Source organism: Gopherus evgoodei, chromosome 2 (genome assembly GCF_007399415.2).
Source record: "Gopherus evgoodei ecotype Sinaloan lineage chromosome 2, rGopEvg1_v1.p, whole genome shotgun sequence".
Lineage (NCBI taxonomy): Eukaryota > Metazoa > Chordata > Testudines > Testudinidae > Gopherus > Gopherus evgoodei.
Window position 1 is genome coordinate 147,380,269 of NC_044323.1, and position 111,171 is coordinate 147,491,439.

At 55.2% G+C, this 111,171-nt stretch overlaps 6 protein-coding genes across 9 annotated transcripts; 3 read left to right on the top strand and 3 right to left on the bottom strand.

Annotated features, from left to right (window-relative positions):
• Positions 1 to 9,492: 9,492 nt before the first annotated feature.
• On the top strand, positions 9,493 to 23,151 carry SFTPB (surfactant protein B). Its single transcript, XM_030551796.1, has 11 exons — positions 9,493 to 9,563; positions 11,621 to 11,754; positions 12,299 to 12,370; positions 12,456 to 12,581; positions 13,452 to 13,580; positions 17,600 to 17,689; positions 19,568 to 19,751; positions 20,374 to 20,534; positions 20,970 to 21,050; positions 21,272 to 21,379; positions 21,703 to 23,151. Exons 1-11 carry the CDS (start codon positions 9,500 to 9,502, stop codon positions 21,736 to 21,738), a joined length of 1,185 nt encoding a protein of 394 aa, XP_030407656.1. The 5' UTR covers positions 9,493 to 9,499; the 3' UTR covers positions 21,739 to 23,151.
• Positions 23,152 to 25,718: 2,567 nt separating this feature from the next.
• Positions 25,719 to 55,126, bottom strand: USP39 (ubiquitin specific peptidase 39; the record flags this gene model as incomplete). The annotated part of the gene is made up of 13 exons (XM_030549412.1): positions 25,719 to 26,250; positions 33,857 to 33,943; positions 34,562 to 34,697; positions 36,117 to 36,259; positions 36,528 to 36,716; positions 42,711 to 42,778; positions 43,817 to 43,894; positions 44,844 to 45,069; positions 45,914 to 46,066; positions 47,927 to 48,063; positions 53,074 to 53,168; positions 54,135 to 54,204; positions 54,766 to 55,126. Coding segments are annotated over 13 exons (1,791 nt in total), but the record flags the coding sequence as incomplete, so codon positions are not given.
• A 1,987-nt stretch (positions 55,127 to 57,113) lies between these two features.
• Positions 57,114 to 61,338, top strand: C2H2orf68 (chromosome 2 C2orf68 homolog). The gene is made up of 4 exons (XM_030551798.1): positions 57,114 to 57,229; positions 58,052 to 58,167; positions 58,964 to 59,109; positions 60,128 to 61,338. The coding sequence occupies exons 1-4, from the start codon at positions 57,114 to 57,116 to the stop codon at positions 60,248 to 60,250; spliced, it is 501 nt and encodes a 166-aa protein (XP_030407658.1). The 3' UTR covers positions 60,251 to 61,338.
• A 10,043-nt stretch (positions 61,339 to 71,381) lies between these two features.
• TMEM150A (transmembrane protein 150A) lies at positions 71,382 to 89,081 on the top strand. Of its 4 annotated transcripts, none has more exons than XM_030551799.1 (8): positions 71,382 to 71,467; positions 73,135 to 73,337; positions 77,428 to 77,475; positions 78,062 to 78,148; positions 80,229 to 80,296; positions 86,521 to 86,648; positions 87,038 to 87,215; positions 88,163 to 89,081. In XM_030551799.1, the coding sequence occupies exons 2-8, from the start codon at positions 73,273 to 73,275 to the stop codon at positions 88,402 to 88,404; spliced, it is 816 nt and encodes a 271-aa protein (XP_030407659.1). In that variant the 5' UTR covers positions 71,382 to 71,467; positions 73,135 to 73,272; the 3' UTR covers positions 88,405 to 89,081. The 4 variants fall into 4 exon arrangements, with proteins under 4 accessions (XP_030407659.1, XP_030407660.1, XP_030407661.1 ...); XM_030551800.1 differs by having other exon boundaries at positions 71,400 to 71,490; XM_030551801.1 differs by lacking the exon at positions 71,382 to 71,467 and adding an exon at positions 71,844 to 71,942.
• A 1,156-nt stretch (positions 89,082 to 90,237) lies between these two features.
• On the bottom strand, positions 90,238 to 92,413 carry RNF181 (ring finger protein 181). Its single transcript, XM_030549505.1, has 5 exons — positions 92,279 to 92,413; positions 92,014 to 92,147; positions 91,548 to 91,663; positions 91,239 to 91,313; positions 90,238 to 90,606 (listed from the first exon to the last, which is right to left on the bottom strand). The coding sequence occupies exons 1-5, from the start codon at positions 92,362 to 92,364 to the stop codon at positions 90,547 to 90,549; spliced, it is 471 nt and encodes a 156-aa protein (XP_030405365.1). The 5' UTR covers positions 92,365 to 92,413; the 3' UTR covers positions 90,238 to 90,546.
• A 2,541-nt stretch (positions 92,414 to 94,954) lies between these two features.
• On the bottom strand, positions 94,955 to 105,143 carry VAMP5 (vesicle associated membrane protein 5). The gene is made up of 3 exons (XM_030551805.1): positions 104,819 to 105,143; positions 96,794 to 96,931; positions 94,955 to 95,438 (listed from the first exon to the last, which is right to left on the bottom strand). Exons 1-3 carry the CDS (start codon positions 104,819 to 104,821, stop codon positions 95,214 to 95,216), a joined length of 366 nt encoding a protein of 121 aa, XP_030407665.1. The 5' UTR covers positions 104,822 to 105,143; the 3' UTR covers positions 94,955 to 95,213.
• Positions 105,144 to 111,171: the final 6,028 nt, after the last annotated feature.

A 111,171-nucleotide genomic window follows, 5' to 3' on the forward strand; every position in this document is an offset into this window, starting at 1 on the left:
TGGTGAGAACCCAGCTCTCTCTCTCTCTCTCTCTCTAGGTGTAGCCTTCTGACCCTGACTTGTGTGATCAGTTATAGTTTTGTAAACCTGACTTCTATAATCAAGATTAAGTTAGATTTAATATTATAACTGTTTTGTTTGTTTGGCTCCCCTCTGGTTATTACCTGGAAATAAATAACTTACATGATTAAGCTGGTTGCTTCTCTCTCTCTCGCTCCCTCATGGGTGTTTTTTGGTTTCCTCGTTTGCTCTTTAGCAACGGTCCTCGTACCTCAGCTTAAAGATCCCAGCAGCGCCCAAAAACCTGTGGGGTTTGCTCATCAAGTGGGTTACCCACCAGAAGAACTGTAACGTGAAAGTGGGGCTAGGGACATGCTAGGAGGGTGGCAGCAGTTCTCTCTTGATGTGTGTGTGTTCGTCTGATTCTGGGGCTGGAAGAGCCCAGCCTTGGGGAACCCAGGTCCTGCAGGGTAGCTCCACTGGGGGAACTTGCAGCAGGAGGAGTAGAGAGAACACAAGTGACACAAGCAGCACATTGATAGAATTACAGAAACACCCCCGCCCCCGAGGAGTAACTCTAATCAATGAACGTACTCCAAAGTAACAGCACAGAGCCAGGGGCTGGGTGGGCGGCTCTCGGCTCAGGCTGTCGCTGCTCAGGGTGGCTGTTACTGGCTGGTTCCGGGGGAGATCCGGCCACCCCAGAGGCACTAGGAGGGGTCGGCACCCCCCGGCCAGGGGGCATCTGTACCCTGCTGCAAGCCATCTCACAGGGGTGACACTGGGGCCCGGTCCGGCTGCTCTGGGTTATGAGCCATCTCCTGGTCCCCTGCGGGCGGCTCCCCAAAGCTCCCCAGCCCCAAGGCATTGGCCTGTGGCCGGAGGGCGGCCTGCCAAGACAAGGCCTTTGGAGTGGGCGTTCTCAAGCCTCAGAGCTGTGCTGCACAGAGCCCAGTGCCCTGTGCCAGGCAGGTGATGGAAGCAGGCCCCGGCAGCCCTGGGGCAGGTGGTCACTGGTCGAAAGCAGGCAGGCAGATGCTGCAATGGATCCTGGGGAGGAGACCCCAGGCACTGGGGGAAGGGCCTGGAGATCCAGCGGCCCACCCAGCACTAACCTCCATGCAAGGGCAGCTCTGTGTCCCACCCGTGCCAGGCAGCCCCCAACACCTGGGCAGGAGGGGTCCTGTCTGGACAGGGCAGGGGGTGGCAAATACCTGGGGACCCCTTTAGATTCCTCATGCAGGCCACAGGGTGGCCCTTTGACTATGCACCCAGAGCCCCCATGAGTCTTGGGGGGCAATAGATAGGCCCTGCACAGGCACCCCAGTCATGCCCCTGATCTGCCCTCTCTGGGCCCCGGGGGGCAGAGATCAGCCACAGTGCAGGGTGCCCCAGCCACGCCCCAGTCCCTGCCGAGTGCTGGCGGCTGGGAGCAGGGCAGATGTAGAGCCCTGCACAGTGACGGGCGGGGAAGGGGGGGGCAGCATGGGGCAGGGGATCCTCTGGGAACCTTCCTCCCCGCCATGATCCAGGGCTCCTAACACCCCTGCAGCAGGACCCTTGAGGCCAATGCACCCCCCGGCCCCAGAGATCCTGTCCCATGTACCCCGTCCTTCCGGCCAGCAGCAGGACAGGGGGCAGGTCGAAGGGAAGACACAGGAGGCTGTGAGGGGCAGAGACCCCACCCAGCAGAGGAGCTCTGAGCTGCTTCAGCCTGGGGTGCTTGTGGACACTGAGGTTTCCGGGGTGGGCAGGAAGTGTTTGGCACTCATGTCAGTTGCTATTCCTGGCCCTCCTGGAGAAACCAAACCTGCCCCACCCCCTGCACCGCGGAGGGGGGCTCCCCACGGCACCTTGTATTGGCTCCTGGGGCCCAGGAACGGGGTGTGGCCGCCCCCCTCAGGGGATATAGGGCCAGGGAGCAAAGGGGCAACGCGATGCGCCTACCTGGGGGGCAAGATGATTGCGGTGCTGCTGCTCCTCTCCCTGCTTGTGGGGGCAACTGGTAGGAGCCCGGGGGTGGGAGGGCTTGGGGGGAAAACAATGCTTAAGGTATAGGAGATGAACCCAGATGTCCAGGGAAGGAGTCCCAAGACCCCCAGCCTGAGATGGGGCAGAGTGGTGAGGACAGGCCATTAGCCCCGAGCACCCAGGCTGGGTCCCCAACACACCCTCTCATCCTCTAGCTCCTGTCAGCACCCCCTCTGCTTTTATCATCGCAGTCTCCATCACCCCCCTCCTGCCACTCTCCTCTGTTGTCCCTCCCCTCCTGGCTCCTCACCCCCCCCATTCACTCCAGCCTCCCCCTGCAGTTCCCCCCCATTGTGTCTCTCTTCCCTATTTCCAGCTCCCCTAGTGTAAAGAGTTGGGGGCTGCAGGTCGGCAGTGAGGGGCACCAACAGACCTGTGAGAGGAGCCCAGGGCTGGGGTAGCAGGGGGCTGCAGTTCAGGACTGAGGGGAACCAGCAGAGCTGGGGGGGAACTTAGGGCTTGGCTGGCAGGGGCTGTGGCTCGGGAGTGAGGGGCACCGGCAGAGCTGCGGGGGGAGTCCTGGGCTGGGCTAGCAGGGGGCTGTGGGTCAGGGCATTAGCAGAGCTGGGAGGGCCCTTCATTCTGCCAGTTCTCTCCCTTTCCAGCCCTGGCCCACAGCCCCCTGGCCCTGCCGGGGGATCCCCCCCGAGTGCCTGCAGGGCCCTGAGTTTTGGTGCAGGGACATGGCCACAGCAGAGCAGTGCAGCCGACGGCAGTTTTGCCTGAAGTACGACTGGGATGAGCTGCCCGAGGTGAGCAAGCTGGTGCCTCCATGGGGCTGGGCGTGGGGACTTCGGTGCCTCCCAGCTGGTTCAGGTTGGGGGTGGGACCGGTGGGCATCTGGGGACTTATTCCCATCCCTTTGACACCCCAGTGCAGGCTCCTTCCCTTGGGGGGGCCCACAGTACACCCCTGGGGAGCCCTGATTCCCCCCCCCCGCCAGCTCCATAGGTCAAACCCCCACTGCCCCAGGATCCAGGAAGACAGCCCCCATGGACAGGTTGACAGGATGTGTTGGGAGGCACTGACCTGGCTGCTGTGTCCCGGCACAGGGCACTGACGAATGGCACCCCCTGGTGAAGTACTGGGTGTGCAAAAAAAGTCATCAGCAAGCTGAAGAAAATGGTGTCCAACGCACAACACAGTAAGGACCCCTTGCCGGGCAGTGAGTGTGCAAGGGGGGATAGAGTGTGCGTGCCAAGGAGGGGTCCCAAGAGTGAGTGTGCTAGGGTGGGCATGTGCATGGGAGCCTGTGAGAGTAGCAGGGCACATGCCAGGTGGCATGGGGGGAGGGTGAACACATGCGAGGGAGAGTGCAAGGGTGGGTGGGCATGTCTGAGGGAGTGTGCCAGGGTGGGTGGGAGTGTGCGAGGGTGGGTATGTCTGAGAGATTGTGTGATGGCAGGTGGAAGCGTGCAAGGGTGGGTGGGTATGGCTGAGGGAGTGTGCAAGGGTGAGTGGAAGTGTGCGAGGGTGGTGGGTATATCTGCAGGAGTGTGTAAGGGTGAGTGGAAGTGTGCGAGGGTGAGTTGGAATGGCTGAAGGAGTGTGTGAGGGTGGGTGAGCATGTGCAAGGGCAGGTGGGAATGTGTGAGGATGGGTGGGTATGTCTGAGGGAGTGTGTGATGGCAGGTGGAAGCGTGTGAGGTTGGTGGGTTATGTGTGAAGGAGTGCGCCAGGGTGAGTGGGAGCTTGTGAGGGTGGGTGGGTATGTCTGAGGGAGTGTGTGATGGCAGGTGGAAGCGTGTGAGGGCAGGTGGAAGGGTACGAGGGTGGGTGGGTATGTCTGAAGGAGTGTGCCAGGGTGGGTGGGAGCATGCAAGGGTGGGTGGGTATGTCTGAGGGAGTGTGCAAGGGTGGGTGGGTATATCTTCAGGAGTGTGCGAGGGGAGGTGGAAGCATGCGAGGGTGGGTGGGTATGTCTGAGAGAGTGTGCAAGGGTGAGCAGAAGTGTGCAAGGATGGGTGGATATATCTGCAGGAGTGTGCGAGGGTGGGTGAGAATGTGCAAGGGCAGGTGGGAACATGCAAGGGTGGGTGCACCAGGCCCCAGCCGGTGCCTTCCCAACTCTCCCTGGCCATCCCCCAGAGCAGCGTGGCAATGGCCATCAAGAAGATCTGCTCCACCTTCCCCTTCAACTGGGCAGGCAAGTGCCACCGGGTGGTGGACCGGTACGTGCAGCCCATCGAGGACGGGCTGGCCCAGGACCTGGAGCCCCGCGACATCTGCACTTCCATTCACATGTGCAAGAGCCAGGACCAGCCAGGTGAGGGGGGCTGCCCCTGAGCCCACCGCGCCTGGCTGGGCAGATCCCTGGGGGGCTGGGGCCAGCGCGCTGGGAGCTGGGCAATGGGCTGGCTCTGCGGGGCCCCTGGCTCCAGGACGGCAGAGCTGGGGTCTCCCCTGCAGCCTCCCATACCCTCTCACCAGGGATCAGGTCTGGGAGTACCAAAGTCAGGGTGTGTACAGGGTCCCACCTTCCCCAGCCTGGCCCATGGGTGCCCCCACCTGGGCTGGGAACCCAGCGGGGGGAGGGGATGTACCACTGCTGTCAATGAAGAGGGAGGGGGCTTGCTCCTGGGCCATGGGAGCTGTGGGGTCACTCAGCCCCAGTCCTGCGGCCAGGCTGCTGCCCTCTGGTGCCCCCAGCCAGTCACTGGGTCCCTGCTGCCCAGCACCTCCCCCCAAGCTGCTCCTCCATCCTGTCTCCCTGACCTCTGCCTGGCACCAAGCCCCCACCCCAATCTGCTTCCCTGTAACACCCAGCCAGGCTGGAGGGTGACCCTATGTGGCGCCCCCGGGCGATCCCCAGGGGAGGTGCCAGGCCCACCCTGCGGGGATGGTGCCCAGCCCCGAAGCATCCGAGGAAGCCCCAGGGTCTGCCTGCGCCCAGCAGCCTGATGCAAGGGTCCCTGGGAGACCCAGCCGAGCTGGGAGGTGCTGCACCCACCTGACTCCATGCTCCCACAGGCCTGCAGCTGCACAGGGGGCGGCCAGCCCGGGAGCTTCAGGAGGGGAAGCTGATGGGGGAAACTCGAGCAGGAGACATGGCACATGCCCCCTGTCTGCCCCTGGGAACAATGTTTCAAGCCCTCTAGGGAGAAGGCCCAGCCCCCACAAGCGCTGGGGAGGGGAGTCACCACCTGTGGCCCCTTCTCACTGACACGAGGCCAGTGCCCCGAGCTGTCACCCCTCAGACCCCCCATGGCTGCCTGACACCCCCCCTAGACTTTCCCAAGCCCCACCCCGTGCCGCAAAGGGCCCTCGGCTGTGCCCACAACCATCTTCAGCCTGTGAGGGCACTTGAGATCAGGGAGTGCTCAGGGCTGGGCAGCACCACCCGCATCAAAGGAGCCGCTCCAGAGAAAAGCGATTTCACAAGAGTGACAGCTGTGGAAGTGGGCGCAGTGCCACCCCCGCCGCAGGAATGTGCTACTCCCCCCCACAAGGATGGGGGGTCTGGGGGAGCTAAAGGGGCTCAGTGCAGCCACCCCATGGGCGGATCTCCAGGGCTCTGGCCGGGTCCAGGCCCACCAGCCAGTCTCCTTCCAGGAGAGTGTCAGCACAGATCACCCCCTGGTCTAACCCACAGGCCCTGCTCTGGGCTCCACTCACAGCCACCATGTGGCCGCTACGCGGAGGAACAGACCACATTGGATTCCCAGCCCTCCTGTAAGGGGCGTGTGGGGCCAGGGCTCTGCCAGCTGCAGCCAGGAGGAAGGGGGCTCAGCCCATCTCTGCAGAACATCCTGTCCCGCCCCGAGCTCTGCGCACCCACTTCCCACAACCTCTCCCCGGGCCCCATCCCCCTCGCGCCAGACCCCATGGGCAGCACTGGCCCAGTGGATGTCGCTCTCTGGTGGCCGGCCCCTGTTGTGACACCAGCCGGCGGCTTGCTGCGCCCGGAGGGAGTTGCACCCTTAGCTCAGGCTCAAGCGGCTGGGTGCTGACGGCCCTGGGTTCAATCCCTGCAGCAGGATGCAGGGTCTGTGGTCCTGGCTATGAGCAGCTGGGGGGCTGGGCCCTGGCTCAGATAACACCCATACTCTCCATGGTCTCCAGGGTGGAAGGTTCCTGGCCTGCCCCAGGCCCTGGCTGCAGAGAGCTCCGCGGATGCCATGGGACCAGGTGAGGACAGGGCCAGGAGGATGGGCTGGGCCAAAGATGGGGGGCAGAGAGTGACACTGACTAGATGAAAATGGGGGCAGGGGAAGGGCAGGTGGTGGGGGACTGATGCCGCGATGATGCACATGATGGACAGATCCCTGAGGGGGCAGCACTAGGCGGGAGGGGTAGAGTCACAAGCTCCCTGGGGTTCTGGGGTCGATCAGCCCTGACCAAGGGCTGGGCACTGAGTGAAGCATGGGGCCTGGGTCTAGGAAGCCCTGGCCGATCTGGGCTCAAGTTTGGGGATTTCTGTGCCCCCTGGGCAGGGACCAGGGGCCCCCAAAGCAGGTCCTGGCTGGGCAGTGGCAGGGCAAAGCTACCCCGTCCTGCTATGGCCACGGAGTCCAATCCCAGACCAGATGCCTTTTCCCCAGCCCAGCCGGGTAGTGTGGAACTGGGGCTCCTCCTGCCCCTAGTGCTGGCTGGTTCTTCCCCACCCCCAGAAGGCCAAGGCCTGCCTGGCCCCACAACCCACCCCAGTGCCTGGGGCAGCTGAGCCAGCTCCTGGAGGCGCAGGGGACACCCAGCCCTGGGGAGCCTGAGGACCACCTCTCCTTCCCCCTGCCCAGGGAGCCCTGGAGGAAGGTGCTGGACCCCTGGGATGGGGCACACGTAGCTGGGGGAGGGTCACCCGAGGCCCCAGAGATCGGCTGGGCTCTTGGGGAGAGGGATGTCCCCTAATGGCCCTTCGGTCTGTCTGGCATGGGTCAGACTCCCCAATTCCCTGCACTGAGTCTGTGTGTCCCTCACTGGCCTCTCTCTCTTGCTCAGATGACGCGTGAGCCAGGGCAGAGCGGAGTCCCTGCAGGAGCAGCTGCCCCCAGCTGTGACACCCGCCTGGAAACTGGCCTTTCAATAAAGCTTCTGCCTGCAGCAATCGGGACATGGGCTCCTTTCTGTGCCCCACAGCCCTAGCCTGGGAGTGCAGCTCTCGCCACTCAGCCGCCAGGCAAATAACCGGGGGGGCAAATGCACAGCAAAGCTCTACTTCTCCTCCTCCCCCTGGGGGCTGCCTTCTGCCCTGGGCTCCCAGGGGCTCTCCCATGAAACGCACTGTACCCGCCTTATGCTCCCCCAGCGCTCTATGCCAGCTCAGCCTCCCTGGGCCATCCATCCCGGCTGAGTGATCCATGGGACGCCCAGACCCCTGCCTGTGTGCAGCCCCTGGGGACGGAGCTGGGTCTCAAGGCAATTCTGTATTGGGGGGCTGGGCACTATCTGTGCTGCCTGCTGTCACCCGTCAGGGGCCCCCTCAGGATCGGGAGAAATGCCCCCACCCTCAGCATGGCCTGGGGCCATTGGCTGCCAAGAACTGGCCCCCGAGGGCCCTTGTGCCGCCAGGAGAGGCCAAAGCCAACAGACCGAGCACCTGAGCACACAGCACCATGCCCCTTGGGGGCAATGTCAACACATCCCGGGTGGGGCAGCCAAGGGCCTGGGCCCCCATCGGGGGGGGGGGGGCGGGTGACGGCAGCAGGAGCCCAGGACTCCGTGGCGCCAGCCTGCCCTTCCCGGAGGCCTGGGGGCAGATGCCCTGGGCCAGGCACCCACTGCCCGGGGGCGCATCGGGCCAATCGAGGGGCCCAGTGGGGAAGGGGCAGGCTGTATGCGGAGCTGGGGGGGGATTCACACTTGCCAAACAAGTGATCTCATTTCACTCCCCCCCCAGCAAACAGCCCCCAGCTCTCAGTGAAGGACAAACCGGGAACTCCACCTGGCCCAGCCTGGCGGTGAATGGGCCACTCGAGGCTGTTTGCTCAGCTGCACCAGCCTCCGAGCGGGCAGGGCTGGATCCTGATCTAGGACCAGGCATCTGGCCCTGCTCGGTCCAACCCCCACTCCCAGTCCAGAGCCCCCCAGCCTCCCTGGAGCCTTGTGCAGCCCGGGGCTTTGACACAGGGAGCCCTACGCCAAGTGGCACAGACACAAGGCACGGGGGCCTGCTCGCACGTCCCACATTTGGGGGGATCCCAGGCCTGGGTTCAGCCACAGACTGAGCCCTGAGTGCACTGGCTGGGTCACATGGGCGTCAGGCCCCCATCGATCACCACAGACAGAAACCTGAGTGAGACTCCAATCGGCACCTTACAGGGCTGAGCTGTGGGGGGAGCCCAGGGTTGGGTTAGCGGGGACTGCCGATCGGGAGTGAGGGGCACTAGCAGAGCTGGGGGGCCCAGGGCTGAGCTAGCAGGGGCTGCAGATCGGGAGTGAGGAGCACCAGCAGAGCTGGGGGGGCCCAGGGTTGGGGTAGCAGGGGCTGCAGATCGGAGTGAGCATAGGCAGCGAGTATAGGGCCTGTGCTCCATCAATATTCAGGAACATGGGCCTGGCTCAAGCAACGTTTGAGCTTATATTTAATCAGAGCCATCCTGTCCATAGGACAGACCAGGGCAACCACCCTGGGCCCCGCGCTTCGAGGGGCCTCACACCTCAGGAGGCTGTGGAGTCCAGGGCAGCCTGGGGGGTCAGCAGGAACCTGGCGCCAGCAGCAGCGAGTGACCTGGCCCACAGCACCCTTTCCCCCAAGCCCATGCCCCACCTCTTTCTGGCTTCTGCCCCCTCCCCAAGCAATGCCGGGCAGGAGGGGAGAAGCAAAGCAGAGTAGGCTGGAGCCAGTTCACTTGCTGCTGCCAGCACCAGCGCCCCTGCTAACCTCCCAGGCCACTGGGACCCCACATCCCCTTGTAGCGTGGGGCCCCTCAAAGCACGAGGCCCGGGACTGTTGCCCTGATTAGTCCTATGGACGGGATGGCTTTGCTTGGACCCATTCTGGGCACTTCCAAAAATTATACAAACCTGGTGCCTGTGGGAGTGAGGGGCACTGGCAGAGCTGGGGGGCCAGGGCTGGGCTAGTAGGAGCTGCAGATTGGGAGTGAGGGGCACCAGCAGAGCTAGGGGGCAGGTCTGGGATAGGAGAGGCTGCAGATCAGGAGTGAGGGGCACTGGCAGATTTGGGGGGGGCAGAGCTGGGATAGCAGGGGCTGCAGATTGGGGGTGAGGGGCACCAGCAGAGCGGGGGGGGGCAGGACTGGGTTAGCAGGGGCTGCAGATTGGGAGTGAGGGGCACCGGCAGAGCTGGGCGGGGCAGGGCTGGGATAGCGGGGGCTGCAGATCAGGAGAGAAGGGCACTGGGGCTGGACCCTAGCCGAGTACTTTTGCCTCTTAGCTACTCACTTTGCTGAGTTTAATCCAAGCCCCACCCCTGCTCCTCCAGGGGGATCCTGGGCACAGTCCCATTGGCTGGGCTGGGCCCCCCTCGCCCAGCATGGCTATAAAAGGGGCGTGGGATGCAGGTGCTCGAATGCTTGAGCTCAGCATGGTTGGGTCCCGGCTCCTTCTGCTCACCCTACTCTGCGGAGGCTCAGGTAGGAACAGCCACAGGGACTGGGCTGCCGCCCTCCACCCCTACGCTGCCTGGGGTAGGGAATCGGCCCCATGGATCCAGCCAGTAGGGAGCATGGCCCCGGGCTGGGAGGGGAGCGATAGGCACACGAGGAGAGCCCCTGATGGGGGCATCTGCGAGGCAGGGGGACCCCTCACACGGCAAGGGATGGGGGCAGAGATGTCTGAGCCATGGGGAGTGGGCTGTAGGGGACCCTAGCTGGGCCCCTGGGGGAGCAATGAGGCAGGACCTCAGGGACCTTCCTGCCCCAGGGTGGGGGAGATGGGACAGGGATGGTTCTCACAGCTCTGGCCTCCAGGCCTGGATCTCCTCCCCAGCGATGGGCACATAGGATGGAGGTAGGAGGGACCCTTCCACAAAGTCCTTCACTCCCACAGCGACTGAGTGGCACCCTGGCGCTGGTCCTTGGACCTAGGGCAGACCCCTTCATCTCCGCCCCATGTGCAACACCAGGGTGCCACTGGGTCGCTGTGGGACTAACCCAGAGCCTGGAGGGGCAGCTGTAGCCCAGACATGGGAGAGCTCAGAGTGTAAGAGTCCAGGGGACAGGACTAGGATTCCTGGGTTCTCTCCTCAGCCCTGGGAGGGGAATGGGGTCTAGTGGTTAGAGCAGGGGGGACAGGGGCTGGGAGATAGGACTCCTGGGTTCTATCCCAGCTCTGCTGCTCACTCTGGATAACTTCCCTTTCCTGCGCTGTACCTCAGTTTCCCCATCTGTAAAAGGGGCTAATGCTGCTGGCCCACCTTGGGTAAGCGCTTTGAGATGCAGAGACTTCTAGAAGGGTGGCTCCAGCTGTGGGGAGAGAAACCTCTGACTGCCAGACCTGGTCCCCTGGTTTTGATGGCGCCTTTCACTGATGTCCCACAGCCCAGTTGCCATTCTGTGGCTGGTGTCGGCTTTGCAGGCATGGACTGGCCAGCTCAACCACAGGCTCTTTGCTGTCTCAAAATGGAGCATTCCCTTTGGAAACACATCCTGCCTTTGATGCTGTCGCGTGGGTGGGGAATTCAGCAGAGGCTGGTGGAAGACGTGGCGCCAGAGAGCGCTCCCAGCCAGGGCAGATTGCCACCTCACGTGCTGGTTTTCTGCCATGGCTGCTCGGGCTGAGTCTCTGCAGGGGCCTTTCATCAGGAACTCAGACAGTTTGGGGGATCCAAACTCATGCTTCAGGGCACAGGGATCAGGAAGGAATTCTTAGCACGGTGCCCAGCGGCCAGGTGCATTATGGGGGCTTCCTCTCCCCCAATGTATCCAGCATTGGCTGCTACTGGGCAGGAAGGGCAATCAGTCGGATCCAGTGGTGATGCCCCTGGGCCTGGTGACCAGTGTCCTGGGGGACGGAGAGGGCTAGAAATGGGGGCGCAGGGGATGGGTTGTTGTTCCCCCCCAGCTCCCCCTCCAAAAACTCCAAACACAGGGAGGGGGAACCAAGGGCTGACTGCACATCCTGTGTGGGCAGCCCCATGCCCCATAGGGGGAGTCCATGTCTGGGCTTCACAGGAGCAGGGGAACCACCCCCAGGGCAACTCAGTGGGGCAGGTCCCTTACTCCCACAGAGTCTCGCCTCTTCATGCTGGTGTGTGAGCAAATGGGGCAGGAGGGATCTGACAGTTTCTAGTGCCCTGTCCTGGAGCCCAAAGGGCCAGATCGAGCCCCCGACCAGCGGAAGGACAGATCCCCCAGATCCAACTCTGTTCTGTCCTGGGTCTGATAATGCTCTCGTCACCGCTAGGCTGGGAGGGACAGAAGGAGGGAGAGAGGGATGGATGGATGGATGGAGAGAGGGAGTGGGACCGGAGAACGGTGGGAGGAATTGGGGATGGATGGAGGGACGGACGTAGGGAGCGAGGGATGTCTAAATAGAGGGAGAGACAGACAGAGGGATGCAGAGAGGGAGGGATGGGGAGACGGGACGGAGGGAGCATTGGACAAAGAACGGCTGCCCCAGCACTGTCCCTGGTGCCGGCCAGGCCCCAGCTGCATGTCACTAACCAGGCCTTGGCCTCTTTCATCCCTAGCCCTGGCTGGGAGCCCGTTGGCCCAGCAGGGCTGTGCCGAGGGCCCAACGTTCTGGTGCCAGAGCCTGGCGACGGCCATGCGGTGTGGTGCGGTGAAGATCTGTGCCCAGGCTGGGTGGAACCAGGCTGCTAAGGCAGGTCCCGTCCGTGCCCTGCAACCTGCTGCAGTCGGGCTGGGTGAGATGCGGCGGGGCCATTCCCTGCCAGCCGGGGGCTGCGGCCAGGCAGAGGCGTGTGCTGTCAGAGCCGCAGATTCTGGGTTCGGGGCCAGCGGGGAGCCTGGCTAGGGGCAGCCAGCATGTCCCTGAGCCCCGAGGGGCTTGGCCCTAGCCCTGTCCAGGGAGCCCTTGGGAGGCCGGCAGGAAGAGAGTTGGGTGGGGCCAGAACCGGAGTCCCAGGAAGGGGGGGTGGCCACAGCTGGCCCTCGGCCTCTGGGGGCTGCGGCTGAGCAGCCCTGGGGCCCCTGCAGGAGTCATGGCTGGGAGGTGGGTGGGAGCCATGAGGCAGGATCTGGGGGGGTTGGGAGGATCAGCCATGAGGTGGGGCGCTGGGGGAGTGCCCTGGGTGCGCTGGCCCCAGGCCATGCCCTGCTGACAGGTGTGGGAGGAGAAGGAGGAGCAGCTGGTGCCTCACAGAGGGGCCCTGACCCCAGCCCCTGACGTGGTCTGTCCCCCACAGGAGGACATGTGCACGGACTGCAGGCAAATCATCACCATCCTGACCCGCATGGCCAAAGATTCAGCCTTCAAGGTACTGTGGGGGGCCAGGACTCCTTTCTGCTAGGCCTGGGGAGCGGGCACTGGCTCTGCCCCACTCATACCCCTTCCCCCCACAGGACAACATCCAGAACTACCTGACCCACGAGTGCACCCTGCTGCCCCTGCACACCCTGGTGCCACAGTGCCAGAAGGTGGTGGACACATACTTCACTCTCTTCATCGCCTGCCTGGAAGGGCAGATCGTAAGTGGGACCCGCCTGGCCCCTTCCCCGGGGTGGGGGGATCCCTATCACTGCCTGACTTTCAGCGCCCAGCCAATCAGATAACAAGGGGGCCCTGCTGCCCTCGCACAATGGCACCATGCCAGGAAATAAAGCCACCCCCAAGGGCTAGCAGCCCAAAGGAGCACCAGCCACACTGCTGGGACATGGGCTGGTGGGGAAACTGAGGCACAGAGGGAGGGGACTTAGCCGGGTTCCCAGTGAGTTAAGGACAGAGGCTGGGACTAGAAGCCAGGAGTCCCAGCCCTGTCTGCTCTACCCCACTAGACCCTACTCCCCAGCCAAGGCCAGTCCTGCTGCGCTGTCCCTTGCCGGACCCACCAGGCACCTGAGCCTGCCCTGGGCTCACTGACCGACGCTGTGCCAAGGGGATGGTGACCCAACCCACTGAGCCCCAGTCTTGCTCTGCCGGTGCCCCTGGGCACAAGGGCTGGGTAGCGCTGGCTGGTCACCCTGCCTCACGATGGGCTGGGGTCACTCTGTCAAGCAGGGGTCTCTCCTCCGGCTAGTCCGGCCTGGCAGACAGGAGAGCAGAACTGGGGCAGATCGGATCAGAATCGGCCATAGCTGAACTGGGCAGTTCCAGCAGGGGGCGCAGGTAGATACACCCCACAGCCAAGGGGTTCCCAGCCCCCTGCACCACTGGGATCTGCCCCTCCAGAGGAATTCCCAGCCCCAAGGGTCAGGGCAGTGTCAGAACTCAGGGGACTCTGCTCCCACCCTGGGGCCCCTGGGCATTGCTCCCCATTGTATCACTCGTGGATCCCAGGGCACAAAACCATATCCCCCCTCCGCTCCCCCTGTGTCACTGACCACTGCTCTGCCCCTCAGAAACCCGCCTCCATCTGCGGCAGGCTAGGCCTGTGCCCCACGGACCCGTCACAGGACCAGAGCCAGGACAAGTGTGCTCTCCAGCTGCTGCAAGGTCTCCGCCTGGACCTTCCCGATGGTCAGACCCAGGTACAGGCACCTCCACCCCTCTGGGCCCGATCCTGATGCCACGTGGGATCCCTCTACCTACTTCAGCAGGGCTGATGTGCTGAATTCTGGAGGCAGCTCCCCCATACAGAGGGCCAGCACCAGGCGCAGGTGCCCATATGTCCCCCTGTGCCCTGGGATCCCCATGACACCACACAGCCTTATACCAAGCCCGTCCCTGGAATCAGGCTCATGGATCCCAGCTTCATTGACAACCCCTGATGACTGACAAGGAAACCCCCCTCAGAGCAGTCTGGCTGCCTGAGTCTGCTGAGAGCCTGAGCCCATCACTCTAAGGGGCAGCAGGAAAGCTACCTAACTTTGAGCTCATAGAACTGGGTCCTTTAGCTCAAGCAGAGGCTCGGATTCAATGCCTGCCCTGGGGCATGTGACGGGGGTTCCGGGGAGCCACACTGAAGTTATTCAATTGGGGTGAAGTGCAAAGAAACGGGGAAGACGATCCACAAAGCTGGGGGATATTCCAATACTTAAGATTTACCAGCCAGCCCAAAACAGCTTCTGTAATACATCACTGATTACCCAGAAGCCAGCAACACAGTTCCCTTAAAGCAACCCAGCCTCAGGCCTCCGCCCAGACACCCAAGTCAAATATGATGAGGATTACTGAAAAGCTTATTCACCATATAAGAAAGTTCTACCAATCCCAAAGGATCGGACACATTACCTCCCAGGTTAATGAATATCCCAGATCTTACCCAAATACATGCTACAGCCAATTCTTATCAACTAAACTAAACTTTATTTAAAAAGAAAAGAGATGATTGGTTAAAAGATCAATTTACATACAGAGATGAGAACGGTTCTGAGATCAGATTCATAGCAGAGATGGGGAGCTTTGGAGTTCTCTGAATTAGTCCAGAGGTTACAGTCCAATGTCCATATTCAGGGTGATCCAGGCGGGACTGGAGAGCTGAGTCTTATGACTTAAGCTTCCCCGGCACGAAGCATCCAGCAGATCTGAGATCAAAAGGATCCAGACTCCAGGGGGTTTTATACAGTTCCAGGCCTTCTCTTGACAGCTCGGAGTCCTTAGGTGAACAATAGACAATCATGGAGACTTGGAAGTAGACCTGTTTCCTAAGCATCACTGGTAATTATCTACACTGATTAACATAAGGCAATTTATCAAGTAGGCAGTTTATCACAAACTTTAAAGAGACATCTAGACAATGACATTATTGCACCCAAGATTCATCTAAATGTTAATATTCCCTTTTGATCTCTGAATCAATAGCTCTAATGACAGACAGGAACTGTCTGCTTACATGGCTAACATTTAACAAGATATGAGGTCACACATACAGTTAGTATCACCTCTAATTCGCTAACAATACAGGGTTGCATTTCAAAGTTCTGGCCTATCTAATGTGGAATGGCCCTAATTACCATTCCCGTACTTTTCAAACATGTCCTTAAAGGTTGAATTTGGGTCATTTATCCTGCAGGAGGCTTAACCCTTTTTGGCCATGTGTTACACCCCCAGTGTGAGATTGGTGTAGACGGGAGTATTTGAAGCTCCTGGATACACCTTAAGGACCTCCCAATATTGATATGAGCTGTGTTTATATTGAATCTTTTGTCAGGCCAAATTAGTGATGCAAGTTAACAACTTAGTCCATACTCTGTCAAACACTCTAGTGATTTCAGGACTGAGCCTATGTGTTAACTTAACATAGACATCAGTGTTTTTCAGAGAGCACATACTTTGACATTTAGCCATGAAGGTGGTGAGGTGGTGTACCTCAGTTTCCCTTTTTGCACAGCAGTCCAAGCTTGTAATGGCTTTTCTGCTGTGGAAAGTTTTAGGATTGTGTATAGGCATTAGCTGTGAAACCTCAACATTATTAGGCTTTCTAATACAAAGTGTGTTCTTATTGACCCAAACAGCATAATCATAAGGGTTTCTATTACACAGTATGTTTTCATGTACCACTTTTAATATGTTTGAGGATTTTCCCCATAAGTCATACACATTAGACATTTTTACAGTTTTTGGCATCAGCTGTGAGAACTAGTTACAAGAATTAACATTAGCATTAATATTAACATCAAATCTGTCACAAGTGCACAATCACAATCGTTTTTGTCATGCCAAACCTTTTGGTTAGCTACATCATTCTTTAGGTCAGCTTGTTCAATATCCCTTTTGAACCTTTGTAGGGTTCCCTTTACCTCAGGGTTTTCTTAATATAGACTTTTAGTTTAACCACATCCTCGGGGCTTTGGTATTTTAGAGATGAGTGAGGCAAATCTGGTAGGGCGTTTGCCTTTCAAGGAGCAACTTGCCTTCCTTCTTTTCCCTTTGTAGAGGGTTGAAATTTGAGTTTTCTGGTACACCATAATCTGTGGGCTTGCCATCTTATTGCCAGCCACTATGGGCAACTTTGTTCCTCCCTTGTGAGCTAGGGTATTTGCATGGACAACATGCCTTAAAGAGACACAACCATTTTCTAGCATCATGTCCGAACTACAGTTCTCTTGCTTTTCAGCTACCAATTTCTGCATCCACAAGGCATCAGATGCATCAGAGCTTACTAAGCAATCACCTGACATATCCAAAGTGTCTATGGGACTATTTACAAGGCTGCTCTGCTGTGTAACGCCAGGAATCCAGCCTTCCTTTTGAATCTGAGACACAAACTATTCACTTCCAATTTCAATTCATGAAGCCTCCTTTAAGCTAGCTCCACTGGATTTTTCCAAAGCAAAGTCAGTGAATTCATTTTCATTTGAAAGACTCTGGCCTTAGGCACCAACACACTTTTCTTAGTAGAGAAACTGTTTACTACCCACACTGGCCCATTAAGAGACAATGGTTCATTAAGAGTCAAAGGGAGCAATTCTTTTTCACTCCCACTAGGACAGCTATTGACTTCTCACAGACTTCAAAGACTTCACCCAGAAATCCCTTCCCTTCTGCAATACCATACACTGCAACAGCTTGCTTTAGTTATGTTCAGAATCGACCTTGGTACAACAGACAATTTAACAAACTCCTTCTGAGCATCACTCAAATCCAGAACTACCTCTGGGACATCAGGGAAATATTCACACAACTTCCTTTTGGGCAAGCTACTAGACTCCATATTCAAAAGGTTAGAGACATTCTCTTCCCCTTTGCAGGTCTCCTGGCTGACAACACACACGAGCTTGGGGGCCATTCCTGCCTTGTCACAAGTTTCCACACTGTCAGTGGGTAACAGTCAAATCATCTCTATCAACCTGATCAGACAAGGTTGTCATATCTTTACCCAGCAACACACTAGCAACAGGATCGCCTGGCCCCTGGGAACTAGCTCTGACATTAACCGGATGTAATCTAGTTACAGTGTTGTTCTCCCCAGCAGACACAGACTTAAGAACGTTTCCTTCCTGGGCTTCAGTTGTGTCCAGAATCAATTTGGAGACAACGGATACATTTTCACCCATCATAGGCTGACAGGCTTCTTCTGTCTGCTCCACAGACAAAGAACTAGAGACACATTATTTTGTAGCAGACACTGCTATTCTCCCAGCAATTGTATCAGGCTCTCTGCAGATCCAGGCAGCCATAGCAACCTCCTAAACATCTCTGGCATCCATCCACCAGAGAGGACAGCAGCACTCAGTGTCCAGGTGGGGGACTGTGCCCCACCCATGGAGCTTGCTACAAGATCCACCAAACCCACATCCCCACAGGGCTGCCACACCCCAGGCAGGTCCACAGTGGTGATGGGAACCAAACTGGGGCTGCCCAGATCCAGAACAGTGAGCATCATGTTATGTGTAAGGCAGCCAAGGACCTGTCCCCACAGGCCACGTGTGGCTGGAGACTGGCTGGCTTGAAGGGCTCCCTGGCTTGACTGTGGGAGTGAGGCTCAAAGGTTCAGGTGGGGCTCAGGGGCCGGGGGCCAGATGCCAGCCCCACTCTCTGGCTGGTTGCCTGGCTCTGCCAGGCTGGCCCCCGGCTGCTGGAGCTGACCCCTTTCTCTTTTACCAAGGGAGGCCACAGCAAGGACCTGCCGTTCCCACTCCCGCTGTGCTGGATGTGCCGCTCCTTCATCAGCCGGATAGAGTCCACCATCCCCAAGGTGCTGCGCCCACCTTCCCCCCCTCAATGGGGCATCGTGGGAGAGACCCCAGAGCTGGCCACCGGCTCCAGCCCCGCCCAGGCTGACAGCAAATGGGAGGCTATGAAATGAGCTAGGCAGGTCTCAGCCCGGCCGGCGCTGGTTGGTACAGGTGCTGTCAGTCCGCAGCTCCCAGGGCAGGGCGTGGGGACACTCACTCTGCCACATGGGAAATGCCTGAGGAAACTAAAGTGCATTTTAGCACTGAACAAATGACTCGGGGAGCAGCCCTGCTCGCTTCATGGCTCCCATGGGTCCCCCCGCCACTCCGATGCAGTTCCGGGAGAGCTGGCCGTGCTGGGCATGAGGTGCCATCGGTCACCTTCAAGGGTGGGGCTGCACACCTGGGCCCCAGGGCAGGATGGGGCTGGCAGAACCGAGAGCGACTGGAATTCAGAGCCTGGCTCGGCTGGCTGAGCTGAGGAGGAGCAGCAGGGGCTGGCAATGGACAATGCCCCAGGGACAATAACCCCAGGTGCCCTTGAACTGGAGAGGAGGGAGCGGGAATCAGGATCTGCGGGAAATGTTCATAGTTCAGCCTTTGTTTTGCTCCCAAGTTGAGACCAAAAAATCAAAGTGATTTTATGGGACAAAAAGCTCCAAACATGTTTCATTGGAGTCGGTTCAACATTGACACCAAACTGCATCTTCCCAGGTTGCCACAGTGCCTCATGTCCCCTGCCCTTGCTCTCCCCTAAGGGCCGGACTCACTAGCCAAACTACATCTCCCATGATGCACCACATGACTTGGGTAGAGGGCACACCGTGGTGCATCATGGGAGATGTAGTCCAAGTAGGGGAGAACAACAATGCTCGTGAGGCACTACAGGCAGATGCATGGACACAGCTGGAGACACACTGGGCTGCTAAGCCAACTTTCCCCTGCCTGCTCCCCCAGGCCGGCTTCTGCTTTTAGCCCAGCCGATCCCTCTCCTCCACCCGGGGCAGCCTCCACTTTAAGTCTCACCCCCTCGAGAACTGACTCAAAACCAAACCCTTGGTTGGTTTTTCGGGTGGAAAATATCAGTTGTTCGCAGAAACTGCATTTTTGGTTGGAAACAGATTTCAGTGGAGAATTCTCAGTCAGATCGAAGGAGACTTTAGGCCCCCAGACTGTGAGCCTGGAACTGCCAAGGCCCTGTGGCAATTCCTCTGCGGCAGAGGTTCCACTCCGTCCAGAACTGCAATGTCCAGGGTGACTCTGAGCTATCAGCCCTAGTGCCCTGCTTACGGTTCATCTCAGCTGTTTACATGGTGCCAGGCATCTGTGCTTGGTGCCTCTGGCACCACACTGCAGAGAAATTCCTGCGCAGCCTAAATTGCCTCCTGCAGTGGCAGCTGCAGCTGGCATCTTCACCCAGTGGGCACAGAGCAGGGCAATGGGGCAGACCCACCCCGAGGGTGACATAGGTAGTCAAATAATTCCTTTTCCATCCAAAAAGAAATGGAATTTTCCATTTTTTATGAAAACCAACCATTTTCAGTAAAAAAAAAATGGGTAAAAATCTTTGGGTTTTGGTCAAAGTTCTTTGGCTTTTAAAAACGGAAACATTTGATCTAGCCCTTGAAATCTGATCTCAAAATCATTTTAACTTTTTTTTTAATAGCGGAGTTTTTCCGTCCACAACGTGAAAAAACGGCAGAAAGACCTGGGGAAAAACCTGCAATTTTCCAAAATGTCCAACAAAAAAATAACAGGTCTACCTAGGGCCTTGCTGCAGCCACTCCTGCAACAGGAGCTGGTCGGGAGGAAGTGGGGAACCTGCCCACCTGCTGGGGGGGCCAGGGGTGAGAGAGTCCAGGTGGGGCACTGACTCAGTCTGTCTGCCCTTCCTCAAGGGGGCCATCGTCAAGTCCATGTCACAACTCTGCCATCTCCTGCCGGGCATCATCGGTGGCAGGTGCCAGTCCCTGATGGAGAAATACACCACCACCATGCTGGACCTGATCCTCAACAAGCTGGGCCCACGACTGATCTGCGGGATGCTCCTCATGTGCGCCATGGGGGAGAACTGCAGCCCAGGTGAGTCCTGGCCCTTGCCCCGCTCTGCTGCTCCTGGGCTTGGGGACTGGAGCGTCTACATTGCATTTTAACCCTAGATTAAGGATTTTCTGACCTGTGCCTGAACCTGAGGCTCTGGCATCCACACTGCAGTGTGCAGACCCACCAGCTTAACTTGAGCTCGGACCTGCTAGCCCTGCAGGGACCTGGGGTCTGGCCCTGGGTTAGCACAACTGCAGCGTAGACGCAAAGGGGGTTAGGCTTGAGCCCAAGTTCAAGCCAGGGTCTTACACTGCAGCGTAGACACGCTAGAGAACAGGGTGTTGGCCCTTCAATGGCAATTCCCTGGCCCACTACTAGGCTGTCATGGGTGAAGCCCAGAACTGAGGCATTCTAGGGCTCATAGTCTGGAGCAATGCCGGGAGGTGGAGCCTGGGGCACCAAGGCACGCTGGGATGGGGCAAGGCTATAAATAAACTGTGTTTTAATGCGGTCCTGGGCTTTGATGGCCCCTGGAGGTAGGACCAGGGCACTGGGTGGAGACGTACCCTGGGGCTCATGTGTATTTCATGCCTGCCCCCAGCTGCTGCTACGCTGCCCCCAGTCTTTGTGCCTCTCATGTTACTCCCTGTCTCCCCTGCAGAGCCACCCTTGGTGCCGCTCCTTGCCCAGAGCGCCGAGTGCCAGGCCTGCATTGCTGTCATGGGCCTGGCGAAGTCGACCGTGCAGGCGAACAGCACTGTGGCAGATGTGGAGGTGGCTCTGCTCAGGGCCTGCAGTGGTGCCCACCTGGGCTGGCAGGAGGTGGGTGCCCAGGCCGCTGGCAGTGACACAGGAGCAAAGAGGCCAAGGGGCATCGGGTGCCCTCCCCAGATGGCTCCTAGTTCCCAGCTCCTCCCCAGCGTCCCATTCCCATGGATGTGGCTGTCGGTGCCGGGGGATGTGACGTGATGGGTGGGGTTCCTGCCAGGCAGGCAGAACGGGGCTGGAGGGTCTACACGAGGGGCTCTCTGTGAAGGTGGGGTCCATGCTGTGCTAGTGTCTGAGCTCACTGCCCTTGGAGCCATGCCCCATGGGGTCTCTCTGCAAGAGAGGGACCCTCACAGGTGAAGCCAGCCGTGCCCCTGAGATCTGCAAGGAGGGCCCGGGGGCAGGAGGGCATCAGTGGGGAGGGGGTTGGGCCTCCACGGACAGACAGATGACCAGGGAGAGACACTAACCTGCCTTCTCCCTCCCCAGTGCAAGAGCTTCATGGAGCGGCACTGGCCCCAGCTGCCGACCTTGCTGCCAAAGGTCTGGGACCCCCAGAGCATGTGCCAGGTAAGAGGAGCTGCAAACACCCCACCCCCAGCCAGGGATCCAGGCCACTTGCCCCAGCCAGGTGGCACCATGATTTGAAAGGAAAATCCTGGGAGACTCTCTCAGCTGCTGTGGCTCCCAGCCAGGCTCCCTCCGTCACCGCTCAGAGGGGAGCTGCCCCCCGGCTGCCCTGTGCTCCTGATGCTGACGGGCCTTGTGCTTTCTCTGCCACCTGCACACAGGAACTGGGCGCGTGTGAGGCTGGAACGGGCCCTGCTCTTGGACCCGAGGGCTGCATGCTGGGACCAGCCTACTGGTGCTCCAGCCTGGAGACTGCCAAGCAGTGCCAGGTGAGTACTGTGACCGGGGGGGGGGGGGAGGGAGGGAGGAGAAGAGGCACACAGGCAAGGGACCAGCCAATGCACACACAGCTTTGCCTCCCCTTACTCCCCTGGGAGGCCCCTTTCCACCCCAGCTCTCCAGTTCCAGGTAGGAGGGGGGGCACAAGACCTGCTCCAGGTCCATGGGGGCCCCTTTCCCAGCATCACTGGGGCCCAGATTCCTCCTGCCTGTGCAGGTCACCCCACCTGGAGGCAGGCTGGGGCCACATGGGGGCAGAAGCTGGAGGGGACTCTGTCTGGCTCTAATATCTCCTCTCCCCGTTCCCTTCCAGGCTGTGCAGCACTGCCAGGCCCATGGCTGGGCATAGCTGGAGACACACCAGGCTGCTGAGCCAACTCTCCTCTGCCTGCTACAGCCTAGCCCCTCCCTCTCCTCCACCCGGGCAGCCTCTGCTTTCATTCCCCCCCCCCCGCAAGAGTGATTTCCTCTCCTCTACCCCCCGCCAGCCTTGGCTACCCACTCAGTGCTGCTGGCCCGTGCCTGTGCTCTGCCCCAGGGTGTGCGGCACCAGGAGTAATGCCTGCAGCTCCAGCACTGCTGGGATAGCCCTTGGGCAGGACCACGGTGGCTTAGAGAGATCTCACGTGGCCTCCTCGCCGAGGAGATGCCTGCCTTCAGAACTGGTCAGCTGGGGCCAGTGCGAGCAGCCGGGCTGAGATTCCTGTGCTGAGCCGGAGCTGTCATCACACATCCAAGGCCCCTGGCTGCGCTACACCTAGAATTGCCAGGACAGGCCAACCCCACCAGGCAGCTCCCGCACATGCCTATGAAGAGGGTCCAGGCAGCGTTTGGCACATGCTGCATCTCCCAGGCAGCCATGGCCTGAACCCAGCTGAGATCCAGCTTCATGCTGGGACCCCGTTTGCAAGGTGGACTGCACCGTAAATAGGAGGTGGGAGAGAACTGGCCAAGCTCCTCTCCCAGCTGCTGAGTGCTCCTCAGAAAGGGGGAGCTTACACTCCCACTGCCCACTTATAACTCCCACTGCCAGCAATGCCAACCTGACTGTGCCCTTCACAGGCCCCCCTGCGAGGGGCATGGCTGCTGCAGGGAGGACACCACCCCACCCCCACCGCACCCCGAGGGGCAGGGCAGATCCCATCCTTTGCTGGGAGCAGGACACAGTATTTCACACACCTGCAGGAAGCAAATTCTAACTGCTTTGCTCCTGCACTCCTGGGTCAGCAAGGCGCCCGCATGTGATGCGACCACCTCGTCCCCTCCCCTTGCAAAGTGAGCAGCCTTTGAGGGATGTAGCCTCTGCAAAAATTTGGCACCAAGATTTTGAACACTGCTTTCATGAGCTGAGGCGGGGGGGAGAGGAGGGAGTTAAGACACAACACACACTATTCCCTGCCCTAGTGACACTTAGAGACTGCTGCCCTGCTGGCCGTGGGGCTGACAGTCCTGTCTAGTGTACAAGAGAAGGGTCTCATGGCAGCTGAGTCACAGTGAGAACCACACGCTAGCTTGGCTCCCACATCAGAAGACGTGCTTCCCCCAGCTACAAGCTTCGCCGCAGTGATAAAGTCACAGCAGCCTCTGCACACCGACGGCACATCTGAAATGCCCCCTGCCTACAACGTTCAGCTGCTTCAGGAAACACCCCCTCCCCCAAGGGTCAGCCCCCCTGGTCTCCCTTGCTTGGTGTAGCGGGTGAAGGCTCCAGCTTGCTGTATGGACAAATGTACCTGACAAATAAAGCTTTGGATTCACACTGTGACTGGCCAGGGTGAGATTACAGCCCTTCACATCCCCACCGCCCAGCCCCTTTCTGGTTCCATCTTCACTCTCTTTACTACCCCACAGTGACTGGGGTTTTTAACATCCTTACTGGGGCAGTGTTGGCAGCCAGGGCCACTCCAGGCGCCTCTATCCCTCTCTGGCATTGGCTGCTGCTTCCAGTTGCTTTGTGGGACTGTGGGCCCCCAGCCTGCCCTCCCACAAAAGGTTCAAAAGGTTTCTCTCTGGCAACCTCTTTCCTCACACGACTTGGCTACCACACGACGGCTTCCTGGGGGAGCGAGAACAGGCCTGGATGCTGCCCTCTCCTCATGGCACAGCCAAGCTGCCGGAGAGCAGTGCCTCCGATCTGGCTGGGGAAGACGTCGTCCCAACCAATGCCTAGAATCTGGCCTAGACACTTATTCTCAAAAGATGCCTAGCTTTCTGGCCACCATTTTAGTAGCTCTCCGGCTCTTGCGACTGTTCGTTAGCACCAAGCGTACAGCATAATTTTAATTCGATCCCCTCAAACCCTGGGTGTTTAATATACTTCTTTTAGAGGCTCCCTGCACTGGCTGTAGGTTCATGGGCCCAGTTCTCAGCGACTGTAAATAACAGAGCAGGAAACAGGTTTATGAAGAAGATTGTCCCGTTTTTCACATATCCCCTCTCATGCAGAATTTCCCAGCCAGTCCTGCTGGTTTTCACTGGTGCTGTTACAGCAGCTCTGATGCACACGGTCATAGCAGCAGAATGTAAACCTCCCCCCCGCCCCGAACCAGTGATGACAAAAAGCAGGTGCTCCAAGCCAAGCGTGAGGAGCGAGGGGGTGATAGTATTGAGGCAGGACAGATTTCAGTTATCTGGGCATTTCAAGAGGCAGATATGGCACTTTTGAAAATTCCAGGCATCTATCTACATCTTTAGCTGCTCACACAGTTAAAAATCCAGCCCTGAGAGCCTAAATTCCTTGTAAAAGCAGGATGTAGGCTCCTAAATCACTTAGTTTCTGACCATTTGACCCAGGGTCCTAGGAGCGCCTTGCTGGGGAAGATGTGCCAAGGTGTGAATTTAAACCAGTGCTGCTCTTACTTCAGTTTCAGAAGCTCATTGGGATTTAGCTCCAGGCGACTGGGAGCGCACAGAGTGATGGGAAATAAGCCACTGTCATGCTGCAACACTCAGGGGTTTGCACCCGTTTAACTCTAGCCGTGTAAATAATGACTGAATAGCCTCTCTAGACACAGCCTTGTATCAGCTTAGTTCCATTTGTGCCAGCCCATGTGGACAGCCTGTAGCTTAGAGTCAAATCCTGGCTCTTATTGAGTGCTTTTCATCAGAGCACTTTAGAGAGGTCAGTGCCATCAATGCATTTTAAGGAGAGGGAAACTGAGGCACAGGCAGTGACTTGCCCAACGTCACCTTGCGGGCCAGCAGGAGAACTGAGGCTTGAACCCAGGTCTCTTGAGTGCCAGCTCAATGCTCCATCCACTAGACCACACTGCCTCGCAGTGCCATTTGAAACCAGTGTCAAACCACACCTCTGATTAGACCAGTGCAGGTAAAAGAGGATTATAGCACAACGGGGTGTAACCAAGAGGGTGGAGGAATTGCTGGCTTAAACAAAGGAAGGGCAGTTCTAACACTTACTGCCACCAAGCCCCTGGGCGGATGTAACACGTCCCATCATCCTCTCAGCCCGCCCTTCTTCCCATGCCCTGGGAACCCGAAGCCACGCACCCAAAGCAGAGGCAAAGGGAAAGCAGCAGGGGTCAGAAGGAGCCTTTTGAGCGAATACGCTCCATCAGTGCACTACCCTCCGCAGGGCTCCTCCAGGGCCTGCCTGCAGTCTGCAAAATCATCAACATGCAGCAGCAAGAGGGTTACCTGGCCTTGTTTTCACACTGACACAAACAGCGTTGTCACATCCCTGACTTGCTAAAGCCACAGTGACCAGCTTCCACCTGCTATCTCCCACCATCAGCGGCTGACTGACTTTTCCATCAACAGACTTGTGGGACAGCCTCAAAAGAGACCCCAGTGGTGTAGTTCCACTCTGACCTCCTCTGATGTGGTGGGCAAGCGCTCCTCCCCTTCTGAAGGGCGCCCCCACACCCTGACCAGCACCTCCTCCAGGGGAGGCAGGGGCACAACAGGCCAAGAGCAGTTAGAGGAGCTAGGCCCAGCCCCACAAGGGTACTGGCGTGCCTAAGTCCCATCCATTTCAATAGGAGTTTGGTACCCAGATACCTTGGAGGGTCTGGCCCCTGCTGGCTCCTTAGGAAAATGGGAGCTGGGGAGCTCTCACGATCCTCAAAGGGAGACTCTGGAGTGGGGAAAGGAGTTGTGCCTGGGGTCTGTCCCAGCTGAGGGGGAGGGCACTTGAACAGAAGCTGGGCTAGGTGGGACAGCCCTGCCGAACTCCAACAGCCAATGGCAGGCTTCTCACAGCTCTGACAGGGTGAGAGATCCCACACCCCTCCTGGCCCCGCCTGAGTGGAGACAGAAGCAGGCGCACTGAACAGATGGGATTTCAGAAGCAATGAGGCCAGGCAAGGGAAATAAAAAACAGGCTTGAACTCCTTTAATATACATAAGGACTGGCAAGTAGAAGAGAAGCTGTTCCTGCTCCAAGCCTCGCTAGCCACTGTGCCCCGGGCATGGTCTGCTCCAGCAACCAGCCAGCGGCAGTACAGCTGGAATGGGGACGTCAGTGGACATGAAATGAGGGGAACAGCCTGGGTTCCCTGAAGAGTTTTCCAGGCGAGACCGGCTTCCTCTGCCACAGGCACAGGCCAAGGTTTGCTGGGGCCTGTGTGCAGCCAGAGACCAGCAGAAGGGCACTGGGTGATGTGACACTCCATCCCACTGTCCCCTCGGAGGCTGGTGGAGAAGCTGATCGGGCTGAGTCCTGCTGGCACGTACTGTGCATTGTGCTAGGCGGGGGATGAGAAGCACCATCCAGCTGTGGGGGGCAGCGTCCCAGTCTCTCCTCCGGTTCCCTGGAGAGGATGGTGGTAAACATCTGCAGCACTTTGCTCTCCTCTCATGCCCCCTGCTGGTTGGTCTCGTCCTCATCCCGCCTCTTCCAGATCTGCAAAGAGTAAGGAAACCCATCACTTTGGGGTTTGTTTCCTGCCCTCAGCAGAGCTCAGGATGCAGCGTGGCCTAGTGGAGAAGGCACAAGGCTGGCAGTCAGGAAAGCCAGGCTCTGCTTCGAACCAACACGGACGCTGAACGACCCTGGGCAAGGCACTTCTGTGCCTCAGTTTCCCCTTCTGTAAAATGGGGATACTCCCCCACTTGCCCCCCTGTGATTCTTATCTGGCCCCCACCACCACAGTATCCAAGCTCTTCACAATCTAGAGGGTACATATCCTTTCACCGCCACGAAGCCAGGAAGTGCCCCTCTGCAGATGGGGAACTGAGAAAATCAAATGACTTGCCCAGGGTTTTCCCCCTTCAATACATTCATCCCTCCAGTCCCCTGAAACCCCCTCCAGTCCCTCCTTTCTGGCCTTTGGGAAGGGAGAGAACTATATCCTAGTAGAGAGGATAGGAAGGGAGTTGGTAGAGCATAGGCAGGAGCTAGTGAGGAACAGTCACACATTAAAGAGTCCCATTTAAACACAATACATGAAGGCAAGCAGCTGAGTATTGACAAAATGAACAAGTGCTTCTATACAAATGCTAGAAGTCTAAATTCTAACTCAAGTGCCTGACCTGAATGAGGATATCGCTATAATAGGCACCGTGGAAAACTGATGGAGTGAGAATAATCAATGGGAAGTGGTAAAAGCAGGGTACAAATATCCAGGAATGACAGAGTAGGTGGCACTAGTGGGGGGATGGCACAGCATAGAGGCAAATAAAGTGAACATTTGAAATGAATCAAACTCTGCCATACAATCTCTATGGACATTCCATGCTTAACCACTGAGCGTTTAACACCTGGGACTCCGTACTGATCACCTGGCCAGGACGGTGGTGATGACTGGGAAATGTGCAAGGAGATTAGAGAGGCTACAAAGGCAGAAAATGCAATAATGGGGGATTTCAACTATCCCTGTATTGACTGGGTACACGTCATCTCAGGACAGGATGCAGAGAGAAAATTTCCAAACACTATAAATGACTGCTTTTTGGAGCAGCTAATCCTGGGACCTACAAGGGGAGAGGAAATTCTTGATTTAGTCCAGTGGTGGGACTAGCCCCGGCCCCTCCCCTAGAGCCTCAGCTTGCCATGCCACCAGCGCTCTTGGCAGCAGGGCTGCGAGTTCCTGCCAGGCAGCATGGCTGCATGAGCTGTCGGGAGTAGTGTATTAAATTGCTCCCCGTAGGAATGTGCTACTTACAGCTGCCAGTCCCGGTGCTTCGTAAGTAGCACATTCCTATGGGGAGCAATTTAATACACTACACCCTGGGTAGGGAAGGCTGAACCTCCCCACACAGCCTGGCCCCTGCCCCCTATCCACCCCCTCCCACTTCCCACACCCTGACTGCCCCCCTCAGAACCCCCGACCCATCCAATCCCTCCTGCTCCTTGTCCCTTGACTGCCCCCCGGGACCCCACCCTCATCCAATCCCCCCACTCCCTGTCCCCTGACTGCTCCCCCGGGACCCCCTGCCCCTTACCATGCTGCTCAGCGCACCAGGACTGGCAGCCATAAGTAGCACATTCCTACGGGGAGCAATTTAATACACTACACTGGCCCTCCACACAGTCTCGGAACCCTGATGTGGCCCTCAGGCCAAAAAGTTTGCCCGCCCTGATTTAGTCCTCAATGGAGCCCACGATCTAGTCCAAGAGGTGAATATACACCTCTACCCCAATGTAACGCGACCCGATATAACATGAATTTGGATATAACAACGCGGTAAAGCAGCGCTCCGGCGGGGCAGGGCTGCGCACTCCAGCAGATCAAAGCAAGTTCGATAAAACACGGTTTCACCTATAATGCAGTAAGATTTGTTGACTCCTGAGGACAGCGTTATATCGGGGCAGAGGTGTAGCTGAACCCATGATAAAAGACCATAAATTTAACATCCTTGTAGGGGGGAAATGCCAAAGAAACCCATTGCAGTAGTATTTAACTTCAAAAAAGGGAACGACACAAAACTGAGGAAGCTAGTTAAACAGAAATTAAAAGGAACAGTCACAAGCCAGAAATGCATGCGAGCTGCATGGAGACTATTTAAAAACACCATAATAGAGGGCCAATGTACACCCTCAAATAAAATAAATGATAAGAGGACCAAAATGACGCCACCAGGGCTAAGCAGCAGAGTAAAAGAGGCAGATGCAGACAAAAGGGCATACTTTAAAAACTGAAAGTCAAATTCTACTAAGCAAAATACAAAAGCAGCATAAAAACTCTGGCAAGTCAAGTGTACAAGTATAAGAAGGCAGGCCAAGAAAGAATTTGAACAACTAGCTAAGGAGACACAAACTACCAGCAAGAAATGTTTAAAGTATATCAAAAGCAGAAAGCCTGCCTAGCAGTCAGTGGGGCCACTGGCCAACCGAGGTGCTAGAGGAACACTCAAGGAAGACATGGCCACTGTGGAGAAGCAGAATGAATGCTTTGCATGGGTCTTCACTGCAGAGAATATGCCGGGAGATCCCAACCTGAACCATTCTTTTTAGGTGACAAATCTGAGGAACTGTTCAAGAGGTGTCAGTAGAGGAGCTTTTGACCAAACTGATGAATTAAATAATAATAAATCACCAGGACCAGATGGTATCACCCAAGAGTTCTGAAGGAACTCAAATATGAAATTGCAGAACTACTAACTGGATCTGTGACCTATAGCTTAAATCAGCCTCTGGACTGGAGGGTAGCTCCTGTGACACCTATTTTTAAAAAAAATTCCAGAGGCGATCCTGGCAGTTACAACCCAGTCAGCCTAACCTCAGTACCAGGCAAATTGGCTGAAACTATAGTAAACTACAGAATTATCAGACTCAAGAGATAAACACGGTATGTTGGGGAAGAGTCAACATGGTTTTTGTAAAGGGAAATCATGCCTCACCAATTTGTTAAAATTCTTTGAGAGAGTCAATACGCATGTGGACAAGGGTGTATATCTGGACTTTCAGAAAGTCTTTGACAAGGTGTCACGGAGTCCCCGGGCGATGCTCTGGAACTGCTCCCCACAAAGCCAGTCAGGACTTTGGGGAGCCTCCTCTCCCATGGAGCAGACTGTCTTCAAGGCAAGCAGCTCACACGGCTTCACCTCCTAAGTCTCTCCTTGGAGCATTCAGCATATGCTCCTCCATGCACTTCCCACAGCAAGTCTGCCCAGGCGGGGTCCTGGGGAAGCCAGAGGGTCCTGCACGCACCCCTACTTCGCAGGCAGACATAACTCTCAGCCAGCCAGTAAAACAGACGTTTGTTAGATGAGAGGAGCACGGTCTAAAGCAGAGCTTGTAGGTACAGAGAACGAGACCCCTCAGCCGGGTCCATTCTGGGGCCCAGCGAGCCAGACAACTCCATCTGCCCTCACTTCCCATCCCCAGCCAGCTCCAAACTGAAACCCCCTACAGCCCCTCCTTTCTGGCCTTTGTCTCCTTTCCGGGCCAGAGGTCACCTGATCTCTTTGTTCACCTTTAGCTATTCCCTTGCAGGGGGGAAGGGCCCTGGCCATTTGTTGCCAGGATACAGAGTGTTGGCCATTTATGCTCGCTGGAGACTTAAGAAATGCATAGGGGAAACTGAGGCACCCACACACTATTCAGAGGAAACATTAAGAACATTCCCACTTCGTCACACAAGGTCCCTCACCAAAGGCTCTTAAACAAAGTAAACTGTCATGGGATAAGCAGGAAGGTTCTCTCATGGGTCAGTAACTGGTTAAAAGACAGGAAACAATAGTCAGTTTTCACAAAGGAGCAAGGTAAATTGCAGGGATCCCCAAGTATCCGTACTGGGACCTGTGCTGTTCAACATATTCGTAAGTGGTCTGGGAAAGGGGGTGAACAGTGAGATGGCAAAATTTGCAGACAGTTACTCAAGACTATTAAGTCCAAAGGTGACTGCAAAGAGCTACAAAAGAATTTCACAAAACAGGGTGACCGGGCGACAAAATGGCAGATTAAATTCAATGCTGACAAATGCAAAGTAATGTACATTGGAAAATATAAACTCAACTATACAAACAAAATGACAGGGTCTAAATTATCTGTTACCACTTAAAAAAAAAAAAAGACAGATCTTGGCATCATCATGGGCAGTTCTCTGAAAACATCTGCTCAGTGTGCAGCAGCAGTCAAAAAACCTAAGAGCATATTAGGAACCATTAGGAAAGAGAGAAAAATATTATAATGTCACTATATTTAGCCCTGGTGCGTCCACACCTTGAACACTGCATGCAGTTCTGGTTGCTTCATCTCAAAAATGGTATATTAGAAATAGAAAACACACAGAGAAGGGCAAGAAAAAATGATCTAAAAAATAAACAGGAGTCATATAAAATGGAAACTAGGACAGATTACAAAGGATGAATATAGACAAACAACATAGGAATGCAGGGACAAGATTAGAAAGGCAAAGGCACAAAATGAGCTCAAACTGGCTACGGGAATAAAGGGAAACAAGATGACTTTTTATCAATACATTAGAAGCAAGAGAAAGACCAAAGACAGGGTAGACCCACTGCTCAGTGAGGAGGGAGATACAGTAACAGGAAACTTGGAAATGGCAGAGATGCTTAATGACTTCTTTGTTTTGGTCTTCACCGAGAAGTCTGAAGGAATGTCTAACACAATGAATGCTTATGGGAAAGGGGTAGGTTTAGAAGAGAAAATAAAAAAAAGAACAAGTTAAAAATCTCTTAGAAAAGTTAGATACCTGAAAGTCACCAGGACCTGACGAAATGCATCCTAGAATACTCAAGGAGCTAACAGAGGAGGTATCTGAGCCTCTAGCTATTATCTTTGGAAAATCATGGGAGACGGGAGAGATTCCAGAAGACTGGAAAAGGGCAAATATAGTACCCATCTATAAAAAGGGAAATAAAAACAACCCAGGAAACTACACACCAGTTAGTTTAACTTCTGAGCCAGGGAAGATAATGGAGCAAGTAATTAAGGAAATCATCTGCAAATGCTTGGAAGGTGGTAAAGTGATAGGGAATAGCCAGCATGGATTTGTAAAGAACAAATCATGTCAAACCAATCTGACAGCTTTCTTTGATAGGATAATGAGTCTTGTGGATAAGGGAGAAGCGGTGGATGTGGTATACCTAGACTTTAGTAAGGCATTTGATACAGTCTCGCATGATATTCTTACCGATAAACTAGGCAAATACAACTTAGATGGGGCTACTATAAGGTGGGTGCATAACTGGCTGGATAACCGTACTCAGAGAGTAGTTATTAATGGCTCCCAATCCTGCTGGAAAGGTATAATGAGTGGGGTTCCGCAGGGGTCTGTTTTGGGACCTGCTCTGTTCAATACCTTCATCAATGACTTAGATATTGGCAAAGAAAGTACGCTCATTAAGTTTGCAGATGATACCAAACTGAGAGGGATAGCAACTGCTTTGGACGATAGGGTCAAAATTCAAAATGATCTGGACAAATTGGAGAAAAAGGTCTGAGGTAAACAGGATGAAGTTTAACAAAGACAAATGAGAAGTGCTCCACTTAGGAAGGAAAAATCAGTTTCACACATACAGAATGGGAAGAGACTGTCTAGGAAGGAGTACGGCAGAAAAGGATCTAGGGGTTATAGTGGACCACAAGCTAAATATGAGTCAATAGTGTGATGCTGTTGCAAAAAAAGCAAACGTGATTCTGGAATGTATTAACAGTTCTGTTGTGAGCAAGACACGAGAAGTCATTCTTCCCGCTCTACTCTGCGCTGGTCAGGCCTCAGCTGGAGTATTGTGTCCAGTTCCGGGCACCACATTTCAAGAAAGAGGTGGAGAAATTGGAGAGGGTCCAGAGAAGAGCAACAAGAATGATTAAAGGTCCAGAGAACATGACCTACGAACGAAGGCTGAAAGAATTGGGTTTGTTTAGTTTGGAAAAGAGAAGACTGAGAGGTGACGTGATAGCAGTTTTCAGGTATCTAAAAGGGTGTCATCAGGAGGAGACAGAAAACTTGTTCATCTTAGCCTCTAAGGATGGACCAAGAAGCAATGGGCTTAAACTGCAGCAAGGGAGATTTAGGCTGGACATTAGGAAAAAGTTCCTAACCGTCAGGGTGGTTAAACGCTGGAATAAACTGCCTAGGGAGGTTGTGGAATCTCCCTCTCTGGAGATATTTAAGAGTAGGTAAGATAAATGTCTATCAGGGATGGTCTAGACAGTATTTGGTTCTGCCATGAGGGCAGGGGACAGGACTCGATGATCTCTCGAGGTCCCTTCTAGTCCTAGAGTATATGAATCTATGAAAAACAATGAGGGGTAAGGAACAGCTTCCATACGAGCAGAGATGAAAAAGACTGGGACTGTTCAGCTTAGAAGAGATGACTAAGGGGGGCTGTGATAGAAGTCTATGAAATGATGAATGGTGTGAAGAGTATGAATAGGGAAGTGTTATTTACCCTGTCACGTAACACCAGAAGCAGGGGTCACTCAAAGAAATTAACAGGCAGCAAATTTAAAACAAAGAATGGAAGTACTTCCTCACACAACGCACAGTCAGCCTGTGGAACTTGTTACCAGGAGATGTTGTGAAGGTCAAAAGAAATATAACAGGGTTCAAGAGAAGATAAGTTCACGGGTGATAGGTCCATCAACAGCTATTAGCCAAGATGGTCAGAGACGCAACTCCATGTTCTGGGCATCCCATAGCCTTTGACTGCCAGAAGCTGGGACTGGATGATGGGAATGGATCATTCAATAATTGCCCTGTTCTGTTCATTCCCTCTGAAGCACCTGGCACTGGCCACTGGGCTAGATGGACCATGGGTCTGACCCAGCCTGGCCATTCTTGTAAGTTTGTGACAGAGCCAGGAATTGAACCTGGCTCTCCTTAGCGCCAGGCTAGTGACCTGACCACTGGGCAATCCAGCCACCCTTTGAGCAGTACAGATGAGAGGCGCTAAGCATTACTTTGAGCTCCACTTTCTAAATACAGGCTGCCCTTCCCATTGCCATTCCATGCCTCCAGACACACAGGGCTGCTGGAGGCCCCTCTGTGGGCAGGGACTCAAACACTGCCTGCCTGAGAAGTTTATCACCCCCACACCTTTGTTCTACCACATCATTTATCACATGAAGTTATTACTGACTTGCTGACCAGAGCCTGTGGGCTGCCGCTGCATCCCAGAGTTCAACAGCACTGTCTGTATCATGGGTATGTGCACTAGAGCCACAGGAACATGGCCATCAGCACTGATGTGACAGCAAACTCCCACATGTCCCATCATTGCACCACTGGGTCAGCACTTACCGTATGCGATGAATGACTCATCACACATACAGCCCTCCTTCCCCGCACAGGGACCACCACTTCCTTCCCTGAGGTGCTCAGCCTGTGCTAGAGGAGATGATGCTAGAGCAGCTGCAGCACAAACAAGTTTTCTTTAAATAGCTCTGCAACAGCAACTCACATCTGCCATGTTGTGCAGAGACCTGGGACATCTGAAAAGCCAGGCAAAGCTCGTACGGCCCTACGCTGGCAGGAGAGATCACCTGGGCAGGTAGAATGAGTTGCCCCATACAGTGGAATAGACAGCAGTGCACTCACCTGGATATAGGCCTCTGAGAGCGTTATCATCTGGGGCAGGATATCAGTCACCTGTAAGTCTTGCAGTTCATACCACTTGCCCGTGCCCTGCCAAAAGCCAATGCAAAAGGGTGAGGAGAGTTGTGACAGCAGGTCTTACCGTGGCGCTAGTTCTGACACACCGGGCTCCAGACATCCACTCTGCCCAGCCTGTTACTTTGAGCCATTGTCTGGCCTCGCCATGCAACAGAGCAAAGCAGGAAATTCATCCCCAGCTCCCCGAGCAATCATCCACATGGGCACAAAGCAATGAGCACAGAAGCCCAGCGGCGGGCGCACTGCTTTCCCAGCACATCTCATCAGGATGTGTCTGGGCTGGGGGAGCAGGTTACAGCCAGCTGCTACCTGAGCTCACTTGTGGGGCTATTCAGGGAGCAGAGCTTCTTGGGCAACCCCCAAGTGCTGCCCTCGGCTGCTGTGCAGGCTGGAGAACGAACCGGGGAGGGCTCCTCAGCTCCCTGCTAGAGCAGCTGCAAGGGATCAGCCTTGGGCAGCGAGCTAGCATCAGCAATCCTCTGCGTGGGCTAAATCCTTAGAGACTAGAGCAGTCACGCCTCAAGGGAACACTGCAAGCCACTGGGCTAGCAGGGACTAGGGGTGCTGTGCATGCTGCTCCAGCCCCCACGCTGCCGGCAGACACTGAACCCCACCCCTTCGCTCACGCACATGATGCAGCACGTGAATTCTGTAGGAGCCCTCGGTGGGTTTCCCATCATGCACAATGTTGGCGATGAGGTCGTAGGTGGTGTTCTTGTGCACAGCCTGCACTTCCTCAGACAGGTACTCCCGGAGATCCACGTTCCTGAAGCAGGAGGAACAGCAGCATTGTGAGCACAAGGGGCAAGTTGCACTAGGCCTGAAAAGGCAGGGAGTTCCAGTGTGCCCCTGTATGTTGCATGCTGATGCCCCGGGGGCCAGAGCAGGGGGCCAGCTCCTTAGCTAGCTGCGATTGCTGTCACCAATCGTCAGGCCCCACACATGTAAATCAGAACAAGGCACCCTGCTATTATGGCTGAGCTGTCTCATCTATTGCCATGCAAGACTGGATCACCAGCACCACAGAAGACAACCCGCCACTGCACTAGACCAAGGAGGGAAGACATGCTCTGGCCAAGACAGTCTGCACAGTTCAGTTGGAAGCTGCAGAGATCATTTTTAATACTCAAAGCAAAAGAGAAAGACGACTTTACTGGCCACCAGACAAGGGCAGTAGCTAAATGTCACATTCCCCGTTTGTCATAACCGGATGTGTTGTGCCACCCCTGCCCTAGCACCCATTCAAAAAGGGAGTTCCACCCCGGGGGCTGTATAAGGTCATCTCCACACTGACACACAACATGCCGGCCTACAAGCTCCAGGTGCAGAACAGCCGACTGCACGTGGCACTGCAGCCACAGCGGACCCAAACGAGACCTCACAAGGCTGAGCTCCATTGGTGTCTGTATCGACAGTGCCCCCGAGCACCTCACAGAGTGCTGAGGTCATCCTCACTAGATCTCTTGGGGGTGATCCTTCTCTGCCTCCTTTTTACAGATGAGAAAACTGAGGCACGACGAGGCAGGGATTTGCCCAGGGTCTCACAGGGAGTTTGTGGCAGAGCCAGGAACTGATCTCAGGTCTCCGGAGTCCCAGTCCTATGTTTACCCACAAGCCCCTCCTTCCATGACAACCCAGTGCTTAGTATCAGCACAGGACTGCATGGTCTGTACAAGGGGGGTGTCTGCAAAACAGGGCTGTTTGCTGGGGTCGAGTGTCCATGTAAGTATTAACGTATCAAAGGAGTAGCCGTGTTAGTCTGGATCTGTAAAAAGCGACCGTCCTGTGGCACCTTACAGATGAACAGACGTATTGGAGCATAAGCTTTCATAAGTGAATGCCCACTTGGGCAGACAACATCTGTTAGTCTATAAGGTGCCACAGGACTCTGTCGCATGTAAGTAGTGTGTTTCTAGCCAAATCGGCCTAGCTGCCAACCAACGCCTGGAGGGAATCCTTAGAGGAACAGGGAGCACCCAACCAATATATCCCACAAGGGTGCAATCTCCATCAGCTCCTGGCAGTGCCATTCAGGCGCCAGCGCCCATCTGCTGCCACTTGGAGACAGGCTGCATTGGGTCTCATCCACTGCAGACAAACTCTGTTCTCAGAGCGAGTGCAAGAAGCTCTCCCTAGAAAGCACAGCCGGAGCTCAGCCCCCCAGCCGGGCCCAGGTGGTACCTACGTGATGGGGAAGTTGACGATGGTGGGGTTCTTCTCCACAAAGAAGTTGTTCTTGGTGAACCGCTTGATGCAGAAGATGAGGTAGGGAGGCAGCTTGGTCAGCTGGAAGCGCTTGAGGAAATTCTCCTTGTAGGTTTTATACTCCTGGAGCAAGGACAGAGACACAAAACCCTCAGCAACCAGAGACCCACACATGACCAGGGAAGAGGCACCCACACGGATAGGAGAGCACACCAGCCCTCGCTCTGCCCTGCCAGCGCCAACAACGCTGCCTTAGCAGACTTGTGGCTGCCCCCCAAACACAAGCAGCGCTGCAGAGCAGGAGAGTCTAACAGAGACAGGCGGCAGGGAAGTGTGCCTCTAGAGGCAGGAGGGCAGCAGTGCAGGAGAGTCAGGGAAGGGGCGAAGTTACCTTCTCAGTGATGCCGTTGAACTTGGCCAGGATGTTGAAGAGCGGTACCTGGGGGATGATCAGCTGCTCCTTCTCGTCCTTGTACAGCGGGGCAGTGGGGAGGTCGAGGGTCAGGTACATGAAGGTGGATTCCACCATTGTCTCCTGGTACTCATCGTTTTGCAGCAGCTGCTCCTTCTCCTCTGCTGGCTGAGAAGAGGTGGGGACACAACCACCTGGGTTAGCACAGCAAAGCACCACGGGAAGGACAGATCTAACCCACACATTTTGGGAGATGGGGCCCAGAGTTAATTCAGTGTGCACTGCTTAGAGCTAGCCATAGTACAAGTTCCCTCTCAGGATCCACTGTCATCTCAGCCCCAACCTGCATCGTCTTCCATTGCAATCTTCAGCAGCTACTATGAAAAGACTAACCCTGCTACACTGTATGAGGACATTGGCCCTAATTCTGCAAGAAAACCCACAGGGCTTTGCCTGCATGACTTTCCTGGTAGGATGAAGGCCTTGGTGAGGGGGAGCTTTGGAACTGAACCAATTTCGCTAGAATAACTCCAGCTTTGACGCCTAGCTCTGCAGCAGGTGAGGGACTGGGACATCTTTGCACCACCAGCCCCACCACAAAACCAGATCTGCTGCGCAGCCTCACGTGTTCATCTCACATCAGCCAGCTCCATTTGTGAACTGTCTTTCTACAGCGTTTGCAGCTGTTGCTGCTTCCCCAGCGTAAGGAAACCTATGATCTGAAACTGAGACACCAGAAATCGCAACACACAGAGTTCATCTACATAGGCACCAAACCAAGCCCAGCTGCCAAAGACAGCTCATGGTCTCTTCGAATTGAATAGGAAATTCAAATGACATTGTGTCTCAGAAAGGCCTGTGCCCCTCCCACTCCAGCAGCCCTGCAGGCTACACAGCTTGCTCTGTAGATCTGTAGCTGCAGCTTTTAGTTTTGGCTTGTGACCCAATGTTTCCCCTGAGAAGTTGGCCTGTTGTACAATCAATCTCCATGGTGGCTTTTTCAGGGGATGCATGGGTCAGAACTGTGACTGGAACCTCAGGGTCTGTAGCACTTCAGAGATAAAAACTGTCTCTCATCTATTTAGACTGCAGGGACTGTCTTACTATTTGTCTGTGAAGTGCCCAGCAAACGGGGGCCTGATCTCAGCTGGGGGCCTCTGAAAGCCACTGCAATACAAATAAATAATAATGTCACCCCATGTTGAATAGAACACACCATATTTGTAATGTGAAAGTTTCCAGCACCGTTGAGGAGTAAAAGTGCCTCCTGTACCCTTAAATGGACAATCCTGCAGGTGAGGCTAGTTTAGGACAGATGCATTAAGTTTTGGCACCATCTAGTGGCAATACTGTGTAGTGCCCCCCAAATGGAAACGGAAAGTCCACAAGATCAAAAAGGAAGCAACTTAATAGCTGAGCAAATCATTCCCAGAGGACTCACCATCTATTACCCTCTGGCCCCTACACACAACTCCAAATATGCTGACCAACTCTGCAGAAGGACTTCAGAAAAACTGGGGAACTCTCTGGCACCTTATGTACTCTGGAAGGGGCTACCTCAAACCAGGAATCACCACATTCTCCCACATACTAGAAGGAAAAAAAATCAGGAACCTAGAGATTATGCAAGAAACCCAAAACAACTATCAAAAACCCCGAGGACAGCCATCCAAAACTAAAAGTGGAACCAATCACAACTCCACAACTCACAGAGCACTTCCTCTTGGAGAAACCATAGAACCAAGACCCAAGTGGACACTATGTGACGCCCCAACATCATCAATTTATCAAGACTACCCCTAACTGGAGCTGAATTATCTGTACTTTCCAAGGGACTGAACTTGTCCCCGCCACGGAACCTGACAGCGTACTAACACATGGCGAGCTAGAAGAATTCTTTCGCTGACTCCATCTCAAAGAATTCTTCCACACACACCACCACCACCCCACACAATTACTAGGTCCCCACTGACAGTCATACACAAAATAATCATCTGACTGGACATCCCAGAACAGATGAAACCACACACTTGATCATTAATTGCTTCAGGAAGTTCACTGTGAAATCCTTAAACATCACATCCACCACTATTGCTCGACTATCACTCCACTAAGCTATACAGTCTCTGAAACCCAGCCTCCAGGTAGTGATCAGACCAGCAGACAAAGGGAGTGCCATCACAGTCCTCCACCATGACAACTATGTTAATGAGGACAAGCAACTCTCTACCACCCGCTGCTATAAAGAACTCAAAGACAACCCCACATCACAGTTCAGTCAGGAATTGAAGGATACTATCAAATCCTTCCCCAAACAACTTCAAGAAAAACTCTTCAACCTCATCCCCCTCGAACCCGCCCAAGGGACCTTCTACCTGCTTCCCAAGATACACACAAACAAGAGGACTCAGGCAGACTCATCGTATCTGGCCACAGCACTCTAACTGAAGGGATATCAGTACTCCCAGAAACCATCCTCAAACCACTCAACACGCAAAGGGCCTGCTTCCTCCTGGACACAACCAACTTCCTCCAGGAACTCTGCAACACTAACCACTTCCCTCAGAATACCACCCTTGCCACCATGGATGTCACCTCCTTATACACCAACATTGCTCCTAATGACAGCATCACGGCCTGCCTCCAGTATCTACAATGGACAACTCATCCCTTTCACCCTCACCCATAACAACTTTACATCAGCAACACTTTGTCCAAAGACCATGGGAACAGTCACGGGTCCTAGGATAGCTCCCCAGTATGCCAGCCTCTTCAGGGGCCCTCAGAAATTTCCACCACAACTACAACAACCACCACCACCCCCCGTACATTACTCTCTCTATCTGGAAAACTCCCAGCATCAACTTCAACAACATAGCCTTACACACAATATACACAAGATCACCACGCTGGCCTTCAAACAACCTCCCAACCTTGCCAAGGTCATCAACAGAAACAAGCTCCCCACAAAGCAGGCCCCACAAACGCAAAGTAGCACCAGACCCTGTTAGAACAGATGCAAAACCTGCAGACATATCTCCACTGCTACGATGATCAATACTCCCCACAACACACCACTCAAGATCCATGAGTCCTACACATGCCTGTCACAACATGTGGTGTCCGCAGCCAGTGCACTAAATGCCCCAACAACTGTGTGAGTGAAAACAATGAAATCACTGCGCTCTCCAATGAACTCACACAGAAAAGTGATAAAAGACAAAAACACTATCACTCATGGGCAAACACTTTTCACAAAGCGATCACTCCCTGTCTGACCTCCCAGTCCCCATCCTCAAAAGGAAATCTGCACAGCACCTTCAAATAACGAGCCAGACAGCGTTCATAATTTTGCTAGATACTAAAAATCATGGACTTCAGAAAGACACTGGATTTCTGGCTAATTACAACAATCTGTATAACCCATTGTAGTGAGGCAGTGTGGCTCACCGCCACCCTGGAGGGGGAAGAGCCCATCTGGAGGCCGGAGTTGGTGGAGCTAGGGAGCTCTGAGCCTGCCCCTCAGAGGGTCAGGAGGCGATCCAGAAGTATAAAGGCTGGCCCTCAGAGGGCTCCAGCTGCTGCAGAAGCCAAACGCCTCCAGCCTAGCCCATGACTGGGAAAACCCCGCAGCCTAAGGTGGCCGCCAGGACTGGCTGGGCCTGCCCTGCGCCCACTACCCATAGGAGTTGCCAGGCCTGCCCTGTGCCCGCTACCCGGAGGAGTAGCCAGGCCTGCTGCTCGTCGAGGAACTTATGGTGCTGGACCACCAGAGGATAACACCCTGACCCAGGTACTACCCGAGGGGGAATTTGGAAGTAGCCTGCGGGCAGCCAACCCTAGTCTGGCTGCAGCACTGCCAGAGCCCATGTCAGTATGTTGCAGCCAGGATCCCCACAATTAAGCAGCGGGTCTTCTGCCGCTGCTAGGGCCCTGGACTGGGATGCAGTGGAGTGGGAGGGCCTGTGTCCCCCCTGCCACCCAACTCGGGGGTGGCCATCTCCCCCCACCCCAGGCCTGAGGAGCCGTGGGCCTATTGTTATTGCCTGTGGGCCTGAGCCCCTGATTCATTGTGGCCCTGCCCAGACCTAGGCCTGGGCTTCCTATTGCTTATACTGCCACTGCTCAGCCCTGCCTGAGGGCCTGAGCTCTGACTCTGCACTGCCACACCCTGACCTAGGGCCTGGGCTCCGCACTGTTTGTACTGCTACCGCTCAGCCCTGCCTGAGGGCCTGAGCTCTGACTCTGCACCGCCACGCCCTGACCTAGGGCCTGGGCTCCGCACTGTTTGTACTGCTACCGCTCAGCCCTGCCTGAGCGCCTGAGCTCTGACTCTGCACCGCCACGCCCTGACCTAGGGCCTGGGCTCCGCACTGTTTGTACTGCTACTGCTCAGCACTGCCTGAGGGCCTGAGCCCGTGACTCACTGTTGCCCACCCTGACCCAGGGCCTAGGCTTATGGTGTTTATTTCAATTACCGCAAGGGCTGCCGAGGGAGACCCCCACGGACAAATTAATTCCCCCAAACGACTCTGTGTAGTGAGCTGGTGTGGATCCCCACTGCCCCGGAGAGGGTTGAGCCCCGGTTAACCCTTGTACACCCACTAACCCCCCTTTTTTGTCCTATGACTGTCCATTTCACCTTGAATGGTCTCTTACGTGTTACTTCTTATGCTAAACAACCAGGTCCACCTTGTATTTAGCTGTGACACTAAGTACCCTAAGAGCTCTGTATAAGCTAAAAAGCTCATCTCTTTCACCAGCAGAAGTTGGTCCATGGAAGATATGACCTCACTCACTCTGTCTCTCTAGTGCCTCTAAGCAACTTCAGTCACCTATGCTCCCATTCCAGTAGACCTGTGGTGGCACAAGAAAGGGTCGCAGACTTGATAGGTCTGCCCTGATCCTGTACTACAACAGTCTTGGATAACAAGCCTTCATTGCTTGACATTTCTTTCACTAGCTCTGCGATGGGCAATGCAGACACAAGGGTAACAGGGTTGGGGGAGGTGATCTGCTGTCACTGTAGATCCTCTAAGTGCATCTGCAGCCTCCACTAGAATTTCCTATAGCAGTGTGTCGCATGTCTAGAAAGGGTTAAACATCCTGCAAAATAAATAACCCTCTAAAGACATGTGAGGAGAGAATGTTTGTGTATTTACATATGAATGAGTATGCAACCAACAGTCCTTGTCTATGCTGTATTCTGATAATTCAGAGAGCAAAAGAACATCCTAGCATTTAAATAAATTGTAAACACGGGATCTCTCAGTATTCATCTCTCTTTGAGATGTATAGCAAATGATCTGTGAATGGTGGAAGAACTCCAACCTGTCAAAAGACATGAAATTGTATAAAAGATCCTTGGGTCCTGATTCTGTCATCTCAGATCTGCTTAGGCTTCATCAGGGGAAGTTTGAGTCGCAAGACTGAGGTCCCAGTTATGCTGGTACGCCCCGAATACGATATTTGGACATTGGACTATGACTATGAACTATTTCTGAAAACTCTTTGCAACTACAAAGATGGTGAGCCATCTCTGCTATGAATCTGCACCTCAGTGAACTAAACTCATGTCTGTATGTAAATTGATCTTTTAATCATACTCTTGTTTAATAAATTTTTAGTTTAGTTAATAAGAATCGGATGTAGCGTGTATTTGGGTAAGATCTCAAACATTCAATAACCTGGGAGGCAACGTGTCCGATCCTTTGGGATTGGTAGAACCTTTTCTTTTATATGATGAAATAAGATTTACAGAAATTTTCATCATATTTGACGTGAGTACCTGGATGGAGGCCTGAGGCTGGATCACTTTAAGGGAACTGCATTGTCTGGACTGCTGAGTAACCAGTAAGGTAAGAAAGAAGCTGTTTTATGCTGGCTTTGTGAATCTAAGTATTGGAATATCCACCAGCTTTATGGGGATTGTCTGCCCCATTCTTTGCAGTTCACCCTAATTGAGTGGCCATAGCTGGCCCCCACTGGGACCTCAGTCACAAGCAGTAACACCCAAAAACTGTACTGCAACAGGCCTGCTGGGGTGTGCACGTATGGCACGCCCCCCTTCCCCCAATGCAACCATGAGATCTGCTGCTACTGGACGTTCCAAGTTTGAAGGATGGGCAGAACCCCAGAGAGGTTGCAGCCAAGTGAACTCACCAGGTCAGGGTGTGGAAGCTTTTTGGTAAAGATCCGCATGGAGCCTTGGAACACATCGGTCACAATGGCTGTGAAAACACACACACAGACAGACCAAAGAACTGTTACCAGTGACCAAGTAGAGCTCTGAACGAGAAGGCTCTGGTCTGAAAGCTATTTGTGGTGCATCCCAGTTGCTGGGGCAGTGCAAGTTCCCAAGACAGGAACCTCCTGTGACCAGCACATTCAGAAACAGCATGTTTAGAGGAACATGTGAAATGTACAAGAGCTGCACAGGAAACAGATTGTTGGACATAGTTTTCTTGTCCTGGGTTTCTTGCCTTGACTGCTACACTGTACTGAACATTTAGGGAAGAGAATGCTGAGGAAGCGTGTGGCTAACAGACAGGTGCCATGGTGTGATCCACTGGCTGCGCTGCTGAAATCACCAAGATTACTTTAGGACTCTGAAGTAAAGAAGCCAGCACCTGCAGCTGGAATCTGTACGGGGAAAAGGTGATTTAACCAGGGTTAAGAGCTCAGCAGCTCCATCTGAAGTGGGAGGAATCCTAACCTGGAGAGATGAGACAAAGGGCCAAGCTGGGGAAGTCTTTCCTCTGGTAGGAGTTTTGTGGGGGCTGGTGGAGGGGAGGTGGGTGGGGTATTGAATACAAAGTCTGAGGAAAGAGGATGTGCTAGAAACCCCACTTAGTTACCACAGATGTGATTTTTATTGTCTGGATTTAGTTACTTCAAAGCTTATTTTTGAAAATTTGGCTCATTTCGGACTCTTTACAATTGTCATATATTCACAAGTTAATTGGAATATGAGACAATATCTCTTCTCCTTTTACATTGTGGCTGCTGTTTGAAACAAGCATTGGGAGTGCACGGGAAACTCACTTGCCTTTGAAACAAACTAAGTATCTTAGGAGGAAACTGGTGGGGGGAGGGGGGGGGGGAAGAGGCCTTAGCTGAGAGGTTTTTTTTTTCTTTTTTAACAAGCAAACTAAAATTGTTAACTTCATGGACACCTATTCTCACATCAGCACATGCTAGGCCAAACATGAATTAACACCCGTTAAACAAGCAGCAGTCGCAGAAACATCATCATTTCCCCAACTTACTCTTTTTCTTCTTCTTTGTCCCACCGAGAGCAGAGTGCAAGGCATTTAGAAACCAGGAGAGGAAGTCAACGCCATCACCTGAAGACAGGGAGACATTGAGGAAAATGAGTCAGGGCAACAAAGCAAGAGAGGAAACCAACACTGAAGGAGTTTACACAGATCCAGTGAGTTAAACTGCTCCCCCCACCAGTCTGTCATCTGGCACCTCTTGATGTCAATCACAATGAAAAGCATTTAATTCTCTGCTGGTTCAACCTCCTACTGCTGCTCCATAAGGAACCTGGTGTGCCCTGACCATGGCCCATCATGCTGGTCTGTATTATCTCACTGTTTCCTCATGCTTCCCTGTCTGCCTGTACCCACCTGCTGTCTCCTGTCCCATACTTATTTGTAAGGCCTTTGTGGGCAGGGACCATCTTTTTGTTCTATGTCTGCATAGCACCTCAGATGAAGGACTGGTCCATGACTTAGGTGCTATTGCAGTACATGTAAATACCCTGGAGTAGTTGGGGCTGGGAGTGTCACAGAGGTGGCTACTCTCAGCATTCAGACGGCACAGAATGTCAGTTTCACACTCAGAAGAGAATCACATTAGAATCCAAGTGGAGGAAATCCAAAGAGAAAATCAAAATATGACTTAAAGTCCATTGCTTCACAAACCTTGAGGGCTAGGAACGAAAGCTTTATACAAGGCAGGAAGAGGGGATTGCAAGTGGTAAAAAGCATTCATTTTCAACCCTGCAGTTTTGCAAGAAATTAGGTCTCTCGTCCATCGCAGGCCCACTGATCTAGCATTGTTCTCATCGCAGCCCAGGCACAAACACAGACTGCCAAGGACCTCAGACTAGCGTGAGCATGATCTCTGCTTTCTCTTCTGCAGTGTCACACTGCAGATAATGCATGAAATCCGCTTCCCAGTGCAACCCACCGTCCCAGTGTGCTAACTGATGCTCCAGGCCACCATGTTTTGGGGCTCTGCTGCATGGCTGAAGGAAAAGAGCGTGCTAAATATGTCCCTTGGTCTCACCTTGCTTGGTAATCTGGAAGGTCTTCTTACTGCACAGGACCACAGCCTGCAGCATTTCATGGGGAGAGACGTGAGCCTTGAAATTTCGGGGGTTCCACAGCTTCCTCATCAGCTCTCCAAATCTCTGAACAAGCAGGAACATGATGTCTCCCGGTGGGCGCTTGATGTTCTTGTAGTTCTCCTCCTCCAGGAAGTAGTTCCGCAGAGGTGGGACGTTAGACAGGGCCTGGGCACAGACATTCAAAGGTCAGTGGCAAAGCGAGCACTCAGCCCAATACGCCCACTGGCAGGCAGCAGGTTCAGAGCTCTCCCAACCTCCAGCCTGATTTGATTCCAAGCACATGAAGACTAATTAAGTATAAGCCGATAAACTGATTGTGCTTCCTGTGGAAACATGATGCAGGTGAAGGATTCCCTTGTACTCCCCCACAGGACACAAGGATAAGGGGCAGAGAAAATCTACAGAGATTCAAATTCTCATGCAAGATAATTTAATATTCTGGCTCTATATACAGGGATCTAGATCAATGGTAACTTTGGACAACATGAATAAATAAGAGGACGTTGCTGATCTTTTTGCCATATTTTGTTGTAGGAATAATTTATTAATTTCAGTATCTGATGATACAGTTAAATTAAAAGGGCAGAAAAGGCCACTTGCAATTATTGTAAAAGCATGGCCCCATGCCAGCAGACACATGGGTACAACACTCTCCAGTCACACACTGATGTGGCCCATGTTAAGTTAACTTTGCATGTGGGACTTCCCCAACAATTAGCTAAACAAAGGTTTTAAATCTAAGAGACTCAATTTTTGCCCAACCCAGAGAGAGTCCAACTGGCTTACAATGAGCAAGCTGCAGTCACTCATTTTGAGCACAGAGGCGCAGGCCAAAGAGACTACAAATCCCAGCATGCAATCAGCAGTCCATCTGGAGCCACATCATTCCACTCATCCCAAGGGAAGGTGGGTCTGAAAGGCAGAACCTCTGGGGGCTGGGGGTGAATGCACACAGTTTGCCCACTCTTAACGCTTCTCCCCACAGATTGCAAGGCTACCACTATTGTACCTGGAGTACTGCATTGGCATAGTCATTGGCCTTGATGTTGTTCAATCCCACAATGCCAGGCAGGTAAGTGGTGCCATCATATGCTCGCGAAAGTTTGGCTTGTTTGTCCAAATAGGCGATTTGCTGCTTGGTGAAAGTGGGCTTCAACACATACTGAAAGAGAGAGGCAGCAAGCCAGTCATCTTTAGAATTAAGAGCTTCTTTACATCAGCTCCTGGGATCTGACTTCCAGCACCATGTTCCATATTTATCACTGGGTGATTTTTCCAGGGCAGGTTTACTGCATTGGAAGCATATTCCAACTAATTTATCACTTGAAAGGGGCACACAATTCTAAGTGATCAGAATTAAGATTGTGAAAAAATAAGGTTTTAACAAAATGTAAGACCAACATGAGTTTCCTCATGTCTTTTAAATTTCACTAGAAACAGCTTTTAAACAATACAGATGCCCAAAAACATTTACAGCACAAACATTAGGGCATCAGTGTCTAAAGGGAAGCTGATGATAAATATAAGTGGAACAGATTCCATTGATTTGCACTGGCCACACAAGGAAAACGCAAGAAAGGAAATAAACAGAGTGAGAAAATTCTGTATTTTTAAAAGTCAGTGTGAAGAATGCAAGGTCCACCCAGTAACTGAAGTAAAGATATCTGTAAGCTCAAAGTTTCCCTAGAACATCACCAGTACCCTGGCATGAAAAAACACATACCCGACACTGAAAAGCCCATGCTACATCTGTATGGCCTAGGGACTCCTGGGGCAGATCACACTGGACAATTAGGATGGTCGGCATCTTCAGACATGAAAACTTAAACCTGCCGACTTCCCCTGTAAAGTTATACCGATGTATGCCACCTTGCATCGATCTATTTATGCAAGTGTCTACATTCAGATTTGACTCCCATCAATGTAAGCACTATGTTACAGAGATGCAGAAAAACTACCTCCTCGAATGGTGTTGAACCATGGTCAACCTACAGAGGCTGAAACAGTGCAAGTGTAGACACTGTGCCTACAGTCCTCCAGCAGCTATCCTGCAACACCTGACAAGTGACCGCTCTAGTCACAATGGTCAACTTCACTGCCCAGGAGTCACGGAAACTGGGAGCCATACCCCCATTAAAAATACCCGATCTATTTTCAAAACGCTTTCCCACAACTGCCTGGCTTGGCGAGCACACCTAGCAGCTCCCCTTTGTTTGTGCAGCTGTCTGACCGACCATGCCAGTTACACGCTCTAGACACCCTCCTTCCTGGAGCAGGCAGGAGGTACTGAATCTCCTGGGCCCATGGGGAGAAGAGGCTGTGCAGGAACAGCTCCGGACCAGCCGCAGAAACATGGACAGCTACAAAAAAATTGCAGAGGGGTGAAGGGGTCTGACAGGGATCAGCAGCAGTGCCATATGAAAGCGAAGGACCAGGGCTAGCTTAAGCTACAGATGGGGACCAAGGCACAGAGAAATTCAGTGACCGACCAAGTCATACAGGGAGTCTGAGGCAGGAACTGCACCTGAGTCTCTGAATAATGCCCTAGCCACTACCCGATCCTTTCTCTCCCGATATTGCTTCATTCGTAACAGCTCTGCCCCTAATTCCCACAATATTCTGCTAATGCCTTTGGCAGACTGCTCCTTTCCACTGCAAAAACACTTGAGCCTGCTGACACATGAATCCAGCCTGTACTCTGCATATGGCATCACAAATAACGGTCTAATTCAGGCCTTTCTGTCCCAAACACACAGGCCTCTCCGCAGTGAGTTACAGGAGCAATTCCACCAGCTCTTCTGGTCTGACCAAGTCTATCCTGTCCCCATGGAGATCATTGGGCAAGTGTGTATCTGGACCATATGGCACAAGAGGCAGTTTGCCCATACAGGTACAAACTGTACTGTATCCTGGAAGAGCACATTCTTATGCCCTCCAATGTGAAAGGAGAGAGTCACCTCCCTCCTCTCCCCTCCCCACTACCCAGGCACTACTGACAGCGAAGCTCCAGAAGGCAACGTACAGTGATGTCCTCCAGCGAGGAGTCAATGATCTCGTAGTTGTCTGGCAGACAGTAGAACTTGAGGGTGTGGAGGTTCAGAAAGACGTGATGGCTGAACTGCACGCTGTGAATATAAGCATGAGACTTCAACCCACGTCCTGCGGAAGGGACAAAAAAGGCAGGTCAGGAACACAGAGCGAAGCAACAGAAGCCAAAGGGACAGCATGAACTAGATGTCTAATGGCTTAAACTTCACTGCAAAGGCAGCTGACGAGCTGGACAAACAGAATTTCCAGGGTTTGCTCTCTATACCTTGAGCAGTATTTGGTTCTGCCCATCACTGGGTATGTTCAGGAAACTACATGAACTATTAAGAGAAAAATGTTGCCTTCTGCAAGTGCTGAGCAACAGCATGGACTGCAGGAATTGTTTTAATGATATCTCCACTCCAGAGGTGCAGCACAGTGCATTGCTAGCGACACCTCACCTCAGTCCATTCCCTCCCGAGCGAGGCTGCTGCGCTTTAGAGTAGTGTTTCCCAAACTTACAACAGTTGAGTACCCCTTTTGAGACATTTGTCTTACTGGCGAACCCCTTCTCCGGTGAAGATAATTGGGGGGGAGTGTTAGTAGTCACATTTTTATAACACATTCCTAATTCGTTTCATTCTGGATTAAATGTTTATTAGAAATAAATACAAAATTATATTACATACAGTTGAAACAAAACTTTTAATAGAAATAATAGTTACTTATAGAAATAGTACTAGAAATAATTAAAATAATACAAGCAAATCAACAGTCTGGCAGAACAGTGTGTAATTAATTAATTATATATATTAGTGAATTCATATCATTCATGCATCCAACGAAGTGGGTATTCACCCACGAAAGCTTATGCTCCGATACATCTGTTAGTCTACAAGGTGCCACAGGACTCTGCTGCTCTTACAGATCCAAACCAACACAGCTACCCCTCTGATATTCGTATCATTCTGAAATTAAAATACACTGGTTTGGTTAGTGAAGAAAGCACTAATTTGAATACTTACTATTTTAGTATTGAAAAATTTTAAGTACAAACCAAACTATTCAGTACGAAGGATGGAACTGCATTTGACCAGACACTATCATGGGGATATTTGGCTCAATGTTTGTGATCTTAAGACGAAGATGGGGCTCCACGTCAGTAAGTCGATTTCGGTTGTTTGTTTTGATGCCAACCAGCACAGAGAATCCGATTTCGCACAAATATGAGGTGGGAAAAGGCAGAAGATACTTGATAGCTTTGTCCAATAGAGCTGAATATTCAGAGAAACCCCCAACCAAAACGATGTCAGTGTATTTTGCTCAAATTTTGTTTTCAGGAAGCTATCTGAAGCCTGCTCCAAGATCTGTTGCTCTTCTGAAGCAGAGAGGTTATTTGGCAATGTTTGAATATTGATGATAAAAGGGTTCCTTATTCATTCAAAAGTGCGGTCCGGTTCAGGGAAATACTTAACATCTTTCTGCAAGCTTTCCAAATGCTGCTTCATGGTTTGCAACACATCACTATCAAGTTCATTGGTCGAATTTATTACTAAGTCATGAAGAGATGGAAAGGAATCCAGTTCACGACGACTAAGACATTTATGCCACAGTTTCAATTTTGCAACCATGGCACTCACTTTGCCTTGAATATGGATATGAGTTTCCCTTGCAAGGATAGATTGAGGTTGTTCAAATGAGCAAAGATATCTGCAATATATGCTAGTTTGCATAGCCATTTCCAGTCGTATACGGTCTCGCAGGGGTTAAAGGTTTCATCTAAAGAAACTTGCAGTTCTTCTCACAGCTCCAACAGGCGATTCAGAACTTTTCCAAGCGAAAACCAACACACTTCAGTGTGAAATAGGAGTTGTGTGTAATCACTGCCCGTCTCATCACATAGCTGAGAAAACAGCCAGGCATTCAGAGGGCAGCCTTTCACAAAACTGATTATTTTCATAGCTTCATCCAGTACTTGCTTTAGATCTGCCTGCATGTTCTGGGTGGCGAGTGTTTCCCTGTGAATGCAACGAGTCAATTTTGCTTCTGGCACAACAGCTTGAATGCATGCAACAACTCTTTTATTCGAACCAATCATGGCTCTGGCGCCATCCGTGCTTATTCCAACACAATGACTCCAATCCAAGTCATTGTTTTTGATAAAGTCAACAATAACTTTAAAAATAGCTTCTCCAGTTGTATGCGTTGGCATAGGTTGGCAGAACAAAATATCATTGTGGACTTCACTATTCAGCTTGTATCTGACAAACAAATTCACAATATCAGTGGGTTCATCCGCTTTGTGATACAGCATGGCCAGAGGGCAGCAGGAGAGGGTTAGAAGGGAGCCTTATTCCCTGTAAGGGGAAGACAGTTTGCTATAGATTAACTAGAGCATGTGAAGCCAATTAGAGCACCTGAAGTCAATCACATGATAAAAACCCTGCTTCAATCAGACAGTGTGAGAGTTGGAGCAGAAAGGACTGGTGCTGGAGCAGAGAACAGTTTGAAGAGAAGCAGAGGACAGTTTGGAGAAGTGCTGCAGTGGGCAAAGAAGTCCAAGACCCTAGGTAAGGGGCACCTGGCTTGTGCAGAGGGAGGGCAGGAAGCCCCCACAAGCTGAAGGGCAGGAGAAGGAAGTAGTAGCCCAGGGGAAGGAACCATCAGTTCAAGTGGTTCACCACTATCCTCAGGGCCCCTGGGCTGAGAGCTGGAGTAGAGGGCGGGCCCAGGTCCCTCCCTCTCCACTCCCTCTCCTCTAGAACACTAGTGGGGCAGTTAATATTCCAATTCAGGGGCAAGAAATGGCGCCCTGAACCCCTCCCAAAGAAGAGAAAGTGCGAGACCCATCATAACAGTGCCAGCAATTTGCCACGGCTTGCAGTGCATAGTAGCGACTCTTTTGTACTCTTTACAATAATTGCTGATTTACATTTTCAGCCATATCTCTGATTCTACGATGAACAGATAGCTTCAATCTATAGCTTTGCTAGCCTTGTCTCCAATCATCACTTGCACCGTTACTTTGGCTGCAGGTTTTACTAACGTCTCACCAATCACTTCAGCAGCTCCAGACTTTGCAATTAAGTATGCCACACTATATGAAGCTTCCAAAGCTTTCATATTTTCACCTCCTGTCACATTATGAATTGTTTTCTGGGACTTTTGGAGATCTTTGCGCCTATTTTTGAAGAATTCTACAGGTTTTCCCTCATATTCTTTGTTTGCTATCGAAATGGCATTTTAGGTTGGATAGTTTCATACTTTCATTTGTGAGAGTCTCGTAATAAATCACACATAGTGCAACAGGCTCCACCTCAACGCCACTCCACAATAATCCCAGTTTAAGATATTTTTCAACATATTTGCGGGCTTTTTTCATTTTCTTTGCAGCTGCTATGTTCAATAAACTTAAGATAGTTCACACGGTTCACTAATTTTTTCGTCACAATTGTCTGATGTAGCCAAATCACTACATTTTTCAGCATAATTATCACTAACATTCGTATTTCCTTCATAATTTTCTTTTGTACATTTCAAACTTCCCGTTTTTAGCCAGCGATCCATTGTAAATGGGTTTAACAGAAACAAAAAGAGAAATTTTGTATATTGAGACACACCAAGCATGTACTTGCTACAATCTTTAGATTACTACGAATAGTTATTGCCCAAGCCGTAGTAACGCGCACGCGTGGTCTGCGTTGACTCTGCTGCACTATTAGATGTTACTGAACGCGTTATCATATTAGTTTCAATGAAAACCTGTGTATTTCTACTGTACAAGTGTACACCATTCGTATATATTACATTTTAGTGAATTGTTTTCTGCTGCTAAAAAAAACTATGATAAAGTAAAATAAAAAATTCTGCCGCGTACCCCATGAAACCCTTTCACGTACCACCAGGGGCACGCGTATCACACTTTGGGAAACACTGCTCTAGAGGAAGATTGCTCAGCCCTTTGGAGACAGGAACAAGGGGACGAGTCTCGCAGACTAGCAAAGGCACAGTGAACTCTGGGAAAGCAACATGTAGCCTTCCTCAGGCAGAGAGATGCCACGGGATGGTGGGAAAATTGCTATATCGCATCACGGTGCTTTACAGATAAAGACAAGCTTACAATCCAAAGGAGAATCCCAGAGACCTCCACACCCCACCTTCATTGTTAATTTTATTCTGGAGGAATACGCTAGAACAGGGGTCGGCAACCTTTCAGAAGTGGTGTGCCGAGTCTTCATTTATTCACTCTAATTTAAGGTTTCATGCGCCAGTAATACCTTTTAATGTTTTTAGAAGGTCTCTTTCTATAAGTCTATAATATGGAACTAAACTATTGTTGTATGTAAAGTAAATAAGGTTTTTAAAATGTTTAAGAAGCCCCCCAGACCGGTGGCCAGGACCCGGGCAGCGTGAGTGCCACTGAAAATCAGCTCACATGCCGCCTTCGGCACATGTGCCATAGGTTGCCTTCCCCTGTGCTAGAATCCTCTGGTTTTATGTACTTTTGCTGAGCATCTAGCACACCTGGGAAAAGGCCTCAGGGGGAACTGGGATTTTTGGGGGGTATTTTGAAGAAAAATAAATATTAAAACAGCTTCACATGCTCAGGAGATAGATTTCCATAAAGGCAGGATGGGATTTAGCTACAAGAACCCTGGGATCCAGTCATAGAATTCCTGCTAATGTTAAAATGGGAGTCTTGTTGCCCAACACTGACAATTAGTTTCCCACATTCAGTTACTTACCACTGTTTTCTTTTAAACTGTACATGCCTTCACTAAAATGAAATAAGCCACTGGCTATGTTGATTTCAATGGGACTTTGCAAAGAAATAACCATAGAACAGAGCAATATATCCATGCAAAACTGACCTCCAGCCACCCACATTTGCTATGTCCCCTGCACAAGCCACAGCAATGGTTAAGAAAAGGGCCTGCCACGTTCTGAGAGTAATTTGAAGGTAAAATAGCTTTAGAAATTCAGGGCCCGCAGGAAAAGGTGAAAGACAATTGTCACTTAAGACAAATGGATTATCTTTCTCTTTAAGTGAACCCCCGAAGTGTTCAACTAGCCAGGGTAACACCCCCATTCAGTGCTTCTGTTTGCTGCAGAGGCAGGTATGCAGCACAGCAGTGAACTCACCCTGGAAGTACTTCCCACACACCAGGCAAGCATAGACGTTTATATGCGAGAGTGAGATGGAGCACAGCTTCTCAAAGTCAAAATCCAGAACACTCCTGAAACAGCAGGTTAATAGCAAGTTAGCAGAGCTACCCTTAAACAGTCAGATAAATATTGCCTACCACTGGGTCCCCTCCAGTCCTACGTTCTCATGAATCTGACAGAGCTCAAGAGAGCCAAGGTCAACAGAAAAATTATCATGTGTGACCCACACTACAGTAATGGAAGGCTGCTTGCTATCACACTGCACGTGACAGTACCTCAAATATGAGAGAGCCCCTTCCTCCTGGTTCTGGGCTCTCACAGGAGCTAAGATCTCATAACATTTTAAAAATCAGAGCTGCATCTCAATCCTGACACGTATCATCTCCTGCCATTCCAGTCCTGCTCCTCTTGCTGGCAATGCTCAACCTTTGCGGATGCAGCTCACCCCTGCCCTATAGCAAGAGCTATTATTCCAGTTCTGAGCAGCGACTGCTATTCCAGAAAACAGTTGTGGTTCTTTGTGGGCACTAGGTACACTCACAGACATTTATATATTAGGCCCTAATATATAAATGTCTGTGAGTATATATAGTACCCACAAAGAGCTAGGCCAATGGCTATGCAGAGGTCTTCCAGGTAGTACATCAACTCATCTAGATATTTTCCTAGTTTTACAACAGGCTACGTAAAAAGCACTAGCAAAGTCAGTACAAACTAAAATTTCAAACAGACAATGACTTGTTTGTACTGCTCTATATACTACACACTGAAAAAAGTAAGTACAATATTTAAATTACAATTGATTTAATCATGACAAAATCAGCAATTTTTCAGTACTAGTGTGCTGTGACACTTCTGTATGTTTATGTCTGATTTTGTAAGCAACTAGTTTTTAAGTGAGGTGAAAGCTGGAGTATGCAAGACCAATCAGACTGCTGAAAAGGGTACAGGAATCTGGAAAGAATGAGAACCACTGTACTAGGCCACTGCTCTGCCATGCCCTGTGTTACAAGTGTTTGCTTTGTTTCTATGCTGACCTGTTAATAGTGTCCAGGTACGGGCAGTGTCTGCTGCGCCGGTCCTCGGGGTCAAATCGGCCATATCTCACTGGAATAAAGACCCACACAAATGGATTAGAAACAACTCAAGCATCACTCCCAGGGGCTAAGAAATTAACAGTCTTCCTGAAGTGGTACCTGCCCCTGAAAAGCAACACTTCAGAGACAGAAACCCCAGAACCACACGGCATTTCCTCAGGAGAAAAGAACCCAGGCAGGCTGCTGGGAGCACGACACCAGCACGTCCACTCTGTGAGGGCTGCCCACATGACAGCACCACTTACACTGACTAGAGGCCCTGAAGGGCGGTGAGAAACGACCTCTCCCCTCGTTCCTCAGGCGGTTACGGTATCTCCTCCTCACACCAAACCCCCTACCAGCCGTGCCCAGAACCTCGCCCCTGGGCACGGCACAGCGAGGCGAGTGTCACAGCCCCAGGCGCTAGAGCACAACCCCGCTCGGACACCCGTGGCTGCTCGCTGCCCCGTGCCCGGCTCCGGCAGATCGCTCTGGCCCAGCCCATGGGGGGGGGCCCGGGGCTCTGAGGGGAGAGGCCGGAGCATGGGCCGCGGGGCGCCCAGCACTGACCCGCCCCAGCCCCCGCCGCCACCTGTCGGCTCCGGCTCCGACTCCGGCTCCTCCTCGGCCTCGCGCTCCCGCTTGGCCCGGGGCGGCCCGTCCTCGGGCTCGCGCTTCACCCGGACGCGCTCGGGCTCCGCCTCGCGCTTCCCTCGGGAGGAGCCGCGCGACGCCGCCGGCTCCCGCTTCACCCGGCCCGAGGCCGAGCTCCGCGGGGACGCCCGGGACTCCCGCTCCCGCTTCACCCGGCCAGACATCCCGGGCCGCGTCCAGCCGCTACTGCGCACGCGCGGGGCGACGGACGCTGCCGCGCGCCCGTACACAGGCCAGCGGCCCTTTCGCCCTCCCCCACACGCATGTGCAGTAGAAGACGCATGCGCACAGCCGTCCAAAGGGAGGTGCGAGGATCAGCTTGGCGCCTGCGCACTCTTACGGCGCGAGGCAACCCGTTCCTTCGCGCATGCGCATTGGTAGCTGTCCAGCCAGTGTCTGTGGGATGGGCCGACCGCCGCTCTTCTCGGAGTTCCTATTTAAAGAGACAGTTTCCCCTTTATGCAGCGATCATTGGCAATAGCAGCTTGGGGCTGTGCGGCCTCGCTCTGCCCCCCAGGGGGCTGGTGTCTCGTGTCTGTGCTGCTACCCCTTGCCCTGCCCTCAGCACTGCAATCCTGGCATGTCTCCTAAAGCCCCAGCTCCTAGAGTCCAGTGACAGGGTGAAGATCTGGGCTCTCTTCGGAAGCACGTTGGTTTCCAGACATTGTGTGTGGGGAGAAAAGCCGGAAAATGTGACTCCCGAGGCCTGACAAGCCACAAGGTCACAGAGACCAACCGCAGCAGCTACTGTTTTTTAAATCTCATGATTGTTAAGCCAAGCTCATGATTTATGAAGGCCTGAAAATTGCCAACACAGCAATAGGCATTGCAGCCATGTCAGCCCCAGGAGATTAGAGAGATGAGGTGGGGGAGGCAATATCTTTTATTGGACCAACTTCTGTGACAGAGACAAGCTTTCAAGCTACACCAAGCTCTTCTGCAGGGCTGGGAAAGGCACTTCCAGCATCACAGCTAAATACAAAGTGGAACCGATTCTTTAGCATAAGCAGTTATCACCTTGTAATGCTCTGAGTTGGTTTCCCAGACCTGAAGAGGAGCTCGGTGGGGCTCAAAAGCTTGTATCTCTCACCAGCAGAAGCTGGTCCAATAAAACATATTACCTCCTCCACCTTGTCTCTCATATCTATTATTGTTTAGCATTGGCATTACATTCACACCCAGAGGCTTTGACATAGGCCGGGTCTACACTACAAAATTTAATTGGTTTAACTACTTTGCTCAAGGGCGTGAAAAATCCACATATTTCCCTCCCCTGAGTGGTGTAGTTAAGCCAACCTAACCCCTAGTGTAGACAGCACTAGGTAGATGGAAGAATTCTTCTGGGGACCTAGCTGCTGCCCCACGCAGAGGTGACCGATGGGAGAACTCCCACTGTGGGGTGGGTAGTTTCTACACTGAAGTGCTACAGTTGAGTGTAGACAAGCTCTGAGATGAAGTTGCCTTTATGCAAGGGTGGCCATAGCCTCCCAATTCCACCGGTGCACTATGTCTGCCCCACACACACCCTGGGGCAGCAGCTCTGTGCTGCAGGGCTGGGCCTGGCCTGCCGCTTTGCAATCTGGCGCACAGGGTGGCAGTGCCACCGATGGAGGGGCAGCCAGGCCAAATCTGAGGGAGCAGGGTCAGAGCACCACTGTAGGTTGGTGCTCTTGATTTCTGGGGGTGCAACTGAACCTATGAGCCCCCGGGCTAAAGGCAGCCCTGCCGTGACATAACCTCCCTCTGCGCAGATACAATAGCCAATGCGGATCGCCTGGCGCACTGCTCTGCCCTGTGGCGTCTCACCCCAGGGTGTCAAACGCTCCCACCTCATCTGGCGCCAGTGACGGGGGCAGTGCAAAGGGGACTCAGAAGTGGGGGGCACGGCGCAGAGCGCAGTGTGGGGGTGCGAGGCACAGGACAGGGGGGTGAATGCACAGGTACAGGGTGGCGTTGGGTTGTAGGGGGAAAGGGGGGGACACAGGGATGGGGAGGAGGGTGAATGGTCTCTGCTCCAGGGGGGTGCAGGTGCCTGCCCCGGGTAGGGGGCGGCCCTGGGGAGACGCGGGGGGCTGGTCCCGCGGCGGGAGGCTCCGGACTGGGGGCTTGGAGGCTGATCCCGGTCTGGAGGGGCTGGCCCCGGGGACGCGGGGGCCTGACCAGGTGCGGGGCAGCCGAGGTCTGAGTCCGTCTCTCGCGGGTCCCCGCGCTCGGCCGGGCGGGGCCGGGGGCGGGTCTCAGGGCCCCGGCACCGCCGCTCTCCGGCGCTGGGCGAGGCGGGGGCCGATGGACGCGGGGCCGGAGGCGGAGCGGGACCCGGCCTGGGGAGGCTGCCGGCCGGGGGGGCGGCTCGACATGAGCCACGGCTTCGTGCGGCACATCCGGCGGAACCAGATCGCCAGGTACCGGCCCGGGCCCCCGGGACTGGACCCTGCCTCCCCCCTCCCCAGGACCGGACCCTGAATCCCCTTCCCGGGACCGGACCTTGCCCCTCCGCAACTCCCCGGGATCGGACCCAGGATCCCCCGGCATCGGAACCTGGCCTGCCCCCCGCCCCCCTGGATCTCCAAGTGCCGGATCCTGGGCGCGGACAGCCCCCCAAGTACCTGATCCCGTCCCGGGACCCCCCACTCGGCTGGGACTCCTGGTCCTTGCCCCCAGGGAACCCCCGCCCACATGAGAGCTCCCAGCCCTGCAGGACCCCCCTCCCCCACAGACAGCAAAAGTTGGGGGAGCTGGACCCTCACTGGGTGCAGGGCTGGGAGATCCCGGCTGAGGGGGCTGGTATTCAACCCCCTCCCAGGTCACACCTGCCCCCACTCTGGGCACATTTCAGGTCACGGGCATGGTATCTATGTACCAGCCCTCCCAGTTCTCTGTTCAGCCTTGGGGGCTGGGAGGGAACAGGACCCCAACTCCTAATGCAAACAGCAAGCAGGACACCTCTCTCCAGTTGGGCAGAAAGGGTAGGTGCCTATCCCCCACCCCCCTCCACAGATAACCTGTAAGGGGAGAGCACTGGAGAACAGGGTAAGATTGGGCAGATAACATCCCCCCACAGCACCAGCCCCTCGCCCTGCCACAAGGCCTATGCAAACCCACCCCACGTGCACCCCCCTAAGCGTGGCGAATCAATGGCATCTCCAGGCAGGCCTGTCCTGGCTCCCAGCCCCGCCAGCCCCATACCCAGCTGCAGCCCCAGGCCTCTCTCTCCTCCCCATCAGGGACGACTACGACCGGGAGATGAAGCAGGCCAAGGAGAAGGTGAAGAAGAGGCACACGCCGACCCCACCCCGGCCCAGGAAACCCGACCAGCAAGTGTACCACCCCTGCCGGAGAAGTGAGCACAGCCAGCGCCCTGCTCTCTGTGCTCCCACTGGGGAGCAGATGGGGCATGTGTACAGGAGAGCGGGAGCGCCTCCCCCTCAGCCCTTGTTGGGGGGGCTGCCCAGTCGTTATTAGCTCCTGTGCTGATCCAAGTCATTGAGTTTGGTGGGGGCGAATCCAGGATCCCCCCAGCACCATATCTGCACCTTTGGTGCGACGGGTGGCAGTTCCAAGGGGCAGCTGACCGACCAGCCAGGTTTGGGCCGTGGTCAGGCTGAGGGATCAGATGGGGACAGACCTGGCATGCCCAGTCCTTTCCTTGGTCACTGGCAGCACCGCAGAGCAGGGGTTTAACCACGCGGTCCCTTCGCCCGGAGCCCTGGGTCCAAATCTCAGTGACAGTCGCCTGCGGGACCTGGCTCTGGGCCTCCTAAGTGGTGCCCATCCCACTCCAAAGATGATCATGACTGGCCACTTCTGCTTAGCAGGATTCTGAGGGGCTGTGGGTCGGGATTCAGGGGCACTGGCAGAGCTGGTGGGGAGCCCAGGGCTGAGCTAGCAGGGGGCTGCAGGTCTGGATTGAGGGGCAGCAGCAGGGCTGTGGGGTGGGGAGCCCAGGGCTGAGCTAGCTGGGGGCTGCGGGTCAGGATTGAGGGGCATTAGATCAATGCCTCTTAAATCTGACGGATTCCCAGTGCCAGGTTCCAGGACTCCATTTCCAGACTGCTGCGCCCATGCCCTGTGTTTTCTGGGTGGGTGCAGGCACCACCTGGCCACACTCCCCTCATCGGCTCCTTTATGCTCCCCAGGTCGAGCTGACCCAGCCTGCAGCCTGGAGTATGAGGGGTCTAGCGAGAGCAGCTCCAGCACCGAGCCAGACCCCCGCGGCACAGAGCTCTTCTGCCTCGAGTATGAGGCCGACAGCGGCGAGGTCACCTCGGTCATTGTACACCAGGTATGTGCCTGGCACACCAGGCAGGGGGTGGCAGGAGAACAGGGCGGCAGGAGAGGGTGGAAGCTAGTAGGGAGCGCTCTCCCCCTGGGTCAGTGCTGACCAAAATGACTGAGCGACGTGTTAGGGGCCTGGGCTGCAGGGAGCAGGGCAGGTGCTCAGCTCCGGGAAGAGGGTTATGGGGTTTGGCAGGGGGCACCATGCTGTAGGGGGTGGAGCAGGGGGGACTGTGCTGTGGGGAGCATGGCGAGGGTTCAACAGGGGTCTCTGTGTTGTGGGGACTGGAGTGGAAGGTGCTGTGCTGTGGGGAGAGCGGTGGGGGACTCAACAGGGGGGTGGAGTGGGGTGGGCTGTACTGTGAGGAGGAGGTGTGGGGCTTGGCAGGGGGCGCCGTGCTGCAGGGAGTGGAGCAGGGGGCGCCGTGGTCTGGGGAGCAGGGCGAGGGACTTGCCAGGGGTCTCTATATTGTGGGGAGCGGGGCGGGGGACTTGCCAGGGGGCTCTGTACTGTGGGGAATGGAGCAGGGGGCGCGTGGGGGGGGGCCTCGGTGGGGGGGGCATGGTTTGGGGAGTGGGGCAGTTGGTTGACATGGGGCCCCGTGATGCAGAGAGCAGGGTAGGGGGCTCAGCAGGGGGTGCTGTCACTCCTAGAGTTCTGTGCGTCCCTCTATCCCGTTGATGTCTCCCCATCTCTCGCCCTCTCACCTTGCTCCCCCGTCTCTCCGGGGGCAGAGGGCACCTCCACATGCTAGCTGCCAGCCCAGCGCACTCCTCTCCCTCAGACAGACAGGAGCCAGGGCCCGCAGACCCCATGGCAGAGGCTGCAGCTGGCGCACAGTGACAGGGGATTGTCCAGCTGCAGGGGCTGGGGCATGCTGGGGCCCTGGCACATGCTGGCAGGGGCGGTGCAGGGAGCTCGCACTCAGCTGCTCGCTCCGCCAGGAAGGAGGGCTGGGCGCATGCAGGAGCTGGGTGGCAGGAGTTTCCGGAGCTGATCACGGGCCCTGCCCCTCTCGCTGCAGGATGACAGCCCTGAGGAGGTGACAGAGAAGGTCTGTGCCCGGAGCCCACTGGAGCCGCCCCTGCGTGAGGCCCTGAGGCAGCGGGTGCAGGAGGAGCTGCGGAAGCGGCGGGCGAAGCGCTGAGGCCCGTGGTGGCTGTGCTGGGTGGGGAGCCGGGCGCAGAAGGGGAGCTGCGACACCCTGGCTGCGGGGGTTGGAGGCTGTGCAGGCTCCTCCTGCACCCGGGGAGCGAGAACCTGGCTGCCCCAAGCTCCCACAGACTTGCCGAGCGGGTTTGTTCCCTGCCGCTCCCAGCCACCCCCAGCAGCCAGGGCCCAGGACTGGTGCCCCCAGGAGGAGCTGGCTGCTAGGTTGGGATCCTGAGCAGGGCGGCGTGGGGGTCCTGGGAACTGGGGCAGATGAAGCCCTGGGCACAGTCTGTGGGGGAGGAGTCTTGCCCAGCCGGGTAATGCCTGGAGGGTGCACCGGTGCTGACAGGCCCCATGAAGCCACTCTGCCCCTATGGTCCTCCAGCCTCCCCTCCCCCAGGATCTCCCCACCCCCCTCTCCTCAAGGTCCACCCACGCCCAGCCTCCCATCCCCCTAGAGTCCCCCTGTCCCCATTCCCCCTGGTCCCCCTGTCAACCTGCCCCCTGACTTCCATGCCCCCAGGGTCCCCCATCCCCATACCCCCAACTCCCACCTCCTGGGGTCCCCTATTCTCCGTTCTATGGGTGGCTGAGCTGCTCCCTGTTCTGGCTCAGTTCCCACGGGGGGCTCACACCCAGGCAGACTGTTTTGTTTAAGGGAGCTCTGTGGCTGGTTGAAGGTGCCAGGCTGTTGGCCAGCACACAGCACGGGACCTGGCAGCTGGGGCGATGGCCAGAGGGCACCGGGATTGGGCTGGTCCCTGAGAGGTTCCCATGAGCCCCATGCCCCCACCCAGGCAGAAATGTGCCACTGAGCCCTTTAGGGGACACCCTGTGTCCTGGATGGGGGAACTGGCCGAACCCCATTGGATCTGCCCTACACGCATGGTGGAACCGCCGCCTCGGCGCCGGGATGCGTCAGGCGTCTTGGCTCTAGTGCCCGTTGGCCCCAGGGCGCTGGAGAAATGAATGAGCCCCGTGCTCCAGTGCCATGGCCAACCAGGCCTGCCCCAGGTTACGCTTGGCACCAGGACCGCAGGGCCCTGTGCTCACGGCACCAATAAACGTCCTGACAAAACAGAACTGGGGTGTGTAATAACGAGCATTCCTGTGCGACCCCTGCCTGCATGGGGATCGCTGGGGCCACGCCCTGGGGGTGTTCTAGCCTGAAATGGATGAGTCTTATCAGCCTGGTCCAGCTCATCTAGCAGAGCTAGGAATGGGCCCCGCTCCCTTGAGCACCAGCCTAGTGCCCTTGCCGCTACACAATGCTGACCCCTGGCATGTGATTTCATCCGACTGCTGCCATGGGCCCGGCGAGCGTTGCACATGCCAGCAGCTCTTCCTTCCCCCCGGGATCTGGAGAGGCACTTCGGCTGCTGTCCCGCCCCCTGATTTGGTGAGGAAACTGAGGCACAATGAGCAGAAATTACTCGGGCCAGCTCAGGCAGCCGGTCAGCAGCAGAGCTGGGAACGGAACCCAGGAGTCCGGCTTCCCTGTCCTGAGCAAGAGGCAGTTCTTGTGCTGCCTAGTCCCCTCTGGTGTTAGGTCACCTCTCCCCCAGGCCTCCCCTTATAGGTCAGCTCGCCCCCTGCACTCACTCCCACACCCATCAGACACCTCCCTCAAGGACAGAGAGGTGGGGCTGCCTGAGGGAGGGTATAATTTCCACTAGGGCCTGCTCTGGGGCAGGGCGATTCATCCACTTCTCTGGTACATCGGGTGTGGGGGGCAGTGATCAGTTTTCGCCGAGCCCAGAACTCACATGAGCCCGAAGGAGAAGATTCTTGCCCCCAAGGCAGGTTGGTAGATGGGCCTGCATGGAGAGTTGTTATCTTTAAATGGAGCGAAACCCTCCCATGTGCACGTCTCTGTTTGAACCAGGTTCTAGCAGTTTAACTTTAGTGGATTGGGAACTGGTTCAAGCTGACATGCGATCAGTGTGTCCTCACGGGGGAGACTCTGGTTTCACTAAACTGGCACAAATCGTGGGCGGAGGGCTGCCTTTTCATTGTGTGGCATCCCAGGCACTACCACAATGCAGATACTCAAAACAATTCCGCAAACCCTTCTATGCCTGGGTCACTTTCAGACCCTGCTTGTGTCTAGCTACGCACAGAACAACCGTGCCACTGAGCTCAAAGTGCTTGCAATGGGCACCATGGCTATCCCCATTTTACCAATGAGGAAACTGAGGCACAGGAAGGGAAAGCCCAAGGGTCACCCAGCAAACCCAGGGTCTAACCACTCGCCACATGGCTTTCCTGAAATTAAAGAGAAGAGAATAGTCACCTTTCTTGCAATGGGATTGGACCATGCAGCCATTTGCACGCAACGGTTGCATGGCCAAATAGACTCATAGACTCTAGGACTGGAAGGGACCTCGAGAGGTCATCGAGTCCAGTCCCCTGCCCTCATGGCAGGACCAAATACTGTCTAGACCATCCCTAATAGACATTTATCTAACCTACTCTTAAATATCTCCAGCGATGGAGATTCCACAACTTCCCTAGGCAATCTATTCCAGTGTTTAACTACCCTGACAGTTAGGAACTTTTTCCTAATGTCCAACCTAAATCTCCCTTGCTGCAGTTTAAGTCCATTGCTTCTTGTTCTATCATTGGAGGCTAAGGTGAACAAGTTTTCTCCCTCCTCCTGATGACACCCTTTTAGATACCTGAAAACTGCTATCAGGTCCCCTCTCAGTCTTCTCTTTTCCAAACTAAACAAACCCAATTCCTTCAGCCTTCCTTCATAGGTCATGTTCTCAAGACCTTTAATCATTCTTGTTGCTCTTCTCTGGACCCTCTCCAATTTCTCCACATCTTTCTTGAAATGCGGTGCCCAGAACTGGACACAATACTCCAGTTGAGGCCTAACCAGCGCAGAGTAAAGCGGAAGAATGACTTCTCATGTCTTCTTTACAACACACTTGTTATTGCATCCCAGAATCATGTTTGCTTTTTTTGCAACAGTATCACACTGTTCACTCATATTAAGCTTGTGGTCCACTATGACCCCTAGATCTCTTTCTGCCATACTCCTTCCTAGACAGTCTCTTCCCATTCTGTATGTGTGAAACTGATTGTTCCTTCCTAAGTGGAGCACTTTGCATTTATCTTTATTGAACTTCATCCTGTTTACCTCAGACCATTTCTCCAATTTGTCCAGATCATTTTGAATTTTGACCCTGTCCTCCAGAGCAGTTGCAATCCCTCCCAGTTTGGTATTGTCCGCAAACTTAATAAGCGTACTTTCTATGCCAACATCTAAATCGTTGATGAAGATATTGAACAGAACCGGTCCCAAAACAGACCCCTGCGGAACCCCACTTGTTATACCTTTCCAGCAGGATTGGGAGCCATTAACAACTACTCTCTGAGTACGGTTATCCAGCCAGTTATGCACCCACCTTATAGTAGCCCCATCTAAATTGTACTTTCCTAGCTTAGCTATAAGAATATCATGCGAAACTGTATCAAATGCCTTACTAAAGTCTAGGTATATCACATCCACCGCTTCTCCCTTATCCACAAGGCTCGTTATCCTATCAAAGAACGCTATCAGATTAGTTTGACACGATTTGTTCTTTACAAATCCATGCTGGCTATTCCCTATCACCTTACCACCTTCCAAGTGTTTGCAGATGATTTCTTTGATTACCTGCTCCATTATCTTCCCTGGCACAGAAGTTAAACTAACTGGTCTGTAGTTTCCTGGGTTGTTTTTATTTCCCTTTTTATAGATGGGCACTATATTTGCCCCCTTCCAGTCTTCTGGAATCTCCCCCGTCTCCCATGATTTCCCAAAGATAATAGCTAGAGGCTCAGATACCTCCTCTATTAACTCCTTGAGTATTCTAGGATGCATTTCATCAGGCCCTGGTGACTTGCAGGCATCTAACTTTTCTAAGTGATTTTTTACTTGCTCTTTCCTTATTTTCTCTTCTAAACCTACCCTCTTCCCGTAAGCATTCACTATACTAGACATTCCTTCAGACTTCTCAGTGAAGACCGAAACAAAGAAGTCATTAAGCATCTCTGCCATTTCCAAGCCTCCCGTTACTGTTTCCCTCTCCTCATTGAGCAGTGGGCCTACCCTGTCCTTAGTCTTCCTCTCGCTTCTAATGTATTGATAAAAAGTCTTCATGTTTCCCTTTATTCCCATAGCTAGTTTGAGTTCATTTTGTGCCTTTGCTTTTCTAATCTTGCCTCTGCATTCCTGTGTTATTTGCCTATATTCATCCTTCGTGATCTGACCTAGTTTCCATTTTTTATATGACGCCTTTTTATTTTGTAGGTCACGCAAGATCTCAAGGGTAAGCCAAGGTGGTCTTTTGCCACATTTTCTATCTTTCCTAACCATCGGAATAGCTTGCTTTTGGGCCCTTAATAGCGTCCTTTTGAAAAACTGCCAACTTTCCTCAGTTGTTTTTCCCCTCAGTCTTAATTCCCATGGGACCTTGCCTATCAGCTCTCTGAGCTTACCAAAATCCGCCTTCCTGAAATCCATTGTCTCTGTTCTGCTGTACTCCCTTCTACCCTTCCTTAGAATTGCAAATTCTATGATTTCATGATCGCTTTCACCCAAGCTTCCTTCTACTTTTAAATTCTGAACAAGTTCCTCCCTATTGGTTAAAATCAAGTCTAGAACAGCTTCCCCCCTAGTAGCTTTTTCAACTTTCTGAAATAAAAAGTTGTCTGCAATGCAGTCCAGGAACTTATTGGATAGTCTGTGCCCTGCGGTGTTATTTTCCCAACATATATCTGGGTAGTTGAAGTCCCCCATCACCGACCGCTATGCCTACCTTCATGCCTCCAGCTTCCATCCCGGGCACATCACACGATCCATTGTCTACAGCCAAGCACTGAGGTACAACCGCATCTGCTCTAACCCCTCAGACAGAGACCAACACCTACAAAATCTCCACCAAGCATTCTCAAAACTACAATACCTGCATGAGGAAATAAGGAAACAGATCAACAGAGCCAGACGTGTACCCAGAAGCCTCCTACTGCAAGACAAACCCAAGAGAGAAACCAACAGGACTCCACTGGCCATCACATACAGTCCCCAACTAAAACCCCTCCAACGCATCATCAAGGATCTACAACCCATCCTGGACAATGATCCCACACTTTCACAGGCCTTGGGTGGCAGGCCAATCCTTGCCCACAGACAACCTGCCAACCTGAAATATATTCTCACCAGTAACTGCACACCACACCATAATAACTCTAGCTCAGGAACCAATCCATGCAACAAACCTCGATGCCAACTCTGCCCACATATCTACACCAGCGACACCATCACAGGACCTAACCAGATCAGTCACACCATCACCGGTTCATTCACCTGCACATCCACCAATGTAATATACGCCATCATATGCCAGCAATGCCCCTCTGCTATGTACATCGGCCAAACTGGACAGTCTCTACGGAAAAGGATAAATGGACACAAATCAGACATTAGGAATGGCAATATACAAAAACCTGTAGGAGAGCACTTCAACCTCCCTGGCCACACTATAGCAGACCTTAAGGTGGCCATCCTGCAGCAAAAAAACTTCAGGACCAGACTTCAAAGTGAAACTGCTGAGCTTCAGTTCATCTGCAAATTTGACACCATCAGCTCAGGATTGAACAAAGACTGTGAATGGCTTGCCAATTACAGAACCAGTTTCTCCTCTCTTGGTTTTCACACCTCAACTGCTAGAACAGGGCCTCATCCTCCCTGATTGAACTGACCTCGTTATCTCTAGCTTGCTTGCTAGCACACATATATATACCTGCCCCTGGATATTTCCATTACATGCATCTGAGGAAGTGGGTATTCACCCACGAAAGCTCATGCTCCAAAACGTCTGTTAGTCTATAAGGTGCCACAGGATTCTTTGCTGCTTTCACCAAATCTTGGGCTTTGGATGATTTTGTTAGTTGTTTGAAAAAAGCCTCATCCACCTCTTCCGCCTGATTAGGTGGCCTGTAGTAAACTCCCAGCACGACATCACCTGTGTTTTTTACCCCTTTTAGCCTAACCCAGAGACTCTCCACCCTTCCGTCTCCTATGTCCATCTCCACCTCAGTCCAAGTGTGTACATTTTTAATATATAAGGCAACACCTCCTCCCTTTTTCCCCTGTCTATCCTTCCTGAGCAAACGATACCCATCCACACCAACATTCCAGTCGTGTGTATTATCCCACCAAGTTTCAGTAATGCCAATAATGTAATAGTTGTATTTATTTATTAGCACTTCCAGTTCTTCCTGCTTATTACCCATACTTCTTGCATTTGTATAAAGGCATCTAAGATACTGGTTTGATCTTGCCTCCCAGCTTTGCCCTGACCCTCCTTCCTCTCTGCCATTATAGCCCGTGCTCCCTCCTGTTTCCAACCCATCTCCCAGGTCTTGTTCCCCACTTACCTGTGGGCTTTGCTCACCTGTCCCCGTCGAAGCTAGTTTAAAGCCCTCCTTACTAGGTTAGCCAGTCTGTGCGCAAATAAGGCCTTTCCCCGCTTCGAAAGGTGAACGCCATCTGTTCCTAGCAGTCCTTCCTCAAATAGCATCCCGTGGTCGAGGAAGCCAAAGCCCTCCTGGCGACACCATCTTCGCAGCCAGGCATTCACCTCCACGATGCATCTGTTTCTGCCCGGACCCCTACCTTCAACAGGAAGAATCGAAGAAAATACCACCTGCGCTCCAAACTCCTTAACCCGTACTCCCAGAGCCCTGTAGTCACTCTTGATCTGCTCAGCGTCACACCTCGCAGTATCATTTGTGCCCACATGGATGAGTAGCATGGGATAGTAGTCAGAAGGCCGGATAATCCTCGACAATGCCTCTGTAACATCTTGGATACGGGCCCCTGGCAGGCAGCATACCTCCCGGGATGAACGGTCAGGGCGACAGATGGGTGCCTCCGTCCCCCTCAGCAGAGAGTCTCCAACCACCACTACCCTACGTTTCTTATCAGTGGTGGCAGCAGACCTCCCAGCCTTAGGGGTACGAGGCTTCACCCCCTTAACTGTTGGGGGTGATTTCTTCTCTCCTGTATCAAGAAGAGCAAAACGGTTATCTATTACCACAGCAGGACGGTTCGCAGCAGCGGTGGAGCACTGCCTGCTGCTAGAAGTAACCAGCTGGCTGTGTCCACCCTGAGCCTCCTCCTCCACTGGTGTGTCAGATACACCCTCAGGCATCTCCTCCTTCACTGGAGTGTCAGTAGTCCTGTCAACTGGGACAGCACCATCAGCTGTCTCCACATGGATACTGTCCAGGAATTGCTCATGGACATAGATGTTCCTCAGCCTGGCCACCTCCTCCTGTAGCTCTCCCACCTGCTGCCTGAGAGATTCCACCAGTAGGCACCTTTCACATTGGATGCCACCCCCAGCCTGGATATCAGTAAGTGGAAATTGCAAATTACAGTCTTTGCAAGCCCACACCAGAATCTGGGTAAAAGCATCCATGCTTTGGTGCTCTGTCTGGCTACAGGCGCAGGTGTAATACTTGTCCTGTCATGTTCTTGCAGTGATGGGGGTCTGCGGGGTGATGGGAGCTCTGGGAGGCACACTGGTTTCACCCAGAAAGGTGGTCTTCGGGTGTCTGTTTACCATTCAGAGTTTACAGCCGCAGTGTCCGAGCCGGACCCCGCCCACTCAATGTATTTCTGTGGCCTGCGTGGCACGTTCAGATCCTGCGGCATCTCGGTCTTCGTTTGAACTGCAAAGGGAATGTCCAGCCAGCGGGGTAGTGAAGGAACCCCTGAAAACGTGCCCTGTGAGATAGCATTGCCTGCCTGAGTCTGCAGAGAGCCTGAAGCAAGGGCTCGGAGAGATGCGAATGCTACACTGAGCCCAGTGTTGACTCCAAAGCCGGTTGATGGCACTTTCAATGTCTGTGTTCGGTGTCCCATTGCAGATCGTTTGAGCAGCTGGAGGGGGGGGGCACCCCCAGGTGGCAATGGCTGACAGGAAGAAAGGGAAAGATGCACTGTGCCAAGGGAGCGGGGGAGAGAAACAGGGGAGGGCTGGCCTCCAGGGAAGCAGAGGCTCCCATCAGGCCATGCTGGATGTGACAAAAAGGGCCTAGGAATAACCATGAGAGTTGCTACCTGCAGGCCACTTTCTCCCCCTATCTCTGTGCAGCTCCCCTTGGCATCAGCAGCAGCTCCGAGGGGGCCTGGATGTCCCAGGGCCATGGCCAGGCCATGGAACATGTCATCCAACCATGTCCACCAAATGAGCTTGTCAGCCGAGATTTGTAACAAGCCTGTGCCCATCGCTGCCCCCAAACGCTGCTGTGAATCCAGGGCTCTAGACCACTGCTGAGCACATGGTGCGTAATTGACTGGGCCCCAGGGGATCTGGGCTCATTCTGGCGCCGGTCATCCCGGAGCAGCCATGGGTTCTCTCAGATGGGTTTGGAGATGGGTTATTTGCCTGATATCCCCTGTGCCTGTGGGCATGTGGCAAGCTAGGGGAAGGACTCAGCTGTCCTGGGCTCTTACCCATGAGACGCACTCTCCTGTTTCACAGCCCTGGAGCTACAAGGCCTCTAGCCACAGCTCGGCTCCAGGGGGAGTGATCCCCCCTCTAGGCAGCCCATCTCAGCCCTGCTCGGGGGGATGCACTCTAGCGAGCGGAGGGGATTCAGCCTATGGCCTTCCAGCTTGGACTAGCAAGGAGGGGTGACATCTGCCCTTCTACAACCTGCACCAAGTCCTCTCAGGCTCCCTTTACACAGCAGCCACCCAACGGGCAGCATGGGTCAGATTCGAACCCAAGAGTGAGAGGATCTAAGTGTAGGGCAGAGCATGACACGCACTGCTGGGAATCTGCAGTTCCTGCCAGCCAGGGATCCCCAGCCACTGCATGCAGGAGCAACCTAGTTGCACAGGGCAGTATCCTCTCTTCCAGGCTACAGATGGGGAAACTGAGGCACGGAGTGGGGAGGTGGTGTGTTGAAGGTCACACAGTCAGTGGCAGCGATGGGGCTAGAGCCCAGGAGCCCTGAGTCCCAGCCCCTCTGCTCCAGCCCACCAACACGCTGACTTCTGGAACTGCTTCGAGCTGGGACCTGATAAATTCCCATTTCGCTCCCCTCATACTCACCCAGTCTGCTGTCAGCAGCGTCCCCACCCAGCTGCCCTGCTCCTTGCGGCTCTCATTCACCCTGCTACCCTGGCAGCAGCGCGGCCCAGAAACCTACAGCCAGTGGGGAACGGGTCCTGGGTTGTCAGATCCATGGTCTCCCATCCCAGGGCCTGCGGCCACCTAGGTAGGAGTGATTTTGGGAATAACCAGGGGACTTGTTTATAATCTCCCATGCTCGGCTCTGGTGTATCTCCAGAGCTGAGATTAGCCCCCTTCCTGCGGGCTGGGATGTTGGGGCTCCAAGGGTGATGTGGGGAACTGACAATGCAGTTGTGGCTGCTGTCTTGGAGGCAGTGGCAGATTAGCCACTGGGCCGATGGGGCCCGTGCCCAGGGACCCGGACCAATTGGGGAGAGACAAAAAAGGGCACCCCCATACCCCGACTCACTCTGCCTGCCCACCCAGCGCTCCTGCCGGGGAGCAGGGGAAGCCCCCACATCCCAACCTCATTTCCCCAGCAGGAGAATGTGGGGGAGGGGACCCCACTTGCTTTGGTCCAGGGCCCCACAAAAGCTTAACCCTCCTCTGCTTGGAGGCATGGGGCCAGCGCTGGCAGGGTCCTGGAGGGCAGAGAGGGTGAATCGCAGGCTGCAGGCTTCTCCAGACCTAGGGAAGGCCCAAAAGCAACCAGTGGCCCCCTGGCACCAATAGGGTTGTGGCTGAAGAGGGATTGTGTGGTGGGGGATGGGGCCTGATCCACTCCCTCATCATCTGGTTTACATGGCTGGCAGGATGGGGCAAGGCCCCTTACCCCAGCACTCAGCAGGGAGAGGCATCACTGCCGGCGTGGCCAGAAGATCTCGCCCACATGGAGTTGGTGGCACGGGGCAGCACTGAGGTTGGGTGGGTCATTTCCAGGCTCTCCTGGAGGAGGAAAGCTTCTGGGCTAGACGTGACAAAGCTGCAGAAAAAAACACAGAAAATGAGTTTGGTTTTGGCTTAATTGGCTTGTGAGTTGCTTGTTGGCTAGTTTGGAGCTTGTAGCTTGTTGCTTCTTTTGTTTTATTAGCTCCCGGCAAAGCGGGGTGGGGTGGGGGGGAAGCAGGGGCAAGCGGGGAGAGAGTCAGGGGTGCACAGCAGGCCCCACACTGCACGCCGGGGGGATCTAGTCCCATGGAGTGTTAGGGATTGGCTTGGTCTTCATGGGACGAGCTTGATTTTGGGCTTATTATGAAAGTCGAGGTGCTTATTTACTGCAGGAAAATTGGCAACTGTGTTCTGGGCTGATCTACTGCCAGGCTGTTTGTCTGGGGGATGGTTGGATCCATCGGGGCAGAAGAGTGCCAGCAGCCACCAGGATGTTAAGGATGGTGCACAATGCGAGCAGGGCACCCCAGAGTGCATGGTGGGTCCAGGGGCACCAACCCTACGCAGCCCGCACCTGCTCTGTGGTAATATCTGCTCCTCCTTTTCCTGAATCTGCATGGGATACGAACACCCCCCACCGCCCTGGTTGCAGCCCAGGTTCCTGAGCTCAGACCTCCCAAGGCCTGAACTCAGCCTAGAGCCAGGATTTGGACCCCGGACTGGGACCTCTAATTTAGGACTTGGACCCATGGCAGGACCCTTGGCCCTGACCAGGGAACCCCCAGTATTGTGCCCCCCAGACCTGTGCCGAGGACAGGACTCGAACCTGCAACACAGGAATTCCCGAGGGAGGGAGAACTTTGACCCCCTCCCTATCTCAGACATGCGTCAGTCCAGTCTGATTCAAACGTAAAGCCCCCCACCCCGCATCCCCTTCTCAAGGATCCCTGTCCGTCGTAGAAGCCCCGCCCCGTCCGATAGAGCTCCGCCCCAGCCCCCGTCCATTCTATTGTGAGGGAGGGCGTGGCCGGGCGTTCGGCCCGTCCCGGCGTGGTCCCTTCGCGGTGCATGGCGGGAGTTGTAGTCCTGCGCTGGAGTGGCTCGGAAACGACAGCTCCCGTCGGGCCGTGCGCGCCGCGGGTCAGCTGAGCGGGGGCGGGGCCGGCCTGGCCCGTTAAAGGTCCGTGTGGAGCCGGCAGCCGCCGCGCGGTGGGGCCGGGACAGGAGGCTGCAGCGGGGAGCGGGTAAGAGACCCCCGCCCCCTTCGGTGAGAACGCGCCCGGATCGGATCGGATCTGTTCTGTTCCACAGAGACCCGGGTCCCTCCGCACACCTGAGTCCCCCCCGCGTTTGTGAGCTCACGAGCAAGGGCGGTGCGGGCTCCCGTCTGTCCGACCTCGCTCCAGTGGCACTGGGTGGGCGCGGGCGCTGCCCGCCCCCGGATGGAGAAGCCGGGACCCCCCACAGCGCTGGCAGCTCTGCGGGGTCCCTGCTGCACCAGCCCCGGGAACCCGGCAGCGGGGGGCCGGGGCGGGGCCGGCTTTGCCGGAATGACCCGGGAAACCCGGGGGGATCCAGCGCTGGCCGCGGCCCAGAGGTGCGGGAGGAATGAAATGTTGCTGCCCCTGTCCCGAGCCCGGCCCGTAACCCTGCTACGTGGCTGGGACGCGAAGCCTTGGGATGTGCGGCCCCAGGGGCTGCCAGGACCTGTCTCGTTAGGTAAATCGCCATCCCCTCGTGGCAGCCGATCGGAAGGGCTGGGCCCTGGAAGCTGAATTCCAGTCTCACTGCTAGGCGGGGTCCCTCCAGCTCAGGGGAATGGGGAGAGAGAGTCCTTATCTCTGCACCTCCTGCTATGGGGAGAGCTTTGTTCTCCAGGGCTGGGTAGCCAGCCCAAGTCCCACTCAAGGGAGGAGAGAGTGCTAGAAAGTCCATCTCCTTGAGCCCCTGGACCAGTGCATGGGGAGGATGCTAAGCAACAGGGCCAGGGATGGCCGCTAAGTTGGACTCCTGGCTTTGAATCCAGCGGTATGAGGGAGAAGCGCATGCCCTGTTTTCTGGGCTGGAAGTGCACAAGGAGGTGAAAAGAGAATAGGGGTGTGGGGTACCTGTAGCTTTGAGGTGGGGGTGTGGCTTAGTGGCAGAGGGCTGTGTCAGCGGGAGGGGGGTGTTGTATCAGAATGTGGCAATGCAGCTGTAGCATGAAGCGGGGGAGCACCCAGGAGCACAAAGGAAGGCTGGGCTGGAAGAATTTGCAACTGCCCTATGCCCAAGAGGGTTTCCCTGCCCCAATGGAAGCATGGTCAGGAATAATTGCCTGCTGCCATCCTGTGACACTTGCCATGTGTCCCAGCATTGACATGCATTGTGCCCTAGCTGAAAGGTTAGGGGTGAGTGGAGGAGGGCTTTGTAGTGCTACCAGGGATTTGGTGGGAGAGCAGAGGTGGTGTGTGCATTGGCTAGAGCCAGGGGGTGGGCCTGGGGACTCCTAGGTCGGTGGGTGGGATGATGGACACCTTCTGTCCAAGGGATGTGGCCGTTAAAGAGGAAAACGGTCCCAGCCTGAGCAAGGGCAGCTCTAGGCATCTTGCCACCCCAATCACAGCAGGCAGGCTGCCTTCGGTGGCTTGCCTACGGAGGGTCTGCTGGTTCTGCAGCTTCGGTGGACCTCCTACAGGCATCCCCTGTGGGAGGTCCGCCGAAACCATGGGACCAGCAGACCCTCCGCAGGCATGCCGCCCTCGCAGTGACTGGCAGTGCCCCAAGCATGCACTTGGCATGCTGGGGCCTGGAGCTGCCAATGAACCTGAGGGGCTCCAAAGTAGTGGTGACACACACACACACACCCCCACTGTGTAACAGTAGGTCTGGCTCCTGTTGGTTGACATCGGCACCTCTCTCTCTCTTCCAGGCAGGTGCCTTCTGATGGTTCTGAGTGGAGGTCTTGGGTTGTAGCTGGTGCCCAACCATCCCTCCTTCTCCCTTCCTTTCCCACCTCATCTCCAAGTCTCCCCACACACACGCACATGTTCCGTATCTGGACTCACTAATGACAGCCTGGATCATCCTCCCCATTAGCCTGTCTACCTTCTCCATCACTGGGATATGGATTGTGTAAGCAGCCACTTTGTTCTGGTTTGTGTAGTGATGTGGGGAGGGTTGGGCTGGGCTAACCAATGGGGGCTGGGATCTGGCTAATGAATAGAGTGCTCCAATAGCCGTGAGATTGGGTGGCTAGTCCATGGGCTGCTTCCTCTGATAGTCTAAGTCCAAAACCAAGTGATTTTGAATCCAGATTCCTGCCTTGCTGTGGGCTAACAGACCCTCCCTTTAGTAGCCTCCTATGCTAGGAACTGATTGTTGTCACCATGTTTTACTTGAGTCTTGGGTTCACTCCAGTTCTGCCCCTCTTGGTGTAACTGTTTGGCGGCTCTTTGGTGTGTCCCCAGCCCAGCTGAGGCTCCAGGGTGGCTGCTGTCTGGGGTGTTGGTGGGGGTCACGGAGTGAGCACTGAGGTTTGCTTTGTGATGGGGTGAGGAAAATAGAAAGGTGGGGTGGGATTGGGAGCATTTACTTTGGGAGGTGCAGATATCACTATTCCAGTGCTGGGGGCACTTCTGGGTCCTCTGAGCCCTGCCCCTCTGATCAGGGCATCAAACTGGCATAAGCTGTGTGGTGAATCCTCAGCTGGCCATCCCACAGGTAACTATGGCTCCTAGCTCATGGAGCCTGGCAACATCCTGCCACTTACACTTCATTGTGTTCCCCTTGCTGTAGCCCCTTGGCCTGTGTCTGACATGGGAGGAGGGTTAACTGGATCTCCTTTGCACCTGGTAAGTGGTGGTCACTACAGGGCTCAGCATTCTTGTGTCTGACCTGTGGTGTCTGCTGAGTTTGGCTTCAGGACTGGCCTTACGAGCCCAGAACGGGACTTCCTGCTTCCAGGTTGAGTGGCTTGAGAGCTGTGTTCCAACCCAGGGCAACAAAGGGTCCACTGACCCCCACTTCTAAGGGGTGCAGTTCAATGCTTCCGTGGCACTAACCCACCCCCTCCCAGTGATGGAGAGTTACCGGCAAGTGTGTTTTCAGGCAGACCTAGCTGCTAGTGGAGCTGAGTGGGGTCCCTCTCCTAATCCTCCCCAAGGTGGGTCTGGTGTGTCTCCCACAGTCCTCAGCACGGCTGCCTTGACAATAGCTGCCCTTGTCCTCATCTCAGAGAGCCCCGGTGTGTCCCTAACTCACCCTGCAGTACTAGGTGCCAGCCACTAGGGGGGGGACCCTTGTCCTCGTCTACATGGGCAGAGCCAGGGTCACCCCAAACTGTGTTGGGCTGAGTGCCCCTCTGCAGGAGGGGAGTCCTTGGGGGCTGCCGGTGCTAGGGGGCAGGATTGGGGGTGGGTGGCCTTGCAAAGCTGCCCGTGAAACAGATGGGAATTCAGATGCAGAGTGCTAACCTAGGTGTAATCCCCTAGATGTGGCTGCTGCCTCACCTGCAGGGCCCCCTGCCCCATGAGGTCTCCACAGAGCCCGCTGGGGCAGGCTGGCCAGCCCGCCAGCCTTCTGGGACCCCATCCCTGCCCCGGGAGGCTCTTGCGCATGCTGGGTGCTTAGAATAGCCAGCAGTTGTTGCTGATGGCTCCAGCCCTGGCCTGGGACCTCAGCAGTGAAGTGACAGCTTGGTTAAAGGCAGGGAGGTGGGAACTCATTATAGATGGTGACCGGGGGCTTGTGCAGTTACACAGAGGGTAGCTCAGAGCCCCCTGTATCTCACTCCCAGCTGCTCCTGGGGTTGGTGAAAGCCCCCCCCCCCCCCCCCCCCGACACACACATGCTCTCCCGGAGCCATTCAGGTGTTGCAGCGAGTGGGGAGGCTGTGCCAGTTTGGCCTTGTCTGGAGTGGCAAAGCTCAGAGGAGTGCAGGGGTCGGGGGGGGGCTCTGACAGGGCTTAGTACCAGCTGCTCTCACTGGCTGTTACTGCAGGTGAGGACTTGGGACCCTGATGGGAAGCAGGGCCTGGTGAGAGCAGGGCGGAGGCAGGGTCCTCAGCTGGGGGGTGCTGGCAGGTGTGGTATCAGGCCCAGCCATCAAGGTCAACCCCATCTGCTCCCCCAGTATAAGGAGGTATTGGGGAGGGGGCTGTGCTGGGGGCAGCTCTGCACTGGGGGAGGAGGGGCGGCAAAGACGGCTGGAGGCTTCTCAGAGTAGTTTGCCCCGACTTTGCCTGTCAGGTGACCTCTGACCATACAGGGTCCTGGGCAAGGAGCGCAGGTCTCCGTGTGCGCCAGGAATGAGCCGGGCCTGGCTGCCTCGAGCAGCATGGACACAAGACTCAGCCCTTTACCCCTGCAGCGCTGTACATGCCCGGCTCAGGGAGGAGTGGGGATAGTGACAGAGTGGGGAGAGGGTTGCAGGCTGGGAGCTCTGCTGCCCCTCCCCTGCCAGCTCCCAGGCCTTTCTCATGCTCACTTAGGCCAGGCTATCAAACTGTAGTGCCCCAGCCTTGCCAGTGCAGGAGTCCGGGCTCCGCAAGGAGTCATGGCTGTGGCACTGCTGTGCCTTCAAACTGCCCCAGATCTGCCCCCCATGGAATAGGTCCTGGCCCGCATGCCCACTGGCCTGTCAGCCTGGATCACAGCTCTGAGCTGGTGTACTCAGACCCCAGGAGCAGCCCCTCCCTGTCACCACCATGGTGCTCTTTGCTCTAGCGTGATGGGCAGCTGGGGCAGTGCCCCCTCACCCAGGGCAACAAACGGGCTGTTCCACCGTTCTGCACTGGGGAGCCAATCTCTCCCCCAAGGCGGTTCTGTCCTGGGGTTGAGGGGGTGGGAATGGGGCTGGGAGTGTGGATGTTCTTGACGCAGGCCCTGTGGTGACTGGCTGGAGCCCAGGGAGAACGGCTTGTCCCTGCGCTGACACCGAGGGTGGCTGTTGAAGTTAAACAGCCGAGCGTGGCAGGATGAAGGGCACATTGCTTCATGTCGCCTTGGCTGCTGCTTGGCTCGGCTCGGCTCCCCGGTCCGAGTGTGCGTCGCTTCACCAGCGGCCCAGATACCAGGCTGATCTGAGCTGTCATGCTGCTGGGGGAAGAGGGGCTATGGGGAAAGTTGGGGACCTCTCAAATTGCTCGTAATTTTCCAAACCCCCCCACTTAGTCTTTCCAAAGGTGACACCTGGGAGCGGCAGGAGAAGCCGACTCACAATGCTTCCACTTCCCCTCTGCTCCAGCTCACGCATGGCCATGCTCTGAAACATCCTGGGGCACGTGCCCTGGTGTCGGGTGTGCTGCGAAGCCAAGCAGATCCCAGTCCCCATTCTAGTGCCATTCTGCTCCCTGAAAGGAGGATTTGGGGGGGGATGGTCTGCTGAGTCCAGTGGCCTCCCAGTAACTCCCCTTAACCCTGCGGAGATACCACCCATGGCAGGGGCTGCTCCCTGGGCAGCATCAGGCAGCGAGGGGCTGAGCCTTTTGGAGACCTCTGTGCACCTCGTCACCACGCAGGGCAGAAGCCAGTGAGGGAAGATCCCAGCATTTGCAGAGGTTAGGAAAAATTAGTCTCTGCGCCTGTGACCCAAGGCTGCTTGATGGAGACTTACTTGGGGGGCAAAGACTGAGCCCCCAAGTGCCGTGGCCAGTCGCTCTTCAGAGCAGAGCCCTGCAGCAGCATTGGCTACGGAGCCCCTGGCTGCTAGCGCTGCAACAAGCTCCAAAGAATGGAGCTGTTTGGTTCCCCCAGCACAGTGTGAGCTGAGCAGCTTGCTGGGCAGGGCACTGGCTTGTGTCCCTGGAGGGGTTTGCAGGGGTGAGTGTGGTGGTGCTAGGAGACAGAGGTAGCTAGGTATTTGGCCTGCATGACCCAATGAGCAAGGCCTGTGTCATGTACCCCCAGGTGGGCTAGGTGGGGGGCTTCCCATGGGTAGTGGGTATGGATCACACTGCAGGTCTCAGCCCCAGTGAGCTGGCCTTCCTGGTGCTGTGTCCATTCCCAGCACTCCCCAGGCTCTTCAGGGCACCTGTCTGGAGATGGCACCATTACCCAGGGCTTGGCTGTGGACACTGGATGCCTCTCAAGGGGTTCTTAAGTTAGGCTCCCCTGCTCCAGAGGCCGGGGAGGTGAGAAGGCTCCTATGGGGCAGGAGGCTGGGTAGGTGCATTAATTTCCCTCGCTAGTTCAGGTGTGGTGACCCTGGCTGTACTCCTCACAGGTACGCCATGGCAGTGATGAACCACCACGTGTGCCCCGTCGAGAACTGGTGAGCAGCAGCCCCCATGGCTGGCAGTGCGCGGTCAGCCCCTGCCAGATGCTGCGGCCCACCTGCTTCCTTCCTTGCCCTGGCCAATTGTAGTACCTAATCTCTAACCAGTACGGTCAGGCTCCGGGGCTAGCCCCCCTGCTCTGGTCCAGCTCCTTGGCCTGGATCCAGAGTGCTGCCCCTGGGATGGGGGGAGCAGGGGGTGCCCAGGATGGTCCAGAGCACCAGCTGCCTGACTATAACCTTCCCCTGCCTAGTGTGTGGGGCCTGGCAGCAGCCATGTTAGAAAGGCCTATGGTGGGGGAAGCAGTCCCTCTATGCTGCCAGGGGAGGGTGCCAGGGCTTCTGGGGAGGTGGGGCCATGTCTCCAGGCCCCCAGGACAGGGAGAGGAGCCCCTATGGTCTCCCCTGTGTATGGAGGGCCCCGTGCCCAGGGGTGGGTAATACGGACTATACCACTGCTCTGGAAAGCGGTAGGGCAGAGGTCAGTTGCTCCTGTCCCCATGTCTGTTCCTAACTCCCCCTCCTCCCCATGCTGTTCTGGCCCCTTTCATCCCCCTTCCCCCCACTTACCAATTGGTTTCAGGTCCTACAACGAGTCATGCTCCTCCAGCCCTGCCAAGCATGGCTACCCCAAAAGCTGCTGCACCTTGGAAGATGTGCCTCTGATCAGGTGAGGCTGAAGGGGGGGTTGGTGTGAGTGGTACCTGGGGCCCATCGCGCTAGGGGCTGTATCCCACCCCGAGGAGCTTACATGAGGCCAGAGGAGCTGCACCTTCTGCCCTAAGTGAGAGAGCTTCACAGCTCCCTCACCCCAGGGCAGCCCCAGCCTCGCTGTCAGGCTCCTCTTGCCGCCTGCTTCCCGGCCTCCGTGTATCACTCAGGGCTGGGGGCGGGGTGCTGTAATGGCTGTTTGCTGGGCTCTCTGGAAGTGCCAGGTGCCTGGAGCCCTCTGGCAGCATGTGCTGGAATGAGCCATGGCCAAGCTGCCTGTGTGCAACAGGGAGATGGTGCTGTGGGCCACTCAACCCACCACCGGGGGGCCCAGGTGGGCACCCACAGGCCTGATCCCACCCTGCTGGGGGCAGCAGTGCAAACCAGCCAGCTCACCCCTGAGCTGCAGGGCCGGCGTTTCCACTAGGCGAGCTTAGGCGGTCACCTAGGGCAGCAGCATTTGAGGGGGCAGCATTTTGGCACCCTTGGCGGAAATTTGGCAGCAGGGGGTTCCTTCCGCTCTGGGTCTTCAGCGGAAATTCAGTGGCGGGTCTTTCACTCGCTCTGGGACCTGCCGCTGAAGTGCCCCAAAGATGTGGAGCAGAAGGACCCCTGCCGCCAAATACTCAGGAGGAGTACTGCCGCCTAGGGCAGCAAAAACCCTGGCGCTGCTCCTACTGAGCTGTGGCATTGCATCATGCCAAGTCACATGCAGCATGTGTGGCATGGTTGCAGGAGAGTCAAGGAGGGGGATAGGGGAGCAGCACAACTTGTGGGGGCCCAGGGCCTGATGCAATATGTGCCATGTGTGACAGGTTCCCCCCAGGTTGCCACCTGGGGCTGGGGTACCACTGAGCCTCTGACCCACCAGCCTGGGCTCCCACTGTGCTGCTGTGACAAACTGCAAAGCCCTCCAAGCCTGCCCTTTCACCAGCATCCACACAGGTGCAGTCACATGCAGGCTTTTTGACCACCAGCTTCTCAGCCTAGGCCCCCAGAGCAGTACTGTCCTGCCCTGTTCAAATCTGGCTGGTATATGGGTTTAATACATGGTCTACTGCTCCCTCAGTGTGAAGAGGACCATGCACACTTGTGGTAACCAAGCTGAGATTTTTCCCCAGGACCTTAGTCAAACACACGCTAGTTTAGATTAAAACTTAAACGAAGTGTATTAATTACAGAAAGATAGTAAGTGATTGCAAGCAGATCAAAGCAGGTTACCTAGCAAATAAACCAAACCACAAACTGAGCTTGACACACTAGATAGGTAGGATATGAATTAGCAAATTCTCACCCTGAGTGATAAAACAGACTGGCAGATTCTTAAGGCACAAGCTGCCTTGGCTTTGCAGCTTGGCTTTCTCAGGCTTTTGTACACAAGCTAAAAATCCCTTAACCTGGGGCCATCACTTCCCCCCTGATCAGTCTTTATTCATTAGGTGTTTCCAGGTGTGGTGGTGTCAAGAGTGAGGCCCCCTCACGTTGTCATTGCTCCTCTTTTGGATCTTCCCCCCCACTCGCTAAAAGCTCTTTTGCTGTGACCTGGGTCAGTCAGTTCCCATTGTGCCGTGCTATCTTTGAGAGGTTTCTGTTGCCTGTTCCTGGGGTAATCCTGGTGCTTGTGCATTTCCTCAGTAATCCATTAACATTGTTTGGCCTTTTTACTGCTGTAGCTGAAAAGCTGCTTGTGGGTGTTTTCAACCTCACAACATGTTTCCATAGCCAAACTTCACATACGCCGGTAGCACATACAGTCCAATGAGATATTACTGTTGAGCAGATCAAGACTTAGATCCCTCACAAGGCACACTTTGTGCAAAACAGAATAATTACATGACAGTGGTGATTATTGGGGTGCCAAGATGTCACCCATGCCCCAGAGGCGTGCGAGGGCACAGCTGCCAGGAGCCAGGGAGGTGACCAGCCCAGAGGGATGCTGGATGGGGTTCACACCACCCCCTTTCCATGCCTACCGGGGAAGGCATGTGCTGCTCTGATCATATCCTGGCTTTGCTGACTGCTTTCTCCTTGCCCTGCAGTAAGTGTGGCACGTATCCCCCTGAGAGCTGCCTCTTCAGCCTTATTGGGAACATCGGGGCTTTCATGGGTAAGTGTCCACCCCGCCTGGCCTGCTGAGGAGCCACTCTGTGCAGAGGGCCCCTCTCCTGCAACAGCCTTGGCCTGCTGGCCATGTAGCCTGCACCAGGCTAAGCCTCCCTGCTGTGGGGTTGGATCTGGGGCTGCATTTGCTGATCTGGCTACGTAGAGGGGACCCTGTGCTGTTCAATCCCCAGCACTGCCTCTGCATTGGACTGGGGCCCAACCTCTCCTCTGGGCAGGCAGCAGATCCCCACCGGGGCACACAGCAGGCTGCTCCCTTCCCAGGGTGGCTCAGTGGTGGTTGGAAGGTTTTCTTTGCAACAGAAGTGCTGGAAACTGTTTTAAAATGTTGTGCTTGTGGGATATGCTGAGGACATTGTCATGGACTCACAGGTCATGCCCACTCTCTTGAGCCTTAGCTCGCCTGTCTCTCGCGGTGGGCCCCCTCAGGGAGTCCACTCACTCTGGACCCCCAGGGTCTACACTCCCAGAGGGAATAATGCAACCCTGTTCTCTAGACTGGAGTGACTCTTAACCAGTGTAAAACAGGAGGGTTTATTGAGTGTCTGAACACAGCATAGGAAACTCTCAGGGCCTCAGGCCTAGCCTCCCTCAGCACAGCACATCCCAGTCCCACTGCATCCAGGTGGGCCCTGCCTGCTCCCCCTCTCCAGCCTAGAGCGCCCCCCTGCTTCCCAGCAAGGCATCTGAGATCACTGGTTCCAGGCCCTGCCTCTGTCCATTGTCATCTTTCCAGGTAAACAGGGTCACCTGGGCCTCATGGCCTCTCTTTTTGTTCTCTGGCTGGAACCAGCTGGTCAGGTCACCAGGATCCTCTTTACAGCCCATCGTCCCCCCATGGGCCAGAATCAGCTGTGACTCCTGAGCTGGGCCTCCCCATCACCAGTCACTGGGGTCTCCCTTCTCCAGGCCATTGGCTGGGGTGCCAAGCTCCCTCTCCAGTCCTCTGTAACAACAAACTCCCTCTCCCCTCACCTCGTTAAACCAGTAACACTCAGGGACACTGAGTCCCATCCCCTCTGCATGAAAACCATTTGGAAAAAAAGAACCCCCCTCCCACTTCGTCACAGGATCCCCCTGGCCCAGGGAGTGGGTCTGTCACTGCCAATCCTGTGGCCTTAGGAGCTGCTGTGGCTCAGAGCCCTCACCCCCGTAGCCAGCCCATAAGTGTAAAGGTCTTACCCTAGCTTCTATGGGCTTGGCTAGGGCCTTCATGGTGACCCCAACTGCCCTGCAGGTTACCCTGGCCTCCCCTAAGTTCTTAACTACCAGACACTTTTGCCTCTGGTTTGTCACCCCCAGAGGTGTGAACCCAGCTCCTCAGTCACTGTGAGGGACACTCTATGCAGGCTGCACACTAGTGAGCTGGTGGGGGCGAAAATAAGCAGTTGATTTAATAGACCCCCCAGATTCAGAGATGAGATAGCAAGGGACTGAACAGCTTCCCCTGGCACAATCAACATCTGCAGGCTTTCCACTGGCTTCCCTGCATGCCCCTGCCAGAGGCTCCAGTGTTCAGGCAGCCTCTCGAGCTCTGGGGGCCTTCCATTGGGGGAGGGTGGGGGGGTTTCCCATCAGTCATTATCAATACGCACAATGGGGGTATGATGGGTTCCCCGTGGAGTGCTGTGACGGTGCTGCCTGTAGGAGCCAACTGAGGTCACTCAATTAGGGTGAACTGCAAACAAACTGGGGCAGACAAACACCAAAATCTGGTGGTTATTTCAATACTTAGATTTATCAAGCTAGCACAAAACAGCTTCTGTAGTACCTCACTGGTTACTTAGAAGTCTAAACAATGCAGTTTCCTTAAGGTGCCAAGCCTCAGGCCTCTGTCCAGACAACACATCAGATATGATGATGATGATGATGATGATGCCTGAAAATCTTATCATATAAAGAAAAGGTTCTTCCAATCCCAAAGGATCAGCCACATACCCAGGTCCAATTACAACTTAGATCTTACCCAAAATATACAGTATTAGCCAATTCTTAACTAAGCTAAAATTTATTAAAAAAAGAAGTGTTCATTAAAAGATCAATACACAGACAGACTTGAATTCAATACTTGAGGTTCAGATACATAGTAGAGAAGAGCTTGTAGTTGCTGAAAGTCCTTTAGAAATAGTCCAGAGGTTATAGTCCAATGTCCATATTCAGGGTGGCTCCAGTCAGTGACTGGGGATCTCAATCCTTATGGCTTAAGGTTTCCCCCTCTTGAAACCCAAAGCAGATCTGAGACCAAGTAGGATCATGTTCCAGGGTTCTTATACATTTCCAGCAGCCTTTCGGCCTGAGAAAACAATAGGCTTAACTCCTTCTCCCAAACAGCCTGGCAATTACTACAGGGTAATTTATCCATTAAACAGTTCAGATACAGGTTACCACAACCTTCAAAGAGACACATAGACAATAATACTATTTCACTCAAGTGTCTTCCTATATGTTAATATTCCTTTTTTGATCTTTGAATCAAAGCTATAGTGATAGACAAGACTTGTTTGCTTATCTCACAAGACCTGAACAAACATCTACCCTTGAGATCTCTAACAATGCAGACTTGCATTTCAAAGCTCTATTCATTTATAGATATTCCTAACCAGTTCTTAAGGTTCACCCACCCATGGGTCAGGTCAGTCTGTGAGTTAATTACCTCTTTCTGGCCCTGTCATCTTTCAAGGAGATATTAGATCAGATTCATAATGTCACAAGTGCCACCTGGAACTGGGGTACCCCTGACCCACCAGCCTGGGCTCCCTTTACCTAGTACTGCTGTGACCAGCCTGGGAAGCCCTCTCCCAGGCTCCAGGAAACATACAGGTAGGGACACAGCCAGCTGCTGAACATCTGGAAAAGGGTAAACAGTGAGGTGGTGAAATTTGCAGATGATACAGAATTACTCAAGATCTTGAGCTGCTTTGGACTTAATGAAGAGCTACTACAGAATCTGCAAAACTGGGTGACTGGGCAACAAAATGGCAGATGAAATTCAATGTTGATAAATGCAAAGTAAGGCACATTGGAAAACATCCCAACTATACATATAAAATGATGGGGTCTAAATTAGCTGTTACCACTCAAGAAAAAGATCTTGGAGTCCATAGGTGGTGGGTATTGTAGGCATGGGAAGGCATTGCCTTCCCAAACAGCCTGATGTTCCCAGCCCATGCTCCACTCCCATGCCTGCTGTTCCCTGCGGCAGGCAGGCTTTGGCCCGGGCCCACCCCAACTGAGCTGTCTGTGCACCCAGTGCTGGGGCCAGCAGCTCTGCCGGGAGGTGCCTTCACAGGCAGGGGGCGTGCCGGCCAGGGGTTGGGCCTAGCGGCATGGTGCTCCGAGTGTGGGCGGGGTTCTGGTGGGCACACAATGGGCTGGGCCGGGGGCTCCTAGCCTCCCCAAGCCAGGGGTTTACCTACCACCCATGTTGGAATCATTGCAGATAGTTCTCTGAAAACATCACTCCATGTGCAGCTGCAGTCAGAAAAGCTACCAATGATGGGAATCATTAACAGAGGGACAGATAATGAGACAGAAAATATCATATTGCCTCTGTATAAATCCCTGGTACACTCACATCTTAAATACTGTGTGCAGGTTGCCCCATCTCAAAGAAGATATATTGGAATTGGAAAAGGTTCAGAAAAGGGCAACAAAAATGATTAGGGGTATGGAATGGCTTCTGTATGAGGAGAGATTAATAAGGCTGGGACTTTTCAGCTTGGAAAAGAGATGGCTAAGGGTGGGGATATGATAGAGGTCTATAAAATCATGACTGGTGTAGAAAAAGTAAATAAGGAGGTGTTATTTACTTCTCATAACACAAGAAAAAGGGGTCACCAAATGAAAATAGGCATCAGGTTTAAAACAAACAAAAGGAAGTATTTTTTTCACACAACACACAGTCAACCTGTGGAACTCCTTGCCAGAGGATGTTGTCAAGGCCAAGACACTAACAGAGTTCAAAAAAGAACTAGATAAGTTCATGGAGGATGGGTCCATCAGTGGCTATTAGGCAGGATGAGCAGGGATGTTGTCCTTAGTCTCTGTTTGCCAGAAGCTGGGAATGGGCAACAGGGGCTGGATCACTTGATGATTCCCTGTTCTGTTCATTCCCTCTGGGGCACCTGGCATAGGCCACAGTCAGAAGCCAGGATGCTGAGCTAGATGGACATTTGGTCTGACCCAGTATGGCTGCTCTTATGTTCTTATGTTCATACATATGCTGGTTGGACTAGATGATCTCTTGAGGTCCCTTCCAACCCTAATAATCTATGATTCTATCGGCTCTGCAGGGGGAGTCTATAGCTAAGGAACTGCCCAGCTGCTCAAGTACACCCCCCCCTTGAGGGTGTAAACCCCAAATTATACCATCTTGCATGGCACAGAGACTTGTACAGTGTAAGCTTATGAAATTGCTCCCTCCCTCAATGCAGAGAAGGACATGCAACAGCTTTCTGCCCCAAGTCCTAACTGGTTTTAGATAAAGCAAAAACAAAATTTTTAACTAGAAAAGATAGATTTTAAGTGATTATAGGGGATAGCAAACAAACATGAAACTAAGCTTAATATACTAAAGAGATTGGATATGAGTAGCAATTTCTCACCCCAGGTGATAGTTCAAGAAGGCTGCAGAGATTCTTAAGGGGCCAGCTGCACTTGCTTACAGCTTAAAAGCCCCTCTAGCCTGTGTCCAGCACTTCCCCCAGTTCAGTCTTTGTTCCTCGGGTGTTTCCAAGAGGGGGGAAGTCAGTGAAGAACCCTGATGATGTCACTCCCCTGCCTTAAATAGCTTTTGCATATGGTGGGAACCCTTTGTCCCCAAGCTTGGTTCCCATGCCTTTCAGTGGGAGAACACTGGTATTCCAAGATAGAGTCCAGCACCAGGTGACCTATCCCTGTAGTGCTGCAGCAGCCATTGCTCAGAGGCCATTTGTAGCATCCTCAGGTGGAGAATAAGCACCTTCTAAGGCCTATTGTTCTCCCTAATGATTCATTCATTTGAATGGGCCCTTCCCAGCCAGCCATCTAGACAAGTGATTTTCAACTGCAGGTCATGATCCAGTACTGTTAAAAGTCCCATCAGTGGTGCTGCCTGGCTAAAACAGGCTAATCCCTACCTGTTCTGACACCGAGCTGTGCCCCGGAAGCGGCCAGTAGCAGGTCCAGCTCCTAGGTGGGGGGGAGCCACAGGGCTTTGCCTGCTGCCCCCACCCCAAGCACCGGCTCTGCACTCCCAGCCAATGGGAGCTGGGGGAGAGGTGGTGCCTGTGGGCAAGAGCTGTATGGAGCCACTTGTGCACTTCTGCCTAGGAGCTGGACCTGCTGTTGGCCGCTTCCAAGGTGCAGCGCAGTCCGGAGTGCCAGGACAGGCAGGAAGCTTGCCTTAGCACCCCTGCTGCACTGCTGACCTGACGCTGCCTGAGGTAACCCTGTGTCCCAATCCCCTGTCCAGCCCTGAGCCCCCCCCAAAACTGGAACCCCTTCCTGCACCCCAAACCCCTCATCCATGGCCCCACCCCAGAGCCTGCACCCCAAACTCCTCATCCATGGCCCCACTCCAGAGCCTGCACCCCCAGCCCAGGGCCATCTCCTGCACTCCAACCCCTTGTCCCAGCCCTGAGCCCCTCCCACACTCCAAACCCCTCATCCCCAGCTCTGTTGGGTCACAGGCATCAACAATTTTCTTTAACTGGGTGCCCAGAAAAAAAGTTTGAAAACTACTGCCCTAGTAGGCGTTTCCCAAGTGTAAACACATTTGTAATACAGATACACAGTCAATATCTTGCACTTCAGATACAGAAATGATCCATGCACACAAGTAGGATAATTATATTCAGTAAAGCAGAACCTTTCCAATGACCCCTCACATGCCTTATCTGGTATATGGTCTCTCAGAATTGGGCCAGAATGATCCTCACTCTGAAGAATACGGGGTGCAGTGTCCCAGGAGCAATCCCCAGGTGCCTCTGGTCTGTGAGGGCTCATTGCTGTGGCTGGGTTTGTGAGCACAGCTGGCTTGGGGGCACCTCCCCCAGCTGGCTGCGAGGTGGAACTGATCTAGCCCCCCACACATCACGTCAGAGCCATGGCCCAGTCATGCAGCTGGAGTCCTGGAGGGGGAGCGCCCCATGGCTCCTGATGTGGCTGGCGTCCTCTGGGTGTGGGAGGAGGTAGCCCCCCCGGCCCTACTAACAGCCTGTCTCTCGGCAGTGGTGCTGATCTGCTTCCTGCGCTACGGGCAGCTGATTGAGCAGAGCCACCGCTCCTGGGTCAACACAACGGCGCTTGTCGCGGGCTGCACCAACGCTGCTGGCCTCGTCGTGGTTGGCAACTTCCAGGTGGGCTGGGCAGGAGCCTCTCCTCCCATGGATGTCACATGGCCCCTGTCCCCTAAGCTGGCTGTGATGTCCCTTTGCTAGGGAGACGCTGCTGGCTGTCTGGCCATGGGAGAAGGAGGGGGCAGATGCTAGCTCCCCAGACCAGAAGGGCTGGGTGAGAAGAGAGGAAGGGGCTTGGCAGCTGTGGAGCAGGGCATATCTGGGGCATACGGGGTGATAGGGAAGCAGCACAGCATGGGAGGAGCTACTGGGGTGCAGAAGAAGCAAGCCTGGGACGGGGGTGGTTGTGCAGGGCTCCCATATTGTGAGACCAGCCAGGTTGAACTGGGAGGGGGGGCCTGAGCGGCAGGAATGGCCCAGGCTCACTGCTGTCCCTCCCTTTGCCCCAGGTGGACAACGCCAAGTCCCTGCACTACATCGGGGCGGGCATTGCCTTCCCGGCCGGGCTGCTCTTCGTCTGCCTCCAGTGCATCCTCACCTACCACACTGCCATCAGCGCCCTGGACGGCTGGATGGCGCACCTCCGCGTCTCGCTCACCAGCGTGGCCTTAATCGCCCTCGTCCTCAGTATCCTTCCGGCTGCGGGTTCTCTCGCTGCCCAGCAGGCACGGGGCACTAACCCCCACTCAACATCCATGAACGTCATCTAGGTAACCGCAGGGCTGTGTCCTGCAGGCCGCCCCAGGGAGCATGCTGCTGGTCTGAGCTAACACAGCAGACCCAAGTTCGATCCCTAGGCCCGATGTCCCCCGGTGGCCTCAGAGAGCAGGGTAGTTCCCAGGGCTGGAGCAGAACATCAGGCTCTCCCTGCTGCAGGGTAGGGGCATCACCTGGGGCCACGTCTGCTGCTGAAGCAGCTACGAACTGGCAGCCCCGCTCTGCGCCCCAAACGGGACAGCCTAGCACAGACACTGGGAAGGGCTGGGGCATATGGTACCCTCTACAGCTCTGCCTGGCTGACCTCCCTGGTGCCCGGGTGCCCCCAGCATGCTAGGGGCTGGCCCTCTCCTGTTGTACTGATACATGGCAGGGTCCCCTGCCCCAGGCCTCACCTGTACCCACAGCTTCTAGCACTAGTGATCAGGGGCTGTGCGTGCCACCCTGCAGGCAGCACAGGGTTAAAGATACCCATTTGCCTGGGGCTAGAGCCACATCACCCTTCCCGTGGGCAGCTCCTGCAGACAGGCTCGTGGGGATCAGTGGGGGGGGGGAGTGACCTCGAGGTTGCCCAGGCGTGGGGGCAAGGAAGGCTCATAAGGGTCATGCCAGGTGTGAGCTGGCCCAGGGGGCTTCTGGCATGCCTCCCCTCCGCTCCCCCTGCAGTGGGGGGGATGGTGGTGGTGCCTGCAGTCAGTCCCCAGGGGGCGGGGAATGAGGGAAGCTGGTGCCCCTTCCCCCCATGGCGGGGGGGGAGGGGAGGCACACAGGACTCCAAGTCAGTGTGCAGGGTGGGGAGTGGGGTCTCTGTGACTCCACCATCTGCTGAGGCCACACTTTCCTTAGCCAGCCCCTAGGCGGTGTCTTCTTCATCCACGAGAGCCCCCTGCTGCAGCACCTGGCAGCCATCTGCGAGTGGGTCTTCGTCATCGACATGCTGGTCTTCTACGGCACCTTCGCCTACGACTTTGGGGCTGTCTCCACCGACACTCTGGTGACAGTGCTGCAGCGGGCCAGCAGCCGGGGCTGCAAGTCACCCGGTGGCAGCAGCACCTCCACCCACCTCAACTGCACCCCTGAGAGCATCGCCATGATCTGAGCAGGGGCTCCCCTCCCCCCCCTTGGATTTTGTATCAAAAAACATTTTTTAAAGGAAAACACAGTATTGGGGCTGCCCGTCACAGCAAGGCTGAGCCCAGCAGCCCTCCCAGCCCTCCCTGCTGGCCAGCCTAGCTGCTGCATCAATGGCCAAAGGGCGCCCTGGGGTGGGGCCACCAGCCTTCTCCTACCTGGGCTGGCTTCCGCAGGCCCTCACCCCTTCTGCAGATCAGACCCCTGCCGGCAGCGGCTGCTCAGGGAAAGGAGACCGGAGCTGGCTGCAGGGCGCGACTGCTCATGCTGCTCTGCTGGGGGCTTTACTACCCGCGTCGGGGCAGCCTCTCCTGGGCAGGAGCCCTCTGCACAAGTTCCCTTACTCAAGCCCCTACCCCATTCAGGAAGGATTTGGGGTAACCCCATTGCAAAGTGGGGGGGACACACAGGGCTGTCCAATGGTGTCTGATGTTTAGAGGGAAGGTGGGGGAGAAAAGACCCATTAACCCCTCTCCTTCCTCTCCCTGTCCTGGGGGAGGTCTTGGCAGTGGGATGGGGGATGATGTGGCAGGAGGGCAAAGAGCCTCGATCCCCATCCTTCTGAGCTGGTTTCTTTGGGTAAACTGGATTGGTATTTTTAATACTTTTTATATCTCTAAGGTGTATAAAGAGACTTATATTGGAGCAGGGTGTGCTGCCTGGTCACTGAGGAAGCTCCCTGTGGAGGAGCCCTGTTTACCTGCCCGGAGTTGGCAGGGTTGTGCTGCCCACTGGGCCAGCCTTGGGAACAGCCAGCCAGGGCCTGGTTCCCCCCTTGCTCATGACATCTTGGGGCACCTGTGGCAGGTGGCTGCCCCCTGCAGGCTATGGGAGCTGTCCCACATGCCTCAGGAGCAAGCCTTCTCCTTGTGTAAGTGGGGAGGGGGATGGTCTGCTACAGCTGGCTGGTTACTGAGCTGGGCCGGAGCAGGGGGCACCCACCAGCTTTTCATCCTTCATGGCTGTGCCCTCCCTGCCTCCCTCAGCTGGCTTCCATTGCTGGGGAGCATAACCCCACTGGAGGCCAGGATTCTCCCAATGCCCCCCAGCTGGGTGCTCCTGCCTGGGGGTGAGCAGAGAGTCCTGGGCCATACCAGGGACAATGTTGTCCAAATCCCTTTTCCATCAGGGGAGAGGGGCAGCTGAATCCAAGAGAGGGTCCCCCTGGGTGCAGCTGGGCTCCAGCTCCCCCTAACTGGGAAGGGATGTCACACACCAGCAGCCCCCTTAAATACAGATTATGGGGAAACAGCCCTAATCCCCTGGCCCTCCCAGCCCCAGCTGTTCTGAGCCCAGTGCTGGTAGGGAGCAGGGAACACGGGGGCTGATCAGCAAAGGAGGAGCCCCATTCACTTCGGGGACACCCCACCACCACCACCCTCCTGGCACCAGCAACATGCTGTGATCTCCCTCTGAACAGCAGGGAGGGCCTGCCCCAGCCTGGCCTGCTATTGCCCCACCACGGGGAGCTAGAGTCAGGGGCCCTGGGACAGCAGTTGGGGAGGGAGTTCAGCCCCTAGGCATGTTCCAGACAGCCAGCTAGCTGGCTGTGGGGACTCTTGCAGGGGCCAAGGCTTAGGGCCCAGGGCAGGGTCCAGCACCCACCTGCATGGGAATGAAAGACAGACCCACCCTCCTGGCCTTCCTCTACCTCAGCACAGTCATCTCCCTTCCCTTCCCCCCCCGCCCCAATTCCCTGGCTCCCCTGCAGAGATGGTTCCATACCCCAATCCCTCACCCCTCTGAAACCACACCCCCCAGTCCCATTCACTCCTCAGTGATGCCCCATAAACACTCTGGGTCAGAGAAAAACAGCTTTAATCAGCCTGGGGAGATGGCTAGATCGGGGGTGGGGGTTAGAGTCAGTTACTCCTGCCCCTGTGGTGATCCCACAGCAAAGTGGGGGAGACGCCCAGGGCTGTTCCATGGGGATGCTGGGGCTGGTCAGCAAAGGAGGGGCCCTGTCCATGTCAGGATACCCCCTGCAGACCCAGCTCTGGAATGTACCCATCCTGATGTGTCACCCCCACCGACCCCGAGAGCCCCCCACCCAGAGAGGGCATCCAATGCCCCAGGCAGGCAGAGGACAAGGTGGGCCCCCCCCCCCCAGTCACGTGTACATGGCCCCATGCAGGTACTCCAACCGGTGCTCACGCTGCTGCCTCCGCACCTGAAACATACCAGGGCAGGCAGTGGTAAAGGCGAGCGTCACCCGCCCACCTAACACATCACCCCCGCCCAGCATGGGCAGCAGGAGGCCCCAGTACCCACCACGTTCCCTTCCCACACTGGGCAATCTGCTGGGGCCCACAGCCAGACAGGGTGCTAAGTATTGGGCTTTAGCAGCACGTCACTGCGATTACCATCACGCTTCAGGCCTGACCCCCACACCATCATCTGGTGCAGCCAGATGAGGCCCTGGGCTGCCACCTCCAGCCTCTTCCCCAGGCATTGAGTGCTCTGTGACAAACATACCCACGGCCAGCCAGGCAGGCTCAGCTCTGGGTTGGAACGGCAGGGGGGCCTGTGAGTCAGCAAGGAGGGGCACTGGCAGAACTACCAGGGATGGGGAAAACTGGCACTGCTCCACCCGAATTACACCCCAGCCTAGCAGGCCCTGAATTCTCCCCTTTTCCTGGGCTCAGCGTTCAATTTTCTAATGCTTTGCTCCCTGGCCACTTAGCTTTAACCATTTAATGGCAGAAACGGAGCCTTTCCTTGCACAACCACCCCCTGCAGCAGGACCCCACACTGCCCACCCCTGGCTCCCTGGGGGGAGCTGCGTGGTGACAAGCACCCCACCTTGTCTTTCTTGTACTCTTCGTACTCCTGGTCGTCCGTGGGCAGCTCGTGGCGGCACAGGGGGCAGGAGTTGGTCTGGGGGACAGAAGAGAAATCTCACTGATGCACCGTCCCCTCGCCCACCCTGGCACCTGCAGCCCCAGACCTTTCGGGCATCTCCTTGGCTCTGCCAATTCAGCAGAGGGTCACCTCCCATTGTTTCTGCTTTCAGTGGCCTGGCTACAGCCGGCATCTCAAAAGGGGCCAGCCCCAGCCAGGGGCGGGGAAGCACAGCTGGCCCTGCAGGCTTGTGAAAGGAGTGGCACCTACCTTCCCCAGCCAGGGCAGGATGCAGCCCGAGTGGAAGAGATGCTCACAGGGCATCTTCCTGGCCCCCTCATCCTCCTCGAACTCCAACAGGCACACGGGGCATTTCAGCCCTTTGTCTGGGCAGCAGCACCGGGCGGCAGGCAGGGGAGAGAGAGAAAAGCATCAGGCTCATCCCGCCCACTCCCGGACCCCGTGGAAACGGGCACCAGGACCTCGTCCTGAGCGCCACGATTCGGCACTGACCCACCCCGCGGGAAGGGAAGCAGAGACCCCAAGTGCAGGCGCAGCAAAGCGTTTCTGTCAATCGGACACCTGGGTCCAATCCTTGGTCTCATTCGGTGGCGAGAGGGCACACGCCACTCCTCGGGGGGGGGCTGGGGCAATGGGGCGGGGCACCGGCACAGCCCTCGAGCTGCCCAGGCCCTTCCCGAGCCCTGGCCTGGAGGGGGGAAGGGGGCTCCCTCACCTGCCTGGGCCGGCGTCACCCGCACCGTGGGGAGGCTCAGCACGGCCCGGCGCGCGGCCGGCGGGGGCAGCCGCTGATCCCAGTCGGTGAAGTCCACGGAGCCCAGGTCGATCTGCTGCCCATTGAACAGAGTCCTGCGGGGAGAGGCCGGTCAGGGGCGGGGCCAGGTTCCTGCGGGGGGGGGCCTAGGGGGCACGTTCCCTGACCCCCCCCCCACGGAGTGCACGCGCCCCGCCCCCCCCCAGGGGCTGGGCCCCGCCCTCACCGCGCGAGCTCCAGCAGCACGTTCTCCCGGGCGCGCTCCACGGGCTCGCCGGGATCGCAGTTGTGCTCCTCGAAGTACGAAGTCATCGGGGCCAGTGACTCTCGGCCCGGCCCGGGCCCGGCCCAATGGCCTCGCCAGACGGGCCGCGCCAGCCAATCCCCGCGGCCGGGGGCGGGGCTGGATGGGGAAGTAGCAGGGGAGCTAATCGCCGGTTGGCCGGACCCGAGGCACGGAGTCGCAGCCAGGAGCCAATCGGGACGCGCCGTACTGAGAGGGGCGGTGATTCGTGCGGGACGGTCTGAGCCCCTGCCCGGACTGAGCGGGGGGCGGAGCTGGGAGGGCACCTCCCTGGGGGCGCTCACAGCTAGGGAGGGAGGCGCTGCTGTGAGAGCGCAGGCGCACACATCTTGGGGGTGCTGCCCTGGGGACGCTCACAGCAGGCGGAGGTGCTGCCCTGGAGGGATGAGGCACTGCTAGGGGGAAACTCGCATCCTGGGGGTGCTGCCCTGAGGACGCTCACAGCCGGGGGTGGAGGGAGGTGCTGCCCTGGGGGGACACAGCCTGTGGGGGATGAGGCACTGCTTTGGGGAAACTCACATCGTGGGGGGTGCTGTCCTGTGGGTGCTCACAGCTGGGGGGGGTGCTGGCACCACCCTGGGGGTGCTCACAGACGGGGGGGAGGGAGGTGCTGCCCTGGGGCACTCTCAGCTTGCAAGTGGGGGGGAGGCACTGCTTTGGGGGAGCTCACTGCCGGGGGTGGGATCATTCAGGATAATTTTGTTCAGTGTTATCAGGATCTCAGGAAACAAATCCTGCCAATGGTGATGCGGAATTCCCCTCCCCCTCCCCACACTCCATCCTTCCAAAACAGGTTATAACCATGGTGGGAATCATCTCCCCGGGCTCAGTAAGACCAACTGGATCGAATTTCTGCTCAGCAATGAGCGACGTTCATTCCTCCTAAAGAGAGACCAGTGAGGGTGTCGCCCGCAGAACCATTGAGCTACCAGGAAGCTCCGAAGATCAGCCATGGGCTTTTAGAGACATTTGCCTCTAGGTCACTGATTCCAGTCCAGGCCTGGGTGGGAACGGCTGGCAGGGTTTTGATGACCCTGGAGTTGGTGGGTCTCGGCCCAGTTCTTAACAGACAGGTGCCCACATCCCAAACACTCCCCATTGTGCTGGGCACTGCAGGTTATTTATGAGGTTACAGTAATGCCCAGGGACCCCAGTCCTGGACCAGGACCCATCAAGCTACGTATATTACGGTAGCACCTAGGAGCCTCCCTCATGGAGCAAGACCCCATTGTGCCAGGCACTTTACAGACCCAGAGCCAACAGACGGGCCTTGCTCATAGGTGCTGGAGGTGCAGGGTTTAGTTTGGTTCACTGGCTCTCAGCACCCCACTACACAAATTGTTCTGCTCCATAGAGTTAACAATCTATAAACGAGATGAGACAACAGTTGGAGACGGACCAGGAAACGGCTATTGCCGCTCAGTCATGGGCTCAGCACACCCCCAACGTAACTGTTGTTATAGGCATGATGGCAAAGGAGCGTGCTGACCTGTGCTCCGAGCACACCTTCACTGCAAGCATTTGGGTCTGACCCTAAGAACATTAGAGCACTGGGTCAGACCAAAGGGCCATCTAGCCCAGTGACCTGTCTTCCGACAGTGGCCAATGCCAGGTGCCCCAGAGGGAATGAACAGAACAGGGAATCATCACGTGATCCATCCCCTGTCGCCCATTCCAGCTTCTGGCAAACAGAGGCTAGAGACACCATCCCTGCTCATCCTGGCTAATAGCCACTGATGGATCTATCCTCCATGAACTCATCCAGTTCTTTTTTGAACCATTACAGTTACGGGCACAAAGGATGTGGTGTGTGTCTCAGCTTAACCTGGAAATCCAATTTGACTCCAGGGTGGTGGGGAATTGGGGGAACAATGGGAAGGGATCGGGCACCCCTTGGGCACTAAGTGCTGCTGTGTGCAGCAAGCTCTAGGTGGGGAAATCAAGCCAGCCATGTGGGGCCAGCAGACAAAGAGGTGAGGAAGATGGTGGACTCTCTATCGGTTTATCCGTCTCTCCGTCCATCCCCATTTGTCCCTCCCCAGCAGCCATATCGACCCACAAACACGAACATTTTACAAACAATCCGCCTTTACTGACCTGCCCGCAGCAGTGCACAGGGCAGCGAGAGCTTTAAACAGATCTGAGGACTGGTCTTAAAACCAGGTCTAGTGGTTTTAGCACAACAAAACTAAAGCACAACTGTCTGCAAACCTCTCCCCGCACCCCCATTATTCTAACTAAAGCTTAAGACACTTGTGAGTGTTTATCTACCTGACCTGCTAAGAAACCTAATACAGGGGCCTTCTCCCTTGCTGGGGTCCCTTCCCAGGGACTGCAAGCGTTATTGTAGGGTTGCTGGGGCTGATCCCAATGCATTGCTATTGGGGGATTGTATGTCAGAGCTCAGCTGCACACACTGGTTTATTATTGTAGGGTTGCTCTTGAGCCCTGGGCTGTATAAGCAGGGGCACTGCCAGCAGATTGAGGGACGTGATCATTCCCCTCTATTCGACACCTGGAGTACTGTGTCCAGTTTTGGGCCCCACATTACAAGGAGGATGTGGAAAAATTGGAGAGAGTCCAGCGGAGGGCAACGAAAATTATTAGGGGGTTGGAGCACATGACTTATGAAGAGAGGCTGAGGGAACTGGGATTGTTTAGTCTGCAGAAGGGAGCTGGGCTGTCAATACTGTTTCCCAGTGTTGTGACCCATCTGCGAAGGGGCCTTTCCAAATAGCTAAAGAAAAGCCCCAGTTTCAATGGCAGCCCCTGCAGTCTCCATGCGCGGTGTCCATATTGCACTGAGCCCAGGGCAGCTGCGTCCCTAGCAGAGAGGGCACTGGGTCATCTCCTTCCCTCAGTCAGCCTGCGTGGGGGTGGTCCTGCTCTCAGTGGCCTGGTTTACGGAGGCCCGGCTCTCAGCGGCCTGGTTCCCAGCCCCACGCAGCGACAGCCATAGAACCACAGCCAGGATGATCAACACCACGACCACCACTACCACCGCCAGGAATATCTTGTACTTCTTGTTCTCCCAGCGCTTCTTCTGCGCCACCGTCTTTGTTGTCCTGCTGAAGGCGGAGCTCTAGGAGAAAACAAAGCAAGAGCTGTCAAGGGGCAGCCAGGGACCCGCCCCCAGGCCCTAGGAACTAGCCCCAGGCTTCAGCTTCCCTCCGCTCAATCCCTGTATGGCTGCCACTTGCAACGCTGGTTACATCACTGCCCCCTGCTGGCCGGAGTTGGAACCAAGCAGCTGTGTGTCATGGGGCCCATATTGCTAATGGGAATTCTCCTTTTGGCCCTGTCATAAACAGATAAGTAAGAGTTAATAGAACAAAAGTGCTTCATATCTCTTTTGCCTGGAAAGGGTTAACAAGAACAGTGAGCCTGGCTGCCACCTGACCAGAGGACCAATCAGAGGACAGGATACTTTCAAATCTTGAGAGAGGGAAGTTTTGTGTGTGCTGTTAGTTTTTGGTTGTTGTTCACTCTAGGGGCTCAGAGGGACCAGACGTGCAACCAGGTTTCTCTCCAATCTCTCTGATACAGTCTCTTATATGTTCAGAATAGTGAGTACTAGGTAGATAAAGCGAGTTAGGCTTATGTTTGTTTTCTTTATTTGCAAATGTGTATTTGGCTGGAAGGAGTTCAAATGTGTATTTGGCTGAAAGGAGTTCAAATTGGTATTTTGCTGAAAAGATTTTACTTAGGCTGGGAGGGTATTCCCAGTGTCTATAGCTGAAAGACCCTGTACCTATTCCATTTTAATTTACAAAGATAATTTTTACTGTTTTTCCTTCTTTAATTACAAGTTTTTCTTGTTTAAAAACCTGATTGTTTTTTTATTCTGGTGAGACCCCAGGGGACTGGGTCTGGATCCACCAGGGAATTGGTGGGGAGAAAGGAGGGAAGGGGGAGAGAGAGGCTAATTTCTCTCTGTGTTAGGATTCCTTTCTCTCTCAGGGAGAGTCTGGGAGGGAGAGAGAGAAGGAGAGGGGAAGGTAAATTTTCCTCTCTGTTTTAAGATTCAAGGAGTTTGAATCACAGTGATCTTCCAGGGTAACCCAGGGAGGGGAAGCCTGGGAGAGGCAACGGTAAGGGAAAGGGTTTACTTTCCTTGTGTTAAGATCCAGAGGGTCTGGGTCTTGGGGGTCCCAGGCAAGGTTTTGGGGGGACCAGAGTGTACCAGGCACTGGAATTCCTGGTTGGTGGCAGCGCTACAGGTTCTAAGCTGGTAATTAAGCTTAGAAGAATTCATGCTGGTACCCCATCTTTTGGACGCTAAGGTTCATAGTGGGGAATTATACCATGACAGGCCCCGCACTGGGAGCCCATTTGCACACCCGTGGGTCTTGGATTCATTCCCCCAGGAAAGTGATGGTGCACGAGCAGCCCCCACCCCACCCAATTGCTCCCTCTCCTTACCCCCCTCCAGCATACCATGTTTTGGAGCTCATCTGCTCTGTCGTCCAAGTCGCTGAGCTTGGCCTCCCGGTCCAGTACCTTGGAATAGTTGACTAGCATAATCTGAGTCACCTCCTCTGTCTCCTTCTGGCATTGGTCCAGGTTCTTCTCCACCTGCGGGGAGGACAGGGTTAAACACAGGAAGGCTGGCTTCAGCCGTCTGGGCCAGCTGCGGGGAGGGTTGGTGGTGTGTACCCAATGTCACATTGGGGGCCCCTTTGGGCCTTCAGGAAGGCAGGAGCAGGTCCTGGGGGCTAAGGGGAGCTCACTTGTTCTAAGGCTTAACTGACTGTTTCCTGAACTTTGCCAAGCTGTGCCCCCTGGGCTCATCTCTTACTCCCTTGGGCTGCAGGAAGGGGAGCGGGGGGGCCCCACTCTGCACTCACCCAGGCAGTGGCAGCTCCCCACTCTGGGCGTCACGACCTGGCGAACATGGTCACAGTGGCACTCGGCCTATCCCAGGCACAACAGCAGCTGGTCTGGGGACCAGTTTATACAGGGGGCTTAGGAACTAGCCCAGCCTTCCCTTGTGCTCCATGGAGGGAATGATTTTGAAAGCCCAGGGGTAGGTGGGGGAGGGCTCCCTCTTCCCCATAGGTCAGCATATTGTATTTAGCTCTTCCTGTGGCCTCTTGTGCCCTGCACCTTCAAAGCCCTCAGGGCCGTGCCAGCTGCAGAAACCATACATGGATTGTGTCTGTGGAGACATTACTTATGTTCTTTCTTGATTCATTTCGCCTTAACTTTGAGACACATCATGCCCAAGAGGCCCCATTTGCTCTGTGCTGGGCAGGGTGCAGCCCCTGGCTGAGAGATGCTGATCAGAGCACGTTCTCTCTGGCACATCCTGTATGGGTTGCTCATGGAGGACCAGGTGGCCAGAGCAGGAAATATCCACAAGAATAAATTCTCGGAGAAGACAAGCGGATGCCCTCTGACCTCCACAATTCCTGGAGCGATGTTCCTGGCTCCTGGGCTGGCGGGATTCAAATCCTCCAGGGAAAAATTCTTTCCACAAAGAGGTAAAAGGAATCAGACCAGACCCCAATCAAAGGGTGGAGACGCCCGAGCCAGCCTCGGATCGCTGGGTGGGACAAATCCACTGAGCCAACTCCAGCAGGAAAGGGGAACAGTGGAGGAAAAATCCTTCAGCGATTGCAGGATGCAGGGCCGGAAGCTAAGATTTCAGTGCAACCAACAACTGCTGGGCTTCGGAGAAGAGACCTTCACAGAAATGTACAGCATGCTGCAGGGAGTCGGCTGCGGGACTCAGGATGGGGCACTGTCCCCTTGCAGTCAGGGAGCACTCTGCTGCATGGAGCAGGGTGGGATCTGTGTGCCCAGCCCCGCTGCTATGACTACTGCACCCCTCTCCCCTCCCAGAGGTGGGGCTAGAACCCAAGAGTCCTGGCTCCCTGCCCCACCCTCGCTCTACCCAACAGACCCTATTCCTCCCAGCATGGCCAATGCACATGTCCGCAGCCCCTCGAAGGCTCAGTAACGGATGCTGAAGATGACACCACACAAAGGACCCTGCTGCTCTCAGCCCCCTGGTCCCCGAGCTGGTGAACCCCCAGCTCATAGCTCCCCACAGGTGCCCATCTCCTAGCACCTGCCTGCTGTGTAGCCCACCAAGGAGAACAGACATAGGGCTGTCTCCTGCCCCCCAGCCAGCCCCATCTTTCTCCTCATCTCACTGGGGGGTGGGCGGGCGCTGGGCTAACGTATCTCTCTCACTGGGTGCTGGGGTTGGGGTGCGGCATGCAGGGGTTGGGGTGTGGAGGGCAGGGACTAGGGGGTTAGGAGTTGGGGTATGGCATGCGGGGGTGTGGAGTTGGGGTATGCTGTGCGGGGGTTGGGGTATGGCATGCAGGGGTTGGGGTGCAGAGGGCAGGGATTGGGGTGAGGAGTTAGGGTACAGCATGCGGGGGATGGGGTGCGGAGGGCAGGGATTGGGGGTTAGGAGTTGGGGAACAGGGTGCGGGGGTTGGGGTATTGCATACGGGGGTTGGGGTGCAGAGGGCAGGGACTGGGCATGCGGGGGTTGGGGTGTGGGGGCTGGGATTGGGGTTGCATTTGCCCATGCTGTGGGATTAGCTCAGGGACGGTGCCCCCCTCCCTTCGCCCCAGCCACAGCTGACCCCAACCCAGCCCTCATTTCGCCCCACCCCCACCCCCGAGCCTTTTTCTCTCCCTGCCTGCTCTGCTCAGCTGAGGACAATGCTCAGGGTTCCTCCTGCCCACCCCTGCCCTGGGGTCACCCCCACAAGTCTGGGGCGCTGAGACACTCCGCGCTATTTTGGTCCCAGCCTTTCTCATAGGCCATGGCCTGGCGCCAGCACTGGGCCGGGGGGCATTTCCTGTGGGGGCCCGAGGTGTCAGCATGTCCAGCTGCTGGAGCGCGTCCCAGTCTCTGGGCGGGGGGGGGGGGGGTTGTTACAGGAATTGGCCATGTCACTACTGTTTGTTCCGGGCTCCTTTGATTGATGCCTGGAGGCAGTGAGAGCTGGAAAAACAAGTCACCAGGGCAGGGAATTCCCAGCGCTGCGGTGTGGGCTGGGCAAGGGGCCCTACAAGATGGGTTCAGTTCCTGGCTCTGCCATGGACTCCCCATGTGACCACAGACCAGTCACTGCATCTGGCTGGGCCTCAGCACCCAACCTGCAATGGGATCCTTCCTCCTTCCATCCAGTCAGACCAAATTCTCTGGGGCAAGGAGAGTCTCTGGGGATCTGGGCAGTGCCCGGCACGACGGGGCCCTGATCTCGATTGGATCTGGGCAGCACCTGGCATAAGGAGGCCCTGATCTCAGGCGGGGTCTGTGGAGTGCTTGGCACAACGTGGCCCTGATCGCAGGCAGCATCTGGGCAGTGCCCAGCGTGACGGGGCCCTGATCTCAGTCGGGGTGTGGGCAGCACCCGGCATGACGAGGCCCTGATCTCGGGCAGGGTTTCTAGGTGTGACTGGAATAAACACCCCTCCCCATGCAGTGGCAATAGCCCGTTAGGCGGCTGGGGAGATCTGGGGCAGATCGCAGCGGGGGCTGAGACAGGAGAATCGAAGGGGGTTTCGGAGCAGAGGAAATGCAGGGCTAGTGGCATGTGCTGAGCCTCTGCTGACGCAGGCAGGTGAGTTCAGAGGCCCACATACCAATGAGGGAATCAGTTGGGGGGGGGGGGGGCTGGATTTCTAGGGAGGCCTGGGGCCTGACTTTCCAGGCTACTGCAGGTGCTTGGCTCCTTGGAGACTCCCTGCCCTGCCGCCCCCACCCTGGAGCATCCTCCCAGCAGAGCTGCACCAGCTTTTTGCAGCCCAGGGGACGGGAAGGGGCACGACCTGCCCTGAGCAGCAGGGCCCCCAGCAGCCTGAGGATGGGGGACCCGGGGGAGGGGCAGAACAAGCCACCTTTCCCCACTCCCTGAAGTGGGGCAGAACAACATATAAACCCCCAAGTGCGGGGGGCTATGCTCCCCGCAGCCCCCAGGGAGTGGGTGCAGTCAAGCAGCCAGTGGGCAGAACCCCCCTTGTCAGGCAGGGTCTTTCTCCACCCTGCTCTCGGTCAGTCCCATCGTTCCTGCTCGGCTCACAACCAGGTCAAACAGACCCCCAGGCTGGCGGCAAACCCCAACCCACCAATCTCGGGCGGGCACTGGGGATGTTGCTTTATTAAGGGTATGGCTACACTTGAAATTTCGGAGCGCTGCCGCGGCAGCGCTTTGAAGTGTGAGTGTGGTCGGAGCGCCAGCGCTGGGAGAGAGCTCTCCCAGCGCTGCACGTAAACCACATCCCTTACGGGTGTAGCTTGCAGCGCTGGGAGCCGCGCTCCCAGCGCTGCGGCACTGATTACACTGAGGCTTTACAGCGCTGTATCTTGCAGCGCTCAGGGGGGTGTTTTTTCACACCCCTGAGCGTGAAAGTTGCAGTGCTGTAAAGCGCCAGTGCAGCCAAGCCCTGAGGGTATTATGGTAGCAGGTAGAGGCCCCAGCTGAGATGGGCAGCCCACCATACAGGGGCTGCCCAGACAGAGCCAGAGACACCCTCTGCCCCCAAGAGCCGACAGCCTCATCAGAGAACAGAGACAAAGGGCCATTATCCCTCTTTCACAAATGGGGAAACAGGCCCAGAGCAATTCAGTGACTGGACCAGCATCTGTGCAGAGCCAGGAATTCACCTGGCTCTCCTGAGGCCCAGCCCAGCCCAGCCCCTGATCTGCCAGGCCGTTGTGTGAATTTCTCTGTGAATCTCAGAGCCCTTGGCACTGACACCAGCTCCCACCCCCCACTTGCGATCTCACAGGGCTCACCCCAGTGGCTCAGGATCCTGATCCCACATCACACATGGGGAAACCGAGGCCCAGAGCAGGGGAGAGACTTGCCTGAAGTCACCCAGAGAGGCAGAGCCAGGAATAGAACCCAGGAGTCCTGCCTGCCAGTACAGTCCGGTGGGAAAGCGCCAAGTCCCGTGATGGCTGCTGGGCAGCTCAGAGCAGCACATCCCCAGGGAGCCTTGAATAATTTAAATTCCACACACCAGCGCCCCCCCTCCCCCTGCCCCAGCAGGATGTCCAGCAGCCCTGGGCTGGGCTGAGCCCCCCAGGAGGCAGCCAGGTTCAGCCGGCTTGCTCCTGTCCCTCCCCATTCTTTGGCAGAGGGCCATGCAATGCCCAGCCCCAAGGAGGCCCCAGTCTCAGTCTGGGCTCTTGGGCACTGGGGGATTAACAGCGCTGGTGGGCACAGCAGATGGCAAACGTCCCTGCCTAGATGAGGCCGGCCCTCCCTGGCAGCACACAGCTGCCCCTTGGGGGTGGAATAAGCCTTTAAAAGTGGAAGCAACTGAGGCAGGGAGTGGTGGGGGGGGGACAGTTCCCACAGCCTCAGCTCCTCTCTGCAGTGCTAAAGGAAGCGAAGCTCCTTAGCCACAGGAGCACGTGATCCACCCACATCCCCAGGGCCAGTGCAGGGCAAGGCTCCTGGGGTCCCATCGCCCTGCCAGCCGGGGGCTAAAGCTGAGCCTTTTGCAGTGGGGGGAGGGAAGGAGGGCCGAGCCCCAGTGTGGAAACCAAGACACGGGCCTCTCTGCACTGAGGCTTCCTGTTGCCTTTTGCAGCGAGGGGGTGGGGGGAGGAGGGGGCTGAGCCTGGGCTGTTCGGTGGAGCTGCCCTGCTGGTTCCCAGGATCGGGCCCTGCAGCCCGCAGACAAACACCGAACTCCCTGAGAGGGAGGTGGGTGGGTGCCTCCGAGAGACCTGGATGCAGTATTTACAGCCCAGCGCACAGCGGCTGAACTCCACCAGAGAGGTGCTTTGGGGCCATCTGCCTGTCCCAAGTAAGGATAAAGGAGGAGGGTTGGGCGTGGGGCTAGCAACTCCACCTCGTAAAAAATCAACCTGCTACAGAATTGCCAACAATAGAGACAACAGAGACTTTTACCCTGGAAAAAGAAGGGTCTTCAACTCGAAGATGCATGACGCTGGGTGGTAAAAGCCGTGAGGAAGCCACTAAGCAGATTACCCTTCTTGCAACCAGGAGGATTACCATAGGCACATGGAACGTGAGGACCATGTACGAGTCAGGAAAGACGGCGCAGGTTGCTGCTGAGATGAGGAGCAACAACCTGACCCTATTAGGCATTAGCGAGACAAGATGGATGCAAGCGGGACAGAGACGCGACGCGACCTTCAGGCTGATAGCAAAAAAATGGGCTATACCTGGAACCAGCTAGAGCGAATGGCCCAGGATAGAGGACTCTGGAGATCTGTGGTTGGCGGCCCATACCCCAAGTGGGGTGACGGGCATGAGTGAGTGAGTGAGCACAGCGGCTGCAGTCCATGGGCCAGACCCTTGGCTGGTGCACATCACACAGCTGGCTCACCCAGGCTGGCCACACAATGCTACATCTGGATCACCAAGGCGGGCACGGAGCAATAGACCAGCCCTTCATCAGAGGAGAGCTGTCAGACCCCGCTCCCCGCAGACCCCCCTCTCCACAGGCCGTTCTTCATCTCCCCCAGGAGGGGCTGGGGCCAGGACCGGCTGCCTGCCAAAGCAGATTAATTCTGTAGGGACTGTCACACACACCAGCATGGTCTCTGAAGGCCCTTCCTCCGCGGATCAGAGTGGGTGAGACAGAACCACAGGCCTCCCCAGGATCTGCCCCAACAGCTGGGAGTCACTATGGGAGATCCAGGGGGCCTGACCCCTAGATCTGGGTTGCACTCAGGCTGCCTGACCCCTGGGGAAGCCATTTGCAAAGGGAGCTAAGGCACAGGCAGACTGCCACCCACAGGTCCCTGCACCAGCAATCCCTACCCGTACCTGTGAGCAGCTGCTGGGCAAACTTCCCGATCTGTCGGACCCAGAGATGCTACAGAGCCACAAGGGGGAAATCTCTGGGCTTGTCCATACTAAAGCTGCAACCACATCAGGGCCCCAGCAGCCCAGGTGTGCTGTGGGTGTGCTCGTCCCAGGGAGGCCCCACGAAGGGAGGGGCGGCCTGGCAGCCTCAGTGGGCCTGCAGGCAACACAGCTCTTGGGAAGCAGGGCGAAGTGAAAGCCCTTCCGAGACCCATCGTGGTGCCGTGATGCTGGCGAGCCTGACACAGGAGCTGGGGCTTTGACACAGTGATAAACAGGGGCCGACAGCTGGGCAGACTCTTAGCTTAGGGCAAGGCCTTGAGGCGTCAGCTGGGGTGGTGCCCTCAGAGCAGCACGACCCCACAGCCAAGGGCTGTCTCCCCAAGGAAACCAACCGGCACAGCTAGTGTGGATCAGCTGCTTTCCTCTGGTGAGCTCCCTGCAGGGACACAGCCACTTTCCTCTGGAAACGACTGCAAGCAAAGAAAATCTTGCTCCACAAACCCTGAGCCTGCCAGGGCAAGGAATATCTGCCAGCCCCTCCACACACACAGCAGGTCGATTGGCTCAGCAGTGGCCCCACCAACGCACTTTTTACTCTTTCTTTTGGAGGAAATGGGAGGGGGCTGCAGAGATATTTATTTATATCTATTTGTACATTGAATACGGTCTGGGGGGGGGTCCTGGGAGGGGGAAGCACCGAGCTCAGGTATCAGTGGCCAGGCCACCTGGCAAGGTTGAGACACAAGGCCGAGGGCTTGGCCACAAAAAGAAATTTACCAGCCTAATTACAGCACTATAGTGACACCAGGCTAATTCCCCACTTCAGTGCAAGGGTCTTTTCTTGGTTTAGCACTGAAGAGACATAAACTAAACCAGAGCAAGCCCCTTTACACCAAAATCCGCGCTTCCACACAGGGTGCATAACCCATGAGGCAGAGCACAGGACTGGCATGTGGGAGACCTGAGGTCTAGTCCCAGCTCTGCCACTGAAGTTCTGGGTGACTTTGGGCAGGTTTCTTCCCTGCTGTGTGCCTCAGTTTCCCCCAATGGTAAAATGGGGGTAAGCACACACACCTGCTTGGTAAAGTGCTGTGAGATCTACTGATGGAAAGCCCAGGAGGTTGTATGTAAGCCCTCCTAGCGGAGACAGCAAAAGAACTGGCCGAGCGCTTGGCGGATAGCCCAGCAAAACTGCCCGGTGTGGCCCAGGCCTGAACTAGTTTAAGATCTCAGCACAGGTTGCCCTGGGGTGGCTGTGTGTGTACACAAAGCCTCTGCTGACTCCGATTAACTGGTAATCGATTGACTCGGTGGGGACAAAGAGTTGCCTGGAGCTGGGATCAGGATGTAGCCTTTGGCTTCTGGTTCACCCGGTCCTGCGTCCGGGAGGGGCTGGGCTGGAAAGCGCCTGTGGCGGGGCAGGCGACCGGCGAGCAGCGGGGGGTTGCCACAAGCAGGGAGGAAAAGGGGGAGATAGAGGAGGGGCCGGCACAAGGCTCGAGTGGGGCGTGTCAGGCACTGAACAGCACCATGTGCCCCCCCAGCGCCCGAGGATCAGACCGGGGCCCCGTGACCCCGCAGGGCCCTGGGCAGGGGGCCGGGGTCCCAGCGCCTAGAAACCGAAGCTGCCGCCCGCGCCCCTCACCATGGCGCCGGCTCTCGGGAAGCCCCGATCCGCTCTGCCCGGGCCGGGCTCCTGCTGCGCCGGGGGGTCCGACTCCCACCAGTTGCTCCGGGGCCCTGGGCGCTGCCGGGTAGTTGGGGCTTTCCCAGCTGAGGACGCGGGGCCCCGGGCGGCTGCCTCCCAGCCTGCCCCACAGCGGCCACTGGAGAGCGTAGCCCAGCGCGGAGCAGCGAGGCGGGGCGGAGAGGGGCCGAGAGGGGCAGGGCCACGAGAAGCGCTTGCCCAGAAAGGCAAGGAGCCCCCGGGGGCCGGCTCAGCCCAGTCCGCAGCGCACTTCGCCCTGCTGTCCTGGCGGCATCACTCCGGAGTCACACCAAGGTCTCACACTGAGTCACTCCGGAGTCACACCAGGGGGCAGTGCTGGGCGCTGGGCTCAGCCTCTCTCTCTTTCCTTCTAGTCTTTTCACTTTCACTCCTGTCCTAAATCTATTCTGGAGTGAATCTGGCAGGGCAGGAAGGGGCCGGATCAGCAGCGGCAGAGGTGGACGTCTCTGGGCATGGGCAGAGCAGTGCGTGGGCTGGGTTCCATACCTGGCTCTGCCGCTGCCCTGCTGGGTGATCTTGGCCAAGCTCCCTCCCCTCACTGTGCCTCAGTTTCCCTTTCTGCAATATGGGGATAATGACCCCTCCTTTAGTGAACTGCTTGGAGATCTGTGGATGGGAGCTCAAGACAGGCCTAATTCGGGGAGAGGACGAGCTTCACGTTTAGCCCCCAGCCCTGATTTGCTCCTGCAGTGCCTTTGGGTGTGAATGCAGAGCTCAGCTGTCATGAACCCAAGAGGGATTTTTCCCTGAGCCTGGGGCACTGCCGGTGTAAGCTGTGAGCAGCAGGGGCCGGCTGGCTGCATGTTGGAATGGAGCTCGGAAGGGGAGGCTGCGAGGGGCATTTTTTGGGGGAAGGGGTAGAGAGATGAGCAGGGATCTGGGAGGAGAGAGCCTGACCGTGGCTCTGGGGAGGAGCGGGTGGCAAATGCTGCTTTGTATTTAATTGCCACTCCTGGGAATTGCTCACAGTTTCCAGCCGGCTCATTAGTTTCTTTCCATGTGCCCAGGGGAACGCTGGACTCCCAGACCAGTGCAGGGGAAGCAGGAAGGGGAGGGCAGGGTGTGTGGCCTTCTCCGCAGCCTGTGGCAGAGGGAGCAGCACACAGAAAACACTGCATGTCAGGCCACTGCTGCCCCACCTGGCTTCCCGGAGAGCAGGTTGCATGGGGGGGGGGGGAATCAATTTCTGGTGTCTCACTGCACTGAAAAGCTCCCCCTTTCACTCTGCCAGTCCAAGTGCCTCGCCAAAGGCTCTGGAGGACATGAAGCAGTCAGGGAAAGAAGGAAGGCCCTGAATCAGTAGCTGTTAGACAGGAAACAAAGGGCAGGAGGTGAATGGTGGGGTACCCCCAGACTGGGCTGTTCAACAAATTCATTAATGATCTGGAAAAGGGCCTGATCAGTGAAGTGGCAACATCTGCCTATGAACTAATATTGTTCAAGACAGCTGAGTTACAGGGGATCTCCCTGACCGGGGGACTGCAATTCAACATTTCTAGGTGCAAGCCCAACTCCACAGAAATGGGGTCTAGCTCAAGAAGGAATCTGGAGTCATGGGGCTAAAACTCCAGCTCAGTTCCCAACAGTGATGGGAAAGATGACTAGGAACTACTAGCGCAGGAATAGAAAATAAGACTGAAGTTATCTCCCTCCCCCGCCCATCAATCCCTGGTGCGCCCACCCTGGTATCCTGTGCCCAGCACTGGTCACCCCAGCTCCAAAAAGAGAGAGTGGAGCTGGCAAAGAGTCAGAGAAGAGGAACAAAGATGGTCAAGGGTATGGACCAGCTTCCCTATGCGGAGAGAGTGCAAAGTTCAGAGCTGTTGAGCTTAGAAAAGAGATAAATACGGGGAATGGGCTAGAGACACATATGCTCACAAAGGGTGTGGGACAAGTGACTGGAGACGTGTTATTTACCCTTTCCCACAATACAATAACCAGGGGGCACTGAATGAAATTAAGACACCGCAGGTTAATACAAACAAGAGGAAGTACTTCCTCACACAATGCACAATTAATCTGTGGAACTCCTTGCAGGGGATATTGTGAAGGCCAAAAGTATAACTGGGTTCAAAAAAGAAAGAGATAAGTTCACGGAGGCTAGGCCCCTCAACGTCTATTAGCCAGGATGATCAGAGCCGCAACCTTATGCTCAGGGCAACCTAAACCTCCAACTGCCAGAAACCAGGAAGAGAAGATGGGTGGATCTCTTCAGAATCGCCCAGTGTGGTGAGCTCCACCTGAAGCACTGGCCATGTCTCAGGTCATGCTGCAGGGGATGCACTAAGGCTTTGCCAACACAGAGAAGTGACATTGGTGCCTGGTGCCACCCTTTGGGCATTCACACCAGGGAAGTGCATTGCATCCCCATGCCAGCCCATGGGGTCAACGAGAGCGGGGTGCATTGCTCTTTTCCACTGCCATGTATTGCAGGATCCCAGCTGTGTGGTGTGGGGTTCCGACTGGTGGCACAGGGGATGGTGGGAGCTGCAGGGTTGAAACACCCATAACCCACTGGGCCGATGGCAGGAACGTTGGTGTCAGCCCTGTGGCTTTGGCACTGTTACACCTGAGATGGGGCAAATCTGTCACTGGGCTAAACCCACCGAGCCCCAAGCTGTTGCACTTGGGATCACCCTGCCCCAGTGTGACGGTTGTTTACCGTTTAATTACCTAATAGGAAGTGGGCTCTAACGAGGCCTCTCAGCTCCTGGGGGCCAGGGAGGTGGCTGGGGAGTTGCACACTTCCCTTCTTACACCGTGACGGTGCAGCTGCTGCACGGCTCCTGGGGTGGCTGGCACAGGGCTCCGCGCTGGGAAGATGCTCAGATTGTCTAGAGCTGGTCTCAGTCAGCCTGGGCCGGCTTTCAGGCTCATGGAGCTGGGGCCAAGGCCTCAGCTTTCGTTACACAGTAATTAAGGCTCTAGCTGTGGTGCTGTAAAGAGCCGGCAGAAGGTGACTTGAGCGGAACTGATGCAGCCATGGGTCCCTGAGTCTGCAGGCAGCTACTGTGCAGGCCCCATTCCCCGCCCCTGTGTTAACTCTGAAACCTAATGTTGACTATGTAATTGGAGCTGTTAACTAGTTCACTGTAGATCGAATTCCATGACACAGGAGGGGCTGATGATCGCAGCAAGAGCTGGGCACAGGCTAGGCCAGTGGCAGCTCAGGCTGGCAGCTCGGGTGTGTGGCACCTGATCAGTGACGAGACCTGATCTATGGGTGGTGCTGACGAGCATGCCCCCCACCCCCGCCATCCCATTCCCCAGGGCTCCAGGCAGATTTCCACACAAGGCAGCTCCGGCTGAGTGACAAGGAATGGTCAGGTGCTGGCCCAGGCCCAGAATGCGCCAGTCCCCCTCGATGGCTTGCAGCATGAGATGGGGAAGCAGCAAAGAATCCTGTGGCACCTTATAGACTAACACACGTTTTGGAGCATGAGCTTTCGTGGGTGAATACCCACTTCGTCGGATGCATGAGATGGGGGTGTGCAGTGCAGACGGGCTGTGTTGAAGAGCCTCCCAGCTGAGTGGCGAGATGGGGACTTGGAGGTATTGGAGTCTGTTGTTAGTTGCTCCCTTCTCCTGGGCCCAGGGAAGAGTTGGGGGGGAAGGGGCAGGGTTGTGGCTGGGGTAACAGATGCGGGGGGAGGGGCACTGAACAAAGTGCCCAGGACTTTGCCCATTTCAGGGTGTAACTGCATGGGGGTGGGTAGATCCGGAGGTGGCGGGGGTGGATCGAGTGAGGGAGGCCAGGGCCAGTGCTGGAGCTGCAGAGGGGATAGATCGGGGGTGGAGGTGGGAATTGTGCTGGCACTGAAGGGGGTAGACCCAGTGGGGATGGGGTGGCAGAGCTGGGCTGCAGCAGAGTAAATGCAGCTGAATAGTGCTGGTGCTAGTCCCTTTGGCTCATTGAATCTCTGCCCTAGCAGGGACCAGGTGGCTCCAGTCTCCCCAGCCCTGAGGAGCTGCAGCCAGTGCCTGAGATTGGGAGCCACCTGGCAGTGCCCACATGGCTGCAGATGCCTCCACCATCCTCCCAGTAGCCAGGAGCTGCCAACCCCCCTCTACCTCCCTGAGCCATCAGGCCAGGCCTCAGCCCAGCCTTCGTTGCACTGTTCCCCCACACACTGCACATTGTCTGTGCTGCCCACCTCGGCTGCCCAGGCCGGCTCAGGCACAGAAGCCAGCATCTCAGTGCCCTGGGCAGCTGCATAGGGGAACACAGAGTTCCCACAGCCCCAGCCAGGTGGGAAAGCCCAGCCCCGGAGCCAGCTACCCCACTAGCAGTTCCTGCCTGGTATCCTGGCTCCCACAGCAGCCAGTTCCAGCTGCTGCTGAGGAACGGGCAGGAAGCCCGTGGCCTAGGGCCATTGTGGTGTCATCTGCCTATGGAGGGAGTTTTGCCACATCCCACCAGCCGGGGGCTAGCTCATATCGTAAGACAGGACTCAGCATAACAGGCTAGAAGTCTCTGAGGTCCTCCGGCAGCTCTCATCACCAGCTCAATGTCTCAGCCTGCCCTCAAATGCGCTGAGCTTCTATCCTCAGTGACACCCTGTGGCAGGGAGTTCCACACATTAACACATGGTGTGAAACAGAACAGAGCTGTGGGGGGGGGGAGGGGAACAGAGGGCATGGCCCAGCCACGAAAGGGACCAGCTGCTGACAGATATGCCCTGTCCTCAAGATCTCTGACCAGCCAATGGAAGTTTGTGCCAGTGATGGAATTGCTTCTAACTGGTGTCTCATTGATTGAATGGGTTGCTACCTCTAGGAGGAGCTTGTTTAATTTTTGCATTTGCTTAGTTGTTTTAAGTATCCCTCAATGGATTTGAGCCCTTGATCAAATATTAAAACCAACAGCTGTTACTGCCCTCTGCTGGGCGGAATCAGGTCTGGTCTCCTGTGTGTAATAGCCAGCTGAGGCAGAGGCCTGGTCCACACTACAGCGTTAAATCGATTTAAACAGCGTTAAATCAATGTAACGCTGTACCCGTCCACACTACAAGGCACTTTAAATCGATTTTAAGGGCTCTTAAAATCGATTTCTGTACTCCTCCCCAACGAGAGTAACCCTAAAATCGATATTACTATATCGATTTAGGGTTAGTGTGGACAGAAATCGAAGTTATTGGTTTCATTCTTTTACTGAGCTACCTAGAGTGCACTGCTCCGGAAATCGATGGTAGCCTAGGACCATGGACGCACACCACCAAATTAATGTGCCCTAGTGTGGACGTGTAAAATCGATTTTATAAAACCAGTTTTATAAAACCGGTTTTAATCATTTCAATTTTATGCTGTAGTGTAGACGTGGCCAGAGAGGCAGCCACATCTCTCTGCTCAGCAGAATCTGGTTACCTGTGGCCAGGGGATTGTCGGGGAATGACTCCTGGGAGGGTGCTGCATGGGGAATCAGTGACGGCGCCCTCTAGTGGCTGAGCCTAGAGTGGACAAGGGGCCAGCAAAGGGCAAGGTTCCTGAAGCTCAAGTGCTAGAGGCCTGGGCTTTGGGCCAAGGATCCCCTCTCCCTGTGGGTGCAGGGCAGGGAAGATCACTCAGTAATCTCCTCTCCATTGGCTACAGCATGTGGCCCCTGGGCAGCCAGGGCAACATCAGCCTTCGCCAGCTGCCCTTGCTAACTCCACCCGTGTGGGCATTGGTGACAGCCTCAGGCACTGGCTGCAGCTCCCCAGGGCTGAGGGGACCCAGTGCCATGAGTGATGTGTCCTGCAGAGCCCCTCCCCCGCTCCCCACCATGAGATCAGCCCATTCACGCAGGATGGAATAGCATTGGCCATGCTGTCTGTACAGGAAATGCTAAGGTGGGGAGAAGCCTGTGAGGCATGGGGCTGAGGTCGCAGCATGGGCAGGGAAGGCTCCAAAATCTGCCTCCTCCAACCTCCAGCCCCATCTTCAGCACAAACTGACTGGAGGAAGGGGACACTCGCTGGTGCTGGTCATCATGGCCCCCTCGCAGCCTGGCCTGTGCCCAAGCAGGTGCTTTACATCTCTCCGGCGGCGGGAATCAGGGACAACAAAGAGCAATAATCCACTGGCTGTGGGAGAGGCCTCAGCCCATGCAAGGGGTTGCGGTGGGGCGGGACCCTTGGTTCATGCAGGCATCACATCCCACAAGGTGGGGCTGTGGTGAATGCTAAGGGGGCTCCTCACCAAGGCACAGACAGATGGTGGGGGTCTCTCTCGAGCTCTCCGCCTGCACCGTCACCATTGAGATTCTGCATTGGGTGAAAGTCCCAGCAGGG

What these genes read in the sequence shown, in the direction of transcription:
- SFTPB (XM_030551796.1), top strand. Translation starts at nt 9,500, where the DNA reads ATGCTTGAGCTCAGCATGGTTGGGTCCCGGCTCCTTCTGCTCACCCTA. An exon ending in CCTACTCTGCGGAGGCTCAG is followed by an intron (nt 9,564 to 11,620) that starts GTAGGAACAGCC and finishes TTTCATCCCTAG; the next exon opens with CCCTGGCTGGGAGCCCGTTG. An exon ending in TAGAGTCCACCATCCCCAAG is followed by an intron (nt 17,690 to 19,567) that starts GTGCTGCGCCCA and finishes CCCTTCCTCAAG; the next exon opens with GGGGCCATCGTCAAGTCCAT.
- C2H2orf68 (XM_030551798.1), top strand. Translation starts at nt 57,114, where the DNA reads ATGGACGCGGGGCCGGAGGCGGAGCGGGACCCGGCCTGGGGAGGCTGC. An exon ending in GTACCACCCCTGCCGGAGAA is followed by an intron (nt 58,168 to 58,963) that starts GTGAGCACAGCC and finishes TATGCTCCCCAG; the next exon opens with GTCGAGCTGACCCAGCCTGC. An exon ending in CCTCGGTCATTGTACACCAG is followed by an intron (nt 59,110 to 60,127) that starts GTATGTGCCTGG and finishes CTCTCGCTGCAG; the next exon opens with GATGACAGCCCTGAGGAGGT.
- TMEM150A (XM_030551799.1), top strand. Translation starts at nt 73,273, where the DNA reads ATGACAGCCTGGATCATCCTCCCCATTAGCCTGTCTACCTTCTCCATC. An exon ending in ATCACTGGGATATGGATTGT is followed by an intron (nt 73,338 to 77,427) that starts GTAAGCAGCCAC and finishes TACTCCTCACAG; the next exon opens with GTACGCCATGGCAGTGATGA. An exon ending in GTGTGCCCCGTCGAGAACTG is followed by an intron (nt 77,476 to 78,061) that starts GTGAGCAGCAGC and finishes AATTGGTTTCAG; the next exon opens with GTCCTACAACGAGTCATGCT.
- RNF181 (XM_030549505.1), bottom strand. Translation starts at nt 92,364, where the DNA reads ATGACTTCGTACTTCGAGGAGCACAACTGCGATCCCGGCGAGCCCGTG. An exon ending in TCCTGCCCTGGCTGGGGAAG is followed by an intron (nt 91,314 to 91,547) that starts GTAGGTGCCACT and finishes TCTGTCCCCCAG; the next exon opens with ACCAACTCCTGCCCCCTGTG. An exon ending in AAGAGTACAAGAAAGACAAG is followed by an intron (nt 90,607 to 91,238) that starts GTGGGGTGCTTG and finishes GGTATGTTTCAG; the next exon opens with GTGCGGAGGCAGCAGCGTGA.
- VAMP5 (XM_030551805.1), bottom strand. An exon ending in CAGATGAGCTCCAAAACATG is followed by an intron (nt 95,439 to 96,793) that starts GTATGCTGGAGG and finishes GTTTTCTCCTAG; the next exon opens with AGCTCCGCCTTCAGCAGGAC.